General features: G+C 43.1%; 2 protein-coding genes and 2 long non-coding RNA genes across 20 annotated transcripts; 2 read left to right on the top strand and 2 right to left on the bottom strand.

Moving 5' to 3' along the window:
• Positions 1-42,314: 42,314 nt before the first annotated feature.
• Positions 42,315-50,333, bottom strand: LOC129201653 (uncharacterized). Its single transcript, XR_008575456.1, has 5 exons — positions 50,025-50,333; positions 49,425-49,791; positions 49,000-49,135; positions 45,653-45,771; positions 42,315-42,680 (listed from the first exon to the last, which is right to left on the bottom strand). It is a non-coding gene; the product is annotated as an uncharacterized LOC129201653 (long non-coding RNA).
• Positions 50,334-53,717: 3,384 nt separating this feature from the next.
• Positions 53,718-69,585, bottom strand: THAP12 (THAP domain containing 12). 2 transcript variants are annotated; one of them, XM_054841991.1, is made up of 6 exons: positions 69,417-69,555; positions 67,495-67,614; positions 60,307-60,427; positions 58,659-58,766; positions 57,624-57,660; positions 53,718-57,339 (listed from the first exon to the last, which is right to left on the bottom strand). In XM_054841991.1, the coding sequence occupies exons 3-6, from the start codon at positions 60,319-60,321 to the stop codon at positions 55,391-55,393; spliced, it is 2,109 nt and encodes a 702-aa protein (XP_054697966.1). In that variant the 5' UTR covers positions 60,322-60,427; positions 67,495-67,614; positions 69,417-69,555; the 3' UTR covers positions 53,718-55,390. The 2 variants fall into 2 exon arrangements, with proteins under 2 accessions (XP_054697966.1, XP_054697957.1); XM_054841982.1 differs by lacking the exon at positions 67,495-67,614 and having other exon boundaries at positions 69,417-69,585.
• LOC129212850 (uncharacterized) lies at positions 69,097-72,138 on the top strand. Its single transcript, XR_008579296.1, has 2 exons — positions 69,097-69,205; positions 70,067-72,138. It is a non-coding gene; the product is annotated as an uncharacterized LOC129212850 (long non-coding RNA).
• Positions 72,139-79,173: 7,035 nt separating this feature from the next.
• EMSY (EMSY transcriptional repressor, BRCA2 interacting) lies at positions 79,174-121,398 on the top strand. 16 transcript variants are annotated; one of them, XM_054833662.1, is made up of 21 exons: positions 79,174-79,305; positions 80,429-80,537; positions 85,544-85,643; positions 86,291-86,365; positions 88,569-88,744; positions 90,031-90,183; positions 93,599-93,858; positions 98,365-98,641; positions 100,595-100,882; positions 102,986-103,135; positions 104,642-104,815; positions 106,918-107,054; positions 108,609-108,782; positions 109,702-109,900; positions 110,643-110,807; positions 111,076-111,231; positions 112,990-113,049; positions 114,091-114,245; positions 116,453-117,016; positions 117,902-118,414; positions 119,962-121,398. In XM_054833662.1, exons 2-21 carry the CDS (start codon positions 80,468-80,470, stop codon positions 120,154-120,156), a joined length of 4,041 nt encoding a protein of 1,346 aa, XP_054689637.1. In that variant the 5' UTR covers positions 79,174-79,305; positions 80,429-80,467; the 3' UTR covers positions 120,157-121,398. The 16 variants fall into 16 exon arrangements, with proteins under 16 accessions (XP_054689637.1, XP_054689673.1, XP_054689632.1 ...); XM_054833698.1 differs by having other exon boundaries at positions 111,073-111,231; positions 118,046-118,414; XM_054833657.1 differs by having other exon boundaries at positions 111,073-111,231.
• The last annotated feature ends 22,781 nt before the right edge of the window (positions 121,399-144,179 follow it).

Here is a 144,179-nt window from a genome sequence, read left to right as displayed (position 1 = left end):
AAGTGACAAGGTTTATCTCCAACCGCACATATGTATGAACACCTATGCATGTCTGGATATTATCCATTTGCTAAAACCTCTGTTACTTCTTCATGTCAGACCCATGTCTGCACATTATGGTTCATTCACCCCATTAGCATCTTGCTTACATTAAATATAGGTGCATATGTGTCTACTACACATACCAAGCTGATGACCATGATGATATCTTGTGGTATGAGCATCGAGCGCCTGAGTTCCAACCCCTTTGCTAAAAATAGTGATGACCTCTGTGGCCATCCTCAGAGGTATAAAGATAATCCTCTTTATTTACCACTCAATTAAGCCTTTTTGGAGGGCTGAGGATTGACTGATTAACATTTAGAAGTGTCATATATAAGTGTTAAATTCTGGTTTATAAATCCATGCCTACTTTATATACTTCCTTTAATATTAAGCTTTAACAGAAACATTGGCTGCAGGTAATGTAAGATAATTGTTGTTATTTCCTCTGGGGGTGATGTTTTACTACCTTGGAGACAGTCAGCATTTGCATTAGATATAGATCATAAAGATACACGCATAGTAATTTATATTGTTTACGATTACGGCTCAGGCATTCCCTTCAGCTTCGTCTTGCAAAGAAACCCACCACTTTCCCAGCGAGGTGCCTGATGAATTGCAGCTTCACTGAGCTGACGCTAATGGAAATGATGTCACTGCTTACTAGTCTCGGCGGACTAGAACATCGTCCCTGGACCAGCACTGATAGCATCCTGCTCCCATTTATTCCTGGTGTCTCCTCTTACGCACCGAGTCAGGCTGTACCCGCCCTGAGCGGGGAATGCAAGAGAGGGGCACATCTTGTCTTTCCATTTAAAAGATCAGCTTTTCTGCCCCGTGATGCTGTCCCTTCATGCTCCCATTCCTCGGGGCTGGGAGATCCTGGAGGGTGAACCTGGGGCTTATACGACCTGCTCATTACTGACCTGGGGAGGTGGAGATGGCCAGAGCAGGACATTAATTGCCTTTTCAGGTGTTGCTAAACCCAGAGGTGTTGCAAACCCAGGGGAAAAGCAGGGTGCTATTGCAGAGGTTGGTAAAACAAGCAGGGAAACAGTGGGAGTTGCTGCTAACTGGACAAAGACATCAGCAAAGACCAGAAGACCCATCCTGCGTGCCTCGCATGGGGAGATGGGGTTTTGGTGCAGAAAGGGTGAGGGGACACGGATGCAGCCTATGGTTTAGGATTTCCCATCCGTCACTGGCAGGTGAAGTCAGTCAAACGTTGTCTTTGATAACAGCAGCCACTCTCAAGATGGATGTGCTTCCACTTGGGCAGGTTGCCTTTTTCTCTAGAAACATCCCATCAGCAGAGTCCCAGGCAATCCCAGGCATGGGACAGCCTCTTCCAGTAGCTGTGCTGGTGGGAGAAGGTGCTCTTCCAGACCACCCACAGCTGCTCTCCCTCCACCCATCCAGCTCTGCCAGTAGGGCAGCTCATCTGAGTGATCACCAACTCTTTTTCAAATCAAAGGTTGCACCTTTACATCTCTGAAAGCCATACCTTTGCCATCTAAAGGTTGTAGCATGGACACAGCCTCTGGTAGCGGTGAATCTCTGACCTGCTGATTTAGATGCCCAGGTCAAACACTCAAGGTCTGTGACACAGAAAATAAATTAACCTTTCTGCAGGATATGGGAACCCTCATCCTCCTTCTCCTCTCCTTACACACAAGTCACACACTGAAGATCACAACCAAAGCATAAGAAGTGGGATATAATCTGGGGAAGCCTCACCAGAAATGAAGTTGATTCTCCACCCCAAGACTACCAGGCGAGGAGGAGCCAGGGAACACAGCCACAGCAGAGACAAACAGCTCCCCATAACCATTAACTGATTTGCCTTTTGGAAAGGACAACTGGTACTTGCATTTAAAAGTGTTATAAGCTTTCCACAGAGTCGTGCCTTAAAGGGACAATTTACACCCTTACAGAAGGCACATTTATCAGCTGCGCAGGCAGCCTTTCCCCTCTGGCGAACGTTTTCAGAAAAATTCCATCTACAGACCCCGCTGATTTCCAGTTATGAAATCTGCTGCTTCAGGACTTCTGTAGGACACAACAAAGCCATCAGCATGACCTTTAAGTAAAGGTTTCATCTGCATCACATGAGGCTACTCCTTCCAGCAGAGAGGGAAGAGGAGCTAGACTTGGTGATATTGGGAGGATTCCTGATTTATGCGACGCCTTTCACACACCCCTCCCAGCTGAACAGTTAATGAGATATTGAGGGCAAAGCACAAAGTCCAGCCCACCTCAGGTCTTGGTTTGGCACGATTTCCCGGCACGGAGAAAAGCTGTGTGCCTCAGCTGCCCTTCAACCTGCAAATAGCTTGGGGCACAACTTGGCCCAAGAGGACTATGGAGTAGGAGATATGAGAAACCCATTTCATTCACAGTATAGGAGAAAGCTTTGGCCATGTCACAGGTGATGACAAAGTGGTGGAGGCTCATGTCATGTCTGTGTGGCCATTTCTTCCTCCCACTGGTGCCCTTTCCATCAGTGGCCCTACTGATGGCCTTGGGAAGGACATGCACCACCAGACCACAGGTACAGCAGGTCCCTAAGAGCCTGTGAGCTGTATTTCTGCTGCGTGGGGTCGCTGGAGAGAGTTGGGCTCGGTCTTGTGGCTTCCTAATGCCTCAGTCTAAACACTGAAGGGGACTCTAAGGGTGCAGTGGGGTTCCCTCACAGTGCTGAGTCTGAGCTGGCACATTCAGGCCCAGCCGCTCAGCTCTGCAGCTCCTTGTTGTCCAGCGCTTCACCCTCACTGTCATTGTTGTGACTTTAAAAACCCTTAGTTAGCCCTGCATAATCCATATTGTGGGGTGAGAACATGTATTTCTCCGAGACTTCTCCCTTTCAGTCACAGTAAATTTTCAGGTCAAACTCTCAGCAGAAAGCTCAAGAACTGCGGATTATTTTTTTTTTTCTGTTAAAATTTCACAGAGCCTTTTGTCCAAATTAGCTGGCAGTGTGTGAATAGGATAGCTTGGGAGAGCCAGAGTCATCAAATATTTGAGTTGGGAGTGGAGGGGCTTCATGGGCTGCGGTGCTCCATGCAAGCTAATCTGAGGGATGCCTTAGATCTTCAGACCATTGAGTGCAGAGAAAGCCATGTCAATGCTGCTTTCATTTCTGTCCTGATGCACTTTGCATATTTGTTTTTGTCTCGCTTGGGTGTGATCCAGGCACACATCCTTGAAACGAAACAAACCCACACTGTCTGAGCATCCCCTTTGCTCTTGGGAGCTGGGAGCCTGCTCTGCTCCGTGTGTCCGTTCAGATAGAGCGCCCAAAGATTTTTAACTTCTTTAGAGCTCAAAGCGGGTATTAAGAAAAGGCTGGAGTGAGTGGAATCTGTTTGAAGGAGATGCCAGCATCGCTCCCCTCTGCAAACAGGCTGCCCTCAGCCACAAAGCCAGCCCGTCCTGCAGCTCCCGCTGAGCTGGGTGGGCCAGGCTCCCCGTCTCCGTCTGCATGCTCTAGTAGATCTTTCATCTGCCTCCGGGTGAAAAGCAAAGTGTCACCTCATCTGCGGGGAATTTGCATTCAAATTATACAGAGCTCCTAGGAGCAAAGAGACTGCAACGGCAGCTGGCAGCCTATTCCTCTCTCTGCGGGGACTTCTGTGCTGCAAGTATGTACCCGCCATGCCAAGCGTTGTGACTTGTGGCTTCCCACTGCTGGAGTAATTCAGACTCCAGGCGTCCATCCATGTCGCATAAATATTGCAGCTGGCATAACTGCCAAAATGTATATATTAGGGTACAGCAGGTCATGGGTGCAGAGCACCCTCCCCAGCCCCTGGGCGGGTCAAGCAGGAGACCTTCCCGTTGCACGTTTGCATGTTTGTGCACAAGAACATCCCTCCTCTCCCGGATGCCAGCACACCTCAGCTCAGGTCCCATCCCTTCTGAATACACTCAGAAAAGCTTGAAACTGCAACATCTAGGTATTTTCTGGGGTTTCTTCCAGCACCAAAAGCCCCTGCAAAGGAGCTAATCTCTTCTTTGCAGCGCTGGACCCTCCAGCATCACTGCCTGTCCTCCAGAGGTGGAGGCAGAAGGCTCTCAGGAGCTGGCAGCAGCCCTCTCACCTCAGCCAGACCTGTGTCAACAGGACATCAAGGACCCTTTTCACATCCCCCATTAAAACCATACTGGTTGCATTGCACATAGAGTATTTCTCTGCCCCTCTTCCTGCTACTCTTCCTCTGTGGCACAGGGGAGCAGGGGGTGAAAAAAGATTCAGTCTGGGTAAACAAACGGCCAAGCAGAGAGCCCAGGGATGACTTGTTGGCAGGACCATGGACCACAGATGCAAGCCCAGCTTCCTGGCCCCTGTCTGGCAGAATATCCCAAAAAGCTATCTGCTGGTAAAGGTATATATCTGTATTGCTGAGGTTGTGCTTCAAGCTGCTGGAGGATCCTCCTGACTGCAGAAGGAGCTTGAGGAGACCATGTTAGGTCTTCAGATGCTGGATGAGACCACAGTGGGTCTTTGAACACTGGATGCTGATAGAGCTGTTCACAGTAGCCAGAATGGGCTTGTTCCCTCTCCTTCCTTCTCCCTCTCCTCCTTGGGGTTTTGATTAGATGATTACCCATGAAGCCTGGAGGAGACATTTCTGAGCCTTCTTGGCAAAAACTAAGTTGGAAACAGTGGGGGAGAAGCAGAACATAGCAACACCCTCTTAAAAAAAGGAGAAAAAAAAAAAAGTGCAAGCTGACACCACCCGTTATTTGAGGTGATTAAGAGAAATTGTGGAGTAAATGCATATCCTTGTATATTCCTGGTTTATCAATCAGATCACAACACGGAGGGGAAGGCAGCAGGAGGGGAGAAAGATTTCTCATCTCGGCTTCTCTGGCAGCCACTGGCCGCTGTTTATGAAGCCCTGGAAATGTACAACATGCTTTACAAGACACACGTGTTGAAGGCTCTGCTGGGCCAGGGGAGGGTCTATGGATGTGGATCCTACTGCTCCTACACCACTTTATCTGCAGGACACCTGGAAATTGGTCCCACTAGCTGCTGAGTGTGCGGGCTGCGGATCGCAGACGCATCCCCGCAGCAGAGAGGAAAAGAGTAAAAATGTCAAGAGCTCATTAAAAATATAGAAGCAGAGGGAGTGTGAATGCAAAGAGCCTGTAGGAAGTATGTTAGTTCAAGTTACTGAATCCTAGAGCTGCTCCGTAAGCAAACAACTGCTCCATAACCTGTGTTTCACTGGAGAGAGGTGGAAACCTTCACATCGTCAAGTGTAGCAGCTCTGAGACCTCACCTGGGGCTGGGCTGCTGACCCAGACTGAGCATCTGAAAGAGAAGATGCCAGAGAGAGTTAAATTTAAAAACCTCAGCCAAACTTGTGAACAGGCTGATTTTCACCTTCAACCACCAACTTCAGGCTGGAGAAAGCTCATGGGATGTATGTGGCACCCCAGCTAAGGAGAAATAGTGCAAGGGTTCACGATGCAAAACTAGATGTACACCAAGAGAAGGCAGATGGAGTAAGGGGGAGGAGTTGTTTGGTTTCAGGATTTTATTTAGATGCCTGATGGCCAAGCATAATACTTAAATCCATTTTTTTCCAGGCCATTTGGGTCTAAGGTTTCCATTCAGGACCCTCGTCTCAGAGTAGGATTTATCCTTTCCGGCCCTTCCCTCTGCAGAATACATTTGGGTTTGTGGCTGGCACCACATCAAACACTTCCAGCACCTGAAGTAAAACATTAAGAATCGGATACAGCCGGACTTAAAACAACACCAGCATTATTATAGCAGAAAACCTTCCTGGTGACATTAATGAGCTCTTTGAAGGGGGCTACCAGCAGGATAATCTCCCCGTGCCCTGCAGACAGTGAGCTGGGTGAAGATGCTTCAGTTTCTCCAAAACAACTGCTGCAAATTGAACAATTATCCGCTGACGAAATGTGACCATGGCTGAGGATGGGGGACAGGGGGGAGCCCTCGTGTGATATTTCACATTTCCTCAGGCGATGATTTCAACACAGCACATTTTTGTTGTTGCTGGCGTTCAAGAGCCTCCAGAAGAGGGGATTACGGGGTGGGATAAGGCTTGCCTGCCCGTCTGATAAAGCGTAGCTGGAGATAAGGACTCCTTACAGGTCTAATTTTAAAACTGGCCCCATCGCCCTTTGCTTCTCTTGATTCAGAGCTGATCGGCGCTGCCCGGGTAAGAGAACTAAGAGATTGGCAAAGGGGCTGGGGAGGGCTGGGAGTCCACCTCCCCCTTTCCACCCTCGCCGCAGCATCAGTCCCCATGGCTTGAAGCATCTTGAGATGCCATGCTCTTCCACTTGAACAGCCACAGGAGCCAGAAAACTCTGCTCCCAGCATGGATGCCATGTATTTGGGGTTCTGGACCTGCCTCCTCCACCCACGACACCAATTTTTGGAAAGCTGAAGGAGCTGTGGGGCACACATGCAGAACACCTGGGTGGAAGGAGGCCTATCCCCAGGGCTCCAGATTATCCATGCCTCAAGGCTTCCCCGTGACTTTATTTATCTCATGATGAGGCTGGAGCATCCCCAGACAGCACTTGTGCTAGGATATGGGAGAGGTGTCCAGCCTGGCCCTGGAGCACGTAGGGGCTTCCTCCAAGCAGGGCAGTACTTCCATCCAGAGGCTGAGGTTAAGCAGAGCTTGCCTGTCTGAGCCTCAAGAATTGCCATTTATTTATCTACCCTTGCTTTAAGTGCAATGAACAGGAACCCCAGTGTGTCCTCCCCAGGAAAAGCCACCTCCCTGCCCTGGCCAGCTTCAGAGACAGAAAGGTTCATCCCACCATCTCTGCCCTCACGCTTGCAATACTCAGAGGTATCACACCACTCCTGAGCGTTATTGCATTGAAACGGGGAAGATGGTCAGCTGCTGCAAACCTGTACAGCCCCAGCGATGGCGATGGAAAAGCCTGATTTCCCCACAGGTGACAACAGTCATCTGCTTTAAAGCATAGTTTTGAGAACAAGGCCCTACCTCTGCTCCATGGCTCCCTTTTGCCTTGCATTTTTTTGTGGGAAGGGAGAGGGAGGGAGGAGAAGAGGGAAGAAGAGAGGGGAAAAAAGGGGAAGAGGAAAGGAAAAGGAGAGGGGAAGGGGAAGGTGGAAGGCAGTAATGGTCAGTATGGCATAGTTTGGAGAAGTCAGCAATGAACCTCCTGTGTATAAATCCCACCATGCCTGCCTCCTCGTGCTTTGATCATCAAATACGATTGCTAAAACATTCAAGCCACAAACACTGACCCCCCCTGGCTACTTCACACACCACATTACAACCATGTCCTGAAACCCAGTTAATCCTTCAGTTGGAAACAAAGGGAATGGAGGAAACCATTTAACCATCAGAAGGTGCCAGGAAAGCCCCAGGGGATGTGCCATGGGCTCACTGGGTGGTGATGCCTCCCCAGGCTTGGAAGAGGTGGACAACGAGTGATCTGGAGAGGTGATGGAGCATGGAGGGGATCAGGACAGTGAAGAGGAGCTGAGTGACTTGAGCCTGTGAAAGGGGATGGGATAGATCCCCTTTCCAAATTTCTGGATAAATCAGTAAATAGGCAGGAGACCCTGATCAGGCTGATGTGCCATCCCAACCAGCCATGATGCGCTGCTGGTGGGACACCAAGCACAGCCCTAACAGCCTGGCACATACTCTTTGCAAGGGATCATTTGGTACATCACTGGCATGTATCTGCACATCAGGGCTCGGAAAACCACAGCTGCTCCATCAGCTTGGGCCCAGGCTCCAGCTGGGTCTGCAGAAGCAATATTTTATGGCTCACAAAATTCTCATTACCCAGTTTTGGATTTCACCAGGACTCTGCTACGGTCCCTGGCAGCAGCCAAGACTTCAGCTCTGAATCATGCCAACAGGCCAGCGTTTAGCCGATGCAGTGAAGACCCCAGGCTAGAAGTGAGCGTGCCCATGTGCTACGCATTCGATCACCAGCACAACTGCTTGATGTTCCTTGCAGGGAGGGCTTTTAGCTGCAGATCTTCTGGCCCTGAAAGATCTTTTCAGACACACTCACACAATTTCAGCAGAAACTGGTTCCAAAGCAACATAAAAAAGGCAGTCATATATCCACATGAGTAGAGGGCACACAAAGTAATATATTCACATGAGCAGCAGAAACTCATTGGTCTAGTATTATGTCTTCCATTATAATTTTCCAATGCAAGCCTTTGAAAGAAAACTGGGCTGTAAAGAACTGTCATAAGCCTTTCAAGATCTGACAAGTATCCAAAAATGTGTCTGCTTCTCCACATGATCCACCCTGCTTAGTCTGAAAAAAAAAAAAAAAAAATCAGGATATTTCAGCAACAGTTGTGCCACGATTTCCCATCTCTATTTCGGCACAAATGCAAGACTTGCCTTCTGACGTTTTTGAAGCCTTCTCTTGTAATGTTTGAAAAGCAGCCCCAATGCAGACTGTCAGCTCATGTGGCCCTTTGAAAAGTCAGTCTCAGACTTGTCCTTCAGACCATTTCCAGGGGGAGACACGTTTTTGCCTCCTCCAATTCCTGCTGTCAAGCGGAGTGTATCTCAGTCTGTTCTCCAGATTTGCTGTGCGCTATACAATGAGGTTACAGGAAAGGTGCCTTTGACTGGTGAATAAAGTGACTTTTGTGCATGAGAAAGAAAACACTTTGGGTTGTTGCAGGGTTAAGGAGGCTACAGGAGGCCAAAACTGACTGTTGATTAATATGATGGAGCCAAACCCGGGGTCCTTCCATATCGCTCTGGTTTTCCCTTACATTCCTTGGCATGCCCATGGGATGGTCAATTTTTCCCCATCATGTTTTCATTTGCAGACCTCCTAAGACAATTTTTTGGGGTGGTTTGTTTATTTTTTATTGGTTGGCATCCCCATATCTCTTTCAGTCAATGTGAACAACCACAAGTCCCCCCTCCTCCACTCCAATAAGAGCTGGATCCAGCTGCCCAGGGTCTAACACAGCACAAACAACAAGGACTGAAGGCTGAAACCCCATTGCCCCAAAGCCAATGCAGCTTGGCACAGATTTTGACATGAATGCCATAGATCTGTGGCATAGATTTTCACACAGAGAAGAAAAGAAGGCTTCTTTCCCCATTAACTGCAGGGGCTTTTCATGGCCACCACTGCATGCCCTGAGTAGGGTTAGCAGTAGTGGGTGGAACTGTGTTGATGGGCACGTTTATCTTTATAATGCTAAAAAACAATAAAGTCTGTCTTTTCTTCTACAGCCTTGACCCTGGAGCACTCAATGCCAAGCTGTAATGGGACGAAACAGAGAAGGGGACATAGGACAGCTGGACCATGCCCAAAAAACTAGGGAAAATCATTAGTTGCAAGCTCAGCAGGGCTGTGGGGAGGGGATGGGATTTGCTTCTAGGGCAAAACACTGCTCCCTGAAAGGACCCATTCACAGGGGGTCCGACCTTATGTTTCCACACCTAAGGAGCTTGATTGGTTTCCCGGCCATTGACTCCACCGTGTTTGTTTCAAAAGCCTTGACAATGCAAGCTGAAAAGTATCCCCCCAAAAGCACCTTGGGGAACATCCCATTGCTTTTAAAATGAGACAGTGCAGAGCAAGAGAAAATACACTGTGAGGAGAAATTCTGCCTCAGCAAGACAAACGGATCAAAATTCTCCTAGTTTTTTTTTTTTCCAGCTTTCACTGCTGGGAAACTTGAGCCTAGAACCCAGATGCTTTATAGCTCTCAATGTCTTCGGTGCCATGGTGTCACATAGATTTACCCTCGCTGAAGATTTGGCCCTCATGTTGGAGACGGAGAGGAGCACATTTGCCCTCTGAAACAACTCGCAACTTGTTGGTGTCACCATAAGTCAGCGGGACAGTCATGGGGTCAGTCATTGCCTTTGGGTTAGTGGGGTCTCTCCATTTTACAATCCTCAGTAAAATCCTTCCGAGTCTTTCTGAGTCTTATTTTCTTCCTGGGTTAAGTGTTGATGATGCATATACCAGCCTCACAACACACAAAAGCAGGAAGAATATTGCACTTTGCACGGTCACCTGCAGTGGGAATTTCCTTGGCTATCCCCAAAAGCAGAAAAGATGGGCAAGCTGAATGTGAAAAGCAACATGTAGGGAGACAGTCTCAACACCTTAGCCATCCCATGATTTTGTGATATGAGCTGTGAAAATTTATTGCATAAATGTGCAGTGCAACCCACCTTTTCACAAAGAAATTAAACAAAGTGGAATTTTTGAGACCCTCACCAACTAAAAAAGCTGCATGCAGTACAGGCACTACACAAGTAAATGTGGTGTGTGTGCTCCTTGGGCTTCCTACCTCTGCTCCCAATCTGTTCTATGGCCAGGAATTCCCCCCTAAACATTCCTCTGCTCCTGTGAGTGTGACTCTGTCTGCTTGTAGGACCAGGTGGGCACTGCCAGCCCCTACCATCCCAACATCGTTCATCCTATGGGCAAACCCTACATGTTGTCTCCAAAGGCAGTCACTGAAGCAAGATTCAAGACGTGCTTCAAGATAGCGATAACAATGAAGGAGGTTCCGCCAGGCTTGCCAAACTGGAAACATTTCAGAGGTGCATCCTCAGACAAGGTGCTCCGGTTGGCCTTCTTTAGAGACCTTCACCTTAATTACCAGCTACTTTTTTTCACACACATCTTTTCTTAGACTCCCCCTGTTTTTTGTCTCAGCCCGGCATCTTTGTATCGGGGTCATAAGCTCTTCCTCCATCTTGGAAATGTCAAAGGAGACAAGTCCTTCATTATATGGGGGATGTGGCAAGGCACACAAATGAAGATCATAACCTGGGTCTTCTAAGACAGTTCAGAGCTTGACAAACTTACAATGGTTGTACCAAAGTGGGCATTTGGTCTGATTTGGATGACACTGATCTGTCTTGAATGCAACCAGAGAGGGAAGAGGAGCTTGTCATGTGCTTACATTTTTTTTGAGCCCAACCTGAGTTGCTCCCCCATTTCTGCACTTGTTCAATTGTAGAACCCTAGTTAACACCACATATCTCAATGTGGTGGACACACTGCCTCTTATAATTGGGCTCAAAACTTGGCCCAAGCTCATCTCTCCATACCAAGGCCAGATTCCACCTTCCACAGCTGCTTCTCACCAGTTATTTTCCTTCTTGGTTTGGGGAGCAGGGACTTTCTCCTGGGTCTGGTCAGAGGAAACAAAACAGCCCCATGGATGTGTTTCAGTGTGGGTCTGTCCATATTTGCTACATGCAAACACAGGCACAAGCTGCAGCCCACAACTCAGCACAGTCCAACTAGCACACAAGTTATGGGAAGTAAATCGCTCATATGTGTGGGAAATATTATTTCCTCACAGAGAAATTAATTTTGACCTTCTGCTAAACTGCTAAATAAGTTTTTGTGTTTGGGAGACAGCTGGGATTTCTTTAACTTTCTCCAGATGAAGAGTATTAAGCAAGGGGCATAGGCAGTGGATATTTTTCTCAGAAGACTTTGCAGACAGGTGTCTCAAGCCTGTCCTCTGCAGTGAGCTCAGCAAAGTGGGCTCAATCTGTTTCTTTACAACTCTTGTGATTGCACTTGCGTTTCTGCTCTGGAGCCCCTAAGCACCAAGAGGATAGAAAAGGATGGCGCCAAAAGACATGGCGAAAGAAATAGTCCATGGACCGAGGTGTTAGAAAAGTTGAACTCTTTCCTGGCAAGCGTTTATAAATGATTGCCTTAATGTTATGGTTTGTAGACCTGGGAGCATGCAGATGGGGCGATGCGGTGCCTAGTCCAGCCATCAGGACCAGGCAGGAGGTCTGCCATGAAGCAAGTGGGGACAAGACTTTACCCTCTACACAAGAGCTGCATGGACTGAGGTCTGCTCTCAGCTGGGCACAACCAGAGCTCTCCTTCACATTTTAATCCACCTTATTCTAGGAGAACCCTGTTTTGGCCTCCTGTCTGTGCCGTGCAAAGTGTGCTTAAGTGAGAGGGGCTGCCAAGTTTGAACCGGACCCCTGAGCAATCCCATGTCCTGTCTCAGACTCTGGCAAGGAGCAAATGTGTCAGGAAAACTGCAAGAAAATCCAGAATAAGCAAACGTGGATCAATAGCAGGAATCTCTTTCTAACTTCCAGCAAATATTGACTTAAACCCCCAGAGCAGACATGGACAAATATTGCCTCATCAGACCTTTTGGGGGGATTAAAAATGTCCTTTCAATGGAAAAAAGAAAATCTATGCTTTTTTGTTTGCTTCTATTTGAATGTTCTGCTTCTTGGTTTTGGTTGGGTTTTTTTTTCTTCTGAAAAGAAAGCTCAAGTATTTAAATTTTTGGTCTCTGTGTTCAGAAATCCTCCTGCCACTCTCAAAGGAAAAACGCCATGACACATTAAAAAGAAATCAACATTCCCTGTAAAAAAGCATTTGGATTTTTACATCAGATTTGTAGTGGAGAATGAAGATTTACCTCCCTTCAGAAACTGATTTTCTTTGTAACATGAAAACTAATTATTTTAATTTCTGATACTCTTGTTATCTGCATAAACATCCACTACCATGGCAAGAATGTGCCAAGGTCAAGGCACATTATTACAGCATGTTTAATTTCTTCCTGAGACTGATAATCTCCTAAATAGTTGGTCTTGACATTTAAACAGGGAGGCATTTGTGGTAAGAAACTCAAATACATCTAACACCAAAGCTGGCTGAATAAACAGAACAAGGCAAAAAATTCTTGAAGTGCCACAAGGAAAAGGCTGAAATAGAGAAAGGGGTTGGGGGGTTTCAACCAATAACTTTTACATCTGTGTCAACTACCTGTAACACCAGAATGTTCAACTGCAGAAGAGTTATAACAATGCAAACCTGTGGCTGGCAAAGCCATCATCTCACGGCTATTCGGTTCTCCAACCCCTGGGCTGCTGCTAGGAAATGAGTTCAGCCTCTTCTTTAACTTCCCTGCATCCACCGTTGGCTTTCAACGCCGTGCAGATCTGCCGTCTACTCCCCTATCCTCTGCTCCGCAATATGCTGCTTCTCCCCTTTAAATAAATGACTCTTTGCAGGATGTGGTGATGTGAGTGTTAGTCATGCAGTGTAAATTAAAGATTATCGACCTGCATGTCTGTACCCAAAAGGACTATAGGATCACAGTGGTGTTTGATGGGAAACACATCGCCAATCCACTTTCTGGTGGGTCAGAAAACCACTGCCACCACCAGCCTTCCCTTAGCACCCTTCCCTGCAGACACACTGACATCCCAGGGAGATGGTGATAGCATCGCTCCCTTCCCCTGCAGCACATCCCTCCAGCTCCAGCAGGCAGGAGGTCCCTGGGTGCCTGGTGGGTTACTGGGTAGATGAAGTTACTGGGTGCTGCTGGTCCTGCGTGAAGAAAGGCTCCAGGGCTACTGTACTAAATGCATAGAAGCAGGTCATAGAATCATAAAATCATAGCATGGTTTGGGTTGGAAGGGACCTCACAGCCCATCTAAGTCCAACCCCCTGCCATGGGCAGGGACATCCTCCACCAGCCCAGCTTGCCCAAAGCCCCATCCAACCTGGCCTTCAACACTGCCAGGGAGCCAGGGGCAGCCACAGCTTCTTGGGGCAACCTGTGCCAGGGCCTCCCCACCCTCTCAATGAAGAATTTTTTCCTTATATCTAATCTAAATCTACCCTCTTTTAGTTTAGAGCCATTACCCCTTGTCTTATCTTCTTCTGAACCATGCACCTCTTGTTGCACCATGCAAACTCTTCTGCCGAGTTGACTTTCTCCTATTAAATGTCCACCACTCACAGCTAACGTGGCCCTGTGCTTTCTCAAGTGCCCCCATGTCAGAACCTGGGAGCCTTTAAGCAAGCCTATCTGGACTGCTTGTGAATGTCCAATGTCTCAACCTATTCCTGTTCAGGGCAGCTACTCCTCCTCCTTCCCTGCTCTCCTCAGCTCCTCCTCACCCTTTTCTGATGGTCTGCTGCCTCATCCCCTTCTTTACCAGCACAGGCCACTTCTGTGGGACCCTCTTCCCTAGTCCATCTCTAACCCCTAAAGGCATCCAGAGGATTTAACCTTAACTTCACTAACAATATACTTCACAATTCAAGTAAAAATTTAATTGACAAGTAGCAGCAGAGACCTGTCTCTGAGCACCAGCCTGGGGGCAGGAATTTGCCACAGATATTCCAAACATTTCAATTCTGCCTCTTTTTTCCCTTTCAGTTGTCTAATTCCAAGATCTCAGCAAAGTTCAGAGGTGAGCGGTTGTCTACTCAAAGAGATCATCAAGGTTTTGAAACAGACAGAGCTCTTCTTGCCTGGGAGCAACAAACCATCTCAAACTTGTTGGGTCTTTGTGGAATGGCTGAGTCTCATAGCTATAAGGTCTCTTACTCACCTTCCGTGTAAGTATTTGGTGGTGACCACTGCTGAAGACAATATGTCAAAGTAGCACAGCAGGTCTCCTGGTCCTAGATATGTTTGTTACTGGGTTTGGTCATCTCTTCTGCATTCTCATCTTCTCAGAGCTGTAGATTTTCATCTGCACTCTGCAATGATCAAAGATCCCGGTCCCAAAAAGGACAACTGAAGATAATTTTGGATATCACCCAAGCCTCACCTCCTTTCCTTCCTGTGGCGGATCCCATACAGGTTAGCTGCCAGTTCCCATATAAATCCTCCTTCAATAGCTCATGGACTATTGATTTGAGCTGCAGAGCTGGAGGAATTACAGGAATTCCCTTGGACAGGATGGACGGGGTGGTGGGGCAGAGGGCATAATCATGACACTCAGGCATGGGCAGTCATGATAACCCTGCAGGTGGCATCTCTGTAGTGACGGGCCACAGAAGCTTTCTACATCTACTACTCCATTTGAGGCACAAAACAGGACAGAATTCTTCACACCCAGCACTGCTGTAAGGATGTCTCCTGCTAGGCAAGGTTTGTGGTAGGCAGAACATTTCTGATGACACCAATCCGTGACTGATTAGTAGAAAAGGTTTCCATCACACTAGGCCTTCTGCAGGTCTGAAATAGAAGCAACAAAATCCTGTGGTGGTTACATTTTGCAAGCAAGTGCTCAGAGTTGAACTAGATGTATTAATTGACTGAAAGGAGGAAAAAAAAAGTTAGGTGCAAGCTGTTCGGTAATTAAAGGAAGAGGGTGGTAAGATGGTGATTTCCCATGGGAAAAGGAGGGAGTTTATCACCTGTGGGACATGGAGAGTGTGATGGCTTGATGGGGAAAGGGAGAGAGTTGTGGTTTCTCAGACACTTTTATTTCTTAGTGAAAAAACATTGTGAAGAAGAGAGAGAGAGCAGAAAAGAAACTCATCAAATGCCTTCTGCCCTCCCAGACCCGAGCCATACACCGGGTTTTCTCTGTGGAAGAAGCCTCCCATCCAGACTCAAACTGGCACAGAACAAAACAACCGCCAAAACACAGAAACTCTAATGAATTTTAGTTGGGTTTTAAGTAACCTTTAACCATTGCTATCTCAACTGTGCGTCTTCTGATATTCTCCAAGCTAGTTACTTAATTAAATTATCGTAGTCAGAAGGGGGTTTTTTTCAACACTATTTGAAGACCCTCTCGCAAGGGTCCCAGGTAGCTGCCAAGGGTCTGGGGAAGTAATGCCGTCCACCTGCTGCTTCCCTATGCCACTCTGTCTTTATTTATGGTAAACTTCCATGAGCTGGGCTGAAACCAAGCACCAGGCTGATAGCTGACACCAGCACCGAGCCAGACTCTGGGTGATTTACACTGGGGAACCAAGTCAAAGGGAAATACCACCGCATGAGGGGAAGGAGTTGGCACTGCAGACTGTGGATGTATGCGATCAGCCAGCACTTTAATGGAGGTAGTGCATTTTGGAGCAATAATTTTGCTCCTCCTATATCGGTTTTATTTTCCGTGTGTTAACATAAAAACCTCCAATGGCTGCTATCCGCTGTTACTTCACATTTCTCAAGGTCATTGACACCCAAAATGTGAAAGATTAGATCACTGCTTCCAGGCTTGCATCTCGATTACCCAACTGCAAACCTTGAGTTACGCCAGTCCTCTCACAGCAGACTCTGGTCCTTGAAGACATTAAATAGGCCTGTGTGTGGCCAGGCGAGATGTGGAGCCCAAATATGCGTAATAGTTTTCAGATTTCAGTGTATTCCCACACAAGCCTGTGCCCTGTATCTGTGCCATTAACCTCTCAACTCTCCATGACCATAACACCCATGTTTGGGACAAATACAGCTCAAGAGCTAAGCCACCTGGCCAACCTGGATACCTTGGTATCACCACCGCAATACTGAGGGCTGGGAACATCTTAAACTATGATTAAACGGCACCACTTGTATAGATTAGCTTCTCAATATTTGTCTTTCATAATAGCTGTAGGCCGTAAAAGATTTTGACTTTTGTGTATGGGAAAGTGTTTAAAAAGTTTGCAACTCCTGTCCCTGTTTTTAAAGGATGATAATGCAGTGCTTTATAGTTCTGAGAGGTATTTTTTAACACTGGGTTTTCTTCAGGGACTTCCTTTGCTTTGTGTTGTTCATTGGTGGGGGTGGGAGGTTGGTTTCGGGGAGCTGATGCTGCTGGCACGGAAGGCTGCAGCTGCTTGATCTGGGACTGGAAAGGTTGAATCACTCTTTGGGTTGAAGTCCAAAACTTCCCACAAACTGGTCCCATCCCAGCAGGGGATGGAGCTTGACATTGTATGAAAAATCCCAAAGATGAGCAAGAGGAGAATTGAAGTGGGTTTATTACAGCTTTTTCCTTCCATAAACTCCAGGCAAAGAAATAGCAAGACAGTGCCCAAATCTGTCAGCCATTTGGACAAAGCCCTTAACAACATGCTTTAACTTTTGGTCAGCCCTGAATTGGCCAGGCAGTTGGACTAGATGATAGTTGTAGGTCCCTTCCAACTGAAATAGTTCTATTCTACTCTTCCATTCCATTCCATTCCATTCCATTCCATTCCATTCCATTCCTATCATCACCAAATGGGTCATCTACATCAGTCTATCCACTCCTTGTAGGAAGCATGCAAAAAGAAAGGAAGGATTTCGTCTGGTGGCATTGACCCTAAATAACATAGATTCACAGCAAGGACAGAAAACACCTTCAACTGCTCAGGGACAAGCTGGTGCCAGATGCTCTGCCCATGGGTTGCAGCTAAGGCTAATCAGGCAACAGCAAGAAGTCTAGCAGGAGCTGTGGACCACAGTTACAGAAGACCTTCTGAGGTTCCTTGGAGCTGTGTCGGTCATGACAGGCTCCACCAGGACCTGCATTGTCAACATGACATTTTCAGAACCATCAGCGGTGCAGGAGGTCTGGGTCCTGGGTGCATCAGCATGAAATGTCAGACTGCATTCAGGCTCAGATGGCCAAAGCATGGCATTGCAGTACTGTCAGGATCACGAGGTGTATTGATTGGTTCTCCAGATTAATTAATTGGCTGTGAAATGCATGGTGGCAGTGCTGAATGCTGATCCTCAGCAGATGCAACTTGATTTTCAGTTGGTGAAAACACTAATTTCAGCCTGGCTGAGATTCACTGTGCACAGTCCCCAGTGTCTGCTTCATACAATAAAAGCTAATAGCCAGGAGGAAAAAAATCAGACAGCTTGCCCACCACTCCTGAAGCCCATGCTGCAATCACCTTAGCTCATCTCAAAGGGGGGTCTTTCAAATCCTGCCTTTCATTTTAAAAATGATTAATCTCCATTCTTGCCGAGAACAAAAGGACCTACAGCGAGCTTTGCATTCAGCAAGGAAAACCAAGAAAAAGAGCAAGCAACCTTTCATTTTATACGCCATCAGTCATGGGCTACTGGTTTTTGGTAGAAGAGCTGACAGCAGTTGTGCCAGAACCAGAAGGGACCTAACTGCAGGCACAGCTTGTTAGAAATGACCTGGGAGCTGTGAAAACTCGCTTCCTTTGAAATGAGTATGAAACAGTTTAATTTTTTGCTCCATTTAATGCGGGCTCAGCGGGAGCTGGAGATGGGTGCCAAAGTGAAGCCAAGCAAAAATCACTCAGCTGAGCCTTCCCAATGCCTCTGCTGCTCGCCAGGGCATTCGGTTACAGAAGCGTGAGTTCCTCTCACTCATGCCAAACATATTGCTATGGGATGAGTAATTTTGCCTTTATAAATTGAGCCATCACTGGGGGTAGGCAGACAGTAACACAGAATTGCGCAGACTTCTCCCAGTCCTTCCCACTCTGGCATCTCTGGAGCGATCTGGCTTTAGTAATATTACTTAAAGCGCTTTCATTTTAAACATCGGCTTGGATTTAAAAAAAAAAAAAACAAAAAAAAATCCTCAAATTGAGCTTTTCAGAGCAGGGGAGGTGGCCTTTCTTAACTTCAGCTCTTTGCTCTGAGGTGGAGAAATGTGATTTTGCAGATTCAAAAACTGGTGTTCGAGGAAGTTGATTGAAGTGCTCAAGGTTTCCCATGGAGAGAAACTGGTTGAATAACAGCAGCTATGGTTCACTTATTTTTCTTAACATTTTTGGAACTTGAAAAATTAGTAGAACAAGTAGGAGCCTTTTTTTTTCCGTAGTGCTAAAGCCGTTTGCATAATAACCAGCATGACTGAGGATTAATTCTGTCAGCATCTCTCTTGTATCATATCAGATCTTTTTTATATTTATTTTGTCATTTCCATCTTCCATTACATCTGAGGAACAAGAAAACTGACAGGCCCTGATTTCCACTCTGTTTTGCTCAAATCAAATTAGGCTAATTTATAACAACTGAGTGATTCACATTTCATTTCTTAACAGGAAAACCTAAATCCCTCTCTGCTTGCCTTTCTAAAAACAGTTTGAATTATTTCCTGAGCAAAATCAACCCAGGAATACACAGTTGTAATGGAGGAGGTCATACCTCTTCCTCTTCATCTGAGCAGATATGAACAAAAATTATAAATAAAATATTAATATTGTAAATGGTTTTCCTGATCAAAGCAGGTGGGAAAGGAGAAGGACAACTGAAGACTGAAGATTTGGGTCATAGCTTCAGGGGAACATCTCCTACTGCTTTTCCCCTGGGCGAGGATTTTGGTTAGAATATGTCCTTATACTAATTATCTGTAATTGGACTTTTCCTCTGTCTCTCTCATGATTATGTTATGATTATAATTTCAAAGGTAGACAATATTTTGGCAAGGAACCACTTGGCAACAGGGAGAGAGTAAAGATCATTTGCTGTTATTTCATGGCGATGTGAATTTGAATGCAATAGGATGCCAGGAGTCAGTGATGGAAGGGACTGTCCTTTTACCGCACTCCATGTAAGTGCAGGACATCATTTCTTCCTGACAAATATATCAAATATTCAGATAAAGGGCTTGGGCTTTGCCATATTAAAATATGTGCCCTTTTCATTGTTAATAATCTATAAGAACAACAACGGTGTGCCACCACTGGGAAAAGCTTTGAGACAACCACCAGGCAAAACAAGCTACAGAAAATGGGTCCTCATCATTTGGAGTGAAACACAATGGGTTGTAAGGTGAAAAAAAAAAAAAAAATCTCTGGGTGACATAAAAAGATGAACTTGTCCCAAAAGATTTGGGTTCACTTCTTTGGTAACTAGCTCTACCCAACGAGCCCAGAGAGTGATGCCTCAGTGGAACATGCATCTGTCCCCTGATGATTCAGGACTTCAGGCTGCTCCCGACGACAAACCATTCCTCAACCTGCCGATATTCCCACTGAAATCCCATAAGATGCGTAAAACGGGAGTCAAAAATCCATATCTCGACTAGTACTCCCCTCCTATCAACTGCTCTGTTTTCACAGTGCTATTGCTGTTATTTTTGGACACAGCAACCCACATTTCCTGCTAAGACTCATTTCCACTGTAATTTATAGTCCTATTTCTACAAGAGGTTGAAGGTTCTTTGGATTGCATTAGCAAACATGTTGCTTATCTTGCTGGTGTAGGTCCAGTGGTTGTTTTCCTGGGATGTCGTAGGCTCATCTACCCGGGAGAGCACGGGAGTTGTACACAAACCACCTGCCATGCTCCTTGCTGATGGATGATTATTTTCATGCAAGAGGCATCACACCCTTCTCTTGTCTGGGGGCTGCTTCATAAGAAGTCAGAGGAAGAGGTGCTAAAAGCAGATTTCATAGGGATGAGCTGGGAGACGTCTTCAGTCTTTGCATGTCCTATTTTGTCTGTAACAAAATTTGATTTATTTTCTAGCCTAGGCTCACAAAAACTCCAGGAGACAATTGAATTAATTTTGATGCTGGCTATGATACACACTTGAACTTGTATGGAAAAGTCTAAACTTTAATTTGATTTATGCCTGTAACAACATTTGTGTTTATACTAATAAATGCAACACATATATGGTAATCCCATGAAACGCAGTTATCTGCTCCGAGCTGAAAATGGCCCAGCTAAACCCAGATAAGACCACGTGCACAGAGACTGACAGCATCATCTCCTCTTACTTGTCTGTGTCCAAAACACTAACAAGAGTGTGCAAGCAATGGGAAATGGGATCTCTTGTACAAGTCCTTTCAGAGTGCATTGGAAAGAGCAACAAATGCCCTTTAGAGCTGGGACCTCTGTCCAAGCAGCCCCAAGATCTGTGTGTCCAGCAATGCTTATGTGTCCATTACCTTGGATTAACAAAACTTCTGTCATTCTTATAATGGGAGTATTGGCTTCTTTTCTGTATAATTTATCCTTTTAGCCCAGGACACAGTCTTCTGTTGATGTAATCTTCTTAGCAGATGAAATATAGACTTGAATGCCAACACAACCCACTTCCAGGCAAGTGGTGTATCCCCAGCAAGGGACTCACCAGTGCTCCAACTCCTCCAGGGCATCAGGACCAGGGCAAATCCGTGTGGAAGTGAAGCTGCAAGATAAAGCATATAGGGGGCAATGAGTACCACAGCAGGGAGAAACCTGGGAGAGGGGAGGACTCTGCCCATGTCCCAGGACCTCAGACACATCTCTTTGGGGTTTCCATACCTCCCTCCAAAGAAAAACTCATTTCACTAGAAACACTGGTCCAAAAGGTGGTTCCAAAAATTGAAATCTATTTTGTTAGTCTTTTTTCCATTTTATCGATGGCTTAGAGCTGGCAGTCAGGAAATCTGTTTTTTTCTTCCCAAGTCTGTCACGGTCTTCCAGTATGGCTGGGAACACATCTCTGCAGAATGATCCAGCGATATCAGGTCTGTTAGGTGGCTAATGGGCTGGAAATGGGGCTGGATGCTTCATGAATGCTCTGGTTCTTGTAGGCAGAGTCCCCAAATATTTTTAATTTCCACACGGCCCATATTTTTCAAAATGTTCAGATACAGAGTCGCAGCAAATCAAGTCCCCAGGCTTGGGTTACTGAGCTATGCATGCTCCTCAAAATGCAGGAAGATGCTTCATGGGATTTTCAAAGGTGTCTAGGCACCTAAATCCCACTGGCATAAGAGGTTGAAGCCTACTCTTTTTGGGAGCTTTTGAAAATCCCAGCAGCGTCATTCTGAATCTCTAAGCTTGTATTGCTTGCTCCAGGACAATGCCAGGTTTCTGCTACATTTCTGATGGTTCGGGCTTATTTGCCATTACCAGAAGGTTACCCTGGTAGTTAGACTTTCCTTTCTAGGCTAAGGAGGAGATTGCTTTACATGACGCCTTTCATCTTCCCTAATATGCTCCATATTATCCTCTTGATTTCTTCCATCTGGGCAAATCTTTTGTTGACCTCACCTGAAATCTAAAACCTTTCAAAATAAGCCCTTCCACTTCTCTCCTCTGATCCAGTAATGGTGAGTGTGACTGGGAGGTCAGAAGTCTGAGATTAGTCGTGACCTCACTCTTGGGCTTCGCATTGGCAGTAGGTTAGAGGCTTTGAACTTGGCATCCTGACAAATTGTTATTACTACATACCAAAAATCAGCTCACCCTCGTGTCTGTGGGAGGGTGTGGGGGGAAAGACAGGGAGATGGATTCCTTCAAAGAGCAAAGCTATTCCACACAGCACGACACCGAGACAAGAAGGTTTAACCCAAGAACCCCAAGGTAAAACCTTGACAGACACTAACTCCTAAAATACAGCCCAGAAATGCTCTTAATTGAATCCTAACTGGCTCAGATGATGTGGACAGCGAACACCGCTTGAGCTTTTATTTTTAGAGGGTGAGCTGCCAACCTCTCATGAAAATTGAGTAGGGACCAGATTTCTGCACAGAATGACTCGCACATTTTACAAATCCAAGAATAAATAAAGTCAGGCTGATACGAATATTTAGTCTGTAATCCCAAAAGACATGACAAGATCATCAGGGCCATCTGACTCAGTCCCCTGCTATCAGAGGCAACGGCTTTGACTAAGGATGTTCTCAACCTCCATCTGAAGAGATAAATTTTCCTTTAATTTAATGTTAACCTTTGCTATTCTCTATTTTTAGCCTGCAGAAAAGAACTTATTGCAATCTTCTCTCTGTCAGATTGTGAGCATGTGTGCGTGCTCATGTCTGTCCATTCCCAGTGTAACAGCATCCTACTCCGTTGGCCAAAATCAACCACACTTGAAGGAGATTAGAGACCAAAGAGGCTTCACTTGGTATCCCCCTGAGCACGGCTTTCTAGTCAGTCAAGCAGAGAGAGGTAGACCATAACCACACCAAAGCCAGACAAATTCAGCTTGGAAATAGAGTCTGCATTTTTAACAGCATGGCTGTTAAATGAGAAAAGCTTCAATCGGACTTTGTGTCTTCTTAGGCAGCAGAGTCAGTCAGCCTCAAGACACAAATCCAAAGGAAACCTGGCTCCTTTCAATCCAGAACTACCTGTTTCTTAGATTTTAAAGCCACAGTGGGCCATAAGATCATCTATTCTGAGCTCCATATAACATGGACCATAAAATTGCATACTCCAATAAGGAACCCAATAACTTGTGCTTTGCTAAAACCTCTGTTCCAGCAGGCATCTGCTCACAATTTGAAAATATCTGAAGAGGAAGAATCTACTACTTTCATTGGTATTTTGTCTCAACACTTAATCATTTCCACTGTTAAAGCACTGGGCCTCATTTTGAAATGAAATATGTCTGCTTTTAGGTTCTGGCCTTAGACTTCTGATAGACTACAAGGCTCTGTTGCCTCTGGGTGTTTTCTCCTGAGGATGAACTTCTACCCTTCTTGAGCCTCCTCTTGACCTTCCCTCGCTAAGTGAAGCAGGTGGAGATCTAGCATGAGACTTGTTTTTCCTAGGCTTTTGAAACTTTTTGTGACTTTTCACTTTTTTGGGGGGCCTTTCAAAATAGGTTGACATAGCAATGGCTTGGACAACTTACAAACTAGATTTTTATTGATGCAGTCAATGCACATGAGGGATGTAAGCAGAGAGAAGGGTGAGGGGTGAAGAGGGAAGAATTCAAACAAACCAAGAGTCTCATTTCTCAGTCTGGTGTGGGCCTTTGACAGTGTTAAAATGTTCATGCTGTTTGATAACATCATCTCCTCTCCTAAAATTATTCAGGCAGAAACTAGCTTTTCCGAGGGAGACAGAGGAAGAAGCAGTGACATATTCAGGGCTCAGGAGAGGCTTCCACTAAGGATGGGGAAGGGCCAGAGAAGACACAGAAATGATAATGTGATATCTTCATGGCTTGCTGAGCTTATACAGTTTCCCTTCTGGGGTTCTTCTGGCACAGCCTGGCTAGGTCTCATCTCTTCCTCTGAAGGATGTCTAAATTTAACTGCAGTAGACAGCAGAGCACAGAGGCTATTCTCAGTCAGTCTGATGGAGTTCACGGAGGGTGAAAAGCAGAACTTGAATATTTGTGCAGACTGACTTCAGTTCTTAAGGCCCTCACTGCCTGGCCCAGCGGTAACACAGCCCGTAAATCTCTCCTCGCATAGTTTTCATTTTTAAGTTCTCTTTTTAAACAGAAAACCTGCATCTGGTGGAAGAATAAGCCAAGTATAACAATAGCTCATGGGGTGTGGTGGTAAAGCGGTTAAGTGTCTCACTGCGGACGAAGAACTGCGTGTTGGAACCTTCCTCTAGCTTCAGGACACTGACCACCCGCAGCAGCTTCATCCGTCACGGGTCACCGGCAGATGGGTCATGGGATGCACAAATCGGCATTGGTGCCTTCATCTCAGGACCAACCTCTGGCTTTCAGCGATGACCCCATCTACAGCCCAGCCCCAAGGGAATGCAGCAGCTAATGCCACAGAGACCGTCCACGTGTAGTTCTCCATCGTAGTCAGCAGCAGAAAGTAGCTGAGCATTAAAAAGGGAAAAGAGTGACTCAGAAAAGGGAAATTAGCTAAAATAGGTTTTAGGAAGTCTAGACTGCAAGGATGCAGCATGTCCTTCATGTAACACAATGTTGTTTTTTCCTTGATTTTTCAATTTTTTTCAGAAGAGTTGGAGGGGGAAAAACAAAGTTGCTGACCTGCCAAATGCATGTCTATCTTCACAAGCATGCTGTTGAGTGGGCAACATACCTTTGCATGGGCAAAGAAAACGGGGACCTACCCAGCACTTTGTGGCAGCCTGATGTTATTGCCTCACTCATATATGTCACAGGAGATGGGAGTACTTGTGTTATCCTAGATGCTTTTTTGTTTTTTTTTTTATCCTTCTCCACCACGTTCCACTGAAGACTTCTTGTTTGTGGGTCTGCTGAGATGAGATACCCACACATCTCCCAGACTTAAAGCACAGGAGATCCAAAATGAAGAGAAAATTGGATTTTATGGGACCTTGGCCAACGAACTCTTCCGAGTGCAATGGCACCAATCTGTGTGAAGCGTGTGAAACAGCACTAACAAGGAGAGGAAGAGGGTTTAACCTTTGTTCCAGAAGCCATAAATCACCATCCAGAGGGTGAAAAATGAGTAGCAACTCTACAGCTGTAAAATCCACACGCTATGCTAGGCTGAGAAAACAGCAACGTTGGAAGTAGCAAATTTCCACAGTCCAAAAGGAGCTCAATGGCTTTCCAAAGACATTAAAATCTCCCCAAAGTCCCTTTGACAACTTTGGTGAGCCTTTCATGCCGCCGGGAGAGAAAGGGGCAGGTTTTCCCTGTTGTGTCCCCATTCCTGCCAGCTCAGAGGAAGGCAGAGGCTTCAGCTCAGCTCCTCTCCATGTAGACAAAGTGAGGGTCCATGAGGTCCACATATTTGCTCCCATCCTGCACATGCCCAACGCACCATCATCAGTGCAAAGAAATTTCTCTCCTGATCTCTTAGCCGCAGGGCCACGCTGTCGTCTTGGGTGTCCCTAGCTCTGCTGCCTTTAATCAAGTCCATGATTTGATGCCATCAGTGGATGCCACCATAAAGACTCTACCAACATCGATGGAGATTTTTAACAAGGAACAACGTGGTTCGCACTGTAATTCCCAGTCTGTTGCTTGAAGCTTGTGGGAAAACACCAGATCAGCGTGTCCTCCAGCAGTGGAGGGCTCCGGTAGGACCCCAGGTTTGGTTTCCAAGGATGGTTTTGCTAGACTTGCACTTCCTTGTAATAGATGCTCAAGATAGAAGAGAGAAGAAAGGATAGACAGTGCCTTAAACATTTCAGGAACGCTTTCACTGGGATGACAAGAAGGTTTTCACTTCATGAACCCTCGGAGGCTGTGGGGACAGTGCCAGAGGAGGAAAGGGGGGGGAAAGAAGGGCTGCGGTGGGACAGGGAAGGCTAACGGGGATATAAACATACAGCATCACACGCTGGGGCACAGGTCTGGTTTTGTGGCTTTTTCTGTCTCCGGCAGGCCACCCTTCAGCTGACTGGCACTATCCTTTATTAGGATTGTTCCCCGAGACGTGGATGAAATAATGCAATGGGTTATAAATCATTCGCTTCTGAGTCATCCTACATGGAGTTCGCAAACGGCATGTAAGCTATGCCTGGATGAACGTGCAGTAGAGACATCCAAATTTGGTGCAAAAGGAGCAGACGTTCATATGCTACTATGACACAAAAGTATTTAACTATTTAAGGTTTATAAAAAAATATAACGGCATAAACTGGCACAATCGCATTTGAACCAGTTGCACTTAGCAAGCCAGTTCCCAGACAGCAGGTGACAGCGGAACGTGGCTCTTTCCCATGTTTTGTGAGCATGCCCACTACGACATGAAAACTTATCTCAGTTTTGAGCTCTGGCATAGACATCTCGCCAACCACCACCTCCAACCCGGCTCATGCTCATGTTCTTCCAGCAAGACACCCTGGCACCTCGCATATTTCATGGTATGTTTTTATTAGTCCAGGCACGTGCATACATTCTTCTTCTCTTTTTTTTTTTTTTTTAAACTCCATGTCCTACATGTTTTTGAACCTGAAAGGGAAGGACTTCTTGGTTTTACAGGTTTGGATTTGTTCCTCTGGATTTAGGGTCGTATCTCTTAACAAAAACAAAATGCTGGAGTCCAATCTGTCAAATTTAAGCAAAGATTTACCAAAGGAAAATATGCTTACAAAGTAAATATAAATTAATTTAATTGGTTCCTATTATCACTTCTATTGGAGCCTGCAAGTATAATCTGGTGCTGAAGTAATTAATTGGGTGTGAAGTAGCTACTGTGCCAAAACTCACTTGCAGGGAATGAAACTCGCAGACTTCTTGGCCTGACTGTCACCTGCAGCGTCTTGGCTTTGTTATTTTGCAGAGCGGAGCAAATTGCAGCGCCGAGCTGTGCAATCAAACGCTCAGATAAATGCCTCGCTTTGTGTTTTCATGACGGGGTGGTTACGACTACAGGCGTTTTCCCACCCGGGTCAGGTCGAGATTGGTTTCGGCGGGGAAATCAGCAGACAGGTTTAGCGCTGCTGGGATTGCAGGCACTTATTTTTGTGGTTTTCCGTGGCTTAATATAGACTCGGCTTTAATGTCGCTGTTTTTCCCTTCCCTGCTCTGGCCTTGCAATAAAGGGGCTTTGTCTGGTGCTTTGCGGAGGGGATGGGAAGCGGAGGATACTGCGATGGCACGGGTCTGTTCGGAGCACCAGCAGCAGTGAGAGTCACCACTCATGGTCTTTCATTCCTTTTTGCCAGGATGATCGCTTGTGCAAGCTGGGAATTAGCTCAGTCAGCCCATCTGGATCAAAAATAACCCAGGCTCAAGTAAAGCAGAGATTTTGAGATCCTGACATGTCTGGAGATGATGCTTAGCTGCTGCAACCGGAGCAAACAGGAGAGACGGCTCTTCCTGATGCTTCTTCCCACCTCCTGCACTTTTGGGCCCCCGGGTGCTTCTCCCCATGCTTCTATCCAGCCTCCCGCAGCACTTTCCAGCTGCTGTCATCTGCCACTTCGGGAAGTCCCTCTTCCTCCGCAGCAACATCTGCAAGTGGAGCTGGGCACCGCTCTCCCATTTATCACTCACCTCAGCTTGTAGCATCTCTAAACAAGATGATTCCCTCTTATTTTGCAATTATGTTATGTTCCCAAACCCTGCTCTTCCCTGCACTGGGTAAAGATGGAGCTGAGCTCAGGTATTTGCCCCGTACTTATGCATTTGCTTTTTCTCTGCTGTGTCCAAATCAAGCAGGACTGTACCTGCTGAACACCCCCAGGAAAGTGGGTGGGAGGCTGGGATGGTGCTGGGCAAGAGGTGCTGGATGGCCATCACAGGGTCCAGGCTGTGCTTAAGGCACAGGAGCAAAAATCAGCTCCAAACACACCTTCTCCTGACCCCCTCCCCATGCACCTCCTGCCTATGGGGTCTTGCAGATATGGCTTTTCGGGGGCTGCCTGGAGACACACGCAAAGACTCTAGAGGGACAAGACAACACCAAAAATACAAGGACTTTGGGGTGATTGATGCCCACCCAAAGGCTTGACAAGACGAGCAATGGGCTTTGGTGGGGACAAGCCTTTACATGCCGGGCATCAGCTCTGCTCTCTGGAGTCTTCAGTGAAAACAGCCAAGACAAAAGACGTGCTGCTATTATTAGAGCTAAAATTCTGATAAAATGCTTTGGACAATCAATCAATCAATCAATCAATCAATAAAGCTTTCTGAGCAAGAGCCCAACTTTAGTAGGAACAACCTGATCACTATTTTCCAATCTTTTCTCTCCAGGGAAAGCAGAGACTGGCCCTTATCTTATGTCCTTTTAAAGTAGCATCAGTGTTCTGGTTTTTATTAAAAGATTTGATTTGTTTAAAATTGTGCAGTTTTTTGGTTTGTGAAACTTATTTCTTTCCATCCCTTCCTCTCCCTCTCTGTATAAATATTTATATATGTATTTAACAAAAAAATATTCCTAAATACAGTTTCCAACAGGGGCCAACATCTTCTTTAAGGTGTCTGAAGACTTTTGCTCAATTCCCAGCCCTGCCAAGGCCTCTTTTGTGCATCCATGAGTCTCTCCCTCAGTTTTCTCGCATCTACAGATTTGGCTAATACAATCCTGTACCCCTGGTGGGACGGAGAATTAAAGTAATTCTTGCTCACCAGCCACGCGGATTCTCCTGGATGTTGGATGCTCAGGACCAAGGCATTCCTGTGGGAACCAGGATCACAGGGTCCTGCCTTATTTTGGGGGGGGAAGTCCCACGGCACAGAGGAAGGAGCGGGAACCAAGCTCACTTAAGATGGCATGGATGCACGCCAATGTAAAAGCACCTTGCACACATGGGTCCCCAGCCAAACCCCCCAGATCTCGGGGGCTCACAGGGGGCAATTTGCCAAGGACAGCACTTCCCTGCAAAGCCCCGATGGACACGGCGGGAGGAAAAAACACTCAGATCGCCCCGGGTAGCCTCACCGTGAACCGCCGGGGCTGGGAATGATCGCGGCTCACGGGCCAGCCCGGGCTGGGGAACCTCATAAATCATGTGGAAGTGCAGAGTTATGAGTTTCCTCAGACAAACACCACTAATTGCAGCGTGCTCTGATTGCTGGTGCAAGGCCACGTAACTCACCGGTGAGCCTGCGAGGAGGGGGTGCTGGATGGGGTGGTGCAATTGGGCAGGGGGCCGGTGGACTAACACCCCCCACGAGGTGCAGGGCTGGAGCACAGCTCAGATGAACATCATTCCCTGCCAACTCTGTCCCAGAGCTAGCAACCTCAGCGTGCAAACCCTGAGCCCTGCAAATTGTCTGAATGTGCCCAATTTTGCTCCTTTTGAGGCCAGCACTTTCCAGCGAAGCAAAAACCAGCTCAAATCGGGAGGAAAGGCAAGCTGCGAGGCAGGCATCAATGGGCGCCCCATCTGCAAAGGGCGATTACTTGGTGGTGCAAATGCTCCAGGGCTGTGTCTTTGTAGTAAAGCAATCCTTGTGATCACTCCACACCCAAGCCAAGTGATTCAGAGTAAAAATAATTAAATATGTTAATAATTATCAGGGGCCCCTTTGATTAAAACAAATAAAGCTTGTGGTGTGTAAGCAAGGAGGAATGCGTAGGTTTGCAGGGCTCAGCTCGCAACCAGGAGCCAACAGCAAAAGCAGATGCGATGCCTGGGTCAGGCATCAGAGGAACGTGGGGCAAAGCTTGAGTGCAACCCGACCAAAGATGCCAAGGGTGGCCAGGTCTCTCCTATAGCAGTTGCCCCTATCCTTCATCCCAATGCACTGCCCCAAGGCCAGAGATGAAACTGAAGGCATCACATCTCCACATCTCAGCCCACCCAAGTGGAAGACCCAGAAGGTTTTGGGTGGCTGATCCGGGAACCAGCATCATGAAAACTGCTGAGGAAAGGTGGGAGGCAAAGAAAATGTTAAATATAATAATGTTAAATATAATTTAAATATAATATAAAAAATATATATATTTTTATATAATATAAAAATGTTAAATATAATTACACCCTGAAAGGTGTTCATTCAGGAGCCCTGGGTACCCAATGGATGGTGGAGGGTGAATGTCTCTCTCTCTTGAAGGGAGATCAGTTCTCATGGGGGTTTTTCTGTGTTAACCCTTGCCAAAACGCTGGTCCTGCTTGAGGCAGGATATGGTGGACACTGTACTGAGCTCAGAAGACAATTGCAAAAATACTTCAGAAGAGGTGGGCATGCTCAAACAAGCAGCCTCTCTGCTCCTTGCTCTACATGGGGCACTTGTCCCCTCTCTCCTTGGAGCAAAAAGCAACACCTACACCCGTTGGGCTTTCTGGCCAGCCTTTAGGCCAAGGGAGGGGATGGTGCTGGTGTCGTGCTTGCACAGGAGAGTGTGGAGATCCTCTCCTGTGCTGGAATGTGGCTGGGGGCAGGCGGGTGGCGCGGGCACTTGCAGTAGAGTCTGGAGAAACCTTTCTATGGCTGTTTTGATCTCTCAAGTGTACAGGCGATAAGAATCAGGGCCTGACATGCTGGGAGAGCATTTATAGACATAGTGAAACGTGCCTGTGGAGCAGGAGGGTGAGTTCGCATCGTATCACGCTCAGGATCAGCAGTGCTCTAGGGAACAAATACCAAAACCTACTGACAGGGTGTGTTTCTCATACGGGTGCTTATGAAGCACCGTACTGCACCCCTGCGTGTAACACCGCATGCACGTTATGGCCATGCTGACTGCCAGGAGCTGAAGAAGATCTATCTGCCTCAGCTTCACCATAGCTTTTGAAGGCAAACTCTAGGTTGAATGAAGCTGCGGCCATTGCATAAGCAAACGTGGTATGCTAGGGAGGAAACGCTGGTGGTATCCCAAAGCAATTTTTATTCCCAGGGTGGAACTCATGTGAAACATGGGACTCTCTGCATGGGGTTGAGGGTCCCAGTTCATGAGCAGATGCAGATTTTCCACTGAAACGCATCACTGCTGGGGCAATCTGTGAGCACACAGCAAGATGACCCAACAGCTGGGAAAGGGGAAGCAGGAAAAAAAACCCAGATCCAGTTCAAACCGATGGCAAACCTGAGGGAGATTTAATGCAGCCCCCCTCCCTGGAAATCAGCCAGGGCACTGGAGCCACAACCCCTTCACAAGCCCAAAAAGGACCCAAAGACAGAAAGCACTGGACACTATCTGCAAACAGGACGTAACTCTCAGATCTTTTCTTCCCACTCCTGGAGACAGGGCATGCGGAGGGAGGGAAGCCACCGCCGACACCCTCTGCCATGTGGTCTGTGTCTGTTAGTTTGCATCCTGCTGCCCCGCTAATAAAACAAGCAATGTCCTTGTAGTGCTTTCCAGGGGGGGGGAAACATAAAATGCATTTTCCGTTAGTTTATTTTTTTAAAGCCCTATTTAAGAAAAGGAGAGGAAAGGGATGCCTGCGAGGGGCACACTTGCTAACAGGAGAGCGCAATACGCTTGATTGCTCTTTCTTGTCCCGCAGAAACCCACTGACTCCCTGGGAAGGCAAAAAAAGAGGGGTTAGGTGGTGTAGCTATACGGTATATAAAGCAGCAGCTCCTTAACACATGGTTGTAGTTATGCAGCTGGGGAGTGGACACGTATTTTGGGAAGATACCTGGCCAGCGTGCAGCCAGCTGTGGTCGGATATCCAGGGTAACTGCGCCACCTCATGGTCCCCAGAGCCAAAGAGTTCAGGAGTGGGAATCGGATGCATGGTGTGGCTCGTGTTCACCGAAAAGCATCTTCACAGCCTCCTCTGAGAAAAGCTGCAGCAGCTTTATTCACTGTAGTGAAGTCACCTCCTGTCATGAAGCAAAATGGGGATTTGCTCCACGGATTACTTTGATAATAGTCCCGACAGTCTCCAAATGAACTACTGTTCCTTCTAAAACAATGACAAAATAAGAGCTGGAGATGTCTTTTGATACAGATGTCCTCTGCCTCCTCTGAGATGGCTCCCTAGAGCACATGCATCACTTCTTCATCCAGTCCTGCTTTGAGACCCGGTCCCTGTGGCTCCCGCTGCTTCCCTGCAGATGTGAGCTTGCAGCCCAGTAGATCCCATCCTGGAGAAGGGCTGTCTCAGATTATCACGTCCTGCTTCCCTTTCCTTTGATCCACTCGAAATAATCTCTCCTGTTTGGCACCCCAGGCAGCCCTTCTTTTAGCCTGCTGTTCTCACCCTTCTCACACTTGCAGCTGATTGTTGGCCGTGTCTCGTACAAGCTGTCACTTGGGCATTCACGCCTGGATTTTCCTGGGTTTTCCTCCGTAAGAGGAGTGTGTGCAGGGGGAGTTTTCAAGGACTTAAGCCCAGCACAAGATAGGCACCTAGTGCTCTCCCACAATGAAAAGGGAGAGTGGGGTATCATCGGGGTTAAGCAAGCCCACCCCGAGCTAGGTATCTAACATAGCCCTACAACCACCCTCTGGAAATGCCTCACTTCTTCCCATGGGACACAGTGAGGGCCCAGTCAACTATGTATATTTGAACCCCTTAGATGGCTAAAGTTGACCCGAATCCCAATGTACACGTGCCCTATCTGCATCCTACTGTCCTCAGTGATGAACACCTCCACCTTTTCCCACTCGCCTTCATCCTTCTGCTGCTCCTGCAACCAAATGTGTTGCCGAGTCCTTGAGCTTACCTCCATCCTATCTGCACAAGGAGAGATTGTCCGAAAATCTCACTGGCTTCTTCCCCTCGTGTCTAATTTGTGGTGCACAGTCAATCCTGCCCAGCACTCCTGCTGTCTCCTCCTTATCCGTGTTCAGCCACGCAGATTGCATTTCCATGGATGAATTCCCTTTGCCTCACTGATCCAGCACCAGTCCTTGTCTGCTGCGAGATAACGATAAAGACCACCGTTAATGTATGACAATGTCACACAGACGGTGTGTCCATGTAGCACTGACTCTTGGCATGGGTAGTTCCTGGCACCGTAAAACACATTGAAAGTGCAAGCAGTGTAAGAAATACTGATGCGATAATGATGTCTGATGCATCCGAAATCTAGATACAGCTATTATTTTTTAAGCAGGGTTTTGAGAGAAGATGTAATACGATTATTATAATTAAATAAATATATTAATAAATTATTAAAACATGTGGGTTACTTGCGGTTTGGAAATCTCATTTCTGGTTTGACCCAAAATGTGATACAGAACCAGAACAAAATACTTACAAAGCATAGATGTAGCTGTCCCTCTGTACAAACAGTTTACAAGGAAAGGAGGGATGAGTTGGGGAAACAACTGAAATACAGCCAAGGGAACTTATTTCAATCCATTTGAGAAGCTGCTTGTAAAGTTTACTCGAAATCTTTTCTGTGTCCTTGCCTTCAGCATCCACCCTGGATATGTTCTCCCACTTTGAATTCAGTGGTTCTTACTGGAACGAAGAATTAGGGAAAGTTTTAAAGCAGAGAGGAGTGACTGCTCAACTGCTGCCAAACTCCTTGACTTCATGTTTCAGCAAAGCAGTGAGATGCAAGGTGTCCTTGGAAAGCTGGAGACATCAGCCCTGAGTAAAAGTGATCCAATAAAACCCATTCTGCTCCCTCCCCATCTCTTCCCCTGCCAGCTTTAGGATTAAGCTCCCAAATGCACTTCATATGTGGGAAGGGGCAGAACAGAACAAATCCATAAAAAGCTGAAACATGGTGACCTATGTGGCTCATCTTACCGGAACATCTTCTAGAGCAGGCACTTAGGTATCTCAGCTGTCTTTATGCTAGGAAAATGGGCGTTGCCAAATCCCATTCCTTGGCCCAATGGCCATATGAGATGGAAGGATCTATACCTTTGTCATTAATCTCTATTGCTTTCCAGAACAGGTTGGTCACATCCATCCTTGTCACCGGGAAGTCTATCTGGCCTGCACAGCTACAGGACTGTTTGGGACTGCTAGATTTTGGCTAAAACTATTCCAGAGATGATGCTAAAAGTTGAGCTGTATGGCCAGCTGAGACCTGTGCTGGTTATTAGTATGGATGTAGTCAGAGTTTTATTTGCTTGGCAGAGCAATGGTGCCACAGACTCGTCAGACAGGTGGTCCAGTGAGGTCCAACCTTACCCCATGAGTGAAGATCAAGGGTTCAGATTCTGCTCAGGAGGTCGCCTGAAAGCAAAGAGACCAAGACTGAAATGAAAAGCTAATAGGCTACATTGTTTATGAGGAGGAGAAGGAAGACATCAAAAAAACCAAACAAAAAACTCAGTCCCACCTCTTTTTCCCTTTTCGTTGTGTTTACGGCCTTCTCTGTGCAACTGGAACTGTCGATAAACCAGGCATTCAACTATCCTGCCCAAAGCCTATTCCACATCTGTCTGGAGTCAGCGGTAGAGACAGCATCTACTGGATGGATGAGCTGATAGGGACTAGAAAAAGAGCAAGTCATGTCCCCATTTGGGTTCCAGCTCTTCTCTCTGCCCTAATTTAATGAAGCAATGAGCCAATTTTGCTTCTTCATACCTGTGGCTGTAACATCCTGTCTCTATCTATGATCAAAGTAGTCCAGGCACCACAGGTTTTGGAGCATGTTCTAAGAACCTTTGTCAATGAGCCAGATGATGAATTAGATGAAACTAGATAATTAAGCTGGACTAAGGTAGATTCATCCAGCCTTCAAATGGAGGAAAAAGTCCCCATGTAACTCCCTTTAACTACTAAGGTCATTATTAGTTCTCTATGACAAATCACAGATAATGTCATTAATTTCAGTGGATGCAACCACAAGTTTAAGGCAGGGGTTTTTTTGTATGAGGTTTGACTATTTGATTCCTGGAAATTCCACGCTGGAGCACGATTTGCACATATAACCCTACTAGTTTTCTTTGTCAGTGTGCCACAGGAGCTCATGCAGTTCAGTGTCATCTCCGTCCCCCAGGACTTGTCAAGCATTTAAACGTCACCACCTTTTTCAGTCAATATTGCTATTTTCTGCTTTCAGATGGTCAAACTGAGGAATGGGAATGTTAAGTGGTTTACCTTACCCACAGAGTGGGAAAGCATCCCTTTGCAATTCAGAACAGCACTCAGTACTATGCCAAGGTTTATTACTTACCCAAATCCTAACAAAGAAAGCAAACAGAATGAATGAGCTAAGGAGAAAAGGGATATGCACTCAGACACACATCAGTTTTAGGCTTAGCTTTTCCATTAGTGGGAGCAGGTAAAGAGAGGAGAGAACCACATGTCCTCCCGTCCTCAGGTCTGTTATTTCGACATGCCATAGGAGACTCGGGGATTAGCCCAAGCTCTGGATCCCACCTTCTCTTCCTGTGGTTACTGGTTTTAAACTCAGTCTGAGTGCGCTGTTATGTGAGTTCAGAAGATACGTTGACCATATTTGCCAGCACCAGAATTTACATCGTACAGTTGTTTGTCAAAGCCCCACCTATCCCATGCAGCACTTCCTTTCTGATAATTGCTACCAAGATACAGAGCTAAATAATGGAAAGGGGAGAAAACTCTCTAATTCTCACCATTATCTTGAGGGCAGCCTGTTAAAACATGAACTCTCTGATATTTTCTTCCAAGCTCCTCCCTTGAGATATGCCTCTGAGCATCCCTGGAATTTCCTTGCACTTGGACACTGCCCTGAACTGTCGTGGGAACACGTTGAAATTGGGAAGGTGTCATTTGGCGTTGAAAGCTTCCCGGTTTTGTCAGGAATGAATGGAAACGGAGTGGTGAGCTGCAAAAAGGAAAAGTGATGAAGATTTTTTTGAAGTCTTGCTGAGTTTATCTGTTCACTGTAATGGTGAAGAGATTATAACCCTGAGACTTCACGTTCCCCCACAAAGCCTATCCAGGGCATGCTCAGTCTATCCAAGAGGGGAGAACGTCTCTTAGGGCAGGGACTAGTCTCTGTAGTGACACCAATGGCAAAAAGCCATTTTGGTCCAGGTTTCAAATCTCAGGCAAATGGCAGTGGCCTCCACTGCAGCCCTAGGACTGCTAAAGCCACAAGTGCAAAACACCACCATAAATGCCAGGCTTGCTCGTGCTTGGGTGATCAGAAACCTCCGGCACAGCACTGCTGTAGCATGAAGGGCAGTAAGAGTAACCTGCTTTGGCCATAGCTTCGATCTCAGGCACACGTTGCATAACCTCTAAGCTGGGTACCCTTTACGTCTTAAGAGCTACAGTACTGTGGAGGCCCCACCCCTGGAAGTGTTCAAGGCCAGGTTGGATGGGGCTTTGGGCAACCTGGGCTAGTGGAGGGTGTCCCTGTCCATAGCAGGGGGTTGGAACTAGATGGGCTTTGAGGTCCCTTCCAACCCAAACCATTCTATGATTCCATTCTATCAAAGTTGCCACAGTCTCCAGCACCTCCATTTTGTGACTGTTCCCCAACTCTCAGTATAACCCGTCAGTCACTGGGGACAATCCTGCAGCCATGGCCAAAGGATGTTCTAAGCCCATCCACCTTGCTGTGAGCCTGCAGAAGACAACCAGCTCTCTTCCAGAGGACACGCAGCCATGTTGTCATGATTTTTTCCAGTCCTGGCTCTTGGACTGCACAGCTTAGGCACCATCTGACATGGTTTCCAACCCCAAGCCATCTCACATCTTGGAGTACAGGAGCTTGGAGTCAACATCTGCACCTGATGATACAGGTTACCCCTATGACTTCCCTCCCATCATTCTTATGTCTGTCCTTTCAACCTATCAAAACGATGCCCTGCTCAGACACCCTGATCTTTACACAATGTCCCACAGCCCTTTGTGCTGGCCAAAGGGTGCTTTCAAGGCATTGCTGCTCTTAGTCCACAGCACTCGTAGGTGTGTATGAGATCCAAGGGGAACAAACACCCTGGCAACAACCAAAGAGACCACCATGGAGATGGGAAGGGGATGAGAATCAAAATGTCAGAGTAGGCAACAAGTGCTCTCGAATAGGAGCAATGATGGAGGGCAGCAAGAGTCTCATTCCCATTCTGATACTTGAAAAAAGGGAGATAGGTGAGAATGCTCTCACAGATTCTTATCTTTGTGTTAAACAGAAGATATTATCAATCAGAAACAAAACCCTCGGAACTGAAGTCAAAAGCAGGTTTTGTCACAGCTTGACTTCCACCTTGGTCTCTCCTCTCCACCAGGGAAAGCAGCTCATCCAGCGCACTGTGAAGTCAGCAGAGACATCTAGTGGCAAAAATAACAGAAAAATACACAGAAAAATACGCAGGGGAATATACTGGAGTGCTTTGCTTCATCTTACGGACAGCTCGATTATCGCTGGCATTCTAGTACACATAAAAAGGACTGGTTGAGAGCTCAAGGCTGTATTTTTAACTGATCTGTTGAAAAATGTATTGGAATGGTGCTTTCCTAAACCTCCCAAACCCCAGCTTTACAGAGATAAAACACCTCTATAACTACTGTGCTTCCTGCCTGTCCTCAGCCTCCCAGGACGTCGTTCACCCTGACTCTCTCTTACTGTTTAAGGAGTTGGAGATATCGGTATCGTGTCTGGTTCTGGTTATGCTTTTTGTTCATGTGTGAAGGTTTCTGTATGCCATTGCTGCTGGGCTGATTGACGTGATCTTGTTATACAGCCCCGAACAATTTTTTTTCCATCTGCTCTATACAAATATGTTTTTTGTTAAGAGCTTTTCGGATTTTGGCTTTGATGGCACTGGGTTTTGTTTAAAGACTCGCATTACCTATTATGTTGAACATCTTGGTGCAGCTGTTCCATTTAGTCCAAGTCTGCTCCTCACTGGACACAAACCAGCCACTATTCAGCTTTGGCAGCTGTTTAAAAAACAAAACAAAACAAAAAAACCCCAAACAACCTTTAAAAATATAACAATGCAACGGCAAAATTCAGTTTCTTAGTGGAGCAGGTAATACTGCCAATTTACCTGCAGTGAAAATCTGGCTTATCTTTGTTAAAGCCTGTAGTCCTCATTCTGCATTTATTCTACAGTCACAGACAATAGACTAAATCTCATACCGCAAATGAAAGATGTGAACACTGAACTGCCAGTCTAGGTAGAAATTTTTACTTTTATAATGACTTTGCAGGGTTCACGTACATCTCACGAAAGACATTTGGCCAATGACAGGAGATCGTTGCTGCGACAGCAAGACAGTCGCTCAAGCAGTAGAAGACCGTGGCCCAGATTTTAATGGGTATTTAGCAACGTTCAGTACTGCAACACCTAAAAGACTTACAGGAACGTTGGAGTGTAAGGTCGTGATCGTAAGCAATCAACAGCTAAAGTGAGTGACTTAGCATCCCACTTAGCAAATCTCTGTTCATCACTCGGGCTGTGGTACCCAACTACGCGTGCGGTCCTACCCTGACCCACTTGCAGCGTGAAATATTTTAGCTTATTAAAAGCCAGTAAGCTGCAGGCTCTTACATGAGTAAATCAGTTTGGAAAACCAAATTTAGGCTCTGAAGTCAATTAGGCATTGCGAAGTGAAACAGTGAGACACTGAAACACTTCATCACCCGCTGGTTGGGCCAAAGAGGCAGTTAGAGATCTCTGAAGCAGCTGGGATCAGATATTTGATGTGATTCCATACCACCTGCGAAACATTAAAAGGTTTAGAGGATTCAGTGGAAAATGAAGGCAGTACAAGGGGTTTTTTTGAGTTACCCTTTCAACTTTGGTAGTGATTTTTTGGTAGTGATTTTTTTCTTTTTGGTAATGATGTTTCTTTTGGCAGTGATTCCTGACATATTTTAAGTTGCAAAGAAAAGCACCACTTTTGCCAGTAGTGTCCACGTCAAATCCATGAAGCAACTGATGAAGACCATTTTTAAATCATTTGCAACCTTTCAGCTGTTCTCATAGGTAGTCTGTTGAATACTTTGGTCCCCTCACTGTCATTCCTCCCCCTTTCCTTTTGACTTGTCATGTCCAGTAGAGAAAGTCTCCTCCACCTTCAAGTACAACTGAAAAAAAGGAAACACAAAAAAAAATCTGCCAAGCATTGGCTGTACTGACAAGAGAGGACCACTTATCTCAGAAGGACAAGGGGGTATCACCCAAAATTAATCTGGGGAGGATGTTCACCTCTGGAAGGGACTGCTGTTGTCATATGGTATAGAATGTCCCTTTGGTCATTGGGGTCAGCTGTCCCAGCTGTGTCCCCTCCAACTCCTTGTGCACCCCCAGCTACTTGCTGGTGGGGTGAGGAGCAGAAAAGGCCTTGGCTCTGTGTAAGCACTGCTCAGCAGGAACAAAAACATCCCTGTGTTATCAGCACTGTTTTCAGCACAAATCCAAAACGCAGCCTGGTACTAGCTACAATGAAGAAAATTAACTCCATCACAGCCAAAATCAGCACAGTCTTCACCCCTAGCAAAAGCAACTCCACAACAGAAGGGCCCCCTGAGAGACCAGGCAAGGTAGACAGCTGTTTAATTTCCTCTGACTCCAAGGCAGCTATTCCAAAAGCTCACTGGCACTCTTTCGGGTCCTTGAAATACCCTCTCCTGAGGCAGTCTATGCCAAGGATGCACAGCACACCTGTGAGGAAGAACTGTTACTGGAGGGAGCTACAGCCCCCCTGTCTCCACTAATACACCTGCACCCAGCTGGAGCATCATCTTGCAGAAAAATCTGAAGCCTTCACATGATGAAGAATCCACCCTGCCTTCTAGTGACCTGCTCTAGTGCTAATTACCCTGTTGAAAACAACCTTCTTCCAGCCTGAATATTGCTGCCTTCCCCATCATGTCCTTGTCTCCAAGCCTGGTAACTCCACCACTCCTTCTCTGCAGGCAAGAGGACAGGAGGACAACCAGTGTCTCTGCAGTTCAGAGCCACATTAATATTAGTGGCTACATCTCTTCTAGTGAGATGATTCAGGGACTGTTTGCTGGTCTGGAAAACCATTTGCACAGCATAGCCAACATCCATACACCCAAATAATCACCAAAATGCAGTGGCCTCAACCATGCCGCCCGCTGAGAGCAACCCAAGGGCTGTGCTCTCCCTGGAAACTGTTGGAGAGCATGGCCAAAACCACGCCAGGGAACAGGCACAACTACACAACCTGGACTATTTCAGGACAGTAGAAGGGTCCATGCCTTGGTCCTTGTTAGTTCCAGTACCCTTCAAAGGAAAGATTAGCTGTATAAGGATAAAAACATTATCCAAAGCTGTAATCAGTAATATTAATCTTAAGGGAGGCCATCAATACCTATGGCTTAGTGTGTGGCTGAACCTCAAGCTACTAGGGAGAAGGCAGGGGCCAGAAGAAAGCTTTTCTTTCAGGCATCTCACCTTAAAATAGATCCTAAAGAGTGTTTTGCACTTTTCCCTGTGGTGCTGGGTCTGCCCAGTATCTGCAGCAAGATACTGAGCTGCTGTTTTACAAAGAATGGCAATTTTGGTGGTGCTGCAAATCAATGATGTCCACCATTTCCCAGAAGAAAAAAAACCAAACAATGGAGGAGTTCTCCAGTGTGTATTCCCTTCTGGGAATGGGAAAGATATGAACTAAAGGTAACTATTTAGCTCGCAGAATTAGGAAGATCTCTTTTTCTCTGCACTATTGCTGTAACGTAGGAACCAGTGAATGTGGCTCTTGTCAATTGATACTTCACTTCAGTGCAAGCCTGAAGAGCTCAAATCCACCACAGACCGAGCTCTAAAATACTTCCTCAGGACAGACTTGGCTGCTGTTCCCACAAACGTCTTCTTTCTCTTCTCTCATCATTATTGGACTTGCTCTCGCAGTGTCAACCCACAAGTTGGAGGGAAATGCTTGGCCAGACAGTGGAAGACTCATCGGTTATACAAGGCACCTTGGCATCAATTCCAGCTCCCAAATTATTGCTTTTCACTGTTTAAATAATACGAAAAGTCAGTCCAAAAAGCCAGGCTAGCTGCATGGGAGATTCAAGACAATCTCTGAACCTTCAAAATCAGGCCATTTGTCTCAACATTTAGATATAAGCACCAAAGCACACAATCACTTACTGAAAGGTAAGCAAGAATTTTATTCTATTTTCTATTCCAGTGAACCAAATTATTACAGTCTTTAAGTCCCTTTGACAGTTTCTCAGTGCCACCATTTCTCAGAATGGCTGAAATACTCAGAAATCTGAAATTACATGAAAGAAGACATTTGAATGGCACCTGATTTCAAAGGCACTGGCCATGAACACACTGCTAGAAAGCCTTTTGAGCAGGGGCTGCAAATTAACCAGCACAAACCTGAAGCATCCACGATCATGAGGCTCATTAGAAAATTTGGACGCATTTGCCGGTGACAGATGCTCTCCTTTCTGGCTTGCCTTGCACACCCCTACTGCTCCTGAGCACATTTAGATTAATGCAAAGAAGGTGAATATATTTAAATGCAGGTGGCTCTCTGTGGTAGGCAGACGACTCCGTAGGGCCATGCTGGAGGCTGCCAAGCAGGAATTTAACGTTGTCTCTGTTTGCACAGAAGGACCTCAGTGACTTGGAAAGCATAGAAGAAGGAAATGTTTTCTCCATGACATACTATGGGCTGCCTACAATCAGCATCCTTCCTCGGCAGCTGGGCTTGATAAATGTTGTCAGCAGCCTGGGAGTCCTTTTGGGCTCCCAGCGTCAAGAACGAATCTGAAGCAATGAGGCAGGGACAAACACCCCTACGCCAGAATCACTCTGGTCACACAAGAGTGAGTCCTTATGTGACTGGGCTGGAAGACTGAATCCTTCAGAATAAATTTAATTTGAGCTGCTTATTGAGAATAGTCAAGTTTATTCATCTAGAGTTTAGTATGTTATCCAAGTATCATGTTTAAAAGCAAAAAGAATCCGAATATACTTGGCTTTTCAATAGAAAAAAGTAAATTAATGACCCTGTTTGTCTGCTAGAATATACTAAGTTGCCAGACAGAAATGGTGTTAACAGTTCTGCGTGCTCTTACATATGCTGTTCTTTGACTTGATGTTGTTAGCCCAGTTTCTGAAAGAAAAATAATTTTTAAAACCCTGTAATTGTGCTGGGGTGTTTGTGTGAGCTTATCAAGCCTTCCAGTAGTACCTTTGAACCAACTGGCCAATTTCATACAAATACGGGGAAGGAAGACAGGTCTTGCAGAGCTACCAGAGACAGAGACCCTTAAGTTCCCTTCCCTATAGGAAATAGCTGGATGTGGGCTCACCCTTTATCAGACATCAGAGAATCCACACAGGCGAGCTCCCCTTGGAGACACAAATCAAGATGAAATGAAGCTTCTTTGGCTCTGCTAATCCCAAAACAACTTCAATTCTTGTCTTCAACAGAGTGATGCCATGCCTTGTGCTTGTATCTCTCCAAGGGACAGAAAAAAGTAACATCACAGATTTTTTTCTTTCCCATGATATATATTTTTTAAATCTCTACTCCATCGCTCGGTTTCCAGGCTGACATTTCCACTGCGTTGGGACATTTGGAACAAATTTACCTTTCAATATTACTGCATTCAGGGAACATAAAGTGGTAGCTTAGAGGTGCTGCAGGACACACAAGACTCTTTCCAGTATTCCCATCATTTACAAAGACCCACATAAGGGGGGATCTGAGCCTTCTGTTTGAACCAAAGCTTTAAAGCAGTTTGTTTTGGCCTCCTTAAGAGCTGCAGACCAACTGAACTACAGCCGTTTGTTCTGAAACCATAAATCTCACAAGCTATAAAGTAGTTTCCTAATCCTTTTATTTTACAGGGTACACATTTTCTCAGCGAGCCGTGCCCCTTCTTAGCTGTGATTTGAAGAAATCTGCACAGAGAAACCATTCCAGCCTTCAGAGCTGGACTTCTCCAGCTGTTGCATTTTCCTTATTTTCTGGGCTGTCTGCTTGTACAAATTAGGTGTTCCAACCTGCTACAACCACCCTGTAGAGAGAAAATAAAAGGATCATCATCAGCACCACAATAAAGTTGAATTTGGAGCCAAATAAAAAGTGTTGTGGAAAATCATTTGACTGATCTTTCTCCTTAAAAAAAAAAAAAGACTGAGAAATGAAGGGGTTTGGGACAAAGAAAAAAAAAAAGAAAAAAAGGACACACACCTGAGCAAACAGATTTTGAGGTCTGTGGACCATCCTTCCACTGGGCAGGATCAAAGTAACTCTGCTGGAGCGCATTATGGAAAAAGTCACACAAAAATTGTGATCCTGGTGGTTTAGGAGACAAAAAAGCAAGGGAGGGCTCTGCTGAAGTTCCCTGTGGCCATTCTTACTGCAATAAAATACTGCACTTAAACATCTAACCGCTGTTGAGAAGGCAATGGGAAAAAAAAACTAGGAGGAATAGCACAAAGTGCATGAGACGTTGACTCCTTTGGTCCTTCCATGTCCTCCTCCTGTGGTGCATCCTCTCCTACACCAGCAGCACAGCTGGTCTGCTCTCCCACGCTGCGATGGTCCAGGCAGGTGGTGGCATCCTGCCTAGCTGAGGGAAACCACTTCCAGAAGACATGTCCTTCAGTGGCAGCTTAGCAGTGGTCACTCATGCTTTGCATAGGCTTAAACATGCTGGTTTATACCATATCCATCACATGATGTTGTACGTTCATGAGGTGGCTGGATATGCAGCTGAAGACAGGGGTTTCACTCATTTGTGAGACCTGGAGGACCTCCTACTAGGGACAAAGAGTCAAGGAGAATGGGAGATGTCTCCATGGCAGTGCAAGGGAGTTGCCCCATCCCTGGAAGTGTTCAAGGCCAGGGTGGATGGGGCTTTGGGCAAGCTGGGCTAGTGGACAGTGTCCCTGCCCGTGGCAGAGGGGTTGGAACTAGATGGGCTTTGAGGTCCCTTCCAACCCAAACTAGTCTGTGATTCTATGAAGGGAGCTGCTACCCTCTTGGCGAACCTCTCCTCTTCATTCCCATGGGTGGATGATGTGGGAATAGATGAGTAGATCATGCCCTATCTCTGCTTGCACAGGGAGATGGAGCCAAGTTCTGCAAGTTACTGTCAGCTCTCCAGGAAGCAGCCGAGGTCACATCAGCAGCCCCCATCTCCGTTCCCATTTCCTACCAGGATCCTGTGCAATCACAGTGACAAAGGTTTGCAAAGAACAAAGGGAACCACCAGTAATTTTTCATCCACAATGGGATACAGGCACAGTTTATTTCTTTTACTTTTAGGAAATAAACCCATGGAAGAGTTAGAGCTGTCGAACACACCACTGTTCTTGCCCTCCAAGTACCACACTTGTGCAGTCTGGCGAACTTCAGAGGTTGCTGCAAAATAGGTGTCCTTTCCAAACACTTGTAGGAACAACCGCTCTTGAGCATTTAAATGTCCTTTGTTACACAATGAAGGTTTCATTTTAATAACTCCCTACATCGCAATGTGAGTTTGCATGCTCAGGAACAGTTAGCCAAATGCTTGAGCTGAATCGTGTATTAAGAAGTGGCAATGAAATAGTATCACACAATGAACATATGAACATCATTTTTACATATTAGACACAAATATAGTGAAGTGCTGAGAGCACAGAAAAAGCCACAATTTCCCACTTAGTTCTGCTGAGCTTGTACTGAATCATAAATGTGGGATAACTTTCCAGAACAACTTTTCAAGACTTAACTGCAGCATCTGGAAACTCTGTTCTGAAACACACCGATTTCAAGGACTCCAGGAAATTTGCACATACATGATCATTTTGCATTTACCTTGGATCTCAACTGGGTGGAAACCAATTTATTTGCCCACATTGCATTCCTAGTGAGAAACTGTTACTCCCATCTTTTTTCCTAGTACACAGTTTTGCTTGTTGTTCTTTGCTTTTTTTTTTTCTTTTTTTTTTTTAAAATACAAGAAGGAAATTAAGAATGTCAGGTCTAAGGTGACTCTCTGTAATACAACACATATTTTTATTCCACATGGAAAAGCAATGCTACGTTGTTCAAATACCAAAAATGTTCTTCCCCTCACCCTGCTGCAATAACTCTTGTTACCTATCTATAAAAGTAAGCAAAAAACCCCAAGCCTAGACAAAAGGTTTGCTTACTGCTTAGCTTTGCACTCTAATTAGATGAGTAATCTAATAAATCGAAAACCAAAACAAAAGGAAGATTTAATTTGTCTTTATCTATTATGAAAATGAGGTTGATTGGAGTGGCATAGACATACGATTTTATACAGTATTCATCCAAGTTTTTCAACTGAAACTTTCTGTAAACTGGGAAAATGATCTGTGAATTGCTCTGGTTTTCTGCAGGGTTCATTCAGGATCAATGAAACTCTGCTTTTAAGATGAAATATTTTATTTTGATGATATCTAACCACACAAGTCTGTCTTAATTCATCTTCAATATAATCTTGAGAAGATTAAAAATTTATAAAATTATGCTTCACACCAGATTATAACTGTTTGCTTAAAAGATATCTTTTTTTATTATTCAGGATTATTGTTGAATCAAAATTACCAATTATGTTATAGCTCTGTTCCCAAATTCTATCTCAGCCCAGGAGAAGTGTTTACTCTGTAAAGGCTACAATATATTCAAATATCCCTAGAAAAAATAAATCTAAACCTGCATATTCATAAGTCTTTATGCCTTTAGCAAACCGAAATATCTACTGTGCAGCAGCTCTGGGACAAGCAAGGAATGCAAGACACATTTTTATCTGACCTAGCACGTCTTACATGTAATAAGATATTACCAAATTGTCTGTAAATGAAAATCCTAGTGGAGCTCTGCTCAGCTCAGGGAAAGTATCACAATACTTCAGGAAATACTGACTTGCTGGAAATGAAGAAATTACTATTTTAATTTTTTGTAATTAGATAAACATGGGATGTAGGTTTCCGAGTCAGCTGTGGATATTTGGTATTTCGAATGGATGTTACCCACCTACGCTCCTGTCTCCAACATGTTCCCACCTTCTTTTCTGAAGAGATGCTCAGGCTCGGAGTGCAAGTGTCAGTGTGAAGAGGAACATGTGAAGCAGAACCGTTCATAAAATGCTGTCACTGCAAGAGGAGACAGTGCTGTTATGGGAAAAGATGCCTAAATAACCAAAAACACATTGAATGATTGTCTAAGATTCTTCCTCTCCTGGTGATCCTTCCTTGTCTGCTGACAACGCAGGAATCCAAATGGATACTGATGTTAGGAGGGGCTGTCGTCTTGGCTTTTATGAATACCATGGACTGTACGTTCATTTACTCCAAACTAACTCACCCCTGCTACCCCTTCTCTTTAAGTATCATTTGTCTTGCTTCTGCTGTCTCTCATCATGTCATATTTGTCAGTCTCCTGGGCTAGAGACATTGTTTTATAGCACTGGGCAGGGCTTCAGGAGACCTTGATATAGTGTCCTGATTCACTACAAACTTTCCGTGTGACCAGATGGAGGCCATAATCACTTCAGAGATCTGGTAACTGGGCCTCACATCCAGAGATTTTATGAAAATAAATAGATCAATGACATAGAAAATATTCCAGAAATGGGGGTCACATGAATATCCTTGATTATATCTACATGGTCTTTTGCATAGGAAAGAAAGTGAGTCCACCTGTGTCCCTAGCCAACCAGGAATCCTGGAGCCACCTCCCCATCTGCAGGAGGGTGCATTGGTCCTGCTTTCAACTGCAGGTTCCTGGTTCCCAGTCTGCCTGGAGCACGGACAGAGCAGAGGCTACAGTTTGCCTGCAAAGACCAGAGACCTGCACGACATCAAAGCAGCCATGATCAGCAACCATTCATACAGAGTAGTAGGGAGTGGAACATCATGATAGAATCATAGAATCTTTAAGGTTGGAAAAGACCTCTAGGATCATGAGTTCAACCATCAACCCAACACCACCAATGTCTACTAGACCATGTCCCGAAGTGCCGTGTCTACATGCTTTTTGAACACCTCCAGGGACAGTGACTCCACCACCTCTCTGGGGAGCCTGTTCCAATGTCTGGCCACCCTTTCAGTGAAGAAATTTTTCCTAATATCCAACCTAAATCTCCCCTGGAGCAATTTGAGGCCGTTTCCTCTTGTCCTACCACTTGTTGCTTGGGAGAAGAGACCAACACCCACCTCACCACAACCTCCTTTCAGGGAGTTGCAGAGAGTCATAAGGTCTCCCCTCAGCCTCCTCTTCTCCAGACTAAACAACCCCAGTTCCCTCAGCCGCATCTTGTAAGACGTAAGACTTGTGCTCCAGACCCTTCACCAGCTACAAATACAGATACAAATCAACATTTTAAAAGCTGAGAGTCAGTGCAGAGAAGATAAAGAAGTACAAACAGCAAAGTGTGTGGATCCATATGACCTGATCCAGCATAAAGTCTGGATCCATACAATCCGGTATCTAACCCAAATCCGCATTGCTAGAACCTCTTCTGCTAAGCATGCTCAGCAGTTGGCTACCTGTGTGACCATCACATCTCACAACACTCTCGATCTGTGAGAAAAGAAACAGTAGAAACGCTCCAACTTTTTAGCCATCTGTCATGGCTTGCTATGTATTTAATTTAAACAACAGGCAATGACTGTACCAACAACAAGCTGGTCAACCCAAGAAGAAGTAAGCAGAATAAGTTGCTGCTCCAAGTAGATCCTGACTGTACCAGTTGCTACAGTTAGTGGGTAAATCATCCCTTGGAGGTCATGCTATTTAGGATCATAAAAGCCTAGAGTCTTTTTTCATCAGTTTGAGCTGTTTTAAGGTCACCTTTTCCCCGAAGACTGTAAGAGTAGTTCCCTTGGCTGGGCTCCCTGCATAGCCAAGGTTACAGAAGGAACACACAAATTTTTATTTAATATTTGAAGAATACTGGTATTTGGAGAAAAGTGAAGAGGAACTTGCTGGTTTTCTACAATTGTGATCCATAAAAGCAGCATTTTAGGATGGGGGGAGAAACAGCAGGCTAGGGGAGAAAACGAGTGGGTTGGTTTGTTTAAACAGCAACCCTAACCTGATACATCGTGCAAATATGTCCTGGCCAGAATAGAAAAGTCTTAAAGATCAGGAGCAATGACTAACATGTGAAGGGGAATTGAGAAGAGAATGCAACTTTGTAGACAAAGAAGTGAAGGACTGAATTTGGAAAAGGGAAAGTAAACAGAGTAGAAAAAAAACATAGCATGGGTAATATTTAATAGAAGAAATGGAATACAGTGGGGTTTTTCTATTGTCCAGACCACAATTCAAATGAGGAGATGCATCACAGAATCATAGAATGGTTTGGGTTGGAAGGGACCTCACAGCCCATCTAGCTCCACCCCCCTGCCATGGGCAGGGACACCCTCCACTAGCCCAGCTTGCCCAAAGCCCCATCCAACCTGGCCTTCAACACTGCCAGGGAGCCAGGGGCAGCCACAGCTTCTCGGGGCAACCTGTGCCAGGGCCTCAGCACCCTCACAGGGAAGAATTTCTGCCTCACATCTCATCTCCATCTGCCCTCCTGCAGCTTCAGGCCATTCCCCTTGGCCTGTCACTCCCTGCCCTTGTCACCAGCCCCTCTCCAGCTTTCCTGGAGCCCCTTTGGGGACTGGAAGGGGCTCTAAGGTCTCCCCGCAGCCTTCTCTTCTCCAGGCTGAACAAGCCCAACTCTCTCAGCCTGTCTCCATAGCAGAGGTGCTCCAGCCCTCAGATCATCTCTGTGGCCTCCTCTGGACTCGCTCCAACAGCTCCATGTCCTTCTTGTGCTGGGGACCCCAGTGCTGGACACAGTAAAAAGGCAAATTTATCAAAAAAGGCAAATTTTAGAATAGCTTAGAAAGATTTTGTTGTCACAGGATCTACTGATAGCCACCTAGGGAATGCAATATAATACCAAGGCAGCTAAATAATACAGCCCCAGTGCTCTACTCAGATGCTGAACTTTGTACCTAGACTGAGATTTTCAAAATACGTGCATTTTAGTGCCTTTAACGGTGCATGCCCAGCTTGACACTGCGTTAAAACTCCTTTCCACAGAGAGGATTATTGCTAAACACTTTCTAAAAATCACAGCCTTTCAATGCATATCCAGTTGAGAAATATAAAATACAGGCATCCAAGAACACTGAGCTTTGAAAAGCATGACCTTAGACAACAGCAAGTTAGGCACAAAACTATAGGGGCAGAAAAATAGCACCAAGCCCTGGAAAGAGACCTGTCATCCCTGCAGGTCTTTCCATATCAGTTCTGGGAGAAAATAAGAGTGGTGAGACCTGAAGGACCACATAGCAGCAAGGTGTGCAGGAGCTTATGCATACCTTGGAGAAGCAAATAGTGCAGAAAATGGCTGCATCGGTATTTTCAGCATTTTTTTCACTCTTGAAGTGTCTCCCAGGCACAACGGCGCACTCTCAGATGGGCAACTGCATCCATGCTCTAGCTGCATTGTCCTGCCTGAAAGGTGCAAAGTCAGGATTAGAGTTGCGAATCTGTTCCATTATCCCCATTGTTACAATAAGAATGTGAAATAGTCTGGAAAATACAGGAATACCTGACGTCAAATTGTACGTATTACAAGTACTTTCCAAATCCAGCTTTTATAATAACACAGAAGGGTGCCTTTACATATGCCAAAACCCACACCGAAGCCACAGGTTTCTCAATAAACACATCTTCTGCAACGATGATACACTTACGGGATTAAAGTTTATAAGAACAGCTAAACGGAGAGAGGTCTGCTCACCTGCCAAGCAGTAATTCCTTCAAGCTTTCTGCCATCTCTGCAGACACTGAACAGAGTACCCTGCTTTATGCACGACAGTGATTTGGAAGGTGTAGTTTTGTACGGTGAACTTGAAAAGTCTTGAAGTCAATGCTCAGTTGCATACTTCCACTTAATCTTTTCACAGTGGAATGGAAACTATCTGATGATTAGCATGCGTTTAGGCCCATGTCTCTTCCTAATTTAACAGTTGTATTCTTGGATCGTAGGGTACAGGGTTCAGGAGGAGCTGTGTACGGTGTGCACAAAGTCTCCCAGGAATAAGCCTGTGCCTTTCACTGTGGGCGTGCTCCTTCTTAATCAAAACATTGCTCAGCAAAGTTGACATCTGCAAGGCAAACAAGTAACTTCATCTGGCTTTGCATACTTTATATACATACATCTACTCACAAAAAATGAACCAAAAAGTGACTTAGAAGTGCTTATTCATTAGGCAAAGAGAAGTCCTCCAGGGTGCAAAGCCTCCTTTCTCAGTGAGGTTCCTGGCAATCATAGCTTGCCGTTACTTTTTTATTATTAAAAAAGGAATTAAACCCATATTTTTCTCATTTCAGTAAGTACCTTTATGATGTCCAAACAACTCCAACAATGATATCATCTGTCTCTTTCCTCCAGGGAGGAATATGGGCCAGACCGTGATATTCCTGCTCGTTCCTGGAGCACAGAGCCTCACACCAAGGTGAAGGCAGCAAGCTTCACTCCTTGGGGGGAACTGCGTGTCACAGCACCATCCGCTTTATACTGCACCACCTACCCGAGAGCTGTTCAATGCTATAAATTAAGAGTTAAAGCCCAAATCCTGCTAAGCCTGATGTCTGCAGGCAGATACCCAAGGCTGTTCTTCAGCAGGACGTGCTCACCAGTAAGGATCTGCCCATATGGATCCTATTTCTCCACAAATACTGTTTCCAGGATATGTACAACATGCGGCATAATTGGGCTGCAGTCCTTGAAGTGGCCTCTGATTTAATAAAACAGATGATTCACCTTCAACTCGTTAAGTCCCCCAGTCTAGGAAGGAGGTCAAGTGTGCCTTTAGTTGGCTGCCTGCCCCGTCCACGCTTTCTGTGAGGGACCCATTCCTTCAGCAGCACAAAACCCTCCAGCCTGTGTCTGCTCAGCCTACCATCACCGGGGATGGAGGAGAAGACCAGGACCCCACCTGGGTTTAGCTCTGGGTTTACATAGTATGCAGGCTTGGAGCATCACTACCAACCCACCCCTGCCGTTGACCGACTCCCTCACACATCTCCCCACGCCTCTCCTGCTTCCCTCATGACCCATACCCATAAACACCTTTCCTTCACCAAGTTAGCAGGTGCTAACTGTACAGAAGCGTCCTGCTGCTTCACCAGGAAACCGCCACGAAGCTTTAAGTTCTGCTCTGGGAGTAAGAGAGGACAAAAAAAGCAAGGTGCAAGCGATAATGCTCTTCCCTTCAAACACCATGTCCTGTTGACGGTAGATGCTGAAATCTCTTGGTTGCCATAATCTACCTGCTAGAAAGTCCCACTGAGGCTTGTGGACCACGTCAGATGTGTCACCATGTTGAACAGACCTTCTAGAGGTTCTTCCAGGAGCAAGGAAAGATGGTCCTTTCCCCAGATCCTCAGACATTTGCTGGCTGAAGAGGCAACAGAAGCTGAATTTTCAGGCTCTAGCAGTTGTGTGTGTAGTCCCAGTTCTAACGATAGACTGCCACAGATAATCAGAGACTCCTGTCACCTCCCAGTGAAAGATGCCATGAGACACCTGAAACTATTGGCAGATGTGCTGAAGTGCCTCCATCCCCGGCTTTCGCAGGGATCTCTATTTCTAAATGTAAATCAGCGTTGATCACTATCTTTTAATAAAGATGGAGTGCTAACAGAACCCTCTCCTCCAGCTGCTGCAAGGGAAGCCTATGCTCCAGTGTGGACTCCATACGCTACGCTTGCAGCTTGGCTTCTCAGCAAGAAGGACCCCACATTGTCCCCACAAATGCTTTGTTAGAACGTTGCTGTTGGTGGAACACGCGGTCGTGAATGTGTAAGGGTTTGTGGGAGGTCTGCGAAGAGCAGGAGTGGCTTTGGGGGATGGTAAAAGCCATCCTTTAGTCTGTACCCCCAGTTCTACAACTAGGAAACTAATTTATTCCTAGAGTATTGATGTCAATTAACACGCATGGGGGGGTCAGTAGGAACCTTATGCAAAACAGCTATGCGGCAGCCACTGCAACACAAGAGCATCGTCTACCATAAAATCACATGGGCAGTCACACCGCCGGTTTACTCACTGACGTATTTACCCGTGGGACACATGGGACTACACGGGCATCTGTTCTGTCATTGCTGCTCCTCAAATCTCACCAAACAAACTTTACTACTGCCTGCCTTGCCTTCAAGGACATTTCCAGGGATAACTGTCGCCAGCTAAAACAGAAGACACACAGGCATGGTTTTTAAGAAAAAAAGCAAGCTTGCTACACAAAAATAAATAAATAGAAACACTGGACAACTATGGCAATAATAAAATGAACAATTATTGCATTATGGAACAGGCACATTGAATTCTAATTGATTAACAGTGTTATTTTGCAAAGTAAAGAAAACTTATAATGAACATGCATATATTTTGAAATTGCTACAGATCTGTCTACAATTTCCAACTCCATATTTTTTGCTGATGCCTCACTACTTATACATAGGCAAAATGTTGGGGAGACTGCTATTCTTTGTAAGAACTGTTTTCCTTAGGGAAACTGGGAGCATTAGAGGTCTGGAAATTATTGAATGTTAAGCCTGCTTTGGGATAACACCTATTGTTATTCTAGGTTAGCAACTGCTTCTTGAAACAGATCCAGTAAAGAGATTTATTTTCATCTTGTTAGAGTAATTGGGATGTTTCTGGCAACTCTGAGATTTGCAGTGTTTCACAGAAACAGAGTGCGGGGGGAACAGGATAGCTGCATCCAGAATCATTAAGTGGTTCTGGTCCTCTGCTTCTTTACAGCAGAACCTTGGCAGCCAAACAGGCAGTTACAGGATTTCTGCAGCCAGTGACAGAAATAACACCACAGGAGATAGAGTGCTACAAGCTACTTTTCGAAGAAGTAATAGTGATTTCTAACGGGAACTCTGCGCATGGGAAAAGGAAATAGAGTTTGTATATTCTTAAGACATCACTTTCACAAAACACAATCAGCTGAGCAGCTAAGGAAAATCCACTTTCACTAAATTAATTTCTCAGCAGTGATACTTAAACAGACACATTGCTTCAGTACATAGAATGTGCCAAAAAGCCAGGTTAAAGCAAGGTAAAAACCTCAGATGCACTTTGGAAATATATACTGCCCTGATTTAAGATGATAATTCCCTCTGTCTCAAGAATGTGGTAAAAAAAAAAAAAAGGAATAAAAATTTGTGTTCTGTGATTTATTTGTCCCATTTTCAGACACCTCTCTGTCAGTGACTGACCTGCTCTAGCAATAGTGTTCTCTTTAAAATTCTATTACTGGATTCCGCCTTAGTCGTGTCCTTTCTCTGCGCCCCCAGAAATAAGATGGGAGCCACTATAGTTTCAGTAAATGGTTTTCCTCCACACAAATCTCGAGTTGAAGGGGTACCTACCATTGCAATCTGCTATTCCTTTGCTCCTCGGCATCCTGCCGAGCCATCGCTATTCAGACTACCTGCTACAGGTTCCTAAGTGATGCACTGACACGCCTAAAAAATGAGGCGTTCTGCACCAAGAGGACAATCCAAATAGGCTAAATAAGGAGCATTTGATTGATTACAGACAATCTAAGCATCTCTGTGGAAGGCAGTGCAATGATCGGGCACACCAAGCGACCGAGGCTCTTGGAGCCAGCTAATTAGCAACGCTAGTCACGACTGTGTGTTTCAGCTGAGCTCCAGAGGACACTTCAGTAGCTAAAGGAGTGTTTTACTGCATTTCCCTTCTTCAATTTGTCTCAGTACATTGGTCAAAAAGGATCTCATTTACACAGTCAGAAAGCAGTCTTCAGCTTTTTTGGCCAATTATATGGCACTGGGTATCAATTTTCTTTCTCTGATGATGCCTGTAAACCTGGGCTCATCCAACCTGACTTTATTGATATGGGGCTCACAATCGCAGAGGTCACCACCGCCTCGCACTGCTGTCTTTACCAGGGGAACCCACAGACATTCCCTGGATGGGAAAGATTTTTTATTATTATTTTATTAAAATTGTAATTGAGATCTTCTTTATAAAAGACAATTTTCCATACGACTTCTAATTAAAAAATGCCCTTTTTTATAGCATTAACATAAATTTGGGCTATTTTCATATATTCAGAGGAACAGAGCAAGCTATTAGCTAAAACACTTTTTACTGATCGAGGCAACAACTGTATTAACATGAAAGCATGCCAGAAAGCATATACAAATAGCAGTAGAAAGAAACGATAATACTTTTTAAGAGTAATTTTTACTACTCTAATGCAAATAAAAGCTGCTGAAAGCATTTCTTAAGATGTTCTTAAGATAGCCACTGTAATATCTAAGCTTACTTAGAAAAGGTGGGTTGTTTTTTTTTTCAAATTTATTCTTATTGTTTGACTGCATTAAAACATTAAGAACAGTATTTGCCATAGTCTCTACAATCACTCAATTTTATGTTGCTGGGGCCCTTTCCCATGGCAACTGGAAAGTACATAAAAGGATGACTGTAAATAAGTTGTAAAATTGGCATGCATCAGGATAGCTGCAAAACTTAACTTTTCAACCATTTCAAATTTAATCTATTTCTACCTGTTTCAGTTAGACAGAACTTCCATAATTAAAAGCACTGTATTTTGTGCTCAGAATACTTTAAAAAACCTTCAGCAGAACATACAGATCAGAAGTGCTATTACACAAAGTTTCCTGTGTCTTAAGACAATGCCACACTCTAGAATTGCAAAAGCAACAGAGAAAAAAATGCCAAAACTAAAAGGTACCTTACAAAAGAATACACATTGTCAAAGAGGCACAGCTTTACTAAGAAAATCAATACTATGTAAAAAGCAATTCACATTTTATTTTAAATTGCAATAAACTGTACAAAAATGTTTTATTCTTGCCAAAAATAACAGCAATATTTTCAATCTTACTTCTAGACAAACAACAAACTCTTATTATCTCTCCTGGGTGAGTTTGCAAATAAACAGATAATAAGATACATGGGTTTGTGTCGGAGTCAGGATAGAACGAACAGATGTAAATGCTTGTGGAATAAACGTTAAGTTTTTAGTGTCTTTTAGGAATTTCGGTATTCCTGCCATGCCTGTTAAAAGCCTAAAGAAAAAAAAAAGTTTTGTGTCTCACACAAAGGAATGTAAACAGTCATTGAGAGATTAAAGAGGTTGACTCTTCCAATGAAACCGTAAACGTACCTCTATACCACTACATTCACTTTACACTGACAACAGTCCACAGCACGAGGATCGTGCAATAGCTGAATCCACTCTCCAAAATGCCAATTAAATATACGAAGACTTTTTTTAAAGTTTTCAAAAAGAATAAAATCCTAAGTAACAGAACTGAAATGATGATACTCTTTTTAAGATTTTTTTTTCTTTTCCTAATTCATGAGCAAATATGTAACAGCCCCATCAGATCTACAACCACAATGTACTTTTTCCAAGATGCGATAAAGTAAATGAGCACCTAGTTAAGTCAATCAGATGTAGAAAGCACCTCTGCCAAGAGCATGGACTTATTTTCAGGCTTGGTTTTGTTTGTATAACACATTTAATGCAGACTAACAAAACATAATTTGGGTCACTGACCACAGCTTCTTCAGTCCGAGACCTAAAATGGAAATATAATTGCAGTCATTTTTTCAGACTTCACAGTTTTTTTTTTCAGTGTTGAAACTTAGCTAAGAAAAAGCTGTTTCAACAGATTGCTTAGAGCTTAAAAAAATTAAGCATCTTCTGTTACTTCAGAGTTGTTTGAGGGAATAAAGTCTTCTTGAAACTCCACTTTATCTGGATAGAGTTTAATGTAGGTGTCCACCATTAAATCTAAGTCATGTTTTATATCAAAGTTTATGTTCAGCAAAGCTAGGTTGCTTGACCTTTGCTCTGTTAAGGTGTTTTTCAGGTACGCCTTCAGGCGCTTTCGTCCTATTTCATATTTTTCATTCTCCACCTTCATCACTGGAAGTATGCACAAGACTTTAAGCAACGCGTAAACATTAGGGAAAAACTTTATGTCAGGCAAGTGAAGTGCTTCATAAATAGTAGCTGGAAGTTCAATATCTTTTCCTCTGTGCTTCCACTTGATTCTCCAACAATGAAGCTCAGCAGAAAGCGTGTCTGGATTAGGCAAGTCATTTTTGTACATGTCAGCGTGATGCTCCTCGGACGTATTGAATTTGAGCTGCCCCATGACTGAGGGCACCAACGATAAACACTTAAGAGCTTTTAAATGTTGTTCTGAGAATATATCTTTTAATTCTTGAATAATATGCTCCACTGTGGGGACACTAAGGATTTCTTTGTAGTAATTTTCTGACGTTACCTCAGAGTCCAAGTTCCCCTGTTGTGCCCTGCGAAATTTTCCTGGGAGTTTAATTTGTACATCCAGTTTTGTAGCCAAATTTGTTGCTTCCTCAAACCAAAATTCATGGTAAACTTCAATATTCTCCATCACTTCATTCAGAGAATGCAACACTGCTGTTAAGCTGCTAGCGGCAAAGAACACATCTGATGTCTGTCCTTGGAGATTTTTTCCGAATGCCCTCGTAAAAGATAGAACATTTTTCAGAATTACAATAGTGACAATGAAGTCAAAATCTGTTAATGCACTTGAAAGTACAAATGCTCGACCGGCAATAAAGTTGTTCCACCTGATGGATGAGTCACTGCTTACCGCATCCAAGCACAGTACCAATGCTTGCATGAGGTCCACTAAAACCTCAAAAGCATCATGTCTGCCAGTCCACTGAGAACGGCAGATCTCCTTCAGCTCGTTACCCTTCTCCTCGTTGTTCTGAAAAAGAACAGAAATTGTGTTGTCCAGTTCTACTAGTAATTGCGGAGACTGATTAAAGAGACAGCAAACTTCTTCAATTGTTCCTAATGCAATGGAAACACCAACAACAGGAACGGATTTTGCCAACCAAACATTTAAGGCACAAGAGGAACACAGCGTATACACAGCTTGTGGATACTTTTCCAAGAGTCTTGTAGCCACAACTTTCATTTTAGAAGCAAACCCACTGGAGACGATGTAGGCTTGACCTCGACAGTACTCCATGTTTAGACCCCACTTTTCAGTAATAGTTGTGTGGAACTTAACAGCTAAAATTTCAGGATCAGCCTCATACGGTAAAAACCCTATGAATTCTTCTCTCAGATTATGAGATTCATCAACAAATCTCACCAATACTGGCAAATGTTCCTCTCCTGCTATGTCTACTACTTCATCAGTGACAATAGAAAAGAAGTGTGAGTCTCTTACTTCCCTCAGCGTCTCTTCTCTAACACAGCTTTCACAGATCTCAAGCATTTGTTTCTGCTGAGTTTTTGAACAATACTCAAGATTGACTGCAGTCATCTCAAATCGTTTCCTCAGAACTTCATCTCCAGCATTTATTCTGTATTCCAGTAGAGCCTGAAAGTTATCTGAAGTAAAAATACCTTCTGGAAGCTCATCAACATTATGGCCATCCAAAGGGATATTTTGTTTACCCATTAGGATCAAAATTTCAAACAAAGATTTAAGGTAATCTTTGTTTTCTCTTTCTTCCAGTGTTAAGGGGACAGTTTCTTCCTCTTGTTCTTCCCCTCCTTCCTCCGAGATTGTATTTTGTTCATTACTTTCGTTCAATTCTTGAGTTGCCTGCTCCCGTTCAAAAGCTTCATCAACTACAAAATGTAAAATACTGTGAGTGTCAAGATAACATGAATAAAACATCACATTTGCTTTCCTTTACTATCCCCATTACCTTTAAGTTACTGCAGTCCAGAGAAGAACGTTTCCCGTTTAAAAGTGAACGAGCATTTCAGACAGAGTTTACACTGGCTGTTTGAATCAAGCAGCAACTCAATTATCCTCCTGATATATAAAAACTTACACTTATGTGTCCTGCATTACCTTGTCAGCCTTAGTAAACAAAGTTTTTATGAACTCAGTTATTTTGCCCACTTACTCTTTTGTTGCTTCAGTGTTCTTATTTCATCTTCACTCTTTAAAAAAAAAAAAAAGAACATATATTGATGATCATGTCTAGCACATGACCTTAAAATATTAAAACACACCAAGATCAGATACAAATATTGTAGATGAGACCATTAAGAGTGTTAATATTTACCAAAAAAAGTGCTAGAAGGTCCAAGAGAAGGAGGTTTCTTCAGGTAGTTTATTACTGCCATGACATATATCTACACGAGAATAGTTTGCTACTACTGCTAACGTTCTCATACTTAAATGAGGAGTTTGTTCAATTTGTATTTTATAATTATTAGTAAATAGATTCCATTAAAGAATTCTATTTCAATATGAACATGCACTGTCAGTAGACAGAACTGTGTCTAACTATTTTCAGTCAATAAACAGACTCAAATGCATGAAGAATATTTTGAAATTGCAATTTTCCAACATATAAGCAGAGTTTATGAGTTGAGTTGTCACTATACTGATAGTCGCAGAGACCTAGAGACACCTTTTCTATAAATGACACAAGAGGTATCAACAAGACACAATTCCACAGAAAATTTCTTGCTCTTGGTTTTATACATGGATCATCTTTTCAGAACCATAAGATAAACCAAGCATGTCTGAATTAGCGCAGACTTCAAAAGTTAAATGGGTGAACTGAAAAGCACAATAAATACGTAGCAAGAATTTCAGGGTATCATGCATAAGCTGTATTCAATTAGCACTGCAATAACAAGCAAGAGGAAGCTATGCACTTTCTTTGGAAGACAGAATCAGCTCTAGAGAACGCATGTCATTTTCCAGATTATTTCATTAAATTTACCTTAGTAGATAAAATTTATATCAGCATATTTGGCCATTTAACTTATCATCAACAAACAGATACTAGAATAGGCAGTGCAGAAAATGCAAACACTCAAGTGCTAAATATTATTTGACACTTTTATACAAAAGTTCCACGTGAACGTACTTGCCTTTATTGTTTTAATATTAAAAAAAATAAAAAATTCTTACATAAAAAACTTACCAGCTCTTTTATCCTTTTCCTATGTCTGCTGTGGGGATTGTTCAAGTGACTGGTAAGGTCAAATATAGTTGGCACAGCATTATCCCGTAAAACCGTTCTGTAAGGGCTCTATAAGAAGACATCTAGATTAGGGAGTTCCTTGGGAAATTCTCACTGCATGTACACAAAAAACCCCCAGAATTTCAGATGTTTTTAAATTTTTTTAAAAGTATTTTCATTTTCTGATTTTTCAAAACAAACAGAAAGCTATGCTATGCAATTCACATTTCAGAGATATCAATAGAACACTGAAAATGACAAGAGAGATACTAAAGAAAACCCCAACCCAAACCCCAAATACTTTTTCCTCCTCATTATCTTCACATCAAAGACCCCAGATGCAATAATTTTAATTTACCACAATATTATGATTTTTTTAAAAATAAACATTCTGGATAAAAATACATTTATGCATCAGAAAGGAAACATTTTGTTACTATTGTGCTTTGGTTTTTATCACTTACTTTACAATTCTAGAAACAATCACATAAACATTTTCATTATGAAAATGTTCAACTGCTTCTTTATGTAGACTTATGAATTCCACAAAACACGACCGTGAAAGATCATATTGAAGGACAATTTATCTGTCAAATGAGCAGGAGGAAGAAAAGACTTCTAGATGGTCATGTAAATATTTCTAGCAGTCAAATATAAATATTTTAAGTAGATTTTATATTTGGATATACTGTAAACTTATGTTGTCTAAACTGGCTGATTTTCAGCAATTACAAAATCTTAACTGATGACATTTATACCTATTTCATTACATTGAAATACATTTTAAACAAACAGAGTTGCATAAAGCTTCATTTCAGATCCAGAATTATTTCCGATATTCCTTGTTTGTTTCTGGTATGCTGGCTAATCAGAGACCCTGTCATGTGTCATACCACCAGGAGCTGTCTGACCTGTGTATTTTAATTACCCTTTCTAACTAAAGGACTGATTTTGCCTATTGTCAATGTAAAATCAGCCTGGAAATTAAAACTTGATACAAAGCCCCCAAACCACCGTTTCCTACTGTTACGTAAGCTGTTAGAAATCAGTGTTATCGTGTTAACAAGAAGAATTGAAAGCTATTATTTCATTAACAGGAAGCAGTGCCATGATTTTAGCAGGATAAAATATAACAAGAACCAAAAGCTTGACAGATGCAAAGAATGTTTAAGTCTCTCAGCAACAACAGAGTGTAATTTAACTGAATCACACCATGTACGCACTTCAGTAACAGTACATTAAGGATTTTAAATAATTAGAGGTATGCAAACTTACATACTTACACCAAAGAAATTTATATCATGTTGCAACGCCTAGTGACAATAAACAAAAAGAGCATTGCTTTGCATGGGGAAAGAAATGCAGTGAAGAACAAATATATTAAAGCAGCAGGAGTAGCTCTGCTTTTCTCTTCCCCAACTGCTCATTTCCACCTCATCCTTTGTGCCAACATCTGTGAGTCTGTGTGGTGCCCTGGACCATGACGATGATCTCAATTAAGAGATTAATTTTCCCAGGGACCACTTACCCAGGGGATCAAAGATTAAAATGCAGCATTCTGATGACATTTTGCAAGATGCAATAAAAAAAAACACTTGGCTTTACTTACACTTCTACATATCATAGAAGTTTCAAAATGTTTAGCGCACAATCTGTAATGCTTGTTGAGTTGATCTGGAGTTTTATCTTCTAAATCTGCCCTTCGACAGTTCTCTACCCATCTTTGACATCTGCATGTAAGCAAAAGAATTAGCCAGTTTTAAGATCAAACAATTTAAAACCGTACTCAAAATTGGAGTGCAGTGAGCCCTGCCCTTTATGCAAGGCTAAGGCAAATTCTGTACGCCTTCTGCTGTAACATACCATCAAATCTTTTTTAAAATTTGTTTTTCTCCTTTTGCTCACCACTTAACACCGCCCCAGCAAATTCAGGAATCTTTTCCCTTAATTTATACATTCTTGCCTTTGTGTCACACACACACCAGATTGTAAAGCAGTTGCTCATGAAACGAGACCATTTAATTCTGAAGAATTTAATCTTAAAAAGTTAAAAAAGAAAGAGATATGCCTGTAGACAAAAGTCATTAAGTTTTTGAAGTCTTCTCTGCCTCCCTCCAAAATACAGCATTTTTCTTTTTTATTGTGGGCATTAGGGAGTTTAGAGTAGATTTGTGAAAAGTGAAATATAAAAATAAAAAAAGCAATCATTCTACAGACAGTGCTCACACGTCTGAAGTAAGATTTTGTTAGATGTATATTTTTTACAACATTTACTTCTGTTTTGGATTATTTCTCCAAGATAAAACACAAAACTAAAGAAACATTTCCCCTACTAACAGGGCTCCTTTTAATTATGTGAGATAGTGTTTCCTCTGGTGAGTAAACCACTTGAAGTAATTGATGCAAATGCATTAGTCGGCTTATATTTCCCCCAATGGGGGGAAATCACTTCCTTACTATGCAATCACTTGCTTACTATGAATTTTTGAGCAACAACATGCACAGACTGATTCTGCACAGCTACTCCAGTAAAACTCATCTGCTATTTTATTTGTGCAGTAAAAATATATGTATAAATTAATAAGACTCCAGCAGCTACTGATATCTCTGTATTTAAAGTTTTAAAAAAAAAAAAGTTATTTCCTTCCTGCAAAATTAATCCTCTGAAGCAGCACTATTTTAATGCATTTGCTTACACCTCGTGGCATCACAGAGCCACTGATTTACAATGGCATGTAAGTAAACAGAGTTGAAAACATACAATACAGGTGACTAAAACCTTCATATGAACACAACTCATGATTTGTTCATTACTCTAACTTTACAGAGTGGTTACGCAAGCTCCCATTCCTCCCAGGGTAAATCCTTCCCCAGACAAACTCAAGAACACCAGACACAACCACATTATTAAGGTAATTATTAAGGTAATATCACAATAATTCTATAGCAAAAAGGAGAAGGACCCTTCAACTACAGTCTCAGTGACTTATTTTATTTTACAGTCCATCACTTTTCTACATATTTTTCAACATGGACTAATATTTTAAAGTGTTGTGTTGTTTTGTGTTGGGTTTTTTTTTTTTTTAATTGGTACATGTCAGCAATGTTGGCAAAGTTCCAGGAACCTACACAAAAAAGTTACATGGAAACCCCACTATTTCAGAAGGGCAAAGTGGGGCAGATCTCACCACAACCCAATCATTGCTGAAATTCATGAAAGTAAAAAAATTACTTTGTCCACTTAAAAACAAAAGGCTTTAAATCATCTTTTTTATTCCTAAATTAAAAAGAAGATGAGTCCGTACTCAAGAAACAGCTAGAAGTTACGAGAAAGCAATTTATTATTTTTGACTGCAAGCATGGAATTACTCTCATAGGAGCAAGGAGGGAGAAAAATAATTAGTGATTATTCAACAATCTAGGAATGAAGGCTGTCTTGCCAGATGTTTTGGTGGGCAGCCCAAATGAGGCAACCCACAGCTCCAAGTGGATTCAGCATCACCTCTACTTTAACCGAGTGCAATAAAGGGCAACTGTGAAGATGAAAGGGGGAATCTAGAATTCCAATCTCTGCTGGCTGAACTGTTTGTGCATCTTATTTTGATATTTTGCATGAACGAAAAATTAACAGTGACAGCAAGTGCCATAAAGCATGAATCATTTCTAATATTGTTCTCAGAGATCTAGACATAGTATCCTTAATAATGACTTAAAATAATAAGAAAAATAAAAATCATTTCTTGCTCAGTCTTTTGACACTACAGATCTCGTACTCTTGCCTGGACACTGCAATCACTCCAAAAAGAGAACAGAAGAGAGTTCTTGATTTAACCAAATGGTATAAACACAGTCTTTTTACACAGGAGACCTTTAGCATGCAGATTATATTGAATCTGGCTCGCATACTTTCTGAGTGGGTGCTGATTACTATGTCACTCATTAAAAGTGATCACATCAGGCTGTCACAGAGGTTGATGAGCCTCCCTATAGTCAGGGAGGAGGGTTTCAGTCCAGAGTGTCATCCAGAGCAAGAGCCAGGACACCTGGCGTTACCTGCCTCTCTCAGTGACTCGGGGAAGCTGAGGAAGACTGCCAGGGAGCAAAGTCAGAGCTGCTCACTTTAGGGTAACCCCTCTGAATCACCTCCTGGCAACCAGGCAGGGACAAATCAGTGGCAGAGATGGTGCATCTAGGACTGGCACACAGTCGTCAAGAACAGACAAACATCAGCCTGAATCCCTTCACATCCGATGTTGGTGCAAACCAGAGAACAAGTTAAGTAGATACTAGTAACAGCCGGGGACCAGATCAATGAGTGATGGCAAAAGATACCATGAGCTCTTCAGAAGGGTCTTACTCAGGAAATGAGTCTCGAAAAGATTAAATAAACCACTCAACATTCCTCTCCCTTCCCAACTTCTTCTACAGTTACATAAAAGCAGCTGTGGTCACTGCCTTTTGTGCTGAAGTCAACACTGAGCACACAATCAGAAAGAAGCACTTGGCATGCAGAGCCCCAATTTGTGGATCCCGATTATGGTTCAGGAGAGCAGACTCTGGCCTCTTCAGGGACCTGCTTGGTAGACTACCATGGGACAAAGCCCTGGAGGGAAGAGGGGCCCAAGACAGCTGGTTAGTATTCAGGGATCACCTTCTCCAAGCTCAGGAGTGATGCATCCCAACAAAGGTGGCGGCAGGCAGAAACAGCAGGAGGCCTGCATAGATGAACAAGGAGCTCCTGGGCAAACTCAAACACAAAAAGGAAGCCTACAGAGGGTGGAAGCAAGGGCAAGTGGCCTGGGAGGAATACAGAGAAAGTGTCTGAGCAGCCAGCAATCAGGTTACGAAAGCTAAAGCCCTGATAGAATTAAATTTGGCCAGGGACATCAAGAAAAGCAACAAGAAAAGCTTCTGTAGGTATGTCAGTGATAAAAGGAAGATGAGGGAAAATGTGGGCCTTCTCTGGAAGGAAACAGGAGACCTGGTTACCCAGGATATAGAGAAGGCTGAGGTACTCAGTGACTTTTTTGCCTCAGTCTTCACCAGGAAGGGCTCTAGCTACACTACCCAAGTGGCAGAAGGCAAAGGCAGGGACTGGGAGAACGAAGAACCGCCCACTGAAGGAGAAGATCAGATTCGAGAGTATCTAAAGAACCTGAAGGTGCACAAGTCCATGGGACCTGATGAGATGCATTCAAGGGTCTTGAGGGAACTGGCGGATGAAGTTGCTAAGCCACTCTCCACGATATCTGAGAAGTCGTGGCAGACCAGAAGTTCCTACTGACTGGAAAAAGGGAAACATAACTCCCATTTTTAAACAGGGGAAAAAGAAAGACCTGGGGAACTATAGGGCAGACAAACTCACCTCTGTGCCCAACAAAATCATGGAGCAGATCCTCCTGGAAACTGTGCTCAGGCACATGGAAAATAAGGAGCTGACTGGTGACAGCCAAAATGGCTTCACTAAGGGCAAATCATGCCTGACAAATTTGGTGGCCTTCTACTATGGAGTTACAGCATTGGTGGCTAAAGGAAGTGCAACTGACGTCATCTACCTGGACTTGTGCAAAGCATTTGATACTGTCCTGCATGACATCCAGATGGACCACTCGGTGGATAAGGGATTGGCTAGATGGTCACACTCAAAGAGCTGCGGTCAATGGCTCAACGTCCAAGCGGAGACCAGTGACGAGTGGCGTTCCTCAAGGGTTGGTACTAGGACTGCTGCTGTTTAACATCTTTGTTGACGACACGGACAGCAGGATCGAGTGCGCCCTCAGCAAGTTTGCTGATGACACCAAGCTGTGTGGTGCGGTCGACACACTGGAGGGAAGGGATGCCATCCAGAGGGACTTGGACAGGCTGGAGAGGTGGGACCGTGCAAACCGCATGAAGTTCAACAAGGCCAAGAGCAAGGTCCTGCACGTGGGACGGGGCAATCCCAACCACAACTACAGACTGGAAGAGGAATGGATGGAGAACAGCCCTGAGGAGAAGGACTTGGGGGTGTTGGGGGATGAGAAGCTCAACATGACCCAGCAATGTATGCTTGCAGCCCAGAAAGCCAACCGCGTCCTGGGCTGCATCCCCAGCACCGTGACCAGCAGGTCGAGGGAGGGGATTCTGCCCCTCTACTCCGCTCTGGTGAGACCCCCCTGCAGTACTGCGTCCAGCTCAGGGGTCCCCAGCACAAGAAGGACATGGAGCTGTTGGAGTGAGTCCAGAGGAGGCCACGGAGATGATGCGAGGGCTGGAGCACCTCTGCTCTGGAGACAGGCTGAGAGAGTTGGGCTTGTTCAGCCTGGAGAAGAGAAGGCTGCGGGGAGACCTTAGAGCCCCTTCCAGTCCCCAAAGGGGCTCCAGGAAAGCTGGAGAGGGGCTGGTGCCAAGGGCAGGGAGGGACAAGACAAGGGGGAATGGCCTGAAGCTGCAGGAGGGGAGATGGAGATGAGATGTGAGGCAGAAATTCTTCCCTGTGAGGGTGCTGAGGCCCTGGCACAGGTTGCCCCGAGAAGCTGTGGCTGCCCCTGGCTCCCTGGCAGTGTTGAAGGCCAGGTTGGATGGGGCTTTGGGCAACCTGGGCTAGTGGAGGGTGTCCCTGCCCATGGCAGGGGGGTGGAACTAGGTGGGCTGTGAGGGCCTTTCTGACTCAAATCAGTCTGTGATTCTATGATCAGACACTGGTGCCAAGCTCCACACCCCACTGGAGGAGCAGATTGGTAACCAGAGCTCTAGACATCTAGAAAGCTCTACTGGCAAAAGCTGGAGTGTTGACATTCTCTTAGGTAGCTACCAGAGGGGGATGGTGGAGGTTCTGTGACTGGACAAACATAGAAACTCCATCTGAGTCTGAATTTGGCCCTTCAGTCTTGCTTTGAGTTTGGGTCCAAAAGGAATACTCTTTGAGAAATGGAAGAGCAAAGAAAAAAAGAGGTCAGACCCATGAAATCCCCCAACATAGGTCTGCATGGTATTATCCAAGCAGCAATTAAAAAGTTTTCATAATAGAATTACATGTAATACTTTCTCCAGTTTTTTAGTATTCAAGTAACCCACACTGTACACTGTCACACAAGTGATTTAGTTGCAAAATATTTGGCACAAATTAAAAGGCATTTCAATGCAGTATCTTACACGGCTGCTTAAGTATTGCTCATTAGCTTTTATGAAGGTTTTCTACAGTCACAAACTTTACATTTTCAGGGATGTGCTGACATCTCATGGAAGCTCAAATGGCATTTTATGGAGGTGTGGACAGAGTGTAAACCATTCATGTTACCTCAGTATTGGTCAGCTGCAGCAGAATAGCATCTCTTTGCTTAAGAAGTATTTTGTTCTAACACTCACACCTCACTTAACTCAAACCACCACGGCGAACAGTCAGAAACACAGAGGAGGGTTAAACAGACAGATCTTACTGTGGGGATCACTGCCTAGACTGTATAACCTATAAAATATGCATTCTTATTGGGGTAATTTACATTAATGTTTGATATGAAAAGACTACATACCATCTGTTAAATGCAGCTGATTCTTTTTCAAAGCCTAATCTGTGCACCCCTTCGTGTTTTCTCAAATAGCGACAATAAATGAAGCTAGTCTTAACTAACTGGTTAGCTCTCACTGACTTGCTGACGCTCGAAAGATCAGACTGGAATGGCTTAGCACTGAATTGGGAAAACGTAAAGGCAATTATTCAGTTATTGTGGAAAAACTGAAAGCAGTAAGGTAGTAGAGACAATTTACCTGGGACTATGTATTTCTTATCAATGATTTTTCTAAAAAAATTATTTTTCAAGGTGTATTCTAATGCTGTTATACTCAACTTTCTCACTGTAAGCTGCCAAGTGCAAACAACACATTTTTGGCATAAAGTACTTTGCTTGCCAGACCAGTTTGACGTATAACGGTAAGAGGTTTCCATGACAGCAAGCAGTACAAGTAACACATTGTGATTTACAACTGCAGAGAACTGCTGTAGTCCGAACAGGAGAATAAACCACTAACATCCTCCAGCCTTCAAAGCCAGAAGTTTGCACGGATTTATCAATCTTTAAATGCTGTTGTTAGAATATATGATCAACTTTGGACATTTTAACATAGGTTTAAATGAGAAAGGTGTAGGATATAAGGGGGGTGGGAAAACTTGTAGAAAAGTTAAAGAGAGTGTCATCTTTGTCACTGCATGTTTTTAAGAGTACGACAAAGATGCCAGAAACAGTTTAGGTATAGCTTATCCTTACTTCAGATGGTAGAAAGGTCCAGATCACCCTTCAGGGTCAATTTTAACTCTATTTTCTACTATTCTATTAATCGTATCAGCCTGAACTATTTCAAGGGGATTATGAAGTAATTATGCACTCAGAAAGTACGCTTACTCACACACTGTAGAAACATAAGCCAGTACGTGCATCCTAAAACCATTTCTGCAATCCACTTTAATGTTTGCAAAAGAAACATCCATAAATCTATATTGTTCCAACTCACTGTAGCTGACACGCACTGTTTATTTCAAAAGGTTTTTATTTCTAAACTTCCACAAATGGGTGGTTAAAAGTAGCAGTATTCTAATTCTGAAATACAGTTTAAAAAAAAATCTTAAGAATTAGTGCATCGTTTAATTAACTGCACACTTTTTAATATAACTCTGTATTGCTACCATGGAAAACACGAACTCAAAATGTCTTTAAATAGAAAAATTATAAGCTGAAGGGGGTATTTTCTTCATACAGTAAACTGTCATATATTGATGAATTTTGCATAACTTGACTCAGATTTTACAGCACGGACTCCTTACAAATTAAGAGTGAAGTTCAGACAGCACCAAATCTCTTCAATTCCTCACAAACTGCAGTCATTCCTTTGACCGTGTAAGAACCTGCGGCTCTCACAGGATGGAGGGTGGAAAGAGACAACGCTAGGAGTGAATCACACAAATGAAAGGTTAAGAGTAGGCAATCAACTATTTCTAGTTCAGTTTTCATTAAAAGCATAAATATATATAATATGGATCGTGCTAGAAAACCCTGCAGTGTATGGGCATCAGAAAGAGGTCTGGCTATCCCAGCTTTAACGCAAGGCACTGCGTTTACCCAGGAGAGCTTGACAACATATCTGAAAACACAGCTTTAAGCAGCAGCTACTACCTATATGAGCTTTTTTTATCTTTGTTTGAAATCACTTACAGGGGACTGTTTTCTTAGGAAAAAACTATGTACCCACAATTCCCATAGGTTTTGAAATTCTCCAAAAATCAGGTCAAGCAGCTTCAAGGAAGGAAGGAAGGGAGTATCATGTATAAATTGTCAAAAATTTCAGCCTTAATTACCTACTGTTAGGAGAGAGAGAACTAGTATTGCTCTAGCACCTATGTACCTTCCAAAATTGTGAGAAGCAAGTTAAGTCAAACAATTTTAAGACCTTTATCTAGATTTAAAGGAGAGCTTCTATGTGGGGGCTTCTACATTTAAGTGCATGATTTATTTTTTGCGGTATTTTCCACAGCCTCTCACACGCTCTACCAGTGCGCCACCTCTGCTTTTCACCCGTTGGGAACTGTAATATCCCATCACTTCTGCTGTTGCTCACCATGCTTCATCACCACCATCCCTGTAATACCGCAACAGCTGCCTGTCACACCTGTGTCCTATTTGTCACACACACACCTCATCGTCCAGCTCCACATCACCTCAGTACACACAGTATGACTGACAGACTTCCACCACCTGAACCAGTGCCGGCCCTGCACAGGCTCCTCGCAATGCATCAGCTCCCCTGCCTCTGCTCCCCTCCAGCTGCCCTACACCTCTAACAGCCATACATTCCATCGCTGCCCCACACTCTGAACAGATGTGCACCCCCTCACGCATCCCTCACAGCTAGGCAGCCCCTCATAGCCAGGCATTCCTTCACACCCCTCACAGCCAGGCAGCCCCACACTCCCTCAGCCTCCCAATTCCCCTCACGGCCAGGCAGCCCCCCAACTCCCTCAGTCCCCTAACTCCCCCCACAGCCAGACAGCCTCCCAACTCCCCTCACAGCCAGTCCCTCCCTCAGCCCCCCACTCCCCACAGCCAGGCAGCCCCTCACTCCTCCCACAGCCAGTCCCTCCCTCAGCCCCCCGACTCCTCTCACAGCCAGGCAATCACTCCCTCAACCCCCCCACTTCCCTCACAGCCAGGTAATCCCTCACTCCCCTCACAGGCAGTCCCTCCCTCAGCTCCCCACTCACCCCACAGCCAGTCCCTCCCTCACACCCGCCACCCCCCAGAACAGCACCACCGCTTGTCACCATCACTCCCGCCAGTCCCCCCCTCCCGCCCCGCCGGCGCATGCGCAGCCGCTCGCCCGCCTCCCCGCCGCAGGCCGGAGGGTCCCGCGGAGCCCCGCCCCCCCGGCGCCACAGCGCGCGCGGCCTCCGCCAGGAGAGCCAGCAGCTCCGGGCGGCCGCCGGCCCCGCACACCCCCCCTCCCTGTCCCGTCCCGTGGCGGCCCTCCCCCCCGCCTAGGTGAGGAGACGCGGAGAGGGGTTGCGGGGGGAAACGGGAGGGAAGGAGGCGCCTCCCCGCCGCGGTGTCTTCTCAGGCGGAGCGGAGGGTTGCGGGCCGGCGGGGCCTGAGGGGAGAGGGGAGAGGCGAGCGCCCGCCCCCCCAACCCGCCCCTCTGCAGCACGAACTGCCTTCCTGAGGCGGCGCCGGCAGTGCCCGGCTGGGGTCTCACCTGACCGGGTCCCGGGGGAAGCGGAAGAAGGCCAGGTCGGACTGGGTGCTCTTGCGGGTGCAGTTAGGAGCCGCACAGAAGTTCGGCATGGTCCCCCGGTTTGGCGCCGCTGCCCCTTTAAATCCGCGGGCCGGAGGGAGGGGAGGGGGGGGGGTGTGTGTATGTGGGGTGGAGGAGGAGGACGGGGGGGAGGGAGGGGGGTGGGGGGGGGAAGCGGCTCTACACTGCTGTGAGCGGCCGGGAGGATTCACCGCCACCCTCCGCCGGGACAAGAGCCGCCTCCTTCCCACAATGCCCCGCACCCGGCCGCCCGAGGCAGAGTGCCCATGCGCCGCGCCGCGCCGGCGGGGCCCGGATGAGCCGTGCGCATGCGTCCCCGGCGGGGCTCCGCCCTACCGTGCTGCGCGCGGCCGGCGGCGCGCCTGCGCATAGGGAGCGGATGCCGGCGGGGGCGCGCATGCGCGGAGGCGCGGGGACGGGGCTGGCTCGTCCCGCTGGGTCGCTGCGGGGTGGAGAGAAACGTGTGTGTGTGTATATGTGTATATATATATGTGGTACATTGGCTATATTTACCTTAAAAATTAACTGGGGATGTGCAGTGAGGTCATAATCTTTTTCTCTTGTCTATTTTGTTTTTCTTTTTCTGGAAGATGTCGTTGCTCCACAGGCCGGATGGATAATGAGGGAAATGACGAGTGTTTTAATAAATAAAGTAATCAAGCAGGGAGTGTGAAGACTCTGCCAGGTCTGTCATAGGTAAAAATGCAACAAAGCTTAGAAGAAAGGAACAGGAAACAGAAAACTGGATAGTTGGAAGAAGAAAAAGACTGGTTCACCAAATGTGGCGTGCTAGTAGTTTGAGGAAGTAGATATAGGAGATGTGAAATGTATAAATGCTGATGGCAAATGGTAATTGTTTCAGGTGTAATAGTGCAGTGGTGTAAGAATTCAGCTGTGATACATCTTTTATATATCTAAAATTGCATTAAAAGCATCCTGACCTGGAGATCTGTTGGGCTTTAGGAAGCATAAACCAAATATACACAATAGCTAAAGTATATGTCTTTTCAAAAAAGTGCATAAAGAAAACCAAAAAAAACCTTACTGATTCCTTTTGGCTGGCTTCAAAACTTTTAAGCTTTTTTGTTTAGTATGAGTAGGACAAAAGCTGTCTCTTACATGAGAAAGCCTTGCCATGAAGTCCTCTTCAATCTCGGAATCTCAAAGCATATTCCATTGGACTAATTTCAATAACAACAAATTATGTGGTGTTAATTCTTTGTCAGAATTCTAACTTGGGCATCTAGCTGAGTTTATTTCCTTTTAAGCAGTTTTGAGGAGTCATTTAAGCTAATGCTAAAGATAAGCTTAGCTGCAGCTGGCTGCTTTCACTTTACTGGGCAATCACCAATGTTCATATACAACTGTAGAAGGAAGTTAATCAGATAAGTACCCTTTTTTAAAATACACTCCTTTAGGAGTGTCCTTTTAAAATATACTACCTTTAGGTTAGATTCAATTCAGGTAACTGCCATCTGATTTGCTGTGCAGATTGCATAAATGCTCATGCTGACACAAGGGAGCACAAAAAAGAGAGCAGGATCATTTTCAATTGCAGAATAGTTGAGGAGCATGATTGCATAATGTTGGCCTGAATTTGAAAACACTTAAAACCTGTTTCAGTAGGAAAAAAATACTTCTTCACCCTTAAATAATAAAAAATGGTATCTTCTGCCCAAGATTGAACGGCCTTGTCTCTTCCAAATTGATTCACCAAACAAAAGCGCCTGTGTGCTGAAACTCCTCCTTAGGAGTTTTGCTTTTGAACTAGCAAAACCAGAACGTTATAATGGGAGTATTTAAAAGAAATTAACCACAGTGCATATTTGTGAACTGCCACTTCTGACCGAAGCTTCTGTGGATACTACATTACTTGAATCACTATACAAGCATGTTACTGCTGCTGTCTTCTAAATGTGTATTTTCATATGAGCTTTCCTAATGAAATTAATGGAATGACTTGTACTTGAAGTTATGTTACTGAAGACTGCTGGATGCTGTTTTTTTATCAGAGGGGAGACTAATTTTTAATTAGTCCTATATAATGGAAAAAAAAGAACTTGATTATTTTCAAAACCTAACAGTATTACTAGAAACCCATTATTTTTAAAGAAAAACAGTTTGCTACTGAGTTGGAAATTCCCCCAAATTAGCTTCTGTTGTAGAGTACAGAAATCACCGAAACCTTTTTTTTTTTCCTGAAGAGTAGTCTGTGAAGTGTACATAAATAATTCGTATGTTGGTGATGGGTTTTAAATAATATTCCAGATTATTCAAGTACTGTTCACAGTATATATCTAAGTTTGCCTGTCTATTGTCTGTTGACATTGAATGGGAATTACAGACTGTATTAGTAGTGTTGTACAGATAATCTGTATTCTCTGGATAAATTATTCTTAAAGGAATTTTGTGTGTTTGTGTGGATTTTTTAATGCTTTTTTTCCCTCACTGTGTCTTTAAGGTCATCTGTATCTTAAATCCAGCATTCTCTATCACATAATCGTGGTTGTAAAATAACCTCTTTAATGTACTTCTGGAAATGAACTGCATGTCTTTTTCCCAGGGTGCAAGTTGGTATGCCTTTATTTTCTGATTGTACTGGTTAAGTATGATTCTGTACTCCTGCAGACTTCCTGCTATTAAATGTTTGTTTGCAAGAGTATATTTGAAGTCTGAAATGCTTTCTTGAGTCTTACTACTATTTTCTTCTTTTGCAAGTCTAACAGCTGCATTGTTGTTGGGATAACCCATCTGTAAGAAGTAAAAGGAACATCAGTTTAATCCCGTAGAGGTATTTTTGTATATATCTATATCCATGCTCCCTTTGAGATGTGCCGAAATTTGCAGTAACAGGATGAAAAATAAGATGCTTATGTCCAGGGCTTGCCTGCAGTTCTGGAAAATTGGGAGGCAGAGGTGGGGAGTAACTAAGTCTTGCACGCTGTGTGAGAGAGGACCTGCAGACCATGTGGGTGCTTGCTGAAGTATGCAGTGCTGGTGGCCAGTATGCAGTGCTGGTGACCAGTATGCAGCACTGGTGGCCAGTATGCAGCTTTACTCCAGCCCTAAGTCAGAGTAATGCAGCATCCTGGCTCCTCCCTTGCGGGTAGTTTTTTGCAAATAAGAGTTATCAATGTCTATGATGATATTTGAGGGCTATCAGACCCAATTCCCATTGCATTTTCCCTATTTCACTGGGATCTTTTTTTTTTATGGTTTTATGATTCTGATTTAAAGAACGCTGAGTTTCAGAGGTTTTGTATCAGGCTTTCAATATGAGGAAATCCAGAGGGCCGTTGGCATTGCAGCACTGTACTTTTAAGCGAGGGCGTTGTGTCAGAGTGCCCAAATGAGGTGGTTCTGTGCACAGGCATAGCTTTCCAAATGACCTGTACTAATTAATTTACCCACAGCGGTCCGTATTCTGGCCTACAGCTGCTTCCCTCCCTGCATAGGAAAGCAGCCTTCTAAATTAAAAGCAACTGCTCCAAGTTCAGCCCCGGCTGCTGCAGTTTCTGAAGGGTTCAGCCAACTTGAGCAGACGATTACAGCCTGCTGCGCTGCTCCGTGGGCAGCACATGTGAGCAGAAAGACAGAGTTTATATCACTATGGAAGAGTTAAAATGAGGGAGTCTGAGTTATCTTTTATTTTCACTATTTGCCTGCGCCAGCCCAGGGGTGACAGGTTGTCTTTATTTCTCTGCACAAGCCTTGCAAACCGCTGCTGTTAAGACCGACCTCTGAAAAAGTACATGAACTTTTCCCAAAGTTTCAGTGAAGATTGTGCAGTCACAGAGATGTTACTGACTGTAGTTTGCAAACTCAGCACCAGCTTGCTTTTCCTTTTCACCCTGCAGCAATACTGTATATTTAAGTGAACTTCTGTTTGCAAGGTGTTCAATACCATTTCTTGAATTCAGGGCACAACAAATGAATGGGATCCTTCAAAAACAGTTGGGCATAAACAGTTTATAAATGATCATATCGCTCGGAAAAACGAGGTCAGTGGTAGTCCAGATAAGCAAACACCTAGTTTCATTGGCCATTAGGTAATTGCGATGGTTAATTGTTCATACTGTTGCCTGTGGAGCTGCCTTTGTTGTGCAGTCTTGGTAGAGTGATCAAATACATCCTTCACTTGCTTCCCCAGCATTTTTATATAAATATATATCCCATCTAGCCTTGTAAAAGTATTTAGTAAAAATCAGGAGGAAGTCATTCACTGCTGAGTCAACTTGAACTTGGAAGCAATACACGCTCTGTTGATGGGTTAAAAGTGCAACTCAAGGGAGAAGATGGAAGCTCCCCTAAAATACACCACAAATCAGGACCTGGTGTGGCTGAATCCTGCTAAACGCTGATCTGGGATACGTTCTTTGAATTGCAGAAGTACGCTAGATGGTTTGTAGTGTGCGTATGTGACCACAGATAAGGACACAAGTTGCACAACGGAGCGATAACTTTAATGCTTTGCTTTATGCCCACGCTTTCTATTCTGAGAAGTGCCTTTGCTTTTTTCCCAGCAAGTTTACACATTCTTCACCAATACAGCATGGTACAAAGAGGATGGAGGTTTGCATCTGCCTTCCTGGATTGCAGAAGGTACCAACTTCAATTCGCTCTTTGACGTGCCGCAGAATGACACAATGAAGGTTTTTTGGGTTTTTTTTTTTTTTTCCGCTTGATCTGAGGTTATATAATGATGTTTTTGCCTCAGTGTAGCGAGGTGTTTAAATAGGTGCTCAACTCGATGCACGGTGGCGTTTAAATGGATTTAAGCCTTGCTGAATTTAGGTGCTTTCAGCACCGAAGCTCTTAGAATTCGTAAAATAAATAGGTATGTTGAATACAATACGTATTACTTAAAATAAGGGGGGGGAAAGAAAATCTCTATTAACTGGCAACACAAAGCCATCCTCAGTGAAAGCAGTTGAAACATCTTTGTGGATTTAAATACAAATAGTCCTGGGTGACAATCCCTGTATCTGACAAGGCTGTATATAAAAAGGCTCCTCTGGCGAGCTGCCAGTGCCTAAACGTTGCTGAGGCTTCTGCTCTTATCTTAGCCGGGAGGGAAAAAATGTGACAGGAAAACGTTTGAGGAGGAAGAGAGAGTTCAGGAGTGGTCTGAGGGCGATAGAATGAAATTAAAATAGAGATGCTTATGCCAGGAAAGCGTATGGAGTCACTGAATAACCTCTTCAGAGAAGTGGAAACTCCATTGGTTTGGCCATTTCACTTGGAAACAAAAAAACCCCTAAGAAATAATTTAACTTTTGTAAGAATCTAGGCTATTTCTCTCTTATGGAAGACACAGAAGATACTTTAAGCCATCTTTAAATTCCCTAAAAATTGAAATTACCTACAATGTTGCATTCATCTTAGTATAAAAGTGTAATGGGTTTCTTCTTTTCTCAATTGCTGGCAGGCTGGTACAAATAAATTTTTTTCCTTGATTTTCCAATTTTACTTTTGAAATTACTAGCGTAAGACTCTCAGAAGCTGAAAATTCACCGTTTATGGCAGAAAAGAAGCAGCTGCAGTAGCTGTGCATGGTTCCCGTCTAGTACCAAGCTGATGCGCCTCTCTTCTACCCAGGGAAGGCTGCTCTGAAGGAAAAAAAAAAAAAAAAAAAAAACCAGATTATTTCGGAGTCTGTATCAGGTTGTAGCGATGCGAGTGGAGATGCAGTTAATAATCCAGCAAGGACTGCAGCGAAGCGGCTGCGTTTGTTTCCTACGAGCCCCCAAGAGCGGAGAAGCGGAGCTTTGTCCTGGGGACCTGGGCTGCATACAAATCACCTTCTGCGCTGGAAACCGCTGCTCCTCCCTTGGGCCATCTCACCGCTGATGCTTCCAGGCTACAGCTCATTGTCTTCCCCTTTCCATTGTCTTAGGGGATGGAAGGAAACGTGGTGAGACGTAGATCATTCTGTAAGTGCCCAGAAAGTTTAATTAATTAGACCTGTAATTGATGAGAATCGTATTGTTTAAGCTGATGGGGGGATCTGAGGATGTCAGGTTGGAGAGAACGGAATACAAAGTAGGAGTGTTTGGTGGTCACTGCATGTCTTTCTCTTACAGGAAAGAGAAACAAATTTTGCTGAAATGCATATAATTGACCAAATACTTAAAAAGAATACCCAGCAGTATGCCATTATACATAATAATGCATGGCTTTGGTAAATCACTGTCTGTCATCAGTTTTTAAAAAGCATTATAAAAGCGGGAAAAGGAGGCGCGGGAGAGGTGATAGAACTTGTGCAGGGTTGCTCACTGGGTCACCATCAGATGAAGGAGACTGCAGGTCCCGGTTTCATCTCCGCATCTCAGGAAAGCGAACGCTGAGATGCTGTCAACACATCCAGACCTACGGTAACAGCCTAATATCACCAAGCTACAAAAATTCAGAGATTTACTGCTTGAAGCTGTTTTAATTACGTGAGTTCTTAGCTTGCCTCGACTGCAAAATAAAATGGATTGTTACAGACTACTTTTACCTGGGTTTTTTTTTTTTACACTGTTGAGCGTTGCCTCCTTAGGAAACGATGAAACGTTGCTGCTGTCGACGAGTTTCTCTGATGTTTTGCTTTCTGAACAGTGAGAAAGCGCTCTGTCATTTTGGGCCTCCTTAACTTATGACTCAGTCAGAGACTGAGGATGGAGGTAATGAGAACTAACGAAGTGATTAACATCTGGAGCGCAACCAGGGCTGGAAAAAACGCTGGCATTTTCATATTCTGCATTTTCTTCCTTTACTTACAGCGAATCCATTTATTTTATATGAATTTACAGAGGAAAGTTCACCTGCGGGACATTTAGCCATTTTTCTGTATTCATGAAGTAAGCCTAAACCATATTATTTTTTTTTATTTTTTAGTATATAACTGGAACACTTGACATTCTGTTCATCAGACATAACGAAATACTGTCAAGTCTCAGTCTCCTTCGGGTGACCTCCCCGGATTAGGCTAGAAGATCCAAGCTGGCTGCGTGCAGTCATTCTGAGTCCAGATAACCTGAATTTAGTCTTCTGGAAAGATCCGTGCTGCTCCTGGGACAGGCTGGGGTAGCTCTGGAGCATCTGCTGGGACTCATCCCTGCAGGGACAACCTTGGTGGATCCATCCCCATTGATGAACCGCCGCTGAGCTCTGACCTCGGTTCAGGTTACTGATGCTTTTTAGGACTCATTATTTATGTGGTTTGGGTTTGTTTTTTGCTTTTTTTCCATGGTATCTCAGCCCTCCCATTTTTTATGGGGAATAGAGAATTGGCTGTGGGTTAATCTGAAGTAAACGGCTATGGCGCTGCCGTAAGTACAAGCAGAATTTGGTCTTCGGACTTTCTGGACCTCTCAACGTGTATTTCCAAGTCTGAGCCTTCATCCTTAATTAAAATATGAAGTATTCTTGAAAATCATCTTACGACACCTGTAGAAACGCAGCCATGGCAGCTTCAGACACTTCATACATAACTGGCTCAATTTTACATCTCTCTTCTGCTCTGTGTGCCGAAGGAAATGAAGCGTATACCATTTTCTTGAGTACATACATATGCACGTACGTGAGTGTCGGTGCGTGTCTCTCCACCTTGCCCATAGTAACTTTTGATCCCGTTAGCTAGTTTCGTCCACATTTGTAAAGAAAAAAAAAATCTAAAAAAAAACCCCCACCAAATTAATTCAGTTTAATGAATATAGCTGAGATTTAAACATGTTTGTGCTCTCTGCGAGCTGTGGTGTTAGCAGAGATTTCACTGGAGAGCATGTATGAGAACAGAGTGCGTTCATAAACACACAAACTCGGAGAAAACATTCAGCTAAAATCTACACCTTATTGATACATTTTATTTTAAAAAGATGTTTTGGTAGTTTTTTTGCTCGCGGAATGATTTATTCTACAAATATAAGGGCCAGCTGTTAAACACCTCAGATGCAATAAAACTGAGACTCTGCTAGAGCAACACAGTTAAAACTGACGAATAAACCTCAAAAAGGTTATTTTATTCTGGTAAGCGCCGAGGCTGTCCTGCCTCTTCCCGTTGACCAGAGTAATCCAAGTAAAAGACACATTTCCAGATCAGTTTGCAGTGGTGGCTCTGACCCACAAAGGGAAACTTCAATTTCTGGCATTAACCTGGTCTGTGCCTTCCTCAGTTTTCTGTGCAAAGCTGAGGACGTTTATTTTTGTTAGGTAATACTATGCCGAGATGATGCTACTTGCCTTCAGCTGGTTCTTGTTTCGGAAGGCATTAAAAAAAGGAAAAAAAAAAAAAATTGTTCCAGCTCTCTTTTACTGTTCAGCGTAATTGTTTTCAAGTCCTTGAGATTTGTACCACTGTGAAGAACAATAGGAAATCGCAAGTGAGAAAATGTTCGCCAATGATCACAGGGAAGAAACATTTTTATCTATAGTTAGGTGGAAATAACAGCGCTTACAGATCTGGAAGTAGGTGTTGTGATTCAACGCACAACCATCCATCTGCCTTGTCTTCACCTCAGCAAACATCCAGCTGTTTTCTGGCGTTTTGAAAGCGAACTATAAAATAAGATTTTTCTGGCAGAGAGCAGAATAAGGAGGAGCCCTGCCCTCCTCTTCATCAAACCGCCTGTCCCCGGGGCGCCTGTTTGCTTTGCAAAATCAGAAAGCGTGCAAAGACGAAGCGTGGAAAACAAGTGCCTGCAGCAAAAATGAAACCCTGTGAGATGGAGACTCGGGAGCAAAAGCTCGCCCGGACGGGGCTTCGGTGTGATTTTCCAGCGATCGCCTTACAGACGGTTCTATAGATCCGATTTTTTTTTTTTTCTCCACTTTCTGTCAGCAACACGCAGCCACGAGCAGACGCGTTGCTTTCTAAGCTTCAGCTGCACCCCGGAGATGTTTTCTTTTCCGTTTCTAATCTGATCTAAGGACCTTTTTTTTTTTTTTTTCCCCTCAAAAAAAGATACTGCTTCTCTTGGAAATTTGCAGAGAGGGAAATAAATAAATAAATAAATAAATAATAAAAAAGTTGTAATGGCTCCTATATATAAAACATCAGCCAGGCCCAGGGCTCCGCTCGCGGCGCTGGCGGCCGTTGGGTCGGCGGTTGTTCTGCTCCCAGACGCGTTAACCGCAGGGACCAAACGCACCCCGAAGGGGTGGCGAGCGTGGCTTTCGGGCGTGGATTTTATGATGACCTTATTGTTTGCGCGGGAGCGTGGCTGACTACAGCGCTACGCAACCCCGCTGCGTAACGGGGTTCAGAAAAGCTGGAAACGGCCAAATGACGTCAGGGCTGATGTCAACCACTGCCAGATTTCTTTGCAGAACCCGCGGTCAGCCGTTAACGCCTAAAGTTTAGGGGTACGGGGGATGAGTTTAAACCACGCCGCGCCTGCAGCGGTTCCACGCAGAGGCGGTGCAGCGCAGCCCCGGCGCCGACGGAGAACGCGGGCGGGTTTTTGTCCCCTCTCGCCGCCCGTACCCGGCCGCTGGGCCATGGCGGGACGGCCGGCGGCGCTTCCCACCGCGTCGACAACGCCGAGAGGACTACAACTCCCAGGCGTGCCCTGCGCCTCCGCGCATGCGCGACGCGCTGCCCCCGCGCCATCTTGGTACTCCTTCCATCTCCTCACTCGCGAAGGGTGGTGCTGGGGGGGGTGTGGGGACTACAACTCCCGGCGTGCTTCGCGGCGGTCGCGCATGGGCAGTGTGTCCCGCCGCCATCTTGGTCCGGGGAAGCGCTGCCGCCGCCGCCGCTGCTAAACAAACCCGAGAGCGGCACCGGGGGGGGAGGAGGGGCTCTGCCGCCGAGGAGCCTTTCGATGTGCCAGGCACGGCCGGGCAGGTGGGTCCCGCTCTCCGGCAGCGCCGCCGCGTCTCCCCGCCTTGCCCCGGGCGCTTCCCCTCGGGGAGAGGGGCAGCTCCCCTTCCCCGGACGGCGGGGACCCGCCGCCCCCTCACGGGCCCGGGCCCGGGCCCGCGGGCAGCGCCCCGTCCCCCGCCTGCAGGCTGCCGGCGCTGCCCCTCCTCCCGGCGAGAGGAAGCAGCGGCCGCCGCCCGCCCGCTCGCTCGCTCTCCCTCCCTCCCTCCCTCCCTCCCTCCCTCCTGCCGACGGGGGCCCCCGGGGCGGCCGCCCCCGAGCCCGACGAGGATCCGGCGCCTCTGGCTCCCGCCGGTCCCCCGCGCCGAGAGTCGGGGAGTCCCCGGGTGGCGGCTGCCTCCGGGTGCCCTTGTGGGAGAGCCTCCCTCTTTCCAGCCCCGCTTTGGAAGGTGCGACGGCGCCGGGGCTTTTGTTCCCGGTGCCCCCCCCCCGCTGTGCCGTTCCCTGCCCGGGGAGCGCAGCGCGGCCGCGGGCTGGCACAAGCCGGCTCGCCCCGCTCCCCTCCGGCTCCTCTTTTTCCTTTATTATCCTGCTTGCAACGGGCAGATGCGCACTCGTTCCCCGCCACCCCCGAAATCTCGCCGAGATGCGATCGGGCGAGGGGGTGTTCCCGTGTTTGGGTTTTTTTGGGGGCTGGTGTTGGTACGTGGAAAGCAAATTTTCACGGTGTTTTTGCCATTCTGTCATATAATAGGCTAATGCTAAATGCATTCCCCGGGGGGAAGGGGGGGCGTGCGGTTAGCTGGAAGAGTTCTTATAATAGGTGCTCTGTGCATAAAGAGAGGGAGGAGACTTGAACATCAATTCGGAGAGCTTTTCGGCGTGAAAAAAGGGTTCGAGAAGGAGATAGGAAACTCGGCAGAAAGGCTTGGATGATGGACTTGAGCAAGAGAGTGTAGGAAGTCCGTGCCCTTGTGAAACTGCTGAATTCCTGCATGGCAAAGCATGCCATTACAGAGGTTGGAGCAGGGATGGGAGCGAATGTGTCGGTGGAGTTGTGAGCAGGCTGAGGAGAGTTTACATTCATCGGCTAGGGAAATCGATAAATGATGGACTGGCACTTACTGCATTTATATTCCTTTTTCAGTGAGGCTGAGCTCTGTGGGAGCGGAAACACAAGGGAAAGATGCCTGTGGTGTGGCCAACTCTTCTGGATCTCAGCAGAGATGAATGCAAGAGGATCCTTCGCAAACTGGGTACAGTAAGATACAATTTGTGGGTCTGTATGTTTGCACTTTTAAGATTTGCCTGCCCGCTGCTTCCATGAAATACTTTAATACATCTACAGGCAACTTACAAGTCATTTCCTGAATTTTGCATGTGTCATTGGTTTGACAGCCCTGGCTTAGAATGATGTTTGGCAGACGCTCTCTGCCTGACAAAAATGCGTGGAGCAGAATTGTTTTGGTTTGGTAGAATCTCTCATGGATGTCCTGGTCCCTCTCTGCCTCGATGTTGCAGTGTTGCATTGCTGTTGTGTTTACGATTATTAACATGCAACGGGATACTTTGTGAGAGGAGGATCTTCGTTTGTCTTTCAGTTTTGTATTAGACGCCTTTCTGTACCCAAAAAGTCATGGAACCCTGGTTTAATTGACACAGTGGGACTGAGTTCAAATAGTATAGGTAGTATAGTAAAGACTCAAAACAGGAGAAAAAAATTGTGATGGTTTGTGATTTGCTGTTACACAAATTATCAGGGAAGTGTGAAAGCAATGTTCCCTTTCAACTGTCATAACAGCAGGCACTTTTTGCATTGTTTCAAACATATTTCAATATCTGAGACCCCTACTCAATAGATACATATCAGGAGACTTTTTTTTGCACTCTGTCCTTGTAAATACATGCATACAAGGAGACATGCTTTTGTATTTTGGAAGGTAGTAAAAATATTTGCTCTTTTCTTGCATGCACTTTTGGCTACCACAGGAGAGGGAATCCTTTGTTAGTCCATTGATCTGATCTTGTGCAGTCATTTTTGAGTTCTCAGACTGAATTTCTTTTTATTTAGTGAAGGATTTTTTGCCAGTTAAATGATGTGTGGGATTAGAGGGGAAAAAAACGCTAAGATTTCTTTTCAGACTTTCTTCTGAGGAGCATAATCTGAGAGATGATGTCAGGAAGAAAGTTGAGACTCGCTCTAACTTCCTGTGACAGTCAAGTTGCAGCTTTTCTTGTTGTCGTTTTACTTGAATGTTAAAAGATGATGTACTCTACTTCTTAACTATGCCAAGGTTCTCATACATTATGAAGCCATACGCTTTATTTGCTGAGAGTTGAGAATTTATTTTCCCTCGCTTTGCCCTTTTTATTTCATTTCTTGGCAATCTGGGATTTGTGTTCTGTTGAAACAGACATTGATGCAGATGTTGCACACAACATTGCAACTAAGCTGTACATCCATTAAGGTGACAGCCCTAGGTCTTAAACAAGGCTCAAGAAGTACAAAAACTAGGAGAAAGTGCAGGATGCTGAAAGATTTGGACCAGATCTGTGCTACTAAATTTTGTTAACGTAGCTCTGCTGGCTAGGAGTGTGGAAAAAAAAAAAAAAACAACTTCCAGCCCAGCTGACGGTGGTGTGCTGGCAGAACCCTGCTGGTGCAGCTGAGCCAAACAGAACTGCAGCTACACCTCCTTCAATGACATAACCTAGGCTGACAGGGAAAAAAAAATAAATAAAAAAAATTAAAAAAAAATTTTTTTTTTGCTGGCATAAGCTGTGTCCCCACAAGGGGGCCCTGCCAGCGTAACGGAGGATCAGAGCCTGTAGCAATCCTTTCTCCTCTAGGGTAGAGGAGCTCTCAGTTTAAATAGACGCAACGCAAGACTGGAGGGGGAAGGAGCACGGGCAGTGGGAGCAAATAGCTGTCTAACCGTCATATCCAGCAATATGCCTCTGCTTGATAGCGTTCTGCTTTTCCAGCTCTCAGCCCAACATCTTATTTGGTTGACTGTTCAGCAGTTGTGGGGTACTCTGTAATGGGTGGAATGCGTCCTGAGGTATGCAGTACCTAGTGTTGTTCTGCGGCATTCGTGGCTTATAACTGAGTAAGGGGATGATGGTAGCATCTTACACTTGAAATAATGGTGTTTATTTGTGTAAACCTGTTTTGGCCATTTGATGTGTTTCATGTTGGAAAAAGAGTGCACCAGTTAGTGATTGCTACATAGACAGAAGGGTGAGGAAGCTAGTTATAGCTATTCCGCAATCTTGACTGGCTTCCAAAAGGTTAGGATGTGCATTTTTAAAGCTCTAATGTAAATGATCTCTATTAAAAATGCAGACAGAAAAAAAAATAAAATCTATCCTTGCTAAATAATTATAAGGTTGTATCTGAGAATTACTTTATGTTGTTAACAGAGGAAAATAATTAGTATCTTAAATATTGTAACAAGGTTGTCTAAATAAATGTTGATATTAGTAATAACCATTCCATTAATTAGCAAATGTTTTGTAACTGAAGCCGTAAATGCTTCTGTAGGTCACTCAGCATCCCTGTGCAGGCTTCATAGTTAACCAAAGTGACTCCGCTTTGTGTTTTGTCTGTTTAATCAGGACAGAAGAGCAGGACTTCTTTTCAGCACAATTAATTGATTTGATTTGTAAATTATTTCTTTGGAATCATAGAATCCCAGACTGGTTTGGGTTGGAAGGGACCTCCCAGCCCATCTAGGTCCACCCCCCTGCCATGGGCAGGGACACCCTCCACTAGCCCAGCTTGCCCAAAGCCCCATCCAACCTGGCCTTCAACGCTGCCAGGGAGCCAGGGGCAGCCACAGCTTCTCGGGGCAACCTGTGCCAGGGCCTCAGCACCCTCACAGGGAAGGATTTCTGCCTCACATCTCATCTCCATCTGCCCTCCTGCAGCTTCAGGCCATTCCCCTTGGCCTGTCACTCCCTGCCCTTGTCACCAGTCCCTCTCCAGCTTTCCTGGAGCCCCTGTAGGGACTGGAAGGGGCTCTAAGGTCTCCCCGCAGCCTTCTGTTCTCCAGGCTGAACAAGCCCAACTCTCTCAGCCTGTCTCCAGAGCAGAGGTGCTCCAGCCCTCGCATCATCTCCGTGGCCTCCTCTGGACTCACTCCAACAGCTCCATGTCCTTCTTGTCCTGGGGACCCCCGAGCTGGAGTAGAGGGGCAGAATCCCCTCCCTCGACCTGCTGGTCACGGTGCTGGGGATGCAGCCCAGGACACAGTTGGCTTTCTGGGCTGCAGGCGCACGTTGCTGGGTCACATTGAGCTTCTCATCCCCCAACACCCCCAAGTCCTTCTCCTCAGGGCTGCTCTCCATCCATTTCCCACCCAGACTGTAGTTGTGCTTGGCATTGCCCTGACCCATGTGCAGGACCTTGCACTTGGCCTTGTTGAACTTCATGTGGTTCACATGGGCCCACTTCTCAAGCCTGTCCAGGTCCCTCTGGATGGCATCCCTTCCCTCCAGTGTGTCGACCGCACCACACAGTTTGGTGTCGGCAAACTTGCTGAGGGTGCACTCAATCCCACTGTCCATGTCATCGACAAAGATGTTAAACAGTGCCAGTCCCGGTACCGACCCCTGAGGAACACCACTTGTCACCGTTCTCCACTTGGACACTGAGCCGTTGACCACAACTCTTTGAGTGCGACCACACAGCCAATGCCTTATCCACCGAGTGGTCCATCCATCAAATCCATGTCTCTCCAGTTTAGAGACAAGGATGTCGTGCGGGACAGTGTCAAATGCTTTGCACAAGTCCAGGTAGATGACATCAGTTGCACTTCCTTTAGCCACCAATGCTGTCGCCCCATCATAGAAGGCCACCAAATTTGTGAGGCATGGTTTGCCCTTAGTGAAGCCACGTTGGCTGTCACCAGTCACTTCCTTATCTCCATGTGCCTGAGCACAGTTTCCAGGAGGATCTGCTCCATGGTCTTGCCAGGCACAGAGGTGAGACTGACCGGCCTGTAGCTCCCCGGGTCTTTCTTTTTTCCCTGTTTAAAAATGGGGGTTATGTTTCCCCTTTTCCAGTCAGTGGGAACTTCACTGGACAGTTGCTCTGTATTCCTCCCAGGCTATCTGCCCCTGCTTCTACCCTTGCAGAGGGTGGAATCTAAGGGCAATCTTGATCTGAAAGCTTTGCAGAATAGCATCAGTCTTTTCTTTTACAGCAGACTTCAGATGTATTAGGTTTTGGCCTGCCCCTTTTATTCTTGCTTTTTGTTAACTGGCATCTGTGGTGGGGTTGCTTTGGCTGGCTGCTAAAATGAGGGTGCCAAATGAAAGGCACCTATGTAAGTCTTGAAAGAATTTCTATTTCTAGTTTAAATCAGGAGTGTCAGTAAGGTTTCTGTAAATCGTGGTAAGCTTAGAATAGCAAGTCATTCTCTGGCAAATTAGCAGACTCCATTATTTGCATTAGTTGTTTTTTTCACCCTGCTTAGTAGGACAAAACTCAGAAGTTTGAGTAGCCTTTACCTATTCTATTTTTTTGAAACACTGATGGTGTGATGTTTACATAGGTCACCTGGAATTATAAATTTACAGTAAATCAGAATTGTGTTTTTGTGAGTTAATCTTTGTGATGGCTTTACATTTAAGAGTAGCTGGATTGTTTCTTTTGTGCTGAGCAGGTTTAATTCAGTGTGTCGCATTCTTTTCAGAACCAAGCACTTGTACATATCAAGTAAATGGGCATAAAAGATTATGATGACTGTATTTAACAAACTAGAGCTGATGTTCTCCATGCTAATTAAAGAAAAGTGTTGGGGAAAAATCAGTTGCTTTTCTGAGAATGTATTCTTTCTCAAGCCAAGCTTTTTCATGCAACTTTTAATAATGATATGTTTTAAAGATTATTTTTTTTCTCCTGCTTCTAGAGAATTCTGAGCTACTCTCCAAATTTGTGGACTGTATCTTCAAGCTTTCTGGCTGAACTGTCGATTCAGAGAGAGCTTGAAATATTTGGTTGGGTTTATAAACTAGATAATCCTCTGTGATGATACAATTGTTTCATAGAAGAGCTGTACGCTGCAGAGTAATTGACTGAGAGAGTTCTAAACCATCAGTCTCTCTTGAAAAGCACTAAATAATTGAAAGACATGTTCCTTTTAATGATTTTGAAAATTAATAGAATACTGTCAGTAATACTGAAAATAACCTTTTTTTTTTTTCTCCCCTTTGCTGTGAGTGTTAAATAGAAATAATATTTGTTCTAATTCTTCAGAACTGGAGGCGTACGCAGGTGTCATCAGTGCCTTACGTGCACAGGGAGACCTTACGAAAGAGAAGAAGGATCTTCTTGGAGAACTCTCTAAAGTGCTTAGGTAACCCTGACCTTTTTAAAATAAGAACCGATGACCTGTTTTTTTTTTTTCTGGTATCGCGTGCTTTTTCTATCACTAGTCTCACAAAGCAAATCTTAGTTTAGAGAAGTAATTCTCCATCTTGTGGGGGTTTGATTCCTATTCTGCTTTGAGTTTTTAGTAAGGAAAACAACTGTGTGTCTGTGGTTGGAGCTTTACTGTTTTGTTGGTGTTTGGGAGATACCGAGTGTCAGAATCGTTACAGGTAGCTCATGAGTGTATGCTAGCTTGGAGTTTCATCAAGGTAGGACCTCAAGGTCTTTGGGCCTGAGTTACATCCAGAAAGAACGCTGTGTGTTCTGTGCAAATTTTTCTACTGTGTGCTTTAAATTTATTGCTCTCATTAGGAGGTTGGATTCTAGAAGTTTTGCAGGGGTACCCTATGAACAGTAACATTTTTTTTTATTCTTCAGTAATATTTTTGAACGATAATACATTCATTCTTTCTCACTGTGATAGAAGAAGTTAAGTGACAATCTCTTAAATGTAAATGCCTGTTCCCTTTTGTCTCTTGAGTGGATTATTCATAAGTTTCATTTTAGCTAGAAGTTTTAGATAAATGTTCATGTCTCTGTCTGACTAAAATATATTGCTATTTTTTTTAATAGTATTTCAACAGAGCGACATCGTGCTGAAGTTCGGAGAGCAGTAAATGATGAACGACTGACGACTATTGCACACAAGTAAGTTATAGGTCATTTTCTGCGTGATTTCCAAAGGTACCCTTTGGAAAATCCATTATGCCTTAACTGTATGATAGAACTTTGAAGATTGATGGTGTTTTAAAGTAAAGTAGTTGAAACAGTGTATGGATGAAGGAATTACTTTATCAGGGAACTAGAAACTGTTATTTAGTACTGTTGTATTTTGGATCTGAAGGCATCCCATTCACTGTACAAGTACAATATTAAAAACAGTCTTTTGTCTTGAAGAGCTTTCTGTAAGATAGACCAGAAGAAAGAGTAGAGAAAATACAGAAATCCATAAGCAGGATGAATATGTTTGTTTTATTATTTTTTGTTTTCTTTTTAATTTTATTTAAATCTGTTTGGAAAGGTTATATGAAGAGGGACTTAACTACATAGAAAGACAAAGGGAGGGAAAAAGGTGGCAGAGATTAGTGGAAAACAGTGTATCAGCACAGAGGGGGGAAAAATGGTCAGAGCAAAAAGAACCGCAGCAAGCTAAGTGATTACATCAGTGTCCACTGTTCTCTGCTTGATGCAGCTGCTGTGCTGGCATCATCTGGGCTGGTTACTCCTTGCGTTTGCTTTCGCAAGCTCCACATGGTTTTGAGAGGTGGAGAGGAGCAAGAGGGCAAGCGCCTACACATTTTTGATAAATACTTAACAGTAAAAACTGTTTTTAAACAGAGCTGGATTGCGAGTGTCTATTTTTTTTTGTTTTTCTGTGCTACAACCATTGATTTTTAAGTTTTACTATGGTAGCTTAGGTGTTACAGGGAGGAAAAAAAAAATCATATAAATAGGCCGTTTGGAATTAGCAATTGTCTGATCCAAGACTTGCCAAAATCAGCATGCTCTTTTAGTGCTGCAGAAGGGCATTTAACATTTTAGTGCTTTAATGTTCAAGCTTAAAGAGTTAGAAACAGATTGTTTACCAAAGAACACCACCTTCCTTACACTTCTTTAAAGAAAGGGGAAAAAATAATGATAAATAAGTATTTAATTGTCAAATCAGGATTCTTTTCTTGAATCGAGTTTCCTTTTTAAGTAGTAGTTCTGTTTTTAGCATTTTACAGAACAAGCATAAAGTTTGTCCTGAGGTGTTGAGCTTCAAACAGATGAGATACTATAATCCAGACAAGATGCAATTGTGAAGTACTGCATCTCTTTATTTTTCCTGTGGTAAATTCTTTGCAAGTGATGGTTGGTAATACAGAATTTGACTTAAATAATTTTCTAACTCGTTAGAAAGGCAGGCTTTGCTATGTGCGACATTTGTAGTCTTATTTTTGATTTTTAAAACGTGTTTTTACCTCAGCTGATGCAGCTCTGCTCATAGTATTTGAATATGTATGAAGAATGCCGAAGCGTATCAGGATTTAACAACAGAGCAGATCCTCTGCATTTTACAGGCTAATTTATGATAGCTTTTGCTGCAACTTGCTTGCAACAGTTCACGTGAGAAGTTGTTTTTCAGAATATATTAATACATTGAATGGGTTGATTTGTTTAAAAACATAACAGCATTGAAAAATAATTTGCAGTTTTGGTTTTGCTGATTTGACAAATGACTCATATAAAACAGTCATAAACAAACACTTCATCTAGATAAGAATGTTTTCTGGACCCATTCTAGTTTGTGTGTAAGTAGTAAGATTAAGAGAAAATGAGAGTAGCAGGCTGGTTACAGTTGAGGAAGATGCACAGGGTGTATTTAAATAATTTCATGTTCTGTTACCCTGTTTGGAACTACTTTAATAAGTCTGAGAAACTTTTCTGCTCAGGTAAAACAAGATTTGCATTAGAAGCTGAGGGTTTTCCCCATAACATAATCAATTTCAATAGTCTTTTATGAAATCTATTGGATATCTAGGTATTTTTGTCATCCAGAAGTAGAGAATGTAGCAACTACCTGAATAGTAACCAATCTAACGATGGGCTTTTGAATGTGACATCGACAGACCTCTGGCCCTTTAAGGGCTCTGTAAAACAAACAGTAAAAGAAGAAGCAACACTTAAAGTCTCTATGGGAGGATTTCTACATTGGGTCGGAAAAGCGTAAGGGCTTTCATGAAATAAAGTTGAAGATGTCTTTAGAAACTGACTTTTAGACTTTCACTGTTGAAAAAAGGCACCTAAATGCGTACTGAGTATTTTGGAAACCCGGCAGAATACTTACAGAATGTGCATTTCTGTTTAGTATGTCTGGACCAAATAGCTCTTCAGAATGGTCTATAGAAGGTCGTCGACTGGTGCCACTGATGCCACGGCTTGTTCCACAAACAGCTTTTACTGTTACCGCTAATGCTGTTGCCAATGCAGCTGTTCAGCACAACGCATCTCTTCCAGTTCCTGCAGAAACTGGAAACAAAGAAGGTGAGAGAAAGCCAAGATTGTACTACAGCCTATGGGAATATAAAAATAATGTCGCGGTATAGATCGTTATCTTAGATTTTAAGTGTTAGATTTAAAAAAAAAATAATCTGAATCTTTCTTACTGAATCTTTTCTTATTGTAGAGTCTCCTTGTCTGGAGATATTCAAAACCCGCCTGGATGCCATCCTGTGCAGAGTGCTTTAAGTGATCCTGCTCTAGCAGGGCGGTTGGAATAGATGATCTCTAGAGGTCCCTTCCAACCCCTAGCAATCTGTGAATCTGTGAACAGAAATATGAAAAAATGTTTGGTTTTTTTTAAAGATGCCTTTGCAGCATCTGCAGCATAAATCTGACAACTTTGTGTTAGTGAGCACGCTAGCAACTGAAGTAAAAAACCCCAAATTGCCAGGAAATGTGGGGGAATTTCACTGGTTAACTTAAGCTCTGTAAACTATAAAAACTTGGACTGATGGCTTAAGATTTTGTGAAGTTCTTCAAGTGATGAAAGATGTTTCAGAACACTTTAGGAACGTAAGTGGGTTTTGGTGAAAGTCAAGAACATTTTGTTGTTTTGTTGGTTTTTTTTTATTTCAGAATAAACATACCAAGTTAACAAGTTAAGAAATTGTTTTCTGCTTTCCCTGTGCCTTTTAAATAATGGTAGTACACATTCCATCTCACTTGGCTGAATAGGCTTGAATTATGCTTCATGCAACTAGAGAATGTGTAACACTTCTTAAAATAGGCTGGTTTATTCTGGTTTTATAAGAAATACTGGATCATGGTACTATTGCTTATAAGCAACAGTTTAAAAAAAAGCTTATTAGCAAAATCAGTTTTTCATTACTGAAGGAATATTTTGGTTTCTTCAACCGATGTACCATTGAGGAGAGGCACTAGCTATTTTCTGTCAATTGCCAGTCTAGATACGGTCATTTACAGAAAAGCAAAAAGGTTGAAATACCAAATGAAAGCTAAAATTCAAAATAACAAATTGTAAAGTAAAACATCAGTTTAATAGAAATAAAAAATCTAGAATTGGCAGCACGGGTTTCTGGGGATGGGGGGAGGGGAGGTTAGATTTCTATGTTGTCTTTGAAGGCTGTTAATTCCATGGCCATGCTTAGGTCAAACTGGGGAGTATTCAACCGTAACAGGATTGCAGAGGCAAAGATGTGGATAATGACCCAATAAGTCTTTGGCTTCCATTTCAATTGTTAAAACAGTGATAGAATAATGGGATTCTGCACTTCAGTTATATGGAAGGTGTCTTTTCTCCTCTTCAGTGGTGGTTTGCTATTCCTACACAAGTACCACTTCAACCCCAACATCTACCCCTGTTCCAAGTGGCAGTGTAGCAACAGTGAAGTCCCCCAGACCCGCCAGTCCAGCCTCCAATGTAGTCGTCTTGCCAAGTGGAAGTACTGTTTACGTCAAAAGTAAGTGATACTAGCAACTGATTAACAAAAGGGAAAGAAAGGGACAGTCTTGTGGCTGAAGCATGGACTGAGTTAAACTCTCTGACCTTGGGCAAGTCATTTAATGCCTTTATGCCTTCGTTTAGTCTAAAGAATGAATTTATTGCTTCCCTTTTTCAGAGAAACTGTGTTCAGGATAAATCTGCTCACTGTAAAGTGCTGCAGGGAGCAGTAATGGCAAGGACAACAGGAGCAAAAAGTATTTTGAGAATCAAATGTAGGAATTGCTGTACATCAGTGGATTTCTAGTCCACCTTGTTCAGAACTTGTCTTTAAGGTGGCTCTGCTGGTTGCTTCTGCAGAAGACATTCCTCTTCCTTCTGCTCAAGTAATGCATAGTAGTCACTTGAGTTAGGAAGGGTCCCTCCTTTCCACTTTCGCAGCTGACCTAGACTTTTTTAGAATACAGTAGTTTGAGAAGCGTTTATATGCTTGCATTAACTATGTCTGGACACTTTGTCATTTATTTGGAAGCAAATTTTTATGAGGCATGTGTTCCTGGGCAACTGTGAAAACTCCATACAAAATCCCACCAGATACCCATCTTCATGTATTTAAATTTGGAAATCCAGGGCATAACATCTAGAAATAGTTTGGTTTTTTTTCTTGTCTCTCTCCCACTCTTCTTCTTTGGCTAATAAATCAGCTATTTCTAAAAGCAGAATATGTCCTCATACTTCTGCCCAGCTCATCAAAGGTAGTTTTATTTACTAATTAAAAATGTTTTCTTCAGTCCTTATTTGGTGTTTATCAAAATGCAGGTGACAAAGATTAATAGGGCAGTTGATAAGTGCCATCTTTATGCTTGCTGTGGATACCTTTAATATTTAAAAAAATATTTTAATCTTTATGCTATATGTGCATGTTTGTATAAACTTATAGCTAGTCAGAAATGTCACGTTATACGTAAATATAATGTTATGTGCAAACCACCGTCTTTAATGGTTATATCAGCCCATGGAACCCATTACATTAAGATTTTTCATTTTTCTGATTTAATACACTAATCACTCAGTTTAAAGATTCAGGAGAAAATGTTCTTAACCTCTTAAAAATTAAATTTAGACCTCTATTGAATTATTACATGGTAATGAGTGTAAAACTAGTCTAGACATATGATAGAGGGATGAAAGGTTCTCATTTTTATTCCATCCATCCCTAGGTCTCAATTTTTTCCGCACTTTGCGTGCTTCATTTTGTTTTTTTTTTTAAAAAAAAAAAAGGAATCGTGTGTCTTTCAGAATGTGTTGTATCAGTCACGTTAGTTTTAACAAACCTGCTTAAGAGCAAACTCAGGAGGCCTGAGTTATAGTCGTGACTTTGCCACTGATCTGTTGTGTGACCTCATCCAAGTCACAGTCTGATTGAGCCATTAACCTCTCTGTGCCTCTGCTTCCTTGCTTGTCAAGTGTGAGTTCTAGTCGGGCTGTGTTACCTTTTAGCTAAATGCTTGCAGAAAACTTTGTGCAAATGCAGCTTCTAACTTGAAATTACAGGAATAACATTCTAACAGAACCCCAGCAGTGAAAACAGGAGAAGAAATGAGCTGTACTTAATGTAAAATTGTGTTCTGCTAGTTTAATCTTACTTTCTTCTGTGGTGTTTGGGGTTGTTTTTTTGTGGGTGAGGACCGCAAAAAATAGCTTTCTCTTCGATATTTCTTGGTGACCCACCAAAATAACGGCTGTGTCCTAACATCCTAGCTGCATGTGGATTTTTGATTCAAATGGATTCTGAGGTTCTGAAATTCCTGCACGTTTTCAATGTGATTACTGACCTCACACTTACAAGCTTGTGTAGTGCACTCACAGTAATACTGTAAAGGCCTGTTCATAATAGACCTTAAAGCCATGTAACCAAATCTCTGCTGGAGCTCTCCTGGAGATCACTGCTAGGCTTTGTTCAGGGCCATAACGTACATTGTTGATTAGAGCTTTGAAATCCAGACTTGTAGATCCACGCTTCATCCATACTGCTGCAGCCAGCTAAAACTATTTTTCGGAGTTCAAAGCAAACTTAAAATAGAGCCTTTGCTTCTCTAGTTCAGTTTCCTGTCTTTGTGTGGATACAACTGTCAGCCTTCTGAAGTGTACCTGCAAATGAGCTGGTACTCAGACTAAGAGAGAATCCCATTTTTCAGAAATCACTTGGTGTGCTACTAGGCACTTTCTTGTTCCTGGTAATTCCTGCGTCTTCACTTTTCGAATGCCAGAATATTTAGTTATTTTAATTAGAGATTGACCGTAATTAGATCTTGACCCTAATTAGAGATTGCCTGCCAACCAAGTTTACTTGGGTTACCAGCAAGACCGCTTTTTGCCGTGACAGCGTTTTTTGTCTTTAAGCCTCAGGCATACAGAACAAGATCTTCAGTCTTACTCTGCATAGGGGGATTGCGTCTTTTCAGCTTATCTCTGTATTTTAAAATTGTCTAACACTGGCTAATTTGGTAACTGTAAATGCTACCCAATGGCTGTAGGAGATTTTCAAGGTTATTAAACTGTGTCTTTCTGTAATGTGTGCCGATTTATGAACTTACTGCCTACTCTGGAAAATTTCATATGGATTTAAGATCCATTAATCACACTGTTATCCTTTGCTCAGCTGAATATTGCAGCATGTATTTTTTTTATATATGTGCAGTAGGTGATTGTGAGGAAGAATGAACTCCTTTGAGGCCAAAATTCTTTTGTTTTTCATGGTTGTGTGTTAGGTGCTGTTTTATGCAACAGATATAAACCAAACAGGGCAGAAGCTGATGAAGTGAGGTTTGACCTTCATAGTTAAATTATTTCATTAAAAAAAAAAAAAAATCTCAAGATGCTATGTTGAGGTGAAAGGGAGAAGGGTGTAGTAATGATGAGCATGGCATGAAAGCAGGTACAAAGTTTGAAATCAGAGATGACTGCAGGAGGATAAACTTCAGTAGTCTGGTTGCTGTAAACAAAAAAACTAGCAACAACAACAACAGCATAGTGTAAAGTTTTACACTAAAATGTGCATGATGTTATCCCAACCTCTTTGTGTGTGTAGTCTCATTAGTCAAACTTCTGGAGACAGAATGACAACCCTGTACTGGCTCTTATGTTCTTTTAATCTCTTGGACTGAATGAAGTAACCCAGTAACTGAGTAGCTTGAGGTTTTTTAGGTCTTGTTTCTTTGCTTTATGGCACTGTAAGTGTGGTCTATGTCAAGGACCAAAACCATCTGTGATGTGATAGAGGTTAGTTGCGACCATAAGATGTAATTTATCCTTTATTTCTTTTTATCTTATTTGTAAGTGACTATAAGATTCAGCAAATTTGCTGTGTTTTAGAAAGCACTGAGGGCTGCAGATGGGGAAAATATAATTTAGAAAAAGTACTACTTTTCCAGGTGTCAGCTGCTCAGATGATGATGAAAAGCCCCGCAAAAGACGGCGAACGAATTCTTCTAGTTCTTCCCCTGTTCTCCTGAAAGAAGTCCCAAAGGCGGTGACTCCTGTCACTAAAACTATCACAGTGCCTGTAAGTGGCAGCCCCAAGATGAGTAATATAATGCAGAGCATTGCCAACTCCTTACCACCACACATGTCGCCTGTGAAAATAACCTTCACTAAGCCCTCAACGCAGACAACAAACACGACAACACAGAAGGTATGTGGGGGAAGCTGCCAAATGTTACTTTATTCTGGCTTTATCAATGAATAAGATGTGATGTTTGACTCTTCCTTTCTATGAACTGTCTGGCTGGTTTTTAAGGATTGCACTTGGGATAAAGTAATCCCTCTTTAAAACGAACAAAGAGAAAACCAAACTCTTGTATGAATTTAGTTCACCTGTGTGTGAAAGGACCTGGATTGACAGCCGTGGAGACTGAAGCCCTCTTTTTATCCACAGAACAGGTACAGCACAGGCAGCGGGAGTGCAAGCTTCCCCCAGACTGCCCCACCAATGTGCCTCAACCCTGACCTGAAGGGACCACTTCTAGGGATGAGAGGGGATTCAGTCTCCATGCTCATTCAATTCTTGGCCTCTCTGGTGAGACTGCCAACAAGGTTGCCAGTTAGTACCATTTGTGGTGTTGGGTTTTGTGATATGGACACTAGTCCACTGAGAACTGGATCACATAGGCCACTGAACAGCCTTCAGATGGTAACAACTATTGGTCAAAGGTAAACTTTCTTATTTCTATTTTCCTTATTTATAATTATTCTTTGCAGTAGTAGAATTCCAGGAGAGGTGGCATGGGCTTTCCCTTGCTAAGCCTTTTGTCTAGAGACTACTATTTTTGGGGGCTATAAAGCTTATTCTTGGAGCTGATCAAAGACTGGGGGACTTTATTTTCCTTTCAGTACCAGTGTGCCATTTATCATTCTACATAACAGTGTTACAGTGGTCAAAATCAGTTGTGTTATTTCAGCTGATTGTGCCCAGCTTTCACCAGAATGCAGTGCGTAGAAGAGGTTTTCTGTGTCGAAATTTTGTATTGGACTCAGATTTTATGTGCCTGATCTGTGGTACGACTATTTTCCCATGCTTTAGGAAGCATTTCAGATGTGTCTACTCTTTTGTTCTTAAGATTTTAACAAAAAGATTAATGGCTCAGATCAAGTTAATTCTTGGTACAGTTATTAATTAAGGCAGACTTGGGGGGGGTGGAGGTGTCTGTGGAATTAATTTGGCCTTGATACTGACAGACTGATGGTAGGCTGGCCACTAACACGCATTTTTTACCAACTGTGAGAGTTTGACTGTTGAGTTCAAACCTTCACAGAGTATTTGTTCTATTAGTCTTCTTAATTGTTTTATGACTCTTATTTGCATTAGCAGAGTTCCCATGTCCTGATTTTTGGAAACTTTAAAACCAAGGAAGATTAACTGAAGTAGCGTGCAATAAACAACTTGCTTTCTGGCCTCTTCCCATTTCAGAGCTCTTTGATGCTTTCATTTGATTCACTCTTCTTTAACAGTGTCCTCAATCAAATTTCATCCCTGGAGACACGTATAGAAGTCTGTGAGTGAGCATAAACCATCAAATAAAATGTCCTGCATTGAATGCAGCAAATCCACAGCTAGGATAGGGCTTAACGGACCCATTCCGTTGCTCTTGTTAGGCTCATCTTTTGTACGGGAAGAATTTTTTTGCCTTAAACCGCCATAGTGTTGTATTAAGTATGAGTGTTATATATCATAGTAGTTAAAGATGGAGTGTCTTAAATCTCCAAAAGGAAGAGAATGGACTGTTGATAGGGCCTTTTCTGCACTTGTGCATCTGCTTGGTCTGGCATGGAAATTATAGGGTTTGCTTTGCATAGTATTGTTTCTCTCTCTCACTAATCTGCAATGGTAGGAAAATCATCTCTTGTTTCATTAGGGAGCCACAGTAGTGTTTGTATCTGAACTTGTCACACTACCCTCTTTTGATGGATTTAGATATGCCAAAATACGTAACTGGATCATTTTGGTGGGAGAAATGCCTTTTAGTGGTTTTAAATGTCAGACTTGTTAGACTCAAATTGGAAATGTACTATTTTAAACAAGTGCAGTTGGATATGAGTGAAGTTGTTGGATATGAATGAAATTCTCCGTTTCTGCATGCCAGCTCTCTGATTGTTTTGACATTTTAGTAGGTTGGAGGAAGATTTGTCGTAACAACTAATAATGTCACAGCTCCAATTTCTGGATTCTCTTATTATAAAGTCCTCTGTCTAGGACACAGAAGGAATCTAGCTAGTGGAGCTTCTGGCAGTTAATGCCTTTATTTCTTCAGGGACTAGGTTTTGATGTCTCTCAAAATAGAGCTGACAGGACTAATTTCAGTGTATGTTAGGAATTAGTTTTTACCTGAACAATTAAAATCAATAACAAAAACAAACAAATTGCCTTTTTGTAAAGTATTTTTTTTTTAATCAGGCAATCTTTCTGCTGTAAAAGATGTGATGCAGTTTTGGTACCCATGATGAGGTTACTTTCATCATGTCAAAATTTGTGAGAAAATAGTATCTCAAAAGTATAATTGTTGTGATTTAAGCTTTAATACTTTTATTTTTTTACCTAAAAAATCTCTTTTCTGGATATACTTTATACATGAAGATCACTAAACTTTGTTCTGCTGTGTTAATTTTGAAAGAAGAAACAGAACAAGACCCAAACCTGCTTAGTCACAGGACAGCAATCATTGTTGCTTTACAAGATTTTTTTTCCTTGAGTGATTAAATAAAGTGTTATTAAGTGATAATCTCAGACTGATGTTTTTATCTCTGTCTTTGAATGAAGAGCAATAGTGTTCAGGTATTGTGATTACGCCCAGATTCTTTCTTCATATCTGTACTTACTTAGTTGAGATGCTGAACTTGCCCTGTTGAACTGTGGATTATATAGGAGGTTTAATGTGAATAATCTGCCTTTTTTAACTGCAAGTTGTCCTTTGATTGTATTCCTAAATTAGTTATCCTAGGTGGAATGGATCTGTCCCTAACATTTGAACACTTGGGAAGCGTTGCTGGTGTTGACTATTTAAGAAATGGAATAAAACTCCAGAGGCGCATCATAGGATCTCTTCACCTGCAAGCTTTGTACCAGAATCAAGCTGTGTCGTGTTCAGCTCGTCTGTTTGGTCATAGCCTGAGAGCAATTTCAGAAGGGTGTTTTGATTAAATCAAAGCTAGGCAGAAGGCAAAAATAAGAGTGACGCAGGGGAAACGTTCTCCCTGGAGAATGCAGTAAAGTGGTTGAGCAGCAGATGTGGAAACCTTTCCTTCAGGCATTGGTCAGTTGTGGTCAACCTACTATAGCTCATGGAGGTAGTAAGGTTTTGGTTTTCCTCAGATCAAGATATTAAAGGCTCAGCTAAGTAGTGGGAACCATAACACTAAGCAGCACTGGCAGGGAAAGGAGAGGCAGCCATGGTGGTGAAATTGGCTGCTTTTATTCCATCCATGTGGTTATATTTTGGGTTTTTTCTTCTTTTTTTTTTTTTGTTAATTATAAATTCTAAAACTCTTACTGCTTGATCTGCCACATAAGTCTACTTCTGGTGCCATTATCATATTATTTCTTTATCAGGCAACGTTTCAGTAGTCCTTGTGTAGTAGTGTGAGACTTTTGGTTTGAGCTGACACAGGTTTTCTTTACTCCTTCTGTCCTTTTTTTTCTATCTGCTTTTGTTAAATAATTAATAACTTTTAATTTTCAAGGGTTTTAATAAATCAAATTTTTATTGGGACAATTACATCTTTAAAACAACTTCTCAATGTTTTTGCATGGTAAACTGATAATATGTTGTATTTCTGTGCTGTGTGTTTCTATTTTAACTGTGTGTTTGTAAGTACAAGGAGATACAGATGAGCAGAATGACAGGAATCTCTTTATTTAAACAGTCCCGATATTCAAGACTTAAGAAATGCTTAGTTTTCTAGGTCAGTTGCATAAGAACAGACCTCTTCCAATGTTGTAATGAATTCTAAGGGGTTTTTTTCTATGTCAAATCAGATTTGTGGCATTGTAATTGTAACTTGCACTAGGGGTAATGTTTATTGTCTTTAGACAAATGGACAGATAAGAAAGAATTTCTTGTTACTGAGAGCACTAATTAAAGCAGAAATTGTTTTAAACCTAAACCAGATTTTTCACTGATGAGATATTGTTTATAGCCTTGTGGATCAAAAATATTTCCCATTACTGACTCTGCAACTGCTTGTTAATTGTTAAAAAGAAAAAAAACGCAAATACATCTATTCTGTCATTGCCATTTCTTGATGTATGTGCAAGGTTTGGGAAAATAGTGTTTAAAACTTGCTTGAAATCCCTTCAGTTCCATTTAAAATGGGCTTCAGGCTTCTTGGCCCAGTTTAACGAAGCCAAACAGTTCATTCCTGTCTATTTGCCTTCATACATGAGATAATTCTTCTGTAATTAGATAGTAATTTTTTTCCTCAAAAAAACCCACCCTCCTAATTTTAAGGAACTGTTTATCACCACTTCTTCAAACTAATTGAATTTTTTTGTTGCCAACAAATGTGTATATGACACTTAAACAGTCTTAATAAACATGTATCCCTAAAATTAAACACATGTAGGCAGATATATTAGTGAAACTTTATGCTTTTAAATAAATGCAAAGAACAAATGAATTTCTTGTTGTTCTCTTTCTTCTTTCAGGTGATAATAGTAACCACCTCTCCAAGCTCAACTTTTGTACCCAACATCCTTTCAAAGTCCCACAACTATGCAGCAGTTACGAAACTTGTCCCAACGTCAGTCATTGCCTCAACCACTCAGAAGCAACCGGTGGTTATAACTGCTTCCCAGTCCTCTTTGGTCAGTAGCAGCAGCAGCAGCAGTAGCTGTTCCACTCCTTCCTGTACTGCGAATACTATTGCTGTGACTGCTGTAGTATCATCTACACCATCAGTGGTTATGTCGACAGTAGCACAAGGTATGGCAATAACATTCTATTTGGTAAAACTCACTGATGAATTAGACTTATTTTTTTGTGAATAACATAGGGGAGATGCACTTTATGTTTACATAAATGACGGGTAAAGCACAGGAGATGTGAAAGAGGTCTACTGATGAAACTAATCCAAGCTACTCCTCAAAAATTTTTGTTGAACTCTTTCACTCTTTACTTCAATAATTAATGTGCAGATCCTCTTTTAAAGAGAATGTGGTGAGACAGCTTTTATTTTGAAAAGATTTTACTTGCAGCATTAAAACACAATAGCCTGAAAATGGTAGGCTTTAAGAACTCTATCTGATGCATGGGCAATGGATGCTTCCAATATTTGAAGATGATTGCTTCTCTTAAGGCTTGATTTACAAAAAGATGTAAAGTTAACATCAAATAAATACAACTTACGCTTGACATGCCCAGTCTTTAGAATATTTCTTGTGGTAACTAATCTTGATGATGATTCTGAAAGGTACATAAGTGCCTATACCTTTTTATATGTACATTTTATCAGCATCTCAGTTTTTCAAGTCCTTAAAAATTAAGACTTGAGTAGGCCTGGATTAAAATTCCTAGGTTTCCGATTTCTAATTACAACTATGCTAGCTCTACTGATTCATCTCCACAGCCACTACCTAACCATTTGGAAGGGAAGCTGTGGATGAATGAAAGGGCCTCAATGACCAGCACTTGAAAAATACTCTGCCTGACAATGAAAAGTGTCACATGGCAGATTCTCCTGGTCCGTATTTTCCATTCTTATTCCATTCAACAAAAAGTTGGGCAACCAAATCAAGGCTGAGGAGGTATTTTGCCTTCTATATTGCTTCTGTTAATCAGATCCTGAAGATACTGATTTACAGAGCAGAATTTCATTTTGTTTGAACTGTGGATTTTTAGTTTGATCATGGAAGAAGCTATAATTCTAAAATATGAGGTGGAATATCTCTCTCTTCCCACCCCCCCCCCCCCCCCCCCCCCCAAGATTATCAGTGTCACTGCAGAAGATGCTGGTGAAACATTTTGACATAAACTGATAATCACTCCAGCTATGAAGAAAGTTAAATTCGTGAATGAAAACAGCTGACCAAGGAAATGGAGAAACTGTCTTAGATGATGCAGTGACAAAAGGGTTGCCTATTTAGTTTGCCAGAATTGTAGCTTATTACGATTTCTATCATTATCACTGCCATCTGTAAATGTAGAGAAATAAGAGAGATTTTCTTTCTATTTTCCACTGCAGTTGGGACTTGGTTAAAAACTGCATTCATAAGACTTAGACTGTATGTTTGTCTTTTTTGGTGCTTACGAATGTGTGGTTTAGAATATAGATGAAGTAAAATTTTGCTGGAAACATTGTGACAGCTATGTAAGGGGATGACAGAAATGAATATCAAGATTTATTTGGGAACTTTGTCTTTCCATCTTAATGCAAATCAGTTTTAATAACTTTATTATATTATCTGCACAAAAAAATGTGTTCCACAGTTTTTTAAATTACATTGCATTACTTGATTCATTCTTTTAAAATAACACTGTGCTCATTAACAGGTACTCCCTTCTAATGTTGATGCATTGATATTTGTCATCCTCATATCCTAGCTTTTTGTAGTCATGATTTTCACCATAAATATTTTGCTTTCTTGAAGCTTGAAGATCAGGCTTTGAAAATATTTATGAATTATTTGTACCACAAAAGATGCAGGAGGTAGACCAGGATTGTGGTCTTTCCATTAGCTACTGTTCTGCTGCCACATTGAAAATCTGTGTAAAGCTGCCTTGCCTCTGAACAGAGCACCTCTGCCACGTGTGACCTTTTTTTACTTGTGTATATCTATGCATCTTTCAGTAGTAAAGACAGTTTAAATCCAAAAGTATTTAAGAAATTGTAGTATTTTTCTGTTGTGTTGCAATCCTAACCCATTTACTCTTTCACAGGTGTGTCTACATCCGCTATTAAAGTTGCCTCTACCAGACTACCTTCCCCAAAAGGTTTGGTTGGAAGTCCAACTCAGATCTTAGCACAGTTTCCCAAACAGCATCAGCAGTCCCCCAAACAGCAGCTGCACCAAATACAACAGGCCCAACAGCAGCAACAGCAGCAGCAACAACAGCAGCAGCAGCAGCAACAACAGCTTGTGCAGTCTTCTGTAGCACAACAGCAGCCACAGCAATCTCAGTTGCCACCTGGCATCAAGCCCACCATTCAGATCAAACAGGAATCAGGTAGTTGGAGTTAATCTTGGGTCATATTGCTGATTGGTGAGGTCTAACCACAACTCAAGAAAGTAGGGCAGCATTCTGTCCCAAAATGTGCATGGGGAGCTATCATTAAGGCATAATTGCTTGAGTACAAGATTTGGCATGAAACCTGGATGTGAGTAGATAGTGAAGGATGTCTTAATATTTTCAGCTAACAATAATTGAAGAATTTAGTTCTGTGACTCTTCTTGTTTGGTTGAGGTATTACAGACCATGCTTTAGGAATAAATGTTTTATCTTTAGAGATTGAAAGGTATGTAAGTATCTTCAAATATAACATGATTGGCAACCTAGAAGACACCTGTTTTCTGAAGACCAAGAGCTGTTCAACTGTATCACCTGGAAAAAGAAGTTAATCCATGTTTTAATTCTTTTCTTGGGCAGAGAAATCAAAACCTACTTTTGAGGTACTTGTCAAAACAAATACAATTAGATCTGAGACTGGAAGTTGGACTGGATTCTTCTTGTAACATTGATTCATTCAGTTGACTTTGGGCAAGTCGTGTAATCTTTCTATCTTGGCTTTACTGTAGAATACAGTTTTTATCTCTGTGAGATGTAGTAAGAAGTAATGCTTGTGAAATTATCAAATTCTAAAGGAAGAAGTGCTATAAAAGTGCAAAGTATTTTTATGTCCACATTTTATATTAATCATGTCAGTAAAATTACTATTTTATATTCATACTATTTAGATCAAAGAATTAAAATAGACTGTAGAATGAAAGAATAAACAGCCCTACTCCTGTCCGTTGATAAACTTCCTTTGGGATTATAGACCATTGCCTCAGAAAAAAATATCTACTAATGAAGATAGATGAGGCCTCCATCCTCCAGTCACTGAGCCGTATTTGATCAATAAGAGCCTCACTCCTTGCCTTCTACCATGGGTTTAGGCTCAACGTGCTTTTTAAAGTTTCTTTGAAATAGCATCTGATAACCTATTCTTTCTGGAAGATGCAAGTCAATTTTCACAGAGACTTTTCTTTTTATCCAGTATTGTGTCTGGATGATTTCTCTTTCCTAACTTCATTATTTAAGTTTGGAGCTATCTTGATTTGTACTGCTTTTATAGCCAGCATAGAGAGAAGAAAACATCTCTAGAGGATGTTTCACATCCTGAATAGACAAAATTGTTCACCTAGAAATAATTTTGTACGAATATCAGTGCCTACATTTAGATGGGATTAATTCAGGCTGGGTGTTTTGTGGCATTTGACCATCACAGTGCAATACGTTTACGTCATCGTGGAACAGAACACAAGATGCAAACATCCTGGACGTAGTTCTGAACAGATGTCATGAATCTCCTGGTTTGCAGCTGACAAGTGAATCTTGCAGAGGTCCCATTCCACTACACAAATTGAGAGAGAGGGAGCAGAATTCTTGCTGTATTAAGCTGTCCTTGGCCTTTGTCCTTGCTGATTCTACTCAGGGCTTGTTTCAGCCCAATTCCTTTATGGCTTCAAGATAACCAGTAAATCAAGAGGAAAGAGAGCAGTTTACTTAAAGCAACCTTCCCTAGCCAGAGTTCCTTCTTTTGTGCTGAAAGTTTTTTTTTTTTTTACTTTTCAGAAGGATGAAATTCAACTAGGAGAATTAAGACACATCAGAATTTACAGACTAAGTTGATGAAGAACTATTTCACTTTTAGATGGTTCATTGTATATGAACCAATTCAGTATTGGTCGTAACCTGTTGGTTCCTGGGAAATGCTCTATTTTTTGAATCATGGAACAGAAAAGGTTAAAAATTACTTCAACAAATCAATGATGGAATGAAATCCCGTGCCTCAGTGGGAGTAGCTAGGAGTTGTAACAGGCACATGAAAGGCAAAGATGATGACTGTCTTGTTATTTGCAAATAACAAACAAATGGGAAAAAAAAACCAAGGAAAAAAACCGAAACAGCCCAAACAAAAACAAAAATTCTTTTCAGGATCAAGAATATAATGGGCTCAGAATAGAAGCCTTGTGAGGCTCTTTGCCTGCTGGGGCTTGGTCTGAGAAAGCATTTCAGAAAGTAACTTTTCGTGCCTGTATTTTAACAGTGACCTTTCTCCTTTCCTAGGTGTTAAAATAATCACTCAACAGGTGCAGCCCAGTAAAATCCTTCCCAAACCAGTTACAGCGACCTTGCCCAGCAGTAGCAATTCACCTATTATGGTGGTTAGCAGTAATGGGACTATCATGACAACTAAACTGGTCACTACTCCCACTGGTAAGTTATGGTTCTGAGAAGGGAAGGGAGGGTAAACCCAGACATACAGGCGATCAAACATGGTTTATTAGGGTAAAAAAACCCACTTCTCTCTCATGAACAGTGAGCACAACAGCACATTCATAATCCTGGTGATATTTCTTCTAGATGAGGATTTTTGCACTGAGTGCTTTTTTATTCCTCTTAGGATCTTTTTGAATTGGTACACAAAAATATGATTGCTCTTTCCCCACTGGGTTTATTTTAAAGGAAGTTTTCTTGCAACTTATACTTTGCACTTCTGTAGCACCTTATATTAGACAATTTGCATTAATTTCACTTTTTAGGTACGTTAAGCAGATAGGTCAGCGTCATTCCTATTTTACATATATGGACTTTAAAAGACAAGTGACTTGCTCATAGTCCTGCAGTGAATTTATAAAAAAGCCAGTAAATTGAATTTTAAACTCCCAGTGTTTTTTCTGGGGATCTAATTGTATTTGTGTTTTCTTATTGATTAAATAGCAGAAATAATGCAGACTGTTCATATTGTAAACTTGCATGAGGAAAACTTGAAAGGCAGCTTTATCCTAGTTTTCAGAAAACTTACTTCCTGAATTTTGAGCATGGGTTGAGAATATTAGCATAAACTAATGGTTAATATTCTTTTTTTAACTTTTGAAGTATTGCACACAAGCATTCTTAAGTACATTTAAAAAATCTAGCAGTTTTGCAGTTCATTTAATTGGTAAAACCTCTATTGTGCTCTCTCAGATTTGAACACATGGCTTGTTTGTTATAACAAACTGTTTTGCTCTGTAATCTTAAGCAGTTACGGTCTGTAGTGCGCTATCTGCAGCAGTATGAGCAGAATGGAATTACAATGTTCATGTAGCCTTTGACTCCTGTTATTATTTTGATCGAGTTTCTTTTCTGGACTCAGCTCTGTTTCCATTCTGAGAAGGAGTAGGTAGGAAAAAACCAGTATTTATATCAGGAGTTTTCTATTGTACTGCTAAATGCTAAATCTATAAAATTGCATTATCATTATAGATTATATTTTTCCTGTAGAGTGATATTTAGACCAGTCTTTGGTGATGTTATTTATAAAGAATTTGTCATATAGGAGAAGTGAGAGTATAGGTGTCCTTCAAGAGAGGAAGGGATCTGTTCTGGTAGTGTTACCAGATGCCGAACTCCTGGGCATCTAAGGGAGCATGTGGCAAACTTGCAGGGTAGAATCTAAACACCTATTGAAAATTACAATCTTAGGCACAAGGACGTGAATTAAAATACGTCAGTCATGGAACACTTTGTAAAATACTTCAGAAAACTCTTAGATTGAATTTGGTATATACTTGACTTTTGCTCCACCAGTTTAAAAAGTACTAGGAGAATTGTAAATAAAATTGCGAATAAAATCTAATGCTTTTCTTCTAAACTAGCTTTTTAAAAAAATTTTTCCAGAAATAGTAGTAGAGGATCATGTTCTAACAGTGAATTTTTCTTGTTCTCTCGTTAAAACAGGAACTCAAGCAACATATACGCGGCCAACGGTCAGCCCCTCTATAGGGGCTCGGATGGCTGGAACTCCAGGAGCTGCTACTTATGTGAAAACTACAAGTGGTAGCATCATTACCGTAGTACCAAAATCACTGGCTACACTGGGAGGGAAGATTATCAGCAGTAATATTGTTTCTGGTAGGCATACGAGTTTGACTTATTTCAGAAGTAACTTTAGACTTGCTCTAATTGTTCAGGGCTTTCTGTGGGTAACATGCTCAAATAATTATTAGGAACTTTATTTGGAGAAGTTAATTCAGAAGAAAAACAGCTGAGGATGAAGAAGAAAATAGGGGGTAGAAGTTATGGAAGGGAAGTGTTCTTAAAGATTGCAGTAGTTCTTGTGTTTAAGAAGAAACATCTAATGTTAGGGAAGCCTGGGAGGAAAAGAGAAATGTAGGGGAGGAGAACTACTGCTATGTTAAATTTAGCTGTGTAGTCTCCACCTTATCTTGTTCTTCTTTTATCAGTGTCAGCCTGTCTTTCCCTTACCCCATGTTCTAATTTAAGTTTTTCCTCCCAGCCTCACGCAGACCCTGCTGCTTATCTTTGTTCGTCTGCTGACCAGCCTTGATGCTCTCTGCCAGTACAGCCTCTCAACATAGGGTCTCTTTAGGACCAGGATCAAGCACAGTCACACCAGTCACAATTTCTTATTATCTGTTTTGGACTTTTAACAGTGCTAATGCAGATAAGGTCTGCTGCATTTCCTAGCTACGTACAGCAAGATCTGCTGGGTCTGTTCATCCTGTCTAATAGTATTTTTAAGTTGTTGGCTCTTAGTGAAGACCTGACGTGGCACCAGGCAGCTCCTGTCACTGCAAGGTGTTGCACAAGCCACCCAGTAAAGCTGCTCTGGGGTGTGGTCTGGTAGAGGTACCTCAGTTTTTCAGATCCTGATTTCTACAAAATGATATTTAGGGCTGATTTCTACAAAATGATATTCAGTAGCATCTTTGGGAACAAGTAACTTTTTTAGCCTGTTGTGGGTATGATGAGTTGTTAAGATTTATACACAAATGCAAGTAGTACTCTCTGAGCACCAGCTAATGCAGGGAAACCCTTGACTGGTCCTGATAAGGACAATAACCTGAAACAACCCAAGTTTGGAAAGGACACCTGCTGCTTTTGTTGTTATTTTGTGGTGGGGTGTTTTGGGGGTTGGGGTTTTTTTGGTTGGGTAGTTTTGTTGTGTTTTTTTTCTCCTAAGGGAATAGTCTTTAGATGCCTCTGAAGTCACTAGAATTAAGTAAATCATGATCTTGTCTCAGTATGTCTTCCCTTTCCCAGAATTAGTAGAATTACTAATTTGAAATATGGAATGAAGTATCTACAGGCATGACTAATGGGTCGAAGGTAGTGAGATGAACCCTTGGGCTTGCAGCTCTGCTGTGACAGTGGTACTTTCTTCAAGGAGAAAGCGGAAAGTGTTGGTAAAAAGCTGTCTGAGTAGATAGTGAAGTGGCAGTCTGATAACACTGATAACTTACGTATCAGTGTATCTACTCTTGTAGACTGTAGAGGGCTGACCAGAATTACCTGTCACTGCAGGTAAATAAAAACCTGATACAGGGAATGGAATTAATTAAATACTGGGAGAGGAACAGAAATAGCCAACAGAGCTCTTCAAAGAAAGAACAAAAAACCCCACCCTTCTCAACTTTTAAGAACTGATTGTAAAACAATAGCATATTTTTTTCTTTTTTCCTTCTTTCAATCCACTACTGCTCACTTGTATTACAACAGTTCAGGGCCAGAGAGAGAGCTGGCTATTTCTCTTGACCGGAGATACATTCTTGGTATGTAGTTTCTTCTACAGAAGTTATCTGTAGAAGAATATTTGTCAGTGCAAATAGGACCTTGAGTATTAGTGGTGTCCTTATTCCCCCCCCGCTAATTTTAGCCTTTGAAAAGTTAGACATGTTAGCCTGAGAAAGCTGTATTAGCTCCATAATTTGTGAGAAGGGGCTGACTGTCCTGATACAGAATAAATTACTCTGTCCTGGGCATGCCTGTTTTTACTGTAGGTGAAAGATTTGTTGAGCAGGAATCTAATCTTTATATTTTGAGTTGGGTGACATAAATTCCCATTCCAGATGCTGCCCTTTTTTTTTTGTTTTTTGTTGTAGTGCTGTCATATTTAAATGCAGTGATTCCTATATAGCTCACCAACTTGTACAGTGGAAGGAAAGGTACATGTGATTAAACTGCACATTATTTCTTTTCCCACAACAATTTAGGAACTACAACCAAAATCACTACAATTCCAATGACATCCAAACCCAATGTGATTGTTGTGCAAAAGACTACTGGAAAAGGAACTACAATTCAAGGGCTTCCAGGCAAAAATGTTGTCACAACGCTGTTGAATGCTGGCGTAAGTAAAAGTTCAAGTCTCAGATCGATAGCCAAGTGTCAGGCTGTGTGGTGGCTGCTGCATTCATTCTGCTAAAATCCCTATTAAAAAGCAAACTGTGCATCAGCTCCTTAACAGATACAGCATGCCTTAACGTCAGGGATGTTTGAAAAGCAAGTATATTTTGCAGGATATGAAAGATGCTTAAAGCAAGCTGGGAATGTCCTCAAAGGAAAATAAAAACTTTTGAGCTTACCTTTTTTCCATGGTTAATGATTTGTAATCGTGAAGGATTAAGTGGAAGAAAATTACTAGACTCTCGCCCTGTTTCTGCTCTAGTGAGAACCAGAGTCCTTTGTTACAAACTTGCATCTCCAACCATTTATCTTTTGGATGTAAAGGGCAGAAAGAAACTGTCCCTTCACAGTAAGGGCACCACCTTTAAATTTATGTGGTGTGTAGCACCGTAACATCCTGTACCTGAGTATTGTATGGTGTTGAATTATTTTTTGGATAACCTGATGTGTGCTAAGAACAAAATCAAGTTTCTGGCTTCAACTTGATTTACTTGTAAGTGCTAGTAAATAAATACTATGAACGTGCTTTATGTTCCTGGATAGAACTGTGAGATTTAATGTGTTAATCATGTAATCTTTAAAAATGTATTTGAGTAGCAGAGCTGAGTAGGGAGGATTGTTCTTTTTTAAAATTTTTAGGATTTTTTTTTAAAGACTTTGAACTTTCCTAGTTTGCAAAACTTACAGCTGTATTTTCACACAAGTGGAAATCTCATGATGTTACACAGTAGGAACCACCAGAATGTGATGATATTTCCAAGACAAGTATGGTTCTTGGGATTTCCAGCTACTTGATGGGAATTGGTAGGAATACTGGGAGAACTGGCAACTAATACTGTTCCTCATCTGGTTTGTTACTGTGCAGAGCTAAAAAAAAAACCAACACATGCTCAATGTCTTTGCTCTTCTTAAGCTATCTGGAGTCTAGTCATAAATCAGCACTATTCCAAAGTGAAATGTTTCCTGTGAAACAGCTGTGAATCTGCATTTTTTTAAGTGAACCTTTATTTAAAAAGGGAAAAGTCCATACGTAATTAATGTGCTGATCATGAGGATAATACAAAGATCCATATTTAAATAATTTCATTTTAGAATCTCAGTTCAAATTTTTTAGATGCCAAAATTAGTGTTAATAGAAATAAGCGATTTTTAAAAAAACATTTACGAAGGATTTGAGGAGAGATCCACCTTATGTGAATTCCTTGAAGCAACTTCAGAGAACTTGTCAGTGTCTTTTAGTTACTCCTTTTTGTTCATCCCTTCAGAGCTGTTCAAAAGGTAATGCAGAAGGGAATTTTGGTAGCTTTTCCATTCAAAGCCATAGGGGTTTTTGGTTTTGGTCCTTGAATGTTTTTTGTACCAAATAAGTCTAGTTGCAGCAGGAGCAGGTTGATTTCATGGTACACGCTCTCACCTATAACTGTGTATTTTTTTAAGATAAGTGGGTCTCTCTGAAGAATTTCACTAAGTTAACTTGTAAACTTTGACTTCTCTACAGGGGGAGAAAACTATTCAGGCAGTGCCAGCAGGAGCAAAACCTGCTATCATCACTGCCACAAGACCCATCACAAAAATGATTGTTACACAGCCAAAAGGAATAGGGTCCACGGTCCAGCCAGCCACCAAAATCATCCCGACTAAAATTGTTTATGGTCAGCAAGGGAAAACGCAGGTACAGTGAGGACCCATTTCTGTCTTAAAATGTACTCCTGAATTTTAATGGAAAGTAAATAATCTTTCACTGTGTTGCCACATTTGTTGCAGGATTAATATTTGTCTGTGGGGAATAATACTTAGGGGTGTAATGAGGTGGCCTTGATTCTGATTTCTTGAGCACAGCATTTGCATTTGTTAGTTGTTCCTGGAGGCCTAGAGCAAACCAAAAGGATTTACCAAGCCTTCTACATAGCTGAAACTGTCTGGTCATGGCTCTAGATGCCTTTTTAAGTCTTACAGCTAATGGCTACATCATGAGAAACAAAGACGCAGAGTCTGGACGTAGGTCATCCATCAAATCTGAGGTTTTATTGAAGTTATTTTCTGGTTAGTGTATGCTCAGGTTGTCCCTGCAACCTTGTGCAGTTGGTGGGGCTGTATACAGAGAATCTGGCTTATTTCTGGGTGCTTTCAGTTTTAGCTTTTTCTCTGGTTGCACTTGGTATTTAAAAGAACTGAACTTTTATCAGATAAAATGTTTTGCATGTCTTGATTGTTCAAGACTGTATTAATTGTGGGCTGTGGAAGAGCGATGCTTGTCCTTACAGCGCAATGCATGTTCCAGCTCACTTGCGTAGCTTTTTCTTGTCACACCATAGTTGCATCCAGCCCTAAAAAATGACTGTTCAGTGGTTTATTGTGTTAAGTACTCCAAATCACCGAGTGAGAGGTACGTTCTTGTGCATTGTCATTTACTTGGGCTTTGTCGTTTAATAATCAGAGCTGCTGAATTTACAGGTAGACTTTTTTAGTAAATTATGAATATTACATAGGTCTTGTACATTGATCTATTTGAGTGGCACCCGGTATTCTGATTGCTCAAATCTGTTTTCTTGAGTGCTCTTACTACACACAAAGTTTGTCTTTCTAATTAGGTTCTCATAAAACCAAAGCCAGTGACATTTCAAGCAACAGTTGTGAGTGAACAAACTAGGCAGTTGGTGACTGAAACGTTACAGCAGGCATCAAGAGTAGCAGAGACAGGAAACTCGTCTCTCCCAGAGGTGAAAGAAGAACCACAAACCTACACCGATAGCAGCTCTTCTTCTACAGAGTCCTCCCAGAGCTCCCAAGGTGTGTATTCATGTCGCACGAAATACAAATGGACTGTCCCCAAGTATGCTAGCTAGTTTCATATAACTCACTGTTTTAGCACAGGTTTTCACCCAATTTGTTAGGAGTGAGTGTCATTGTTCGCTTCCCTTACAGCTTTATGTAACTTTTATGAGCCATTTACTCTATGCCTCCATTTCCTATATGAAAAGTGGAGATAATGGTTTCTTGCTGGGCTCTGACTTGCTGTTACAATGCTTGTAGCCTGCAGCCTGTTCCCTCTTTTTGGAGAGCCTGCCAGAGGTAGGCAGGTAGGTAGGTGCAGCAGGTTTTGGGCTTTTTTTGGCAGCCTGTGCTCCACCACCCTCTTTCCTGAGTGTATTGAAGCATCTCTCCACTGCATGACTGAAAGTTGTCATGTGACCAACATAAATTTTGGTTCCATCCAAGTAAATACAACATACAAAGAAACCTGCTGAACTTTGATTGTTTGAACCAAAGCTTTTACAAACAGCCAAGATATAGGATCTTTTTTTTGCTGCATCAACAGTGTTTTACTTCAAGAGTCAATTGTGATAAAAACTGAAGTGTTGCAGAATGAGTGTATGCATCCTTGGCAGTGTTCAAAATGCTAATGGATAATGAGTAACCTGGTCTAACTTTTGAACTGTAGCCCTCCTTTAAAGCAAGAAGTTGGACAAGAGACCTCCAACCCAAAATGGTTCTATCATGACTTGATGTGCCTTCGTTCTTTTGCAAACAGATTCTCAGCCTGTAGTCCATGTGATAGCTTCGAGAAGTCAAGATTGGTCAGAACATGAAATTGCTGTGGACACAAGCCCTACAATAATTTACCAGGATGTATCCAATGAATCTCAGTCAGCTACTTCCACGATAAAAGCTTTGCTGGAACTTCAGCAGACAACAGGTATGAAAACATATGCAGTTGTTTAGGATAACTTCAAAGGCTGTTGCTTGCTTAAACAGCAGTTTCTAATAAGTTTTGTAATTGAAAAACGCGTATCTGGAATCAGCTTGATTCCTTTCTTCTTATCCTGTAATGGTTTGTTTGCATCTGTTAGAAAATGCTCACTATCTATTTAATTAAACTTTTGCATTTATATTGGAGGTTTATTTTATTATGGAGGTTTATATATTGGAGGTTTATTTTATGTCTTTCTTTTCTTCTAAAGCAGTGAAGGAAAAGTTAGAATCAAAGCCAAGGCAGCCTACCATTGACTTGAGCCAAATGGCTGTCCCAATCCAGATGACCCAAGAGAAGAGGCATTCTCCAGAAAGTCCTTCAATTGCTGTAGTAGAGTCGGAATTAGTTGCTGAATATATTACAACTGGTAAGTGACTAAGGTAATATGATGGTAGGTTTGCAGTTGAAGTCTGGGGACATAATTTTGGAGTTTTCTTACACAATGGGTTTTGTTTTTATGTTTTCACTGTAATTTGTTGTAGAGGAAATGAGTCTTTTCTTCCACTCTTGAGACCCTGTGCAGGGGGCGGAGGTTGCATCTGCTTTTCTGGGGTGTAGCGGAGAATATTTCTAACTGAAACAAGGGGTTGTTTCTTCAGGGCATCTTAGTTGAACAGATTTTCTGTTCCCTGATCTGATAGAGAGGACAGGCTGTCCCACTTGTCTTTAAGGAAAATGTGTAGTAAGGAAAAAGTAGAAAATGAAGTTACAGGAACTGTATACTATTTTTTGTGCATATCAAGAGGAGTTAGACTTTGAGTTAGTTTAACCCATATTTGCAAAATGTTACTTTCTTACCAGGACTGAGTTTTTAAGCCAGGTGTGCATTTAGCATGCTAATGTAGTCCCCAGTTTCTTCATTCCCGAGGCTTTGAACTGATAAATTTGTGCTTTTTAAACAAGTAAATTATTCAAATTGATATTACAGTTGGGATTCAGCTCTAAGTTTTTAAACTCTTGATTCCTCCTCTCTGGTTGTCTGTTTTGTGTAAGTTCTTGACTCCCTTGTCTCTCTGATGCTCCCTATGACCCCAGAACACTAGGTGTGAGCCACTTCCCATATATATATGAGAGGATCGAATTAGCTGTTTTCTGTTTTAATTTCTCAAGTCCCCATTATTGGTCTCTCTACTTTACTTGGAAAATGAAAGCAAAAGTGTGTTGAAAACCCACATTGGAAAAGAGGAGTAAAACTTAATTGTATTAAATTGTATAAGTACATGTCTGTAACTCAAGTGTTTTTAGTGTTAAATGTTTAATCTGATATTTTCATTTTTCATTTGCCTGCTCTGTACCTCCTCCCCTTGCTTCCATCCCTTGTATGGCCTAAATTTAAGTTGTGTGAAATTAGAGCTGGGTGGGATGTTATTGTTACTCTTTTAAATAACACTTACTGTATCTGGCTTCAATTTTGAATGTTTGAGTTATGCTCCCTTGGATCTTTTTTTGAAACAAACTCAAAAGTACAATAAATAGTGTTAAACTGATCTTCACTGACACAGATACTGTGCATTGAGCTTCTATTCAAAGTTCCAGTTTTTGCTGGGTCTTGCTGTAAAAGTTGATGTAAAATAGAGCCCTTTGCAGGGAGGACGGGAATTTACAGTCGCTATCTTGGTAGACTTAAGTCCTTTTCTGCAGCTTAGAAGCCATGCAAAGTACAAAAGTCGAAAATTTCTTTGAGCTATGATTACTATTTGAAATACTGGGGTTTTTATAAACCTTCAGTTGATATACAGGAATCTACCAGAGAAATGCAGGCTGCTGTGGGTTGACTAGCAGCAGTTTCTGCTACAGCACAAAACTGGTTACTTTGCTCTTAAATTATTGTCCCTTCCCCTAGTTTCTGAGAACACTGCTAGGGAATGCAGGTAATTGAGTTTTTGTTTTAATTTGTGCTTCTCAGGATTCATCAGTAATCCACGTAGCTATATTTTCTGCTAAAAAATCTGTAGTAAGATAGTAAACAGTCTGTAATCCATTGTGAAATCTCCTGCATGCGCCTAGACCAAAGGATTAGGCACACTTTAATCTATATGGGAGCTGGGATTCAGCGTGTGCCTCCTTGTGAGATGAAGGGAGCAGTTCACACATCTTCGTGTCACCATTTTTTGTCTGTCTGCAGACTCAGGAAGACAACACTGTATTGGTTCACATTCGGAAGAATATCTACACAACCATATAGGTTAGAAACTTTATTTTTAAACGAAGTTTTCCATTGTGCAGGAACTGTTGGGGGATATCCACGACGGATTTGGCACAGCATGCAGGCCGGTATTGATATAACCCAACTCCTTTCTTGGAGTGGGAAAGTAAAATTATCATATTAATTCAAAATGTGACCTTTCTTTTAACTTTCAGGAAGGTCTCTGGAAAGTTTTTAACTTTAATTTATGTTACAACTGAATTTAAACTTTGCTTGTTCTCCTTCAGTTATTAATTATTTTGTAACTAAGAAGTTAAGCAAATATTTACATCTTAGTGTGGAGAGGCATAAAGTAATTTGGATTCGTGTCTTATCAGTGACTGCAATATAGAATGGTTTGTGGTGGTTTTTCCCTCAGCAGAAGATCATTTCTCTGTCAATCCACTATTTAATTACAGAGCCATCACCTTAGCTCCATAACTCATGCTGGGTCTGTTCTAAAAAGTGACGTAGACCCATGACAAGGCCTCAGTTTTTTGGTCTGTGACTTCTGATCAACATCACTTGCTTTCATAATACCCAAACATTTTCCAGTCGCTAATCTGTCAAATTTAGCCTATGCTCTGGAGAGTATTTCTTGCAGTTTATTAGTGGTAGAAATTCAGTGAGCAAGGCTTGCTGTTCTTAATTGCAGTCAATTGTGCAGGTGCTTTTATTGGTGTAAAAACCACAGAATCACTTGTGCTGTACGGTGTTATGCTGGTGCTGTACAAGGAACCAAGCTGGAAATCTGCTTGCAAAGTTGTTATGTTGGGAGAGGTAGGCCAGGGGAGGTTTGTCCTGAGCGTGATTACTTAGGAAACAGAGACAAAACCAAAACCCTCGAGTTGCTACTTTAAGAGGCTTTTCATTATAGATCTACACTTTAAGGTTGAAGCTAGCATACAGTAAAAGATGTTTTGCATACTCGGATCTTTATTTCACTCATATATGCTTTCAGTTGAAGCTTAAATGCAAAGCGAATAGTTGAAGTTACTGCAGTTAGTTCTGGAGAAGTGCCACTGACCTCTTTACTTTCAGTCAGCCATCGGTCCCAGCCCCACCAGCAGTCATCCCAGCCCCAGAGGACTCTCCTGCAGCACGTGGCTCAGTCGCAGACAGCAACGCAGACTTCTGTTGTGGTGAAATCTATCCCCGCATCCTCCACAGGCGCAATTACCCATATCATGCAGCAGGTTGTACCCTTTCTTTTCCTAGCCGTTACATGAATTATATAGGCTTGTTCTGAATGAAAATGTCATGTTGCTGCCACTGAAAATGCTAAGCGTAAAAGCAAATTAATAACTGGGTTTTTTGCCTGTTTTGATGGTGAGGGTGGTGGGATAAGAGAGAAGCAATTAATGAGATTACTTGAGACTATTAACTAACAGGTGTTAACAGCCACTGTGGTAAAGAGTGCTTTCTAGGGGAGTTCTTGCTGTCTGTATGTCATCTCTTCAAAAGCAACAAGCTGCTTTTTTCTGTACGTTGTACTGCAAGGGCCTAGGCTCTTTATATTATGTTGGTGTTAAGTGTAGGGGGAAGAGGGATGAAGCAAAATCTGGTCAGTACACAGAACACACATCTTTTTCATTGGAGGGCTTTAGTTTGTGAATAGGCAAACTTCTCTGAATCACAGAATCACAAAATTGTTGTGATTGGAAAAGACCTTGAAGATCACCAAGTCCAACCGTTGACTGAGCACTGCCAAGGCCACCATTAAACCACGTCCCTGAGCAGCATGGCTACACGGCTTTTAAATCCCTCCAGGGATGGGGACTCCACCACTTCCCTGGGCAGCCTGTTCCAGTGACTGACAACCCTTGCGGTGAAGAAATATTTCCTGATCTCCAACCTAAACCTCCCCTGGCACAACTTGAGGCCGTTTCCTCTTGTCCTATCGCTTCTTACTTGGGAGAAGAGACCGACCCCCACCTGGCTACAGCCTCCTTTCAGGGAGTTGTAGAGAGTGATCAGGTCTCCCCTCAGCCTCCTCTTCTCCAGGCTCAACACCCCCAGTTCCCTCAGCCACTTCTCATCAGACTTGTGCTCCAGACCCTTCCCCACTCTGTTGTCCTTCTCTGGACACGCTCCAGCACCTCAATGTCCTTCTTGGAGTGAGGGGCCCAAAACTGAACCCAGCACTCGAGGTGCAGCCTCACCAGGGCCCAGTACAGGGGGACGATCGCTGCCCTGGTCCTGCTGGCCACACCATTGCTGATCCAAGCCAGGATGCTGTTGGCCTTCTTGGCCACCTGGGCACACTGCCGGCTCATACTCAGCCAGGTGCCGACCACCACCCCCAGGTCCTTTTCCACCGGGCAGCTTTCCAGCCACTCTGCCCCAAGCCTGTAGCGTTGCCTGGGGTTGTTATGACCCAAGTGCAGGACCCGGCACTGAGCCTTGTTGAAACTCATACAGTTGGCTTTGGCCCATCAATCCAGCCTGTCCAGATCCCTCTGTAGAAGCCTTCCTGCCCTCCAGCAGATCAACACTCCTGCCCAACTTGGTGTCATAGAATCAAAAAGTAAGATCATATTTAGACGAGTACCACAAGGATCCCAAGCACTTCAAACAAACAGTGTAGCTTGTGGTGAAATCTTACTGGAGACACTCCACTGCCTTTGTTCAATACCTGCTCAACTCTGCAGTGCTTTAACTTCCAGAACTTCACTTGTGGACCAGGGCAGTATTGTGTTATGGTTATAAACCTACTGCAGAGAGTGTGTTTTCACAGGTGTTTGAGTAGGCTGCTTCATCTTGCTAAGGGCATTTATTAATACGTTTATACCATGGTATACAAAGCATAGTAGTGTAGATCTCTTCCTACCTCAATTTCCAAAAGAAAATCAAACAATGTTTTTGCAATACGCAAGAAAAATTGCAATAAAATTTTGAGGAAGGAAGGAGAAAAGGATCTCTACTCAAATAGGTTAGACTCTGGGTATATGGGGAGCCGTCGAAGAAATCATGGGGATGATGACTAGGCTCTCAGGAGGCAGAATGAGAATTTATTGTGCAGAGAGGCCCTGGCTTTATTGAGGACCTACTGGTTCAACCACCTGATAATCTTTGCTGCTTCACATCCAATAGCCATGCAACCTTAGGGGCTTTCAACCTTAGTCTGACACACACGAGGGCTATGTAATCTTCACTGAGGATTTGTTATGCAGTTAGTGTCATATAGAGACATTTTATCATTTTAACATGATAAAAATAGCTATTGATTGCTTACATAATGTGGAATCTCCATGTAAGGGTATCTTTATACATGAGTTGGGATTCTGTAATGGTAAAATAACTTAAAGTAGTCCAGTTGAAACATTAAAAAATATTTTTAGATTGTGCATTCTTACAATTTATATTTCTCTTTACTAACTTGCTCTAACTTCTTCTTATTAAGGCCTTAAGCAGTCACACTGCATTTACCAAACACAGTGAACAACTTGGAACTGAGGAAGGAGAAGTGGAAGAGATGGACACCTTAGATCCTCAGACTGGCCTGTTTTACAGATCTGCCCTGACACAATCACAGGCACAAAAACAGCAAAAACTGAGTCAGCCACAGCTGGAACAGACTCAACTGCAAGTGAAAACTCTGCAGTGTTTCCAGACTAAGCAGAAGCAGACAATCCACCTGCAGGCCGATCAAATCCAGCACAAACTCCCACAAATGCCCCAGCTTTCTATAAGGCATCAAAAGCTAACCCCCCTGCAGCAAGAGCAAGCACAGACCAAACCAGATGCACAGCACCCCCCCCACCACATGATGGCCAAAGAAAGGCAACTCCCTACCTTAGTGGCACAGCCACAGCAAACTGTAGTACAGGTGCTTGCAGTAAAAACCACGCAGCAGCTGCCCAAACTGCAACAGGCACCAACGGCACAAAAAATCTACGTGCAACCCCAACCCCCCCAGAGTCAAATGCAGCTACCTGCCTCTTCAGAGAAACAGCCAGCAAGCCAGGTAACGGAATATTGATAGCATGCAAAATACACGTCGCTGTTCAAGGAAAAAAAAAAAAATCAAAACACCAACCCTGTCGCTGTAGCAGTGTTTTGTCCTGGCAAGAGAGAACTCCTCATTCCGCTGGTATTAATTACCCCATCAGAAGGTTGACACTAGGAGAGAGAAGCACATGTTATAGGGGAAAAATAATCCATAGAGCTCACAAACGTGTTTTGTTGGACAGTTTTATGAATTTCTGCCACCACTGGTGCATGGAATTTGTCCCTAATTATTTTCTTTTAATTTTTAGATATGACACGTTATTAATTTCCGTTCCCGTAGCACTTTTTATTTCTGTGGAAATAAAGATAAATACACTGCAGTCTCCTAAGGCTCTCCATTGTACGTCTTCCTTTGTAGTTTACATCTTCCTGAAGTTATATGGTTTTCATGTGCAGGAGTGATTTGATTTTCCTGGGGAGGGGAAAATGTAAAGACTGAGGAATGTAGAGAAAAAAGAAAAAAAACAAAGTATTTTAACTAACTCCAGAACAGTACAATTTTTTCTCTTTTTTTTGGCCCTTTCAGGAATACATGTGAAAACAAGAGGGTTAACAACATCACATGGGGATGTAAATCCCAAAGGAAAACGAGGCTGCTGTGGTATTATACTGCTACAATCTTTATCTAGCAGCCTAAAAAGCTGCTTTTCCCCAGGCTTCAATTAACTGTTACCATATCATTGCTAATTCCTTTGTTAAAACACTGAGTTTCAACTGTCTTCCTAATAGCAAGTATGTTATTTGTGCCATACTGTCCTTGGAAATATTGATTAGATTTTCAATAAAAAAAAATAATAAAATAATGTAGCTGTAACATGCACAACAAAAATTTGATTTTCAGGTGCAGCATCCAATTATAACGCAAGGATCCACTGTTACAAAGATAACTTTTGAGGGGCGTCAGCCTCCTTCTGTTTCAAAGGTAGCAGGTGGCAGTTCTGTGCCCAAAGTGGCACTGCCGGTTACCAGCCTATTTCCCATGCAGGCATCCGTGAAGACAGCAGTAGCAGATATTTTGAGAGTGTCTATGGTGGAAGCTCAGATTGATACAAACGTAGAACATCCAATAGTGGATTCCCCAAACAAGGCCATGTCCACTAGTAAACTCGCTAGCGAAACAGAGTCGTCACCTTGTACCCAGGTGCCGAGGGTGACTGCAGTAGGGATGACGGCAACTTCCATCCCCCAGCAACAGACATGTACAGAATCCAGTTCAAGTCCTCCTGCTGTTGGTCCTACTTTAACAGAGAGGAAACTCGATGCACAAGGAATGCCTACAACAAACCAGTTTATACACATTCAGAATATATCACAAAAGAAAGCTGAAGAGAGTTCATCAGAAATTGTTATCCAGGTAAGAGAAGACCAGAGCAAATAAGGCAAAGGTTGAGCAGAGCAACCTCGTGTCTAATGTGATGGTAGCAACTGAACGATGTTCGAGTATTTTTGTTTTCCTCCCACAGTTTTTGGTTCTTTTTCTGCTCTTGTGCTTGTAATGGATTACTACTTCAAAGTGTGTAATTCTTCTTAAATTGAGCTCGAATTTCTCTAGCACTGTATCATTCACGGTGTCCTCAGTGTATTCCTTTCTTTTTCTGTTAAGAAAACAATCCAAGCTCATCTAATTTTACAAAGTACACTTATTTAAAATGCTTAAGAATGTGACTTTCAACACTTACTATGGAACCATGATCTAGAATTTTTGTAGTATCTATTAATGTTACCTCTGAGTGTAAAATTAGCGGAAAAAGTGTAGTGGGGTTCTACTTACTGGGAAAGTTCAGCAAATAAGGTCTGGATTCAGAAGAAAGCTTGTTGACTTCATTTATAGCCAGTCTCGCCACTTCTGAGATAAAATGGCTATTGATCTTTAGCCGAAATGCTTTGAGTCATTGCCTAACTGATGATTGAGATTTCCATTGGTTCTCCTGTCTTAAATATGATGTTTGATGATGTAATACATGGTCATAATGTCAACTGAGGAGGTATTTAAGTCATCCGAGGACTCATAGTGGTATAATATGAATCTTTGTAGGCACGTTGGCATGGTATATGTTCACACAAATGACAGTGTGGATTAAAATGGTTTTATTGTGTATCTCATTGGTGTTACAGTGAAAATGCTTCTGATGTGGGAAATAATTCGTGTACAGAGTTTTTCAAATTTTTCATGCTACTTTGTAAAATCTTCATTGCAGCTAACTTCGCTTTTGTAGAAATCATCATTTTTGTATTTGTTTTTAGTTCTCATTTCCCTAAATAGACAAAGGTAGATTTCTGTTTTACTTCAAATCTGTATATTTTGCGAATCTGTATTATTTATCATTGTGGCGTGCTATGAGCTGTTTCAAAAGTAAAATACTGCCCAGAATTTCAGCTGTATAAAGTTGTAGATTTAGTTTCTAGAACCTATGAAAATATAAGCAGAAATAAATAGCTTAGATCCGTTATGTTTCCTCACCCTTTATGCTGCTGCAGCTCTGAGCTGGGCCGGAGCTTGTGTTGTATACAAAAGGTATAGCTAGTCCTATCTGAATGTCTTGTCTGAAAAAGAGAAGGAAAAGATAAGGCCGAAGAAAGTATTCTCTCTGTGTTTGAGGAACGATGGATGGGTGGGCATTGGTGGTTCAGCTGTTTGTTATGCTGTCACAGACTTTAGTGAAGATCCAAGGCCAAGATCAGTTCCTTAAGAGCAAGATTATTCAAATTTTATCTTTCACAACCTAATGCAGTGAAAAGCTTTGAAGATTTAGCTCATGTAATGTGATGTGCAACGGGCGTTATCTAGAGAAAATTGCTTTTGGAAAGAGAACATCCCTTTTCCATGAGTACCTGTGCTTGCGCAGATGCCTTTACCTGTGAAAACTGCATGTTAAAACTTAACTCTCTTCTTTCTTTCAGACTATCCCTCACTATTCCATCCCTTGTCACTCCAGCTCCAATGTGGTAGTGGAACCCAGCGGGCTCCTGGAGCTCAACAACTTCACCAGTCAGCGCCTCGACGATGAGGAGACGGCAATGGAGCAAGATGTGGACAGTAGCACTGAGGACGGCACTGAGCCCAGCCCCTCTCGAAGTTCTGCTGAACAATCCTAAGGAATTGGGACACTGGAGTGCACTTTAAAATATCTTGGGATTTTGAGTATCCAAGATGCCCTTGTATTGTGATGTCTTAGAGCACTTTGCCTGTTAGAGTTGTTCATTGGACCCTTGAAGCATCAGTGTGTTTTAACAAGATGGTATTGCAAAAGCTGCATTTTAAAAATTGTTTCCAAAAAAAAAAAAAAATGCAGCTACTGAGATTTAGTAAACCTGTGACAGTGGAATGTACTCCTGTTAAAAAAGCAAATCTGCAGCGAATTCTACAGCTCGTGCTATTGAAGCCCTTGCCCAAATACTGAAACAGCTTTCAGTGAAAAGGGATCATTATTTTGCTGTGTCTTTTTGTTAGCTGTTGAGCAAAACACCATCAAAAACAAACAAAAAAAAAGAATGTTTAATAAATATTTGTATTTTTAAATAGCATGTGAGAGAAAAAGTGTCTCTGACAGTGCTGGAAAAGCCCCAGGAATTTTGGAATTGGTTAGCTTTCTTGCACTTGTGCTCACTTAGAGTTCAGATTTTTTCATAAGCCTAAAAATATAGTTTATTTTTTTAAAATTCTTGTTGGTGAATGTTTGGAAATAAGCAAAATCACTAACTGGTAGCAAAGTGGATTTGCTAGTGGATTTTTGTTTTCATGCTTTACAAGAAGTAGGGTAACAGTGTATGAGGCATTTCTTTGTGCCATAAGCACATGAAAACCTCATCTACTTTAGTTAATCTTTGATTATTTATTTAAATATAAAATTTAAAGTGAGGCCAAGTTGTTTAAAAAGTTCCTGTGAAACAGGCAGGTGTGTTAATTCTCATACAAATGTGCTTGGGGGGGATGTATTTTGCTATAACTCAAGTTTTTGAAAATTGGGGATAACTGGTTCAGCATCTTTCGAAGTTGAACCTCCGAATTTAGAAGTGAGCTAAGGCTTTTAAAAATCTGTATTTTACTCTTACATGCTGTTTTTAAAGTGACCATTTTGGAAGTTTAAAAGCTTAAATTGGTATACAGCGGTAGGTTTCAGAAATTAGCCTTATGACTTGGCTTGTTGAAGCAATACATTGGGGTTTTGTGATAGTTACAAGCCACAGAGAGAGGTTTGGGTTCGAATGGGATAAGAGAACCAGTTTTAATACATTCTGCTAATGAAGACAATACTTTTTTTTTTTTTTCAAATGTATATAAAAACACGTTTTTAACTGTTTTGTATAGATTTCATTATAAATAACTAAGCATTTTAAGACTTTGACATATCATTTAATTGTATATACATCTATCAGCCTAACTGCCCACTTTTTGGTGCTGAAGTACTACTGTAAGTAGATTTCATCCAAAGTCTAATACAGCTTTTTGCATCAGTCTTTTTTTTAAGCTGTGATTTTACTGTTGATATTGTAGTTAAGATTAAATTCCAACTAGAGTAATTCAAACAAAAAATACAAAACCTAAAACCCCATTTATCTTACTTGTCCTGAGTATCCACCTGTGTAAGAACTACAGTAACCCCTAGATGGTGCTGTTGGTTTTTCATCTTAACAGTTTATTAATTAAGTCCCTCTGTCTTTCATACGCTTTTTTTCCCCTTCTGTTTTCCATCACCATTACTTCCAAAATAATGTAGTTTATTATGGTGGAGAAATGTCCTGATAAATTCAACGTGCAAATGCCAGAATAGTGGGGTAGGAAGCTAGTATTTTTTGTGTTACCTTTATGTTGGAATAGGTATTCGTTTGGTTTCTGCTGTATTTAGTGCTCAGGATGGAAGAAAATAATATGTATGAAATGAAACATACCATATTTCTCTAGGGAAAAAAAAAAAACCAAACACAAACAACAACAAACCCTACCGGTGTGCCATTGTAAGTAGTTCAGGTTTTGGTCATTGCTTGGGAGCTGCTACTCTTGTTTTGGTGGGAATAACCGTGACTAAGTTATGATCTAAGTCCTGAAAGTTCCCTATTAATACAGAATGAGAAAAAAGCTCTTTAATACAGATTTTACCGTCGGTGGGGTTGGACAGACCGTTGTGCTTTGCAGATGCCAGTGTAAGGCATAGTCTGTGGTTTTCCATACACAGTTGCCAAAAGCCCGAAGCCGATGACGCGTGGTTCTTCTGTCTTGTGTCAGATTTTCATTGTCACACGGGGTCTTGCAGTATTTCGAGTGTCCCTGGTGTATCTAGGACTGAAAGGCCATGAGAACATAAAGTAGAGCAAGATTTTTCTTAGGCCCTTTTGCCCAAGAAGTTTGCCTTTAAGTTACAGTTTCAGGTTTAGGTGAACGTGTGTGCTCTCTCCAGCCGAAAAAGGATACTAAAAAATGGTGTAAGGTGAATTCAACGCTCCTAATGCATTGAGTTCTGGTCCAATTTATTCCGATGTTTTATGTAAGATTCCTATTCGCATCTTTAGCGATGACTTTACAGCAAAGGTGCGAACAACTACAGCTAACTATTCTGACGGTTCCTTGAAGGCGGCGAATCTCTTTTAAAAGCACGAAAGCTTTTAGAGTTGCTCTGTGAGGTAATTGTTTTCAGACTGGCAAACTGAAGCACGTGGTGGCGGTACTTAGGGGCCATGTGAGAAATTCATAAAAAAAGAACTTTTGTAATCAGTGCATTCATTCTTGAAATGCTAAAATTTAGGGTCAAGATGTTAATTTTTTTTTCCTACTTGATTTTTGAGAACAACTGTAAGAAGACATGCTCAGAGCGTTTGGCCTTCTCCCCCTTTTCATGAACTCTAGGCAGCGCTGCCTGTTCCTCGTCCTGCCCTGCAGATGTGCACATTTTTCATACCTGTCCCTGGGATGCTTCCTTCATCCTCCTGCAGCCGTGTAGCCACTCCTCACAGCCTTATAAATATCACTGAGCCGCTAAAAATAAAACATCAGTGTGTAAGATAACATTTGCATATCCCTTCTCCCTAATAAGCTGCATTTTCCTTCCTGAAATTAATTTGATGTCCCTCCTTGGAATAGAAGAAAGGCGAGCTATGGTGGTGATGATGATCTTTGGTACTAGGAATTAGTAGGTAATAGGCTTGTAAGTTAGCAGGAAGCTGTGGATGAATTGGAGAGCAAGCAATTAAAGAGTCGCTTTGAATTCAGCGTTTTAACACGTGTTCTGGCACTGCAATAGTATGTACATGAATTTTCAAAAAAGGATGCTGAGAAAGTGAAACGAAGTTAGAGGAAGTACTGAAATAAGGGAGGAGTTACGTGACTTTAAAGATGTGTGCAATCATAGAGGACTATGTGTTTTCCGGAAAGATTTAACCATCAGAGTAAAAGTATTTTCAGCCTCAGTCTTTCTCCCACTGACAAAATCAGCTTTTGACATTTCAGGGCAAAATAGAAAAAGAGAAGCTGCTAGCAGTTGTGAGTATCACCTTACATGTGAAGGGCCCTTTGAACAGAATGTGTGACTAAATAGATGGGATTAAAAAAAACCCACCATAACACAAGAACTTAAAAAATCAAAAGTCAGGGAAACTTAAGACTATCTGCTTTTTTTTTTCCTCTAGTGTATAAATAGTTCCTGAAGTCTACGGGTTTCACCGATGAAGGTGGTTATACATCCCCATAGCTACGCTGCAAAGGCAGATGGTTTCAGCTTGGCAATGTTCAATCCAGAGAAGACTCTGATCTTAATTTAAGATAATGAACTAGAAAAATCGTACTGTTTGGGGGTTTGCCTGTATTGGAAAAATAGAACGTTGAGCGCCTGTGTGTCTGTGGTGGGCTCAGGGCTTGCTCCTTTCCCTAGGTCTGATGTAAACCACGAGGAATGATTGCTAACTTTGCCTGTGCGAAGTTTTCTTCCATGCTACGGGGCTTAGCATTTTAACCCTGGCCAAACTCTGTCCGGAAAATCTGTGAATCTGGTTTCTTCCAGTAGAAGTGCAACACACAGCTTAGGATAAATTTACAGCTTAACATCATTTTTCAAAGAGAAAGTAAAGAAGTGCCTTAAGATGTATTTGTGGGTTCCTATGCAAAATGAAATTGTCATTAGGGGCATTTTTTAGAGGCATAGAAATGGAAACTTGAAAAAAATCCATAGTAAGACTGAGGATAATTAACTAGGATTAGGGAACTTGTTCATCACTTCTAGAGAAAGGGTCTTTGAATTATTTGGGGCAGGAAAGATATTAAGAGGTTTTTAAGCACTGGGGACTGACAAGTAACGGCATGGCCTTGAATCATTTTTGGAGTCCAGGACTGTTAGAATTGTCACTACTCCAGATCAGGTCCTACTCAAAACCTCCTATGATTTTGGTTTTGCCCAGTACTTGGCTGCTTTTGAAAAACAGAATTTCTTGTGATGATGTCTTGATTTTTTTTTCTCAGCTTTCCATCTCAGTAAGTTTTAGCAGTTTTGAGATTTTTCTGGGATCCCGTTTTCTGTAGCTGCCTTTATTAAATGGATTTTTGTCATAAAGAGAAGATACTTCTGTCACCTCACGGGAGGTGGGTAATTAGGACCTTGGGCTCTTTGGGTTATCACCGAACCCTTCAGAGAGTGGTAGGCACGTCAGCCAGTCTCTCAGGGACGACGTATGGGATTTAGACTCCATAGAATGGTTTGGGTTGGAAGAAACCTTTAAAGATCGTCAAATCATGCCACTTGAATGCCCAAACTACTTAGCACGAATCTTCTGTGATAGAGTTTTTACTAAAACTTTGAAAATTCTTAGTGTGCAAGCCTGTCTAACTTATTACAGCAAACGTTATTCAGGAATTGCTGTCTTTTATGGTAAGAAATCCAGCTTTTTGCAGCTGTCAACCAGAACCGTCCAGAGGCTTGTAGGGCTCCAGTACTTTGGGACTTCCTTCACGTCAGTCTCTACCAGAGGCCAGCTAAAAGCTCTGGAAGTCTCTTTGAGCAGGTTTGTATTGCTGTTAAGGGTCCTGCTTTTTTAAATATATACATATGGAATGCATAACAGGCTGGTTGTCTCTATAGAGATGACGGCGAGTCTGCCGCTGCTGCCCTGTAGCCGTCACCGTGGCCGTTGGCAGTCTCCATAAGAGTAAACCCTTTGAGCTGGATGTTTGGTCAGGCCAGACTTTTCCTGCAGACCAGTTAATCCTTAACTGCCAAGTTGCTCTTTGATATCGCAGCCTCTTTTTAACAGCAAAGCAAGCCGACGCGCAGGGTATCTTTTGCTTGGTGTCTGTTTCAAGACTGTTTTCCTAGTTCTCTTTGTTCCTAGAAAGCTGTTTTCCCCTTAAGTTTAGGTCAGACCTGTAATCTGCTCTGCTATCTCCCGTTCTTCCTGCAAGAAGATAAAGCTGGGTGTAACTTACATAATTTCCAGGGAGAAAATGGGAATGCTTGCACCCCTTCCTTGCAAGACACTGCTCGGTGCCCGAGAGCTGAATAGGAAAGGGCTGGGAATGGTTCTTCGTGCACTCGCGTGCTCAGTGAGGTTGGCTGGAACCTCTGGAGATCATCTGGTCCGGCCCTGCTGCTCAGAGCAGGGTCAGCGGGGGCAGGCTGCTCAGGACCGTGTCCAGCCGAGTTTTTGGAAATCTCCCATGATGGAAACTCAACAACTTGTTCCAGTGTTTGACCACTTGCGCATATATTCCCCCCCCTGCCACACACACAGTATTTAAGTAGAATTTCATGTTTTTGAGTTCATGCCTGTTATCTCTTGTCCTTTCCTTGGTTACCACTGAGAAAAGTCTGGCTCCATCTTCTTTACACCCCCATCAGGTATTTATACACGTGGAGGGAATCCCTGTTCAGCCTTACGCCCAGAAACCTGAATGGTCGCAAAACCAGTGATAAAAAATACTTTGAGAAATCACTTCTGTTTTAAGTTTTCAATAACCTGACCCAAGGCATGATGCTTGTCTTGGGATGTTCGGCTTCTGACTTGAGTGCTGGGAGGATTTCAACTGCAAGCAATGCAAAATCTGCTGCTTTCAGGGCTCTGGGAAATAAATGCAGTTATAACCATTGTCAAGGCAGCTTGGAGGGATGATAGCCATGGGCTTTTGGGAGCATGAAAATAATACCAGGAAATAGTTTGAAATTATACCCAGAGAGGCTGGAATAATATTTTCCTGTTGTGTATCACGTGGAGATCGTCTGCCTCCTCCAGAGTCAGATCAGCCACTTTCTATGGGGTGTCTACGTGTCCCAAAGATAGAAAAACAGGACTTTCTTCAAGGTTTTGAATTTATCCAGAAATTAATTTCTCCCAGAGACACAAGAACTCATTATCTTATAATTTTAAATTTATTTTATTCTTTGTTTCTTTTTTTGTTTGTTTGTTTCCTGTCAAGATTTTTTTTTCTTTGTTTGAACTAAATGTCACAGTGAGATGTCATAGCAAGCCTGGGCTATTTATAGTGGAAAGCAGCAGTATCTTGACTTTCAAAGTCTCTAGCACAGTATTAAAAGCGCAGCTTTTCTGGTCAGGAAATGGCAAAGGTTTGTTTTGAAATAGGCAGTAAAAGCAGAGCCTGTACTATAAATAGCCACATTGGGGTACCGTGAGGGAGGGGGGTGCCTTTTTGGACACCGGGACTACGTAAAACATTACTGATCCTGAGCCCAAAGTAAGATTTTTCTGTTGTGATTGCCTTTCTCTTTGTCCTGACAGGTGGTTGAAGAAGACGCTCTTCCCTCTGTACTTACACCTTTGGGATCTTCTCTCCTTTCATCAGTTTTCAACCCTTCTCCTGTTAGCATCTGCTGAGAAGGGTGGTCACAGGAAGGAAAAAAATGCAAGTTATTTCCATCTCTCATCGCAGCAAAGGGCGGATGTGTCTTACTGCTGCAGCTGGGAACGTGGCCGGTTCACGTTCACTTGATCGTGTTGCTTTTAGATTGAAATGTAGAAGTTATTCAGTGATTCTTTGAAAATAAGTTATTTCCAGTCCACGATGGTAGGAAGAAGTGTCCTACGTTGCCGTCTCTCTCATGCTTAGCAAATTCTGTGCTCTCCTGCGAGCAGTCTGCAGTGGGGAATTAAATTATCCTTAAGGGCGTGAAGGGTCTTTGGAGCGTGCGTGGCACAGGATCCCGCTGTCATTGAAGTGAAAATCCAATGTAAAGGGTCAAGAAAAAGAAGCGCTGCTTCAGCAGCTCTTAAAAAATATTTACTCGCTGCGTACATCGGTTTTGCATGTTCTCAAAGCACGTGGGGGACATCCCCTTTTCATCCCATTTGGCCATTTTTCTTAATATGAGGATGTAGTAATGAGATAAGAAAAATCACCTTTAAAGCAGTCTGTCTAGCTAGAAATTTATCTGATTTTTTTTTTTTTTTTGCCCCAAAGCAAATTTTGTTATTTAACTGGAAAATTGAGAGTACTCTTTATTTAGAGGCACTATGGTGCTGCTTTTGTAATAAGTTAAAATAGGAACATGTGAAGTCATTAGGAAAAAAAAAAAAAAAGAATTGACCTAAATTGTGGCTAAAATCCTTTTGGGAATGAAAAGGTTTCTCTTCAATTGTTTTTTGTATGTGCTGTGTTTTCTGCTTTTTCCTTGGTTTGTTTTGGACATGAAATAGAAATACTATATTGGTTTGAGAAGAGGTTAAAAACAGCATGAGAACAAACCACAAGAAGTAGGAAGTAGCACAAGTTTAGTGAGAACAAAGTTTTGTAGCTGCAGTGTTCCCAGAAATAGGGATATTTGTTTTCCTCTCTGGACTTTTACTCGTACGTTCTCCCTGCAGCCACATTTGGACTGCGGTGACGCAAGGCGCTAACAAAGCACTGTAGCGAGCTCCCACTTTCTAGTATTTCTTAATGTTGAAAAAGCATCCAGAGAAGGATTTGGAGGCTCAGAAATGTTTTTTTTCAACTGCAGCAATCTACGGCTGGTTGCAATAACTGTTAGTGAGCACTGTGCAGCTGCCTCTTTTTGCATGAAAGTATGTAACATAGACCCATGGGTGACTGCAGCATGGTTTTAGCTCTGATTTATGATTTTTGCTCAAACCCACCACGTAAATGTGCAACACGCAAGCCCAGCAGGACTAATTTGAGAACTGGAGAGCTGCCTTTCCTGTAAAGCAGTGATTTTGGTCAGGTTGGAGCCTGGCTAGCTTTGCCTTGATGATACTGCTTCAGTGCCCTCTGAATGTGTCCTGAGGGATGGACAAGATCTCTTGTGATCAATGGGATTGAGGAGACCAAAATAACAATAAAGATCTGCCAAAGCATCTCAGAATCCCAGACTGCTTTGGGTTGGAAGGGACCTCAAAGATTATCTAGTTCCACCCCCCTGCCATGGGCAGGGACACCCTCCACTAGCCCAGCTTGCCCAAAGCCCCATCCAACCTGGCCTTCAACACTGCCAGGGAGCCAGGGGCAGCCACAGCTTCTCGGGGCAACCTGTGCCAGGGCCTCAGCACCCTCACAGGGAAGGATTTCTGCCTCACATCTCATCTCCATCTCCCCTCCTGCAGCTTCAGGCCATTCCCCCTTGTTCTGTCACTCCCTGCCCTTGTCACCAGTCCCTCTCCAGCTTTCCTGGAGCCCCTTTGGGGACTGGAGGGACAAAGCACCCAGGAGGATGCTGCAAACCAGAGCTGGCTGAGTGCAGACAGCACAGGATAGGACTTCATTACAAATAGTTGTTATGAAGTGGCTTTATTACAAATAATTGTTATGAAGTTAGACTGGTATTAGTGCATGGACTCAGTGAGCAATGGCCTGGTCTGATCAACCGCTGTGAATGTACCCCGGGGCTGGGAGTTACCGTTGCGTTAGGGTTAGCACATGCGCTTTATGGAAGTTTATTGTGGCCGTGTTTGGAAATAAAATAGGAACCTCAACCTGAAATAATCTGGGGTTGGGGGATTGGGGTCACAAACTTTGAAGTTGAGGGTAAATGTAACCTGGATCATTTCAATTCTCTTAAAGGTGCAGGAAGACATAAGGACAAGTCTGGGCCTGGAGCTTTAGTCCCCTTGCAAGAGTTGAGCGGAAGAAGTGATCTGGGAAATTGCTTGCCTTGGACATATGCGGCATCTGCGGATGGTGAGTGGGACATAGGAAAAGATGTTGTGCCTATGCCAGCAGGACAGCTGGAGGGGAACTACCGAAATCCCCTGCCGAGAGCTGCAGCTCCTGTTACGGTGAGACATGGTTAGCCTTGGTTTGTACCCAGATAGTTGAGTTGGTGGTGGCACACTTGTTTGCAAAGCTTACACAGGCTCTCAAAGTTAAACAAAGTTATCAAGTTCCTGACTGAGGTGGACTAAGCACCCTGTTACATCATTCCTCCTCACCTTCCACCCCTAGAAAATAAATTTTAAATTCCTCAACTTCGTTCTTAAAGCTACTGAAAATCACTTTTCCTGTCTGACAACTTCCTTATGAGAGTGAGGTTTGTTTTCATCACAAATCATACCCTTGTTCTTGGTTCTGGCAGGAAGAATGTCCTTTGTGTGGTTGCCAAAGGACTTCATGGTTTTCCTTTCCCTTCTTCTCTCTCCTTTTTTTCCTAGACTCTGTGGTCATGGTACAGTAATCTCTACAGCATAGAGATTAGCAGGATGGCTGTAACATAATGAAGGGAGGTTTTCAGATCAAATCTAAGTGAAGTTCCCCTTGGAAATCACCAAGAAATTCCTTATTTGGTTAGGACAGCTGTGGAAAAGCACAGGACCACTTCCTCACCATAGGTCTAGAAGGTCAGGATTCCCATGCCTTGGAGACCACCACATAGAAGAGGCCTGTTGTGGGTTGGGAGATTTGGGAGGAATGTGCATGGCATGCTGACTGCATGGCATAAAGCAAAATGTTGATGTGTTGCACATGTGTGTTGTCTTTGGAGAGATGCATGAGCTCCACCACAGGTAGATGAAGCCCAAGGGGTCACTGAGAAGCAGGAAGGAAGAAAAAAGACCTCTTTTGTAGCCTAGGACTGATGAGTTCAGCAGGTGAATTGACGCGTGATCTTGCAAACTTCAGGTTGTCAGTCATGCCATCAAGAGGTGTGGTGACATCAACCGTGGTTACATCAATCACCGCCACTGTCCTATGGGATGTGCGAAGAGTCCTGGATGTGATGAAATCTTACAGTACAATAGCGAGGATAAAAATGATACTAACCCCCAAGAACCTCTGGAGTCTTCTGCGAGGAATCTAACGTGCCTTCGTCCTTCACCTTGTTTTGTGTCTGCGTGCTCTTTGGTGATACTATCCTGTTCTCTGCAAATGAGCGAGCCTGCACTGCAAAAACATTCACCCTTCCTGGACACCCCATTTGCTACAACGTCCTATGGCAATGTCCCTTAAAGTAACGACAGCTCCTTCGTTGGTTTTTGAGATGACTCGTGAGCCCTGGAAGATAACAGGCAGTGGGAATGCCAGGATGCACCTGGATAGCCTGGGATTTTTGCCTGTGGAAAATGGTGATTGTTTCTCCTACAGACTTAAGATTTCTTTGTTCTCTTTCTAACTTTTTGTTTTGTTGATTTATCAAAATTCAAATGCTTGTGATTTGAGCCGTCCATTTATTATATTTCACCCATCCTGTTCATCATACTCTTTGCTGTTGAGTGTGCATCCCTCGTTGCCACCAAACCACTGCGAGAAGCCTGATGAAACAGGGCAGTCTCGCTCCTGCAATTCATGCTGTCTGGTGTGACTCGTCCAGCGGACATGTCTTCTGCTTTCCTTGACCAGACGTGTTGCGCATTGCAGCGTAGTAAGCAGTAACTTATGTTAGCATAACACTCGCTATTGCTGCTGTTGGAGTCTTGCCAAAAATATTGTTAGGTTTATTTGTCAGATTTTAATACCAAAACATAAATAATCCAACCCAAGAGAGCTTAGTGTAGATACCTTCTGGCTGGCTTGGCAGGGACCCAGCCTTGCTGTGTGTTGACACAACACGCTCCGTGCTGAGCATGGTGTCTTGTCTATGGTCTTGTTCCTCCGAGTTTGTGGCAGTGATGTTCCCACTTTGCTGTCATGGTATGTTCAAATTCATCCTGTTCCTCCACAAACCATCCGTTTTTTGAAAAGTTTCCTCTTAATGCTAGTGCCTTGCGCTGATCCATCCTCTCCTGACCAGAGGGCTCACCATGGAGGATGCATGTGAAACAAACTCTGCGACTCGCTCCTGCTTCCTCTGCCCTATGGTCTTATATTAACACACAATTTTAGTTTTCCATTACTGTTTAGGTGGTATGGCTCTCTTATGAACTCTGTAGGATAATTCTAGCTTGTGGTCATAAAAACAGCAAGGAGTCCTTGAAATTTCTAATGTCCATGACAGTGAGGAGCTCAGGGCCAGATGTAGCATGAATGGGTTAAACCAAGAAACTAAAGGCCACTGTTACTTTGGATTTCCATGGGTTTCTGTGCTGCTGCTTCAACTCCTGTTTGCTTTTAGGTTCAGCTACTGACAATTTCTTGTTTCATTAAAAAAAAAAATTAAAAAAAAATTGTTTTGTGAAAATAAAAGAACTTGATTATAATAGAAGTGGAGAAAGACTGCTGTTTGGGAAAGAGTGACTAGTTTAATTGGATGCTTCATTTCTGAAACATAAGCCCATAATGTTGTGTGTTTGTTTTTTTTCTTTTTGGATGCTGAAGGACCGAGCTGGCAGAAAACGTACGTGAGTTTTGAATTAAACATATGATTCACACCCCCCATCCCGAAAACATATACTTATTGACGTAAAAGACAAATCAAAGGGTCAGGTGTCTCTATCGGATGCCACCTGCGTGAAGCTCTCTAGGAATGAAGCCAGGCTTCTGCAGCCATGCTGCAAGTTCGCTCTTGTTTTGCAGGAGCATAAACAATCCTATGCAGATGTTTTACAGCGAAACCAAGCCGGAACAGCACAAACTTCATCCCGCTGTAAACACAGTTTCCTGTGAAGAACAATAATACTTAATCACTTTTTTATGTTGCAGTTTGAGCTTGGTGGCAGGGTAGTCTCCTTCGTGACCGCTTTACAAAGGAAATAGCTCAAAAAATCAAATTACTACCAGAAAACCCCAAAATTATTTAATCTGGTCACACTATGTACCATGACATTATAAATATGAATTCTTCTCTTCTTTCCCAGACTCAACTGAAAGAGAGAAATTACGCTTTTTAGCAATCTGCATTTAATTTCTTATTCTGCCGTTCATGCCTTGACATTTGAAGTGATGTCTAAGAGTGAACAAAAACGGTTCTGGTGAAAGTCCATTTTAATTCTTTAATTTTTTTTTTACAACTCTTCAAGGGCAACATTTCATAAGTGATATGCGTAGGAATCGAAACCCTATTATTATTCTTTTCAGAAGCATCTTAGACTGTTCTCCAAAGTCCACGGTTGAAGAAACTGCAATGGGATTAAGTTCACTGGTTAAAATATTTGTGGAAAATCCCGTTATTTGTCCTATGAGATGGAGGAAGGACGGTAGATGCCTGTAATGGAATAAAGTGCTTATGTTACCCACTGAAGGCAGCGTATGTAAGAGCAATGAAGATTGGAGGGAATACGAGCCAGAAAATCATAATTAATTTCTTGCCCATATACAACTTTGCTTAGGATAGCAGCTCTCGTGGTGAATATCACAGGGGGTTTTTTGAGAAATTGAACTGAGCAAAGATAGTATTTCCTGATATTTAATCCAATGCACTTTCTCTTATGTTCTAATGGTCTCTAAGGACAGGTGATGGAAACCCTAATGAAGTCTCCTGGGCAGGGCAAAACCATGGGGCGTCCTGTAGGGAACCAAACACAAACCGGCTGTGAGTCATGGGGATGACATGGTTCATGTTCTGGTGTTTACTAAATTTCCATGGTTGCCATCCAGCTTACATTTCAGGGGGTAGGGTAAAACTCTGGTGGAAGAGGAAAATGAAAAGCTCCTATTTATGGAGAAGCACAGATGAGCACCCGTAGCGGAGGAAGATGAATTCTGACTCTTGCATAGATGATGCATCTCCCATACTCTGCTTTTTCAGGTCGTCTTTCATAATAGAGCTGCTACACATGAAAGCCTTTCGCTGAAGCAAGGAAGACCATACTGGATCCGAGTGACTATGAGATTATACAGCAATGGTCAATTTTATGTTGATAATAAGCAGCCAGTCTAAAAACCACATGGGAGTGCTTCAGTGTTGGGGAAGATGCATTACCCTCACCAAGCTGTTCAGATGGTGGGGAGCACACCTGGGAAACCTGTGGCTTCCAGGTCAGGAAGGATGCAGAAGTCCTTTTCATGCAGCCTATGGAAAAAAAACACGTATAGCCTTAGTGGACCAATGTCTCACCTCTCATCAGGACCCATCCCACTACCCTCTCTCATGAGCTGACCCAATGGTGATATGCACTGAGCTTTGCCCCAGCATGTGGACAAATATAATAATGTGTTGGGTTTTTTTTTCCAGTGGAAAACTTGTATAATAAAAAGGTGATTATAAACAGGGGCGGGGAACCTCAATCCATCCTGCTCCTACCAGTTTGATGCCAGTGCCAGCAACAGAAGCCCAGAGCCTGGAGAAGGATCACAGGTCAGCAGGAGAGCACCTGAAGGGCAGCACAAAGGAGTTCCAGCCACTCCAGCCAGTCAGTCATCTTCATCAGGGGCCCAACTGAAATGTCTCTGTGCAAACACATGCAGCATGGGGAATAAACAAGAGGAATTAGAGATGTCTGCACACCTGCAGAGCTATGATCTCATTGGCATCACAGAGATGTGGTGGGATGGGCCCTGTGACTGGAGTGTTGGAATGGAAGGATACAGGGTCTTTAGGAAGGACAGGCTGGGGAGATGAGGAGGGGGTGTCACCTTCTATGTCAATGAGCAGCTGGAGTGCATGGAGATCCACCTGGGGATGAATGAGGACCCAACTGAGAGCTTATGGGTCAGGATTAAAGGGAGGGCAGGGACAGGGGACATTTCAGGAAGACCAAGCAGATGAGGTCCTTTATAGACAGATAGAAGCAGAGCAGCCTCATGTTCACAAGCCCTGGGCCTCCTGGGGGACGTCAACCACCCCGCTATCTGTTGGAGGGACAACCCAGAAGGGCATAAGCCATCTGGGTGGTTTCTGGATTGCATCGAGATAACTTCCTTCTGCAAATGATAGAGGAGCCAACGAGGAGAGGTGCCATGCTGGACCTTGTTCTCACCAAGAAGGAGGGGCTGGTGGGGAATGTGAAGCTCAAGGGCAGCCTTGGATGCGGTGACCATGAAATGGTGGAGATCAGGATTCTCAGGGCAGCAAGGAGGGCGCACAGCAAGCTCACTACCCTGGGCTTCAGGAGAGCAGACTTTGGCCTCTTCAGGGACTTGCTTGGCAGACTACCATGGGACAAAGCCCTGGAGGGAAGAGGGGCCCAAGACAGCTGGTTAGTATTCAGGGATCACCTTCTCCAAGCTCAGGAGCGATGCATCCCAACAAAGAGGAAGTCAGGCAAAACACCAGGAGGCCTGTATGGACAAACAAGGAGCTCCTGGGCAAACTCAAACACAAAAAGGAAGCCTACAGAGGGTGGAAGCAAGGGCAGGTGGCCTGGGAGGAATACAGAGAAAGTGTCTGAGTAGCCAGGGATCAGGTTAGGAAAGCTAAAGCCCTGATAGAATTAAATTTGGCCAGGGACATCAAGAAAAGCAACAAGAAAAGCTTCTATAGGTGTGCCAGTGATAAAAGGAAGATGAGGGAAAATGTGGGCCCTCTCTGGAAGGAAACAGGAGACCTGGTTACCTGAGATATGGAGAAGGCTGAGGTACTCAATGACTTTTTTGCCTCAGTCTTCCCCAGCAAGGGCTCTAGCCACACTACCCAAGTGGCAGAAGGCAAAGGCAGGGACTGGGAGAATGAAGAACCACCCACTGAAGGAGAAGATCAGGTTTGAGACCATCGAAGGAACCTGAAGGTGCACGGTGGAGAACGGTGACAAGTGGTGTTCCTCAGGGGTTGGTACCTGATGAGATGCATTCAAGGGTCTTGAGGGAACTGGCGGATGAAGTTACTAAGCCACTCTCCATCATATCTGAGAAGTCACGGCAGTCTGTTGAAGTTCCCACTGACTGGAAAAGGGGAAACATAACCCCCATTTTTAAACAGGGAAAAAAGAAAGACCCGGGGAGCTACAGGCCGGTCAGTCTCACCTCTGTGCCTGGCAAGACCATGGAGCAGATCCTCCTGGAAACTGTGCTCAGGCACATGGAAATAAGGAAGTGACTGGTGACAGCCAACGTGGCTTCACTAAGGGCAAATCATGCCTGACAAATTTGGTGGCCTTCTATGATGGGGTGACAGCATTGGTGGCTAAAGGAAGTGCAACTGATGTCATCTACCTGGACTTGTGCAAAGCATTTGACACTGTCCCGCACGACATCCTTGTCTCTAAACTGGAGAGACATGGATTTGATGGATGGACCACTCGGTGGATAAGGCATTGGCTGCGTGGTCGCACTCAAAGAGTTGTGGTCAACGGCTCAGTGTCCAAGTGGAGAACGGTGACAAGTGGTGTTCCTCAGGGGTCGGTACCGGGACTGGCACTGTTTAACATCTTTGTCGATGACATGGACAGTGGGATTGAGTGCACCCTCAGCAAGTTTTCTGACACCAAACTGTGTGGTGTGGTCGACATGCTGGAAGGAAGGGATGCCATCCAGAGGGACCTGGTCAGGCTTGAGAAGTGGGCCCATGTGAACCACATGAAGTTCAACAAGGCCAAGTGCAAGGTCCTGCACATGGGTCAGGGCAATCCCAAGCACAACTCCAGGCTGGGTGGGGAATGGATGGAGAGCAGCCCTGAGGAGAAGGACTTGGGGGTGTTGGGGGATGAGAAGCTCAACATGAGCCAGCAATGTGCACTTGCAGCCCAGAAAGCCAACCGTGTCCTGGGCTGCATCCCCAGCAGTGTGACCAGCAGGTCGAGGGAGGGGATTCTGCCCCTCTACTCCGCTCTGGTGAGACCCCCCTGCAGTACTGCGTCCAGCTCAGGGGTCCCCAGGACAAGAAGGACATGGAGCTGTTGGAGCGAGTCCAGAGGAGGCCACGGAGGTGATGCGAGGGCTGGAGCACCTCTGCTCTGGAGACAGGCTGAGAGAGTTGGGCTTGTTCAGCCTGGAGAAGAGAAGGCTGCAGGGAGACCTTAGAGCCCCTTCCAGTCCCCAAAGGGGCTCCAGGAAAGCTGGAGAGGGACTGGTGACAAGGGCAGGGAGGGACAGGCCAAGGGGAATGGCCTGAAGCTGCAGGAGGGGAGATGGAGATGAGATGTGAGGCAGAAATCCTTCCCTGTGAGGGTGCTGAGGCCCTGGCACAGGTTGCCCCGAGAAGCTGTGGCTGCCCCTGGCTCCCTGGCAGTGTTGAAGGCCAGGTTGGATGGGGCTTTGGGCAAGCTGGGCTAGTGGAGGGTGTCCCTGCCCATGGCAGGGGGTTGGAACTAGATGGGCTTTGAGGTCCCTTCCAACCCAAACCAGTCTGGGATTTATTTTCTCTGTGTGTGTGTGTGAAATTTCTCTCTCTTCTGTATTATTGTTTTTCTTATCCTGAGGCCTTTTTTCTCCAATAAATACCAGCAGGTTGCTGACCAGCTTCCCTCCTTCAGGGAAAGCATGCCTTTGTGCTGAATATGCTGAACTAGGGCTCCCATCATCTGGGTTAGATGGTCTCTATGACCTCAGGCCAATAAATCACTTGCTCTGCTCTTTGCCTTGGCTCCCTGAGCATTTGGCCATCCCCCTACTCCACAGGGTGGCGTAAGGATAAAATCCATTTGTGATTCCAAGTTGCTTGGATATTGTGTGGACTTAGGGCTAAATAAAAAAATAAATAAATAGAAAAATACGTCTTCTAGAGTCTTCCCTCTGGTCTCTGGCCCTCCTCATGTAATTTACCAACTGCTGTGTCATTCCTCGGGCCAGTTTGCCATCCCAAGCTTCTGCTCATCTGGTATCCTCGCTCAGCAGCTCCCCACAGGGCCCTGCAACTTCTCTCCCTAATTGGAAGCTTTTAATTGGCAAATTATCGCACTTTTCCAGCACAATTCCTCCCTTCCCTGCAGTGTCCCTGGGTGATGCCTGAACAATAAAACACAGCTGACATCCTCTTCCAGGGCTTTCCCTGCACCATCTGCTCCTTGGAGGAAGCCTATGCTGTTGACAATGAGCAATATTCATTTTTAGCCTTATTTTACTGTTGAGTTTTATATATATATATATAAAGATTATATGTCTATATATATTTTTATAATCTTTATTACTTAATTCTAGGCCAAGATTATGAGTTAGACTGAAGAATCCTTAGAAGTCATAGCTACAGTATTACCATGCAATGATGTTCAAGGTGTTTGTAGTTCTGATATGAGATAAAGTATTTAGTAGGGCTTGGTTAAGAGGATTTGGCTGGGTTTAAAGGGGGTGTACATCGATCAGCCCATGCTGATAGTAATAGAGCTACACTAGTTGAAACCTGCCTATGAGCCTTGATTCCATTTAATTATATACTGAGATGTATTTTTCAAATGAGAAGGAAGTTACTGTTTTCACCTTAAAATTTATTGTGCACGTGCATACACTATAGGAAAATATGGACTTTTCAATGCTGTTAGCTAGAAGCCAGGTTTGCAGCACTTCTGGCAATTGTTATATATTTATTTATATATATATATCTCTTAAATGGTGTATATCAGCTAATGATTGGTTAAGTTTATTGCTTTCTGAAAGCTCATGACAGCAACTCCTTGGGTCTCCCCTGGAACCACCATAGTTTGCGTGGCTCAGCAACCCATGATGCTGAGATGCTCTGGGGAGCATTCACAGCAATTAGGCTTTATTAGCTGCTGAGAACATTCTTTTTCCTTCCTCCTGGCCTCAGCATCAAGGCCACGCTTGCAAAGGCAGCAGGTCAGCCAGAATCATGCTTCACTTTGGTGGGATATAGGGATGTTAGGAACAGATGCGCATTGTAACTTAAACTCACAGGGAAAAGCGGTCTAGGTGCTGACTTTGTATGCAAGATACGGCAGCTGCTGCCATATGTTCTGCTAAAACATTTGCTGAGGGTGGCTGGGCAAATGCTGAGTATGTTTGCAGAGATGTAGTTTTTAAAGCTGGAGCATCTTTCAATGGGGGTCTAATATAAGCTGCCTTTCCCTCTATTCCCAAATCATCTTCCCACTATGTAGCAGGTCAGGAGGTACCACTTCAGTGACTATAAGAGAACTGAAGGTCATCCTGGATTCTTCTTAGTTTTTCAAACGTCACTTTTACATTTTCTATCTCATTCCCTACTGCCCTGACTTACAGTAGTACCCATACTCCTGGTAGCCTAACTTCATGGGTTACAACTCTCCCAATAAGCCAAACAGGGTCCTGAGCATGGTCCTGTGGTTGTCAAGACCTTAACTGTTAGCACAGCAATTGCTATTAGCGCAAAGCAACGTGAGATGCCTATTCATGAATCTGAGCACGTGTTCAGAGTAAATTCCTCCTGGATGGAGTAGTGAAGCAAAACCCAGAGATTTGCTCAAATGTAGCTGCAAATAATAATTTCTTTGTAGTACAAAGCAAAACCTCTCTTCAAAATCAGTCTCTTCATGTCGCTGGGTTCTTTGTTTTAGGCTTTAAATGGTTAACCTCACATCTTAGCTGGTCCTCCTCATCCTTCTGTAGCTGATCATAAATACACTGCAGTGAATTCCATTTATTAGATAACATTTCTAGAGTAGCATAGTTGTGAACAGTATTTTATAGATTACAGATAAGACATACTCCCTGTCTAGGAGACTTTGAAATCTAAAGTAATCAAGTTAAACACATGGCAGAACATGAGAAAATATTTCATCATAAGGATTATCTGGGGTTACCAGTGATTAGAAAAGAGGAGTGCTGCTTGGAGAGCTGAATTTTAAGCAGCGCTTTGAAGAAAAGAGGATGTTTGACAGATGAACACAGGGAAGGGGCAAAGGCACAGGGCCAAGAATGCGAAGAGACAAAAAAAGAAATTAGATGAGAAGATAGAGATAAGCCAGTGCCCTGTGAAATAATGGTCTAGATCTTGGTCCTGGCAGGAAAAACTCAAGTTATAAAGGTTGGGGGGGGCACTGCAGGTAGAAAAGGAGAAGTCTTAGGACAGCTGTGTTTATAACTTCAGGTGTGTGATTGCATACTGTGTGAGTGAGGCCTTGGTCTCCAAGAGGGAAGCGTGGACTTGGGAACAAAAGAGAAGAGCAAGTGATGTGCTGCAGCAAAGACAGGAAGGGAGGAAAAAGAGTCAAAGGTCTGGGAGTCAATGGAGGGTGGAGAGGTGGCATCTGGAAGGAAAATGTGTTCATTTCTGGAAACAAGTGTGTTTGAAACACAGGTCCTGGTGGGTCCCATGGGTAGTGTCAGGATAGAGGGGGAAGAGAGGTCGGAGCCCAGTGCTGAGGTTCAGCATCATGGCTGTATGGCAGGAGAAGCACAGACGAAATATGTCAGGAGAGAAGGTGGATAGAAGGAAACAGAGGAACAAAACCAGGATCCAGTCCAACACCAGTACACAGAGTAAGACTAGAGATAGAGGAGCCCTGGCAGATAGGTTTGTAGGAAAATGCTCAGGGACACCTACTCCATCTCTGTTCTGTTGCAGACATTGTTCCCTCTGTCTTCTCACATCCAACATGGAGAGACCAACTGCTTCTGCCTGGATGTGGCTATCATTGCTTATCTATTAGACTTCCAAAAACACAAGTCTGTGCTTTTCCATTCTGTGCCTTATCCTTGATAAAATTCCCCTATAGACACCTACAGATAGACCTACATCATCAATGCATACAGAAACGATGACTTTTGTTGGGCATGACTGTCGCTGGTTGCTCTCAGTGCTTCCTTGTGCTCCCCTGTCTGCATTCATCTGTCTGCTCCTTGCTTTATACTTTGACTGTGAGTCAAGCAGACCATTCAGCAGACCTGCAGTGATACAGAAAAGTCATGTCCCAGTCTATGTTTTGCTCCCTAATAGCTGATGCTGGGTGGGTTGTCACCCTTCTTCTGGCAGGACTAAGTGGAGCTCTCTCCCTTGGGTACAGTTATTTGTGTCAGAAAGCACGCTCCATCTTTATGCTTCTGTAATTTACTCAATCTGAGAAGAAATTATCATCACCGTATGGATTCAGGAATTGGTTTGGGGCACCTACACGGACACAGGATCTGGGAAAACCCCTGGTTTAGCAATATAAATGCAGACACAATGAGCTGTCTCCAGCAGCACAAAAGTAACAGAGGAGAGCTATCAGCAATCAACGGGGGAGTAGGTGGGTGGATTAAAGACAAAAATAAAGAAACCCATAAAAAAAAAGCTAGGAAGACAGTTTTTTTCTGTGCTTCATGCAACAATTCCCAGAAAAAGAATGAGGGTAGCAAAATAACACCCTTCCACAAGCCAAAATTTGATTATGAGTGGAAAAACAAACTCCTCTAACAGCAGCTGCTGGTTTATATGTTGGCCATAAAGCACATAATATTATGAAACTTGTAATAATATTTAGCAACTGCAGTAATCTGGTTAATTTTTTAATAGACGTTCACTTACATCCTGTTTATAAGATGTCTCTGAGCATCTGCAGTATTACAAAGATGTATTGTCATGGCAAGGTGATCAGAGGAGATGATTGTTTGCTTGGGGTGGAGGTGATTAGTTAGAGCCTGATTTACAACTGGGAAAATAAATGGAGTGGGATAAAGCTTTGGCTGATATTAAGACAGGTCTTCAGCTAGTCCAAGTTGGCCTGGGTCATTTGAAGACTGAACTCTGGTCTGCCTTTCTGTTCATGGTTTTAATCAAAATTATGTCATTTTATCATACCTTGTAATATGTTTTCCTATCTGCTTTGAGGTTTTCAGCATTATTTATACTGTGTTTTAGTTTTATGATGTTACCCAAACCACGTAGATCAAGTTTGGAATAGAACTTGAGTGTCCCCCCCAAAAAACAGGTATTTATCCTCAGAGGTTTTGACCCAAGAAGTCTGAATGAAAAAGGTACTCAGGAGACATTTGCATAAAGACCCCAAGTTCAGTGCAAATTTACCAGTTTATAAAGCTTTCATCAGCAAACGTTCCTGTGCGAGGATGTCCTAGGACATATCTGTGCATGACTGAGGAATCTCATGCTGCTTGTGGGATTTGGGGTGACTGGGTCATGACCAAGTGCTTACACAACTACTTGTAGGATTGTGGACTTACCATGTAAGCAGAAGGAGAAAGACTCCATGTCTTACTGACCTGAGCCCTGAGCCGCTTCATTGACTTGTTGGAGGCAGCGAGACATAAGTCATCAACACATTTAGCAGGGTGAGCAGAGCTCGTAGCCAGTTTCTGTGTTGATTCAGCTGATCTCATCACTTGTTGCAGCAAAAGAAGCAAATGCAGAGCAAGAGCAGGGGCTCAGTCCGTGTCTTGAACATCTTGGTGGCTGCATTTTGCCAGCGTAGAGTAGGGACAATGTGCATGGCCGTTGTCTCCCCTCTACTCATCCTGCAGTCAAAACAGAGGCTTCTTTCCCAAGACCTATTTGGCAGCTTCCAACAGCTCCAACTTTTTTTTAGCAAGGAACCAGGCGGGGAAAAACCCTCACCCTGATCAGTTTGTACAGTAGTAGCAGCAAGTGTTTGTGATAACAGCCAAACAACTTCTTCTCCTCTTCTGGTGCGTGGGGGTGTGCAGGAGTGAGTCCAAAATCAATAATACCCAGAAACATAACAACAATTAGCACACATACATAATTAAACCTCCCTGCCTAAAATATCAGCTCGGAGCACATATTTACCTTCTTGTGCTTCCCAATAAAAATAAACAGATTAAAGTTGCAAACCTACTGTGTGAGTAGGTGGGGGGAAAAAAACACCACATGTGAAGCATAGCATGTGATAGAAATTCCTCTGTACAACATATTCAGGCTCCCATCCCATCTCACCCTCCCTTCAGCAGCTTGGATTGAGTTGCTGGACAATTCTTGCCAACAAATAGTGGGACAGTGTGTTTGTTTTGTGTCTATATTGTTATCAATTATCTGCAGCCACATTTCCAGGCAGAAGTTATCAGAAATTCTTCCTTATTTGGTGGTTTGTTTGTTTGTTTGCTTTTTCACTGTTTGTTTGTTTGCTGGAGACATCGGGGCACCAGGTTAGGACTCAAATCCTGAGTGTGTTTTCTGGCTTTGCCACTGACTCACTGGCTTTGTCGGGAACAGATTGCACTCATGACGTGTGGAGTAATATCAACCCTGTGCAAGAGTTTTTTCATCAAAACCAAAATTATTTGACATGTGTCAGCGCTGCTCCTTCAGCTCCTTTGCTGTTGGCTTTGTACAGCCAGGCTGAATCTCCGAAGTAGCCAAAATGGATGTTTGCACAGCAAAAACAAAGAAGAATTGGGATGCTGATGGGTCTCATCATGTTCATTGTGTTTGATCTAAGAAGCAGTAAGCAACAACTCAATGTCTTTTCATCATGACCCCCATATTCAACCCAAATAGCTAAACACGTTGGCATGTGGCAAGTGTCCCTGCCCATGGCAGGGGGTTGGAACTAGATATCTTTAAGGTCCCTTCCAACCCAAACCATTCTATGATTCCATGATTTCTGTGAGTCCTTTTGTTGAAGGTAGAAATATTGTTTCTATTAGACTCAGAAAATGAATTTGAAGCCTCCCTTTCTTTTGGGTTGAAGTTGCACAAGAACTGTCCCATCCAAGAGCCCCAGTTATTTCTGTCTCCTGAGCGTGCCACAAGTAATTCATTCTCCAAGGCTACGTCTACACTAGCAAATGAACTCGCCCATGATTGCTCTCCAGCACCAAGGCCGACTGGCACGGATAACCCATGTCCATACTACTAAAGTCTATTTGTCACCAAAACATGGTGTCTGAACATCTTGTGCTTTTTACCAGACTGTGCTTAGTGGCAGTTTAGTGGCTGGTTCATCCAGAGCAGAGGTGTACCAGGGATAGCTTAGCAGCACCGACACCGACACACCGAATCTGAGTCCTCACAGAGTTTAGTTTACGAGAGTAGATGATGCCTGAAAGACTGTGTTGGGATGTATATTGATTGTCACAAGGTATTTGCTCGTCTTCCAGAGTTGTTCTGATACACTACATTTTCTTCAGAAGCTGGAAAGTCCTTGCCCATTTCTTAATGTCTAGAGAAGAAGCTACCAATTATTTTGGACCACAATCCTTCAAAGTCCTTGAAACTTCATACAGACCAAACTGCACCTTTCTATTCAACTCCAAACTGAAAATATTATGAAGGTGCTATCATTCCTGATCTTTTATGGATCACTAGATATGGCTTTGCATACCGTGTCTTGAGCTTACATACAATAAGTGACCTTCTGACAAACCCCTGTTCCTTCCACGCTGTTTTCCAAGTGTGGGTTTGGGGACCAAGCTTGGGCATCCAGTGATTAACTCAATGTAATCTTCTGTTGGATCTCCATTTCATTCAGGATGTAAATTCTTCTGCTCTTTGTCCCCAAGGAGATTATTAGAAATACTACCTTGGTGCACCTGTACAACCTGCACAGAGCAGCAACTAGACAACAACCCAAATTGTGGAGCACAGATTGCTGCTGTCAGTGTCTCCTGGATGAAGATTATGGAGCTTTCCACTTGCCTTGAACATTTTGTGGTTGTTATGCACTCTTTTCTTAAGAGCCCCATACAGGACCACTGTTCTAATCTTTTTTTCTTTTTTTTTTTCTCTTTTTTTCTTTTTTTTTTCTCTTTTTTCTTTTTTTTTCCTCTTTTTTTCTTTTTTTTTTTTAAATGAGAAAAGAAATTCTTTGCGGTTTATTTCACTAACAGCAAGTAAACAGGTAACAGATCTCTTAGTTAAAAACTAAAATGAAAAATCCCTCATGCAGCAAAAAGGGCTTTGAATGATATCTTCCAGACTAACTCTGGGAAAGGCAAACAGGTCCCCTAGTAATGATCCACAGTGCTGAACATCTGTCCCAAAATATTCAGGCTCCAGGCTGCCAGCAACAGAAGGACTGGAGGTTAAGGGCTTGACCTTGCTGAAGAAACTATACTTGGCCAA

This window comes from Grus americana, chromosome 1 (genome assembly GCF_028858705.1).
Source record: "Grus americana isolate bGruAme1 chromosome 1, bGruAme1.mat, whole genome shotgun sequence".
Taxonomy (NCBI): Eukaryota; Metazoa; Chordata; class Aves; order Gruiformes; family Gruidae; genus Grus; species Grus americana.
The sequence above is the reverse complement of the archived record's forward strand: the minus strand, read 5'-3'. Positions and strand labels throughout refer to the sequence as shown.

Bases quoted from the DNA above. Each gene is read 5' to 3' on its own strand.
- THAP12 (XM_054841982.1), bottom strand. From the start codon at position 69,505: ATGCCGAACTTCTGTGCGGCTCCTAACTGCACCCGCAAGAGCACCCAG. The intron at 58,767-60,306 runs GTAAGTAAAGCC...GTCTTCTTATAG, and splicing joins CTTCTATGATATGTAGAAGT to AGCCCTTACAGAACGGTTTT. The intron at 57,661-58,658 runs GTAAGTTTTTTA...TTTTTTTTAAAG, and splicing joins GGAAAAGGATAAAAGAGCTG to AGTGAAGATGAAATAAGAAC.
- EMSY (XM_054833657.1), top strand. From the start codon at position 80,468: ATGCCTGTGGTGTGGCCAACTCTTCTGGATCTCAGCAGAGATGAATGC. The intron at 98,642-100,594 runs GTATGGCAATAA...ACTCTTTCACAG, and splicing joins TATGTCGACAGTAGCACAAG to GTGTGTCTACATCCGCTATT. The intron at 109,901-110,642 runs GTGTGTATTCAT...TTTTGCAAACAG, and splicing joins GTCCTCCCAGAGCTCCCAAG to ATTCTCAGCCTGTAGTCCAT.